Genomic DNA, 144,179 nt, shown 5'->3' with positions numbered 1-144,179 from the left:
ATGGCCTCGGTATCCCCTCCGAAAGCAATGTGAAGTACTGACAATATTCCAACCATAGCGTTCACAAACTGATATTAAATTTTTTAGGTGGCTAAAATAGTTTTTGTTGCTACTCCGTCCAAAGCAGAACACTGGCTTCTATGTTGATGCTCCTGCCTGCTTCTCCAAATTAGGGGCATGCCAATCGCCATCTACTGCAGATAATACACTGATTATGGTTAATACATCATACAACAACACTTCAAATGATCTGAACTATCCTTTTAACACACTGAGAACTGTGAATATTGCCCTGAATACTGTCTATTCAAACAAAATAGGGCAAAACTAAGACATCCACAGATGAAAAGAAAGATTATCCAAACTCCATCATATAATCGCAAAGATTTTTTGTTCCTTCATTGTCAGGAGCCATACTGTCCCTGTGCCAAATTTGCGGTTTGCCCACCAAAACATTCAGGAGACACAAGGATCCTGTGACACTTTCAGCAGACTCAATCATCTCAAGTCAAAACAAGACGTGGCACTGAATAATTGATGTTGTCTAACATCACTTCAGCAAAATTTCATTGGGTAAAAACTGATTTTCCTGGAACATATTTTTGCCAGAGACAACTATGAGCTCAGAGCTGTAAACTATGGCCTACTCGTCTATTATTCTACATTAAATCTATTTGGGATTTACTACCACTACTATTAGTAACTACTCACAGGGTGACAGACTTACGGTATTCTCCAGCTGTTGACGTATAAAGGGAAAAAAAAAAAAAAGGACAGACAAATCTCCTTAAGTGAGTTTTGGTGAGACTGTACTCATAAGCATTGTTTGCTTTTTGCAAATGTAGTCTTCTTGTGTTTGGCAAATGGCATACTTAAAAAGACTTTTCCAATTTCAATGTTTAACAAATTATCAGTTTCTGAAACTGATGCATCAGAAATGTTTGGTTCCAAATAACAGAGGACCTAACATTCCACACACAGTAATATAGGCTGAGCACTGAACTTTTAAACAGAGCAGAGTTTCAACCCTAAATTTGACCACAATCGTCTCTTTTGATTAAGTGTTGTCTTTTATTTTCCTCGGGTCAATAAGCAGCGTGAAAGGGGAACAACCCTGGTGCTCTATTGAGTTGAAATAAAGAATTAATGAGGTACCTGCAAACAAGGTTACAGTCACAGAAGTGCTGAATGGACGGACAACTAGTATTAACCCAAACATAAAATCGAAAGTCCTTTGCAACTAAAAAACAAATCTGTCTCAATAAATGACACATAGACATTAACACACATAAACACAGACATTATGACAAGATCAATTACATACCAGCTTTAACAGTCTTTTCGTAGTAATATTGGGCTGAAATGAACTATCATTTGACTACATATTAATCTGCCAAGTATTTTCTCAATCATTTTGTTTCACAAATGTCAGAAGATATACAATTTCTAAAAGTCTGTGGTGATGTCATTAAATAGCTTCTTTTCCCACAAAGCTAAAAAAACCCCCAAAAAACTAATAAAAATTCTTCCCAAATAATCAATTCAGTTTCAAATAAGACAACAAAAAGCAGCAAAACCTCACAGCTGAGAAGCTGGAACTAAGGAATGTACAGCATCTATGCTTAAATAATACTTGAACAATTAGTTAATCATCAAAACAGATGCAAATTACTTTTCTGTTTAAGACTAATTGCTCTTCATAATATAAAAAATGTTTTCTCTTTCATTGCCATATAAAGTGGAATCTGTAATAATCTAGATCTGTTGATATCTGTCACATTATCAGTGGTAAGGAAGAGTAAAGATCACAGAGTAACTCCTGATTTGATACTATCACAAAATGCTGTCCACGATAATGATGATATCACAATACAGTGATTCTGCCATCCTTCATTCATCACAATGTCTGTGTAACATTAGCAGAAAAAATACCACTAAAAGGGCAAAATTCGGAAATTATGCATGTATTCACTGCAATTTTGAGTCTCCTTCACAAATTGTGACAGCTGAGATGAAAAACTGTACAAAGAAAGTCTAACGGGTCTTACTTTTGTGCTTCTTTAACACACAAACACTGTATTCATGTAGGCTGACTTACAGTTGTGGTAGAGTTTTCTCCACAACGAGATCAGGATGATAACAATCATGTTCGCATGTCCCTTGTCCATGCACTTTACTTTTCCATGAAAGCTGTTGCATATCGTGCAGTCTTTATCGATTTTGTTTGTCCCATCGGAGTTGTAAAAGATAAAGTGAGCCTAGAACTTTGACTTGATGGATGACGGGTGAATCCCATTATTTGTTTTCCCTGCTGTCTGCACTGTCGATCATTTATCCAGTATGACTTTCTTCCTCACCCAAAGTTACTTAACGTCCATTGACTTTAGCCTCATTCAGCGCCACCAGGAGGAGTCATGAAGTATTGACTCTGATAAGTCAAACTGGCAAGGGAATCTGTTTGGCGCGCCTGCATGTTTTAATAAAAAATATCAATATTTGGCGCCAGTGTATTGATAACATATTGCAAGAGAAAATAATATGATATATTCCTAATCAATATTTTGTCCCACCTCTAGTGATGAGTACTCACTGCTGTGGTGTTTCTGATCAATTTCCCATCAAATAATGTGAAAATAAGTTAAAATTTTAATAATTGTTGGCACAGGATTAATGCTACTACTAAGCTCTCTGTTTCAGAGAAGAGTATTATTCAGGCGGTTAGCCAACCCTGAGCTGAGCTCAGTCAGGTTTTCATGTGGAGCCACTGGCGCTCCAGTTTGTTTGTGGTGGACTTTTTTTAATTCCAATTTTTTTATATGAACTTGCATAATGTAGTGTTGTATATTTACCCTTTTTTATTGTATCTGTTCTATTTTTGTGCATATTTAGTGCAATTGTTTGTTTTTATATAGTATGCTATGGACCTTTTTCTGTGTCCTTAATAAAGTATTATTATTATTATATTATTACTGTTTTATATCAACCAGACAGAGAAAGTAGCAGAAATAAAGGAGAACAATCTCTATGAATATGATTAGACTTTTACACTGTTGCATTTTTTTCACGACAGCTAAAAGCCTAAAACATGAATGTATGTAAGGATGATCTTTACCTGCCATTGCTGATTTGTGGGGGCGAGTGTCTGGAGTGGTCTGAGGGTTCAGATCTTCTGTCTGGAGAGCGCGAGCGGCTGCTACGATGTCTGTCATGCGATCGATTGGAATGGTCGGATGCCAGAGAATGGATATCTGAAATGTCTGATCAAACAAGAGCCACTGTTCAACAACTGCAGTCTGAAATTCACACCCACAAGTCTGGCTTTCCAGCTGCGCCCCATTTCAGCTGAATCCAACACTTAACACCGCTCTCACCGTCTCTGTCAGAGGCGTTGGCTGAAGGAATGCTGTCATCGAGGTCAGGGATGTTCAGCAGGGTCGCTCGGTCGTCCCTCTGAACAACCATTTTTAGCTTGCCCTTTGACCTTTCTATCAGCTTCTTGGCGTCTATCAAGGAGAGGTTCTCCGTCACTGTGCCATTGATCTGAGAGAATCAAAGAAAGAAGTGGTTAGTCATGACATGGAAGAGAACAGCCAAATAAAATCAATTAAAAATGAGAGAAATTAAATAGTAATGTCTTTGTTTCACACTAAAATGCAATGATCAGGTCATATGAGAAGTTTTGGCTATAAATATGGCCGTCACAGTGAAGGGATTTCCCTATGGTGATTCAGCAGTGTGATATGTGGTATTACTGTCATTTTCTGTTATACAAATAATTTCATTGACCTTGATTTTAGATCTTTATAAATATTATCAATATTGCCTTAGCAATATTCTCAATATTGCCAGGTCATTATCAGACATACCGCTGCTTTTTAAATGACTAACACAATAGTTTTAAAATGAATACTTATATTTAGAACACAGAAGTGCAATGAGGTACAGCATTTTTTCAAGTAAGTAAAAATGTAAGTAGAGGGTAGAGTACTTGCTCTGGATGAAGGGAAGACTGAGCACGTAAGGAGAGAGGACAGACACACTGGTCTGTTTGGGTTCAGTACTTATTTCTCCTCAATTGTTGTCATTCAGCAATGTGACGGCTGGTCTTCGTGGTGGGCTATTTGACTCTCCTCCACTATAATTAAATGGCTGGGTAAAAAGTGTCAGTGACGAGCTGCTGCAGCATTTTACCCAAAGTTGAATATATGCCAAATGTTCAGCACTCAGACCCCCAGGAAGTGCACAGGGCTTTGAAGCTCATTTTTCTAGCGGCCAAACAGTGGAATTACAACACCCAAGTCCATCGTGTGATGCCACTGGGCCAAAAAAGACTTTTCCTATAGACTAACGTTGGGAAAGAACTGCAAAATGACTCTATTCACTATAAGGTTTTTAATCCATTCGGTCCAGTAACATTTGGAAAGTCTTAAAGAGCCGAAAGATTAAATAATTTTATCCTCATTCAAGTTAGCGGAGCACTAAATCGAAAGTAGCCAGCTCAGCCGGTGGAAGTCTCTAGTAAGCTTGCTCTATGGACCCAATGATGCAGAAGCAGCACTGATCATTCAGGTAATGTCATACTTGAAGCTTTTTTGGCTTCATGCACCATTGAGCAAATGTCATAGGAATGAACGGGGCCCCACCTTGAATGCTGTATCTAGGTCTCTTAATACATCCATAGCATCGCTCAGTGCAGAAAAGACGATGCACATCATGAAGCAGGCGTTTGTAGCATAGCGTAAATATGTGGCGCTCGGATGCAAAAAAAGAAAAAGCATGTGAGCATAGCGGTTGTGGCATTGGCTTGTCATCACCTGCAGTTATCTAGTCGATAGTGTGATATTGCAGTTCTGCAGTTATTGTGACAGCCCGGGCTATGAATGCATTGTTTCAAGGGCACAAGATTAGATTCAAATGAACTGCAATACTGATTATTATTGTCAGGGTTAAATCGATTTGTAAGTTCTTAAGTGCTGGCACTCAAAGAAAGTAATATGACGTGTGAAACGGCTGGATGTGAGAAATTGATTAAGAACAGCTACAGTTCAAAAAGCATCTGTTAGGCACAGTGCTACTTTTATCTTCTCCAAGACATGACAGGAGTGAGCTACATCAAGCAAATCAACCTTTATCTGTGAGTACTGTTACGCAACATCAGCAGAAGAAAAAGTACGACTAATTCTCCATCAATACAAAAAGGGCAAAAAAGAAAACAATGTAACATTTTTAGTAGTTTCTTTCATGTTGATGTGTACATATCAGATGTTTACCCGGCTTCTTGTCTCTCTTACCTTCAGTACAACATCCCCTTCCTGGATGTTGCCGTCCCTGGCTGCAAGGCTCTCAGGGGAAATGTCCTTGACAAAGATGTGGCTGGCCAGGCGCAGGCCATATTCTGCTTACAAAGTGAACGACAGCAACAAAGACCATGTTAGCACAGAGTTCACGTGACCACACCACACGGACCGCACTCTGCTGTCAAGCTGCATCTCCCACTGGGATTAACAGTACTGATTAAAGAAGATTAATTGCTCTTTTACTTAGATTTACTTGAGTTAACTTGGATTCTGCTGTGGTTGGCAAGTTTTGTTTACTCTGGCAGTTGACCAATGCTGATTTGGAGGTCTTCTTCTCTCCTTAAAGTCTGGCTGTCTGGTAATAGTTGGGCAAATAAAATGGCAGGTGATTTCCTGGATTACCTTGAAGAGCTTTCTTTGTGCCCTCTTTTTTTTATTCTTTTATCCCCGACTTTGTGAGCCTCACCTTCATTTTTGCGGGATTTGACAAGTGTGACCTTTGCAGGACGTGGGGGCAGGTTGTGTGAGCGGCGGTCTGAGCGTGGGGAGAGACTCCTCTCCCGCGAGCCGCTGCGTTCACGTTCCCTGTCCCTTCGTCCGCTGCTCCGGCCACTGCGCCTGCCCATGGCGCCGCCCACACCACTGTAAGCGCCACTCCGTCCGCTCCGCGTCTCGTATATCTCTTCATCGTAGCTGTCCTCTTCCTCGTCATGCTCGGACATAGTTTCCCTCTCCCCTAGGCGGCCCATGGGGACATGGACCTTCCTCTTCCGTCTGATTGTCTGGCCAAAGGAAATAAGATATGATCAGTTACAGTAACATGAATCAATCACTCCCTTCATCACATATACTTCTCCTTAAAGTCAATTATGAGATATATAAGAAATGTCTAAATGCTAAATGCTTTAACATTTTCAAATAGAGTTGATTATTTGATGTTGACACTCACAATTTTGGCAATTTTCCCACTTTTACGAAGCTGCTGGACTGCGTACGCGTGCTCCACATTGTCCATGGAGACCGCATTGACCATAACGACTCTGTCATTTTCTCTAGAGAGGGGAGACACAGAGATACACGACATGCTGGAGTCTTTTTGTAGCAAGAAGGGTAATTTAATACTAATAACTAGCTATCTAAAGGGACGCCAATAATAGAACATCTTACTGCAGTAGGCCTTCTGCTGGGCCTCCTTTCAGCACGTCCGAGATGACAATGGAGGTCTCGCCACTCTGAAAATGAGGGTTATCCCGGCCTCCTGATATGGCTATCCCGAAGCCAAACCCTGGTGCCTGCACACAGAGAAACACAGATTAGGATGTTGATTTTGCTATCTGTGTGGACCAAAATACTGAACGTAGTATCTGAGCATAATATAAAGCTCTGGACACAGATAGACAGTGCTGTCTGATAAACAGAATTCTTGTGCTTCCATATGGTCACTGAACCAGTTTTTTAGACTGATGTAAACCAAATCTACATTAATATAAAACACATAGATTGTTGCTTTTGCTCATAACAGAGTACAAAATTACATCGGTATTTTTCCACTGTCAGCAAGCACAGACTGATGGCCTCCACACCAATCCACAGTCAGCTGTGGGTCAATGTCAAGCCATCAGTGAGCGTCTGTAGCTCCAGTTTTTATGGTGTGTCCAGCGCTGTTGGCACTAGTCTGCCCTTGTCAGCTTTTTTCGGCTGATTCAACACACTGAATCGGCGTCCGACCCAGCAGTGAATGAAATCACTCAGATTGACAGCTCAGTGCACAAGAAGAGAAACGGAAGTAAGGAAAGCAAACAAATGACTAAAGTCAAGAGGCAGTCAGATCAAAACAAACAGTTCATAACTGTTTGTGTTATTGTATGCAAGCACACACTTAACATCAGGTTGTGTTGTTAATGTGCTAACTGGCAAACTAGCGTCTTGAATTTGTCTTGATGGTCTTCCGGTTTAGTTTTATGAATGACAAATACAGACGACCACCACCTGCTGGGATGGAGAGTTATTTTCTCTCATGCAGGTGCAGAATGTAAAAGCTAGTTGACTGTTGGCTGTAGTCTTTGTGGTGTGTTCAAACACAACTTTTTGTCGCCACTAGTTCATTGTTGTGGGTTGTGTGTGTGTGGGCCTTTAAATGACATCAGTATTTTATCACTGCCACCAAGCACATAGACTTATAGCTGTAGCAGGTTAGCTTCTCCTGTGTAGTTTGTAAACCCCCCCCAAAAAAGTAGTTTCTCTGTAGGTTATTAAGGCTTCGCAGCCAAAACGTGAGAGAATCATGCAGAAGAAAAGCTCTGTGATGACTCCTCTAGTTCTGTCTGTTCCACCTGCAACTGTGTACACAGTAAGCACACTTCCTACATGACGTGATCCTGAAAATAGGAGGGAGGACAAATGCAGGGATGGGGGATGGAACCAAAGATAGGAAAATCGGCAGGATACTGGGACCTGGATAAGGTTGAACATAGACAGATATACAGAGCAACTGAGAGAGGATAACAGATACCTACCCTGTGTAGTGTTACTGTGTGCTGTTCCCAAATGACAGTCTCCTCCATTGCTGCGCTCTGGAAGAGAACAGAACAGCACAGTGCGATTAACACAAGAAGACCAACAGAGTTCAGACAAAAAGAGGCAAAAATAGAGCAACTTGAAAGATCTTATGACAAAAAGGATACACACAGATTCAGCTCTGTTATGTGTCCTGCCAAAGTTTTCTTGAGTAAAACACCAAACGCCCTTGTTCAAAGTTATTCTACATCTTTGCTACAGATGGTAAATACATCAATTTAACACCTATCCTTGGCCCGACTGTTTTTTGTTACAAAAATTTAAGAAATAGAGAAATTTAAATGGAAACCTTTTTAATAACTATTAAAAATGTACTGTAAATTATGTTTTGGAGCAAAATTGGCAAAGAACTCAGGTTCAAGCTTCTCAAACATAAATATTCTCTGTTTTTTGAGTCTTCTATGATGGTAAACTGAGTATCTTTATGTTTGTGTTGTGTATTAGCTTATTTTACAGGGGCTATGGACAAGATAACAACTGAGGCAGCAATATAGCTAATTTACATCTGCGGTCCCTGGGAGGGAAAATATTAACAATTAAGTATGATACAATTAAAAACAAATCTGTTTGCTTTTAATTTACAAACACTACCTCACAGTAGCTGGACTTGTGGACTGTTGATTTGACAAAACTGATCAGAAACAGATCAGCAATTAACAATTAATCTGCAGACCATTTTGGTATTTTTCTTCATATTGCAGCAGAAGTGTGAATGTAACTTTTATCTACATGTAAGTCTGCAGGATGGTCCGTCATCGTCTCTTTCAAGTGAATAATGTGAATGCATGTGGATGAGCACAATCTGCCTGACTGCCATTATAATGTGTACACAGTCAGTGCTTCTGCAGTATACTTGAGTTGAGATAATTAATAGCCACCTCAGGAATTTTAGATTTATTTTATAATTGCTTCGCTTCTGAAGTATAACATAAGGATGTAAGAGATGATACTAAGGCCTGCACTGTCAAATGTTGAGAAAAAAAGCACATGCTGAAAACATTCAGTAAAAATGACAGTCTAAAACCAAACACATTTTGAAAGACAGTAAATAGTATATGACTGAAGTCCATTTCCACTTCATTCCCTCTACTGAGTTAAGAGTTTCTATTAAAAGAGTAAGGCAGTCTCTTCACATCAGAAATCTAATAAGGATGCAAACTGTCACAGCTACTGTGCACATACAGAGCTGCACCCAGCAGGTTATTGAGTTTGTTTCAAGTTTTACACTGTTACCCATTTACCGTGATGCTGATAGTGTTGTGTGTATCTGCAGTACACTCACACAGAGAGACCATACACTATCAACATACACTCCTTTGTGGTAGATCCACAGTATGCGGTGCAATGTTTACAGTGGACTAAATCCAACGATACAATGATGAAAACCCCACTCTACAATTAGGCCACACTGAAAAAAAGCCTTTGAAATTAAAGGTCTCCTTTTATGTTCATTTATAGATTCATACTTGTATTAGGGGTTTCTACTAAAATATGTTAAATGCTTTCATCTTCAAAAAACACCTTTTCTTCTCATAATGTCTGCCTTGATATACCTGTATTCACCCTGTGTCCGAAACTTTCCTGTCTGAGACTGCTTTGATTGGTCAGTGAAGCCCCTTTTACACTGCCTGTTCAAGGTAGAAATATCATGCTGTTATGCCACCTCACTGTTCTATATTAAATGTATGATCAGAGTTATCTTGCCTTTAAGCCAGCAGCGGAGTCAGAAACAGCACCGAATCAACTTCTGTGTAAAAGGGAAAACTGGCAGGACGGGTGTGATGTTTTGACAAATTGTTATATGTCAGACCCATCACATGAGATTTAAAAGGCAGCTAGCAGCCGTTAGCTATTACTCAAAGAAAAAGAGCATCAGCTGAAAATGTCCACAAACTGAGAAAATAATGAGTTAAGGGAGCTTGATACCCTTCAAGCAGAGGACGAGATCAGCCGCCATATAACAGGGACAGTAAATGATTGTTATTGTCATGATTGTTATGCCATTGTTTTTGACTAGAAAGTGCTACCTACAGATATGCAATGTGTCACGCTAGAGGTCGATCACACCTGTCACACCTCTTCTGCTTGCTTGCCGGTATGCTGTCTAAAATCACACAATGAAGCAGCTTGATGGTGTCATTGTTTGGTTATGTGTAAAAATTCAAAGGCGGCATAAAGAAGAGACTTTGTAACTTCCCTACAGCGCGACCTCTGTGTGAAAAGTCAAGTCTACCGCATCGGCTGAGGTTTTAGTATAGTTGTGACATCACAACTTCACAGAAGTCATGATGGCTCATGTGATGTGACAGAGGATGAGTTTTAAAGGTGCCATATTGTAAAAGGTCAGATTTCTGTCTTTTTTAATTATATAGCAGGTATAGGTGCTGTATAAATACTGTGAAAGTATCAAAATGCTCAGTCCACCGAAAAATGCACGCAGACCTGATACAGTAAGCTTTGTCTTGAACAACCACAGAGGACAAGATGAAGGTGGACTCCTTCAGCCAGTAGGTCATCACTGTCCTCTGCGCCCCGCAGCTCACTCCTTATCTTATTTCTTCTTCTATATCACTTCACCTCCACCACAATCTCACGTCACATTAGACATTCAATGACTGCATATAAAATACTATCAGGTCCATCCCTGCGGGGCAAATTACAACTCACATCACAGCACCCTAATGCAATAACCCTCCATTTGTCATGTAAATTGGTCCTAGGAGTGTGACCTTAATAGGTGAGACGATCACACATTTCCCTCCCGCTTTGCTCTTAATTTCTTTGACACCTCAAACACTTACAGCACAGCCACCGAGGAAGGGAACTCATTGGGATGAGTGATCTCATGTTGCAGCACACTGAAGTGTGATGACATATGTGTGAAAGAAGATGAATCTTAAATTAAAAGCAGCATCGGTTTCAGTGCTTGGACCCTCTGCTGAAATCATTGCCATCTTGTTGGCAGCTCCAAACCCAAAACATGCACCAAGTGTAAATCCAGCATCATGCTGGAAGATTAATTCTTCCCAAAGACAATAATGAACCATTTATAAATTTTAAAAATTACATTTTGGGAAAAACACATTTTCAAAGGACGATGCCTTTTTTGTTTTTCTATGATGGAAAAGTCTGAGGGGGTCATTTCGTCTTTGCTGCCATCCTGTTTATTGTTTTGCTACCCAGGCTTCCTTCAACACATCGTCCTGATGTCTGTCGTGACCTGTCGGCCAAGTGCCAAACGTTGGCTAGCGTCTGGGAATACAGGCAGCTGAATAAATCGCCACAAGTGGCCCCAGACGTTCTCAGCTTGGCAGCAACAGTCACAAACTCCTCAAGCAGCTTATGGTGGGACTCACACAAGCAGGGGGAACAAAAGTTTGATCAGGGGAACTCCCCCTGGCCTTTTACATTGAATACACTGCACTTGAGAGAGGAAAAAAAAGACATCTGAATATTAACAAGACCGCTGAAAACAGAGGCATGAATTCTCTCTGGAAAGTTTGCTCTTTGGGGAGAAGGATTTATGCCTGTGTCTTCTTGATCAGCACTGTGGAAACGCTGATGCAAAGAACTCCAGCATTTCGTCTAAATTTATAGATGGCTTGCCACTAAACTGTAAAGTTATGGGAGGTACTTGTTTCCAGTTGACATTCCTACTTTCAGATTTTTTTTATGCAGCATAACACAAACATGCACACACACAAACGTGTAATGTTTGGGCCGTGTTTTTGCAGCGCAGTTGTGAGGAATGCGATTTTGTAGTCTGGAAAATATGATTAGAGAATGCTTACAGAGTCTGGTCCAATATAAATAAATCACCATAAAATTAATGGAATGTAAAATCCCAAATTGGGCAAAACAGGGGGAAACTATAATAGAGTAAAACAAAAAAAACAATTGAGGAGTAGAAAAAATGATTTAGCAGGGTCCTACAGTGTGTACCTCCCCCCCTCACACACACACACACACACAAACACACAAACACACACACACACACACACACACACACACACACACACACACACACACACACCTTTCACTTTGAAGGGATGTAATTTTGCTTTCTCCTGCAGAGCTTGTTGCTCTGGTAACAGAGGGGGAACAGCGTGGTGTTGTTCAAGTGGCCTGACATTTTCAGGCCGTGTCTGAAGGTTCCTCTCAACTGTGGGAGGTTTAAAAAAGACACGGCTGAATTAATTTAGCAACAAAAGCTTATTTTTGCATTTCAGATGAGCACTCTTTATTTGTGGCTATGTGCACATCTAAACACTGTCTGCACTAATTGCCTGATGTTTGTCCAAAAACAAACATGTCACCCCAAAAGAGCCTTTCTTTTGTAGAAACTAACAAATATATATATAACAAATGTATTGCAGGTCTATAGAAGAAAAACACTATAGGAAAACAGCATTTTGTATTCAGTCTCACAACCAAACCAACAACTTAGTGCCTTATTCAGAGCGAAAGACACTAATCTCAAATAAACATAAAAGAAAAAAAGGGAAAGTTTGAGTCAACTCTGCACTGCTGCTGTGTACAGTTCGTACTAAAGTCGCATCAGCATCCAGTGACTGATGAGTTTCTGTGGCACTGTTGTGTACGCCCTTTATGGCCACAAACAACTGGTGCCAACAGAAGCTTCATGCTACAAGCCAGAGCCAGGGCTGGCAGCCACTCCACAGCCGAGACACACTATGTCAGTTGGGTCATGCTTGGGGGATTACAACCAGGCAACTTGGGAGCCAGCAGTATAACACAGATGGACTACAACGCAGATGGATCACACAGCTGAGTGGAGAAAGGACAGGAAAGCTGTGGTCAAAATGGACGGTGTGGAGTCAATACACAAACGGTAAAAGACACAATTATTCCATATACACACAGAGGTTTTATTCCTCAGCAAAACAAGCTTGTAAAGCATCAAAGAAAATACTCTAACATTAGCCTTTTTAAATATTATAATTTCCACATATGAATCAATTGCCGACTGCAAGATAGGTTCAAGCATCTCAAAAGTAAGTACTTTTAAGTTTTTAAAGTCTTCAATAATAGTAAACTAAATATCTTAGAGTTTCTGTCTGTTAGAAATAACTCTGCATTCGAAGTCAGGCTGCAACTAATGGTTAGTTTCATTATCAAGTAATCGGCGGACCCTTTTCCTGATTGATCATTTGGTCTACAAAATATCACAAAACAGAGCTGTACGAAGCAGATCACATTTTTCCACAATCCTGTATTTATTCTGTGTATCATTTTATTCAACCAGCAGTCCAAAACCCCCAAGTTATTCAGATTAAAACCACATAAAACTGAAAAAATCCAGCAAATACTACTCAAATAATAACACAAATGATTAAACTATTAACAAAATTAAAATTCTGACTTTTCAAATAATCAACAAATTGCTGCAGCTCTTATTTAAGGACATCCGCAGGCTCTGAGAACTTGGTACTATTTGGTATTTTTGGCTATTTGTTTAGATTCTATAGACCAAGCAATTAATCAAGGACGTAACTAGTAGATTAATCAACAATAAGAATAGTCATTATGTCCATAAAAATGCAGTAAAATTGTACAAAATACATATCCCAATTTCCTAGTGCCCAAGTTGACTGAGTCATTCTACAGTAAACAAAACACAATTCTCATTTTCAGAAGGTTATAAACTGATGGAAAATAGTTATGAATATTATATTTCCATTTCTGCCGATATAGTCCCATAAATCCTACACACTTGTCCTTTAAATGTCATGTCCAATCAACGGTCAAAACATCAGATTCAAGTTGCTGTCATTTTTAAATATTTCCATTTGAGAAAGTAGAATTAAGTCATTTTTGTTTTAAAAAAAAAAGACAAAACATTAATCTGGAATCTGACTAACCACAAATCTTTTCAGCACCAATTCAATTATTTGCAAGTCAAGAGACAAATATGACCAACATTACTAGTATCTGAGGTGGACATATGGAGCCAATAATTAAACGTATTCTAGGCCTGCTGTTAAGCCACTGAATTCAAATGGAGCAACGACAAAAAGAAGCACTCGTGTGACCTGGCAGCATCGTCTGAATCAAGTATAAAAGAATATTAACAGATTTTGGCAACTGGTGGCAATTCTACCAGCCACTTTGGCAGCGTACTTGTCTTTTGACAGTTCTTTTCAATTCAAAATATCATTTTGGCTGCTAAAACAAAAAAATGAGCTGATCTTTGGGGTTGCATTGTAAGTCATGCCTCACTTCTCTTTTTTTCCTTTCCAACTTCTATAGTGTATTGAAAAAAAAGTTAACCTCAACCCACCAGAAATGTGAATTTTGTAACGTATGTAGCCAACTGCTTTGTTATTTTACAAATAGTGCTTCAAGTTTAAAAAAAAAAAAAACTGAACCAACAAAAGTAGGAGAATATCTCGACTTGGAGACAAAAATCCTTCAAATACAATGAGTCATCACAATACTTACCTAACAAGACCCATGAAGAGGGAAGCTAAGATGGTGTTTCATTTTGTATTCACTTTGGAGTATCATTAAAATTAAAGAAGTGCTGGCTCCCCAACTCTCTATTCAGCAGAAAAACAAAATCATATTTCTTCGGAGGAGGGAACTGAGGCAGTATGTTGGGGTGTTCAATTCTCTGACTAAGAGAATAGATTTTGTGCTGTAGTATGGTTTGGGGGTGAGGCAGAACCTTATTCAATTGTGACCGCTCTGGGACAAGAGTGGCTAAAAATAGCTCTCATTAATTCTGCCGTTGTGATGCTGCAACAGAGTGATTTAAGGGAAACTTGCAGCATGAACACTGGAGAACGTTTAATAACCTCGTGTTATATTAAATGCCACGGACTGACTGGAACAAATGATGCAATACAGCATAGAAAATGCATTTGCTTTCTCTCTAGTGCCCATTTGTTGGATTTGTCAGAAGGAATGAGGAAAACAAAGAGAGGTAGATCATTTTCACAAAGCCTGCTCATCGCCAGTACAGTGAAAATATGCCTGTTCAAACAAGTAGGGATGTTAAATGTTGATGTTAGGATACACAGAGTGGTGCTGAATAACATTTTAATACTAAAGTTGGCTTATAACCTGAGACAAAAACAAATTAGGAAAATTACTTTAAAATAATTTAAAAACATAAAGTGGTATGATGCATTTTTTACCATTAAATGATGCAGAAAAATACTTCTCATCTACTTTTTCTGAATTCTATTTCTAGTATATCTAAGATTTGTGATGGGACCCATATGAGCTTCCACAGTCCAACTACAGATGGATCCCCACATGAGAGCAGCAATAAAGCTAACTGAGGCTCAGTCTCCAGCAGGACAGGAACATCTCTCATTTAGAGTCTAGAGTAGCCCGAGCCTTACGACCATTAAATCCAACCTGGAATGACACTGACAGGCCAGCAATGAACAAATTGCTAAGTCAAAACAAGGATAGTTCTGGGACACTGTGCAAGTTGCACTGCGGCCAGGGACCGAAAACAACAACAGGATCACACTCCACTGTGGCTGCTGGCAGTGAAGCAGCAAACAAGTAGAATAAGATGATTGATCACTTCAGAAATTGAAAACGATGTGCTGGGGAGTGCTGACAACTGCTAAAACTCCCCTGCCTCGGTGAACATATTCAAATGCTAATGAGGGCCCATGCCTGAGCACCAGTCAGGGGGTCCCCTGAGAGATAAGTGACACTCTGCACATACAACATGGTAAGACATTGTACTGTGAATCACTAATGGAGGGCAGATAGCGACAGAGATGCAGCAATGCAGGAGAGATAAGGTCAACAGATGAAACCTATTAACTCTGACATAAAACTTAATTACCAACCATTAGAGCCACAAAAGACATGCTTGCATTATTTAATGTATACAGTACAAAAGACTTCCACCTCATTCTCTTCATTTTTTTGATTTGTTGCTTATTCAGATTAAACTGGATGCACACAAGATCAGAGGTACTTACATCAGTTCATCCCGATCGCTAAAGAGGGCACAAACAAAAGCGTCTCCAACCTCCAGCTACTCCTCAGCAAATCCAGCAGGAGATTCCTGCAGACGCACATCAGCAGCCTCACTGCACAACCGCACCAATCAGTGCTAGGAGCAACTTACCCCCGCCTTCCTTTCCTTTCTCTTTTCTTGGCTCTGGAACGACTGAAATTACGACCACAGGTGAGGGGTTAAGAAACACACCCCGCAGCAACACCCTAATGCTTCCTCTGCCCTGCAAAGGTCTGCGTCCTCTCCCAACATCTTTCTTCAAAATGTATCCCTCCCTCCAACTCTTTCCTTAACACGCTCATGGGATCGAAGCAAAATCCCTCTGGCTTGGCAGCGATCTGTGTGGGATCTGCAGTTCCGCTACAGCATGGGACTCCTCTGTACTAGCGAACATCCATCCGCAGTGTAAACTGCTGTATCGGACTTAACCCCTGAGGTGCCGCATTGAGCCAGAGCAGAATTCATCAATCCTTTGCATGTGGAATGTTATTATGCCCCTCCTCTCCAGGTGTGCTGCATTGCATGCATTAATTATGCTCAGCATGTTCAGTGACACCCCACAGAGGATCACTGACCATCAGACTGACAGCTAATGATAAACAATACATACAGATGGTACCCTTTGTTTCTTTTTATGCTGCAGCTGAAGACAACACTATCACCATAAAATCTCTCTACAACTTTCTATAAAATTAACAGGTTGCTAATAAAGCACATAAACCCAAACTTAAAAAAAAAAAAAAAAAAAAAAAAGATATTCGAGAGGTGGAGGCAGACTGAGAGGAAAGCACAGAGGCTCAACATTTTAAGTTTAACAGCCAGTTATCACAGATTTCTTGACTCAATTTTCACTTTGAGGGATAGCTACAATGTTAGTAGACTAGCTACTGGTGTTTTGTTTGCAGGTCTTTCAAAGCAGTTCAATAATTTCAACTATTTTATAAATTATAAAGTCAACTCAATAGCCTGCACTTAAAGGTCCAGTGTGTAGGATTTGGGGGCATTCATTTCGATGATAATTATAATTATAAATAATAATTAAATGACTAAGAAATCTATGTTGTACCTTGTATCTTGTATCTATTGGCAGAAGTGGAATATAATATTCCTAACTATGTTCTTACTAGTGTCTAGTCACCTGAAAATAAGAACTGTTGTGTTTTTTTGTTACTTTAGAATGAGCTGTTTATATCTACATACAGAACAGGTTCTGTCTCATAGAGTCCACCATGTTGTTTCAACAGTAGCCCATAACAGACACACTGAACACTGGTTCTGGATAGGTCCATTTGCATTTTTGCTTGAGTCACTGGAGTCCTGCTACACACTTGGCGCTTGTGGTGTAAATCACAAATTTCATGGCAATACGAAATTATAGTGATTCTTTGGACAGCAATATAATATTTTATGATATCACAACGTTTGCCACACTACAATTTCAATTTCGATTAAAATCAATTTAGGGGCCTCTGATAGATTTGAGGTGATATTAGCACATATTCTCTTTGTCTTTCTCTTGGCTGCTTGCTATTATGTGCCTTGCCCTAAGCTGTTAACAAAATGTTTAGTAAGGGGGAGTTTTTTGACAGAAAAGATGATACAGACATGCCATGGGAATTTCAAAATAAATGCATAACCTTGCACTGATAACACAGGATTGTTGTTCATTGATACTATACACCAATCCAGATTGATGTATCATTACACCCCTAAATGCAATTCTCAGTTCTGCAACCTCACCACTAGATGCCACTTAATGCTGCACATTAAAGCTTTAATATGCCTTTAAGGAAATGCTCATTATATAAACCACAGGCAAGAAATATTTTTTTTTTTTTATTATTGAGAAAATACTGTAACTTGCTATAGTGCAGTCTGCAGCAACACAATAAAACTAAGAACACTGTTGTATCCCGTGGAAAATATCTTCGTAGTTTGGATCCAATCAAGCAATATTTAAAGAACTCAGTTAGACAACTTGTCAGATGTTTGTATATTAATTTAGCAGTTGAGCCATTTTATTCCATTACTGTCAAGATTTCTGTGTTTTCTATGTTATGACATACTGTATGGTTGCACAAACATGTGAATTCAATCCTGAGGCAACTTCAAGCACGTGCAGTATGTGCCAACCTCGTACATACTGATACGTTCCTTGTTGTCTATGAAGAACTGCATTTTCCTTCACCACCAACAGGAAACACATGGCAGACAGGACTGTTATTAAAGGTCGGGGCTATTCTTCTCTTTACAATGCAACTTTTGTTCCAGGTTATGTTGAGAAGGCAGGCCACATCACTACAACAGAAACTACTATACCTCTAGATCAGACAGATGTAGCAACATTTTACAATGTGCCTCATCCTAATGCATGACACGATCTGAAGGTTACCCGAGGCAGCTCAGGGTTCCTTAACATTAAACTATAAACCCTCTAATCAACCTCATGCACTTAGACATCCCTTACGACCTGTAACAGACTGACTGTTCCTGACATTTATGAGACTGTTATACAGATATTGTTTTATGAAAACCTATGATTTGCATACGCTGTCTATGTCCTGTTCTTTGTGTGCAGGAGCTAAAACAACAGCGACCGCTGACATGGACGCACTGTGCATCCATAAAAATGGGTGACTCAGCTGAGAATGTATCACATGTCGTGGGAGCAGATCTGCTTGTGAAAGACAAAATGCATCAAAAATATGCAACAAATACACACAATGCAATGACAACAAAGGAGATAACAAGAAAAAAAGGACCCCAAAACAAACACAAACCACCCACGTATGGCGTGATGCAGAGAAATCACTCATCAGACAAAGAGAAGCATCCAAGCTTGAACAGACTTCCACACACAAAAACAGTTACACATTATTACAAATATTTAGCCCAGATTCATCATCAAGGTTGAGCATGGATCAAACACCACACCAAGGCCATGTGGGTCATGACATCCCACTTATCAGTCAGGATAATGATCGAGTTGGACAAGCCTGACAGACACCCAGCTACCACTGGCAAAGGAAACAAGTTAAATTTACATCCTTCAGAGCAGAGCCGAGAGTGGTGACAGATTCCACACATAGTTCGCTCTCTGCACCACCTTCTGCCTACCAGCCTCCAAATTAATTATTTCTACATCAACCAAAAGAAGCATGTAGAGACCCCAAGCTACTAATCGCTTCAAGCCAGTGGTTCAGCCACTACTACATCGTCTTTCTTAATACTACATTTATGACTACAGAATGCAAAGGTGTGACTGCACTTTGCAAAATAAATAGTCATTCCTCTTAAGCTCAAGCTATCTTTATTTTCCCGGCACATTAAGCACTTCAAATATCAAGAATACCACAGGAGTCATGGGTCAGACAACTGGACTTACTATTTAAGCTTTTAAAGCTCTTACTGTTGTACTCATTTTAATGTTTATCATTTAAAGGCAGCACTTGAGAAATGCCTCTGCAAAAACATTTTCTCACATGAATAATTTCTATGTACAATAACTTTACCGGGAAAACCTGCATGATAACAGCAGTTGTGTTTTTTGTTTGTTTGGTTTTGTTTTTCGCAGTATGCTGAGCCATTCTATATGTTCAATTTAAAGAATGGTATTAGCATAACTTGAAACATAAAGATATTTTCTGCATTTTGCTTTTTTATTGCTACAACCTAATGCAAGTTTTAACAGTCTATACCTTTGAAATGTGTCTATATTTTTATGTTTACATTTCTTTACTCTAAACATATATTTTATTCATATAACATTTAGAAGTCAAATAATTCAAACCAAGCATAAATTGGTTATGTCTGGGGGATTAAAAAAAGCCTTGACATAAAGTTGCTGAAGTGGCAACAATTTTTGTGCAGGGTGAGAACCATAGGCAGCCCATGTGACATATGGACATAAAACATTGAATAAAATGTCTCTGTGATGGCTTGAACACACAGATTCTAAAGAAAACCTGTCAAAGCTGCTTTGATCAGATTGCCAGTGCCGCAGTACTTTTAACCATCAATGACAGCGTTTCAGCTTCCAAAGTGGAGGAAGCCAGCAGGCAAACCTTATTTGATGTGCTAAACACTGAGGATGACTGTCAACACTGTAATTAACAAGATATCATTTTAGATTTGCGTTCAGACAGAAAGATAATTGGTGGTTATTAGTCGTCATAATATTGATGATGACATGACTTGTGTACTTTATGTCCAACAGTGTAAACCTCATATACATTCCTTAGACAAGACACATCCCTCTTTGTTCGGGAATCATACTGTATTGCTGCAGGCTGTCTTTCCTTCTGTCATAACATATTTTACAATCCAAGTTGTGTGGAAAACAAGTATTTAAAATATTAGATCTGCAGTAGCTGACTTTTTGGTTGGTCAGGGGACATAGAAGTCTTAAACACAAAATTGTTATATTGTTAGCTTTTCGCTGATATGGACAACTTCTTAGCAAACAGTCGTTTCTTTGCGCATCCAGTTGTTACAGAGCATCATTATCTCTAATTTGGAGTTTTGCTTCTATCCACTTGGTAAATGTAAGTCCAGTTTCTTTTAGCTCTGTTTTGGTATCCACCAACTTATGAGCTAAATATCTGACTCCTTAGCTGCTAAATGCTATGTTCACCGACTAGCTGCCAGCGGTGTCCATCTGCTGTTTGGTGTTGAGCAGGTACAGTGTACAGTGGAAGATTAGAGCTTTTATCTGAAAAGAGCAGCCTGCCATGACTGAAAACAACATTATGAAGCGCTGAAAGCAAACCAAAATGATAAAGTTGTGGGCAGGACAGACAAATATTTTGCTTTATTTTTTTATTATAACTTGCTTTTGGTTTTGCATTATCCCCTTTGCTGTTTTAACAATGCGAATTTCTCCACCTAGGCTTATCTTATCTTTTCTTATCTTAGCTGAAACTCGCTGTAAAGCAACCCCTTGTATAGTCATATTGTTCTCACATTGTAATTTGATACATCATAAACAAGTATTGATTGTAGATGTTTTTTCTTCAGAAAACTATGCAAATTATAACATAAAAATGAAACAGAAAAACAGCTGAATTGTCTACAATTTCACTTTTAGATTCCTTCAGATCATTTTCCACCAGCACACATAATATAAATTTTCATACTTGCTCTCAGGGATAGTGGCTCACTGTGAGCAGAGTATATTCCCAGGCTCCACAGCTGGAGTCAGTGATCATAACCAGAGCCTGAGCAAGTACTGAATGTATGGACCAGGAAATCAGGCCCTGAACTCAATCAGCCCTGTGGAAGTTATCAGTGCCCCACACAGAGCACATAAGAGGGCAGGAATGCGCTGATAAGCCGAGGCACTGACCTGCACCTCGCCTCCTCTCCGTCACAGTGATTGAAATGAGGACGATGGAGCCAATGAAAAAAGCTAATGATAAGGAAGGTTTCTGCACTGTAAGAAAAAGGAGGTTCACATTGAAATGTGATTGATGAGAGATTTTGCAAGCCTCTTCATCCTGATAAATCCACACCCCTTTTAAATGGGGATTTACGATGGACTTGATTTATATAAGCAAGCTTCTGTATAACTGGAGCTATAAACATAACGTAAACGCACCATTTGTTAACACAGAGACTTACTGTTCGATGGGGACTTTAATGTCATATCTTTTAAGAGGTGTTTGCTAGGAGGTCTTAGCTTGGCCATGTATCAGAGCAATGACCTTTCAATGTTCATAGCACCCATCAATCAACTTCCCAACAACTCACACCATCTCCAAAGAGTAGCCTAAAACAAAGATAGTAAAAAATATGTAAGGAGCCAAAGAAGATACACAGCAACTATTCAAAGTCTCACCTACAAAAAGTCATTGATGAGACAAAACTGTACTAGAGTTACAATCTAATTGAATTAAATTTTGCTTTGGATTAGATGGTTGTGAAGATTCACAAAAACACACGACACAAAAAACATTACAACAGTATATAATCTCTACATGCTGAGACGTGTGACTTTTTAGCATTTAAAAAAAAACGCTCTCCTGGCTCCAACTGCATTATAATTCATCCTATGCCAATATGCCAATTGAGCATGCAGAGTAACATTTGAGTGGACATAAAGAGGGGGTCAGGATTAAGCTGGGCTGTAGTGCAGAACAAAAAATCCTCCTAAATTGAAAAAATAAGGATTAGATCTATTAGCTCAAAAAGGGCGAAATAAGCTGCAGTCAAAAGTGCATTTCAGTCTAAAGTCACACCTCTGTGGATGAAAATACTACAATGATACTAATTACACAAAATAATCTATAGTGTAAGCAGAGATATAGTACTTCAGCACAGCACAGGCTAACTCATTAAATAATTTTCCTTTTTATTCTAGTGGCACCTCCAGGCTATCACTAACACTAACACGTGCTATCTTCAGTCTCCCACCATTTTTTGGCATTGTTTTCCGGCAGCCTTTCTCTACACAGTGAGACCACTAATCTCTTCAAAGAAGCACCTGAGGACATCTTCTTTAATCTGTTTTATATTAATAAAATGAGCCTTTTAGTTTAGCATTAACGTGTATGCATAGCTAAGGTTTAATGGTGTCAACACATGATGTTATTAAAGCAATGAAGCCTCATTAGTATGTCTCTTGTCATATAGGTATGTTATAAACAGCATATTCCACACAGTTTCTACAAATACACAGGACAACGAAACGGCAGTCAAATTTAACTCAAGTAGGCAAAATATCAAATACATGTGTCCTTCCAAAACCGCGATGACTCAGATGACTGCTGTTCCCATGACAGCAAAGGTCAACATGATTTACAGGCCAACATGTATGGCTGCCCTTGAACAGCTAGATATTCTCTTCCTCTCAGGCGACAGAAGCATCCCCTGCACACACTGCCATCTGAATTATTCAAAAAACAATTTAATCATGCAATGAAACATCTAATAGCTGCCACTATATCGTCTGTATTGTGCCTCCCCCACTTCATTTGACAAATCTGTTGCCCTGCCCGGCTGCCATTTCATATGCCCATTACTATCATGAGGCCAGTGATGGCATATTGAAGTCATAGACACACGCTCTTACAGAGTCCAATATGGAGAGGTGCAGTAATGAATCATCATACTTCTATTGAAAGATATATCAATTATACATTGGATTTTACGTACGTCATAGTTTGGAAATTTACTTTATTCTTTCAATAGTCTTTTAGGAGCTGCCTTTAAATCTAAGCCCACTAGCCATTATAGAAACTACAAATCACAGACAAATCAGAGATAACTAAAATCAATAAGACCAACTAATCAATGTCACACAAAATAATTGAATACAACCTGAACATAGAGCTGTGGGATAATAACAACATTAACAGCATATGCAAAATATTTCAGCTATTATTACTGATGTTTGCATGCAATATATACATTTTAGCTAGGGTATGAAATATTTTGGCAAGTCAGACAGAGGCCTTTGTTGTCTATTTTCCACACCTGTCACACTAGCTCAGTAAACTGTAATAGGCTACTTATTAGCTTTTTTTTAAGGGTAAGGTGGTAATTTAAACCCATTAATGATATTGTGTTAACTAAAAAAAAAAATCAACCTTTATGTCTGATACATCATTTTTTAAACTACTGGCACAAAATACTGTAATTTTGCTTAACAGATAAATGCGAATGACTAGTGTACAATGCTGTTTGCATACTAGCTGTAGTAATGACTTGTTTTCAGCAAATGCAAACAAAACAAAAGATAATCTTTTCACAATCTAAAAAACGACACTGTCCAGCGTTTTTAACATTCAACAGGTGATGGCTGCTGCTATCTGTACATGTTAACAGCAGTCCATCCCTTGGCATGGAGATGTAAATAGTTAGACATAGTTAGCTTAGTCGAACTAAGTTAACCAAACACCGACTGCAGCCCACAGGAAAGCCCCCAAACACAGCTGACATGACATTATTATGACAGCTGGTACAGACACCGGGACAGGGTAACAGGCATTTCAGTGTCACCAAACTAAAGCCAGCTAACGAGCTAACTTTAACCAACTGCTACCTAGCTTAACCAAAGACCCACTTTCCAAACCGACCATCAAAACAAGGTGAGCCACCGCATGACCTTCCCTTTCATTTAAAAACCCCGATGTCATATTTGTAGCATCTGACCTCACGACACCACCCCCTCCTTCCCTCTCGCGGTCTGACACTTTATTAATCTTGTGCCCCCTTTATACCCTCTTGGTCAAATCAACCCCTAGCTGGCCGACATTTTGTTCCAGCGGCTAGGCTAGCTCATCCCAGCTAACGTTACCTGGACGCTCCGCGTACTTAAGGTGGTAGCGACCCGTGCGCCCGATGACAGCTCGACCGCAAGGCATTTTGTGACATGATATTATCGCTTATGTGAGCTCCACAAAAATAAGGCCATCGTTATTCATGCTTACAACTGAAAGATAACGTTAGCATACTGGGCAACTGGCTAACTACTTAGCATACCGCGTAGATGCAGTTTGCTAGCAGTGAGGTAGCTAAGTTACCTCGGCTTGTACCGTTATCGCTCGCTCGTTCCCGCAGAGGGACACACACATCCAGTCAGCTCCTGCGGCTACAGCGAAATGCATTCTCCCGACTAACGTACTCACGGATAGATCGAGAAAGCCATTCACCTTTCGAAAAAGCAATGGTCCTCACGGCGTGCTTGTGAAAATCTTACAGAAAAGGAATGGAAAGGTCTTCCTGGTGTGGCTCCAGAGCAGCAGCCGCCGCACTGCAATGGCAGGCAGTGGATGAAGCCTTCCTTCTCCCCCCCTCTGCTCTCACACTTCGGCTGCCGTCACCGCCGCGGTGACAGTGACAGGTTCGCCTGGAAGAAACCATTCCGGTTTGTCCGCGGGGGGGAGGAGCAGGGATGCAGAGAGGCTGTCCACAGCAGCCGCAGCAGCAGCAGCAGCAGCGGGAGCAGCAACTATCCAGCAGCAGCATCAAGCGCCATTCCAGCGTGAGAACAAACGGTCGTCGATGAGGGTGAAAATACACCGATGAAGATTTATCAGCTTCTCGTGAACACAGCAGTGCCCGCCATATACGTAGGAATGGATGCGACTGTTATCATTCTGTCATCTATTTTAAATGCATCAATTAATAAGCAAAACAGACCGACTAAAAATACTAATCCTTCGAATGTCCAGAAGTCTACTGCATTGCTATCACAAAAAAAGCCCCAATGCATTGCACTCTCACTGCGGAATATCACAATTATGTATAACTGACCATATTAATGTAAAAAAAAAAAAGAAAAAGAAAAAGAAAAGAAAAATAGATTAGGTTTGACAAAATAACATACCTACTTTTAGTTCATGGATTGATGACAGGAATCATATAAGTTTGACATTTACTATAGTCCCATTGCAATAAATATGTGTGCATGGTATATTTGGGGGTCTTTTTATTGGTCTATTTTAAGCCTGAATAAAAACGCCTATAGGCAACTGTTTTTGCGTTAGTGTTGATTGACAGATCAGGAAAGAAATTAGAGAAATAACCAGCTAAATCTCTAGAATGGGTTTTTATTTGATTTAGTTCTAACAATTTTCATATAGATCTTGGCTTACAGTTGGCCATTTGTTTACAAAAATGTCACAAGGATGTTTTAATTATTTGAAATTTGAGAACCTGGAACTGCAGCAAGGCAATACCTGCTTCAAAACAGTGATTATCCTTGTCTGAACTTTGTATGAGCTACCAAAATAACTTCCTCTTTCAGGTAATATGATGTCCCTATTGCACCAGTGATGCAGTAGACTTCCACAGGTATACTGCAGAAGGCCCGAACAGACCTTTGTGCACACAAAGCAGTGTAAGCTTTGCATTTGCTGCATGTGACGTAAAGGGGTTATATTTTATCTTTAATGAGCTTTTAACAAGCATCCTGATCAAACAGAGAGCTAATAAATTGTTGTGAGGATGAGGGCAAGAGAGCTTTGTTTGCAGTTAGAGTAAAGCTACATCGTCCCCATGCACCTAAAGAAAGGGGTGTTAAAAACTCTGCTTTATATTATAACTTCAGCTTTAATTAATGATGTATATAAATTTTATGCACAGTACATTTCCAGCATGTGCTGAGCAGCACTTGCTTTCAAGTATTCACACCAAGACTTTCTATTTTACTTTTAAGTCACTTTTACAAAGCATACAACTTATTTACACACCTATTATATAAACATTAAAAAGCAAGATACAGTAGATATCCTGTTAATGTAATTACCTATACATACAAAATGTCACACCCAAATGCACATTATCTATGTTCCGATGTAAAAGAAAAATATGAGAGAAGAACTTTTTAATTTCAAGCAGGCCTCAATATTGATTTGATGGATCAAATTTTTGAAAATGAGTGGTTTGATTGATTAAGCATCCTTTGAAACAAAGGACATGACAAGTACAAGATGATTTATCCTTCATCCCTCTTTGTGTGTGTGTGTGTGTGTGTGTGTGTGCATAATCAGGAGAAACAGCTATTTATTTCAAAATGCTTTCTGAAAAATATGCTGTAGAGGATAGGAATAGGAGGCCCTTAACTTGTAAGATATTTTATTAGTTAGATGTTATATTGTTTAAGATGCAATGGGCGGTACGTGAAAATCTATTTGTATATCACTTTTAACTACCGCAAACATAAAGTCTTTACGGGGAAAGCTGAGGTAGGCTACTTAAGTAGTAATGACATGCTGCATAAAGCCATTTAAAATGCAGAGGATAGAACTAAAATCCACCCTACAGTCACGATGCTCAATACTCCTTCCCATGGGGTATACAGATTTAATCAATATACAGTAGAATGTAAATTGTGCACTGCACCAAACTCCACTCTTAAGACTCCATCGCATGCACTTTAGTTTTTTTCTGTGCTGGCTTTTCCAGAAGTACCTAATTCTCTGCAGCACATTCTGTTGTGCATTTTATCACTTTGAGATTGTGTGACCGTTCTTGTCACCTCTACCTCTGGCACTAATGAGCGCAGGAGAAGATAGGGGTTGAATGTAATGCCGGAGGAGCACAGAGGTCCTGCAATGTTGCTGACGTAGGGAGACTTGCCGCAGATTCCATTGGAGGATCTAAAGGAGAAGGGGGGGCGGGGACATCTTGAATGGAAGAATGCGAGTTGGACAAGGTCATAAGAATAAGATAAACAAGGGCAGTCGTAAACATCCTGTGGAAAAACAAAATATGATGAATAGCAGTCGTAAATACTGCTCAAAAACTGTATCTGTGGCCTGCACCTCTACGGCTCTGTTGGGTGTCCACTGAGAATGATAACATGCAAACCTTTGACAGTATGTCAGATAGTATATGTCACTAAGCATGAATAATGATGACACTAGTTATCATTATGCATTATCGTATTTAAACTAGCTGAAGTATTGAAGCATAAAAATGGAATCGAGCTATCAAACCCCCCTGGAAATGCATGAATGTAAACTTTTTTTTTTTTTAACAGTCTGCGTGTGACTGAGTTGGCTTTGATGTGAGCTTATGCCGCTTAATGTATGTGTGTTGAAGCCCTTGAAATACCCTCTGTTAATGCTACAACAGTGTTTGCATCACTGGCTCCAACAGCACAGAGGGAGTTTCACATGCCGTGCAACAGAATTATGCAGAACCCCCCCCCCATCAGTACATTTAGACACACTGACAGGATCCAAACCAGAGTATAACTGCAGGAACAAATCACACGAGTGGAAAAGCAAATTACAAATTCACAGCAGGTTGGCTTTTAGAGTGCACCGCCTCTGACGGTGAGTGAGTCACCTCTCAGCTGCACAGGTCAGGAAAAACAGCCTACTAAGCAAAGGTTGGCATGGCTATCTATGAGCTTTAATGACTGCAGCTATCAAATGACATGACAGACGTTAAACATAGCACTGCAGCAGAGAGAAAATAAATGCATTTGTCTGAAAGCGGTGCGAGAGAATACAGTAGATGATATTATGTGACACCCTGTTTGCCAAAGCTGCAAGATGATACTCAAAACTTTGTGCTTCTTATCTTGTTATCCAGTCTTTGGTTTTACAAATTGGGAGTACATCAATGTAATCTCATAAGGGAGTGAGCTGGCTACTGTACAGAGGCTTGTATTTCTGTGATTTCTGTGTTGTCCTCTGTCAGTATCACTGACCTCTAGCATAAGAAAGCAGCACTTGACAGCCAGCCCATTTGTTCAGGACAGAAATTCCACACACAAAAGTGTCATAATGCCTCACGATTACGCGGAGCAGCACATTCAGAGCTGGCGAAAGAGACAAGGGTCTATGATCTAGCAAGCATGAGATATCTTGTAAAGTCAGCAGTTATCAAAAGGTGCTTTATAGAGGAATGAAGTGTGACATCAGTGAAGCAGAGCTGAGGATGTGAGGCTGTAAAATGTAGCTGAAGCTGAAGCTTTCAGGAGATAGAGTTTGGCTGCAGCCTTCTGATCTGTGTCCAGCTTATTAGCAGCTGGTTTTACAGTGTGTGTGATTGTAACACCTGTCCCACAGAAGAGGAAATGTCTCATCTGTAATCTGGAGTATAATATTTGGATTCTGCATTAGAATAAAGATGTTAATGCAGCCTTGTTTGCTCTTTCTGGCTTTTGTGTACTCAGCTGTTATATAGGCGCCAGCAAATCAATTAATTTGCAGAGTGATTTGTGTCCTTGTAGTTCAAACTCAATTGATAGTTCCTATATTTAAATAACAATTAGATTGTCAACTGTGAGGAGATGCAAAAATTGTTGTGTTGCACTGGCTGGAGTGGATATGCTGCAATAAAATTACTAAATCAGTATAAATTTATACCAGTCTACCAAAACATTTTTACAATTTGGGTCTTCAACAGGGGGTCCGCAACCCCTGGGTGTCCTCAGAGTTACTGCAGGGGGCTGTTACATTATTGTTTTTTAATTCAATTTAAGTGTTTTTTCTTCCAAAAGTTAAAATATGTCTGAAAATACATGTTAACATGAATAAAACATATAAACTAGGGCTGTTTTTTTAAATCACTATTAATCGCAGAATTTCAGTGGTTAATCAGAATAATTGCATGTTTTCAATTCCATTATTTTGCATTACAAAATAGTTTTGAAGTCCACACTGACATGGCAAAGCAATTGTTATCAGATTTTCTTGATTACGAATCAAATGACAGCGAAAAGCTGCATGGGACTTGCATGAATCTTGAGTTCAAAGGTCAAGGGACCCCTTTTAAATGGCCATGCTGTTTTTCTATTGCCAAAATTTAGTTTAATTTTAGAGCATTATTTTGAACCTTTACTGAGAACTAGCATGAGGTGCTTGGTACCATTGGATTCCTCAGGTCTTCTAATTTTGGACGACCAGTATCACTGTAGCTTTAAAAACTCAACCCAGTACAGCCTCTTAAAACAGAAATGTCGGCCAGTGATTAACCCGATTAAAAAACATTAACGTATTAATTACAGACCTTAATCACATTGTGATAAACACATTTACGCTGACTGCCCTAATGTAAGCATATTAGCAAGTCGTACGTCTGCAATTTCTCCCATTGTATAAAAATGAAGGCAAAATCTTCCAGATATGGCCGCTGCCATCCTGTTCTGTAGATGTCATTAGAAGCCAGAGTCTGTGCAGTAACAACCTCTGCGGTGTTGGGTTCTCACCTATACACCCGTTTAACCAATCACTGGCAATGCCACTGATCACAAGTACACCATATGGCACACACCACTGCCAATCATGACATCAAACTACCTTTTTATAGCGTTAAATACCAAATAAAAACAAACTTCTCAGAAAAGATGAACACTTGAACACATAGCAGAGTGATAAGAACTGCCTAGAATGACTGAAACAATGTTTTGGAAAAATTCATTTGATGTGTAGTCATGTAGTTAGTCTGGCCCATGTTCCATATGCTAATATACAGGCCTTATGTCCATATGGCCTGTACTGCAGCCAGCCACCAGGGGAGCAGTAGAGGTGTTTTGGCTTCACTTTTTGGGAGCCATCATCCTGTCCATCTTTATTTTATAGTCTATGTGAGCAACACAACATTGAGGACAGGCTAACTGTTGTCCATGCATTCTTGTGCAATCAAGGTGCCAAATCACATATCGGCCTATCAGTTGTATCAGTATTTTAAGTGTATGGCCTTTTTTGTGTGCAACAATCGATCATTTTGTAACTTCACAAGCAAGAGATTATGACATACCATCAACTTCAGAAAACAAACATGATGTATACATATGAGTTTGAGTTCCTTAACATTTGAGCTCACAGTTAACAACTTAAGATAAGCAGAATTTACGATGGAAAAGTACAACTATATCTATTATCTGCCAATAATTATTATTTTAATAGCTTGATATTTCATGCAACGTAAAGGAGCACAGGACATGGTGGCGCCAGTTTAATATGCATCTAAATTTTATGTAATGTGTTAAGGTGGGGGGGATCCCTGCTCAATCTCTATTTTAGCTGAAAAACATTGACAACCACTAATTTACAAAATCCAGATCAATCCCATTGTAAAGTAGCTATTTCATGAAATGGTAAAACAAGTGACATACAGTCATGGTGTTGAGCTACAGGCAATAACAAAAGCAGACAAACATCATGTGACACTGTGAACAAACCTGGATTTTCATAAAATTCATAAAATAAAATCAGAACCCATGTACAGGCAGGAAATACATATTTTTCAAGATTTCCCCAAATGAACCTGTAATCTCCATCTCGTTTTTTTTCCCACCAACAGCTGAGAGCTCAGACATATCAGGTGACATGAACTGACCTCACATCCCCGGCCCTGGGGATCATGTGACAACAGGCCGCCAACAGCCAAATCCTCTCTGGATCAAACTACAGCATCATGCACAGTTGCAAAGAAGCAATCGCCTAAGTATGTTTATCCCAGGAGGGGAGCACTAATGCTAATAAAGATGAACAATTCCAATCAGTTAATGTGGATGACAGAGAGGTCTTTAACAGCAAAATGGTGAGTTAGGAATTATTTTGCTTCTGAAGATCTGATCATAGATTGCAGTGTTAAACATGATGCTGGATTTCTTGAGGGAAATAAAAGCTTTTAAAACAGCAAGATCCTGATCAATCTGACAGCTGGAAATTGTGACAGCAGATTATTATCCATCTTAATTAACCAGAAATACTCTGCAGCTCTTCTAACATAAGCCCAGTGAGACTCACTTATCTTAAACACAGTGGTGGATCTTCCCTAGGCCACTGGTTCCCAACCTTTTTCCTTAAGGGATCCCTTTTCTACCATTGAGTTAACTAACAACCCCTGACTAAGTGACATATTTACTGTATAATTCATATTATATCCAATGCATAACAATCACAGTACAGAGCAACTGATAAACCCTTTAAAACACCTAAATAGTGAACACAAATTCTGCAAGAAATTTGTGTTAACTAGTGATTTAGGTCCGTAACCGCTTGTCCTCGTAAGGGTTACGGGGGGCTGGAGCCTATCCCAGTTGTCATCGGGCCAGAGGTGGGTAAACTGTGGACAGGTCGCCAGACTATCACAGGGCTGCTACATATAGACAGACAACAATTCACTATCACATTCACACCTACTGGCAATTTAGAGCCACCAATTAACCTAACCTGCATGTCTTTGGTATGTGGGAGGAGAGAACCGGAGAGAACCCACACAGACACGTGGAGAACATGCAAACTCCATACAGAAGGGACCCGGGTTCCTTGCAACCCTTACGAGGACAAGCAGTTACAGACAATAAATGAATAATGATTTATGTGAATTTTAAACACATAAATTTAAATTTAAATTTAAATTTTAATCTTTTTTTTGTTGCATCAGAGATGAGTTTTCCTGATATTTTATGGAACTGTTTATATTCTCTGTCTATTTTCATTTTTTTCTATCTTAAATAATAATCTAAACTTTAAAAATATTAACTTAATTTACTTTTCATTGCAGAAATAAATGAAATGCTGGGATATGGGCTAATTCTGTACAAAAAGCTTTCTTACACCCCCTAAAATTATGAAGGTCTTGCTACCCCTCATGAAGCTTTGGTGGTTTATAGTCAAGGTCAGGAGACCCAGGTTGGGGGTCAGTGCTATAGGCAATGTAAGCAGTTGGCTGCCTAGGTCGCCACCCGGAGGGTGAAAAAAAACATAGTTTTTTTGTTTGTTTATTTGTTTGTTTGTTTGTTTTTCTCCTTTTTTAAACATAAAAATGGAACATAGGGGATGTGGTGGATTTATGCATATACGGAGAGCATTAATGTAAGAAAACAAGCCAAAAGCCACTCGGGGTGCATTCAAAAAATAAGAAGAACATGAAACTTGATAATTTGCACATACAGTATTCTCTTATTGTTTTTTATTTATTATATTGTTATAAGTTGTTTCTTTCTGTTAATTTGTCATTAGCTCTTGATATTTTTGGTAATTTACTGCCTACAATAAATATATAATCAATAATAATAACACTTTTTTTTCTCTCTTGTTGGGGAGTTGCCAGGGGAAGCTGGCCTAGGGCCCCTGAATGTGCAAAGTCCACCACTGCTTAAACCTATTGTTTAAAAAAACAAAACATAGAAAAACGCAATATTTAAAATGTTTTTACGATCAGATCACCTTACCCACAGTGTCGCCCCTTGATGTGACCTACCAGTTAAATTATTAATGAAGAGTCTGATTTTTTTTTTTTCACATCAACTCGACTCTTTAAATTAGTTTGGATTCATAAGAGGTTGTCTATTCATGGCTTTTTCCCAGGAGAGCAACTTCGCTTAGGATGAGAGGAAAGCAATTAAAGGCCTTGGCAGTGTGGGATCAGGTGCTCCCTTTGGACCAGGCCAAAGGAGTATCTTGGAGGGCAGGTGATTGGGGGTAACAGAGACAGGGGAAAAAAAGGGAGAAAAATCACCCGGGAGTAATTTACCGCACTGCAGGAAGAAGCCAAACACTATAACACATGCTATAAATCTCCACCGCCTCTCAGTTCAAGTGGAAATTAATTTTATCACAACTACAGGTGGACTCATTGATAAATTCAATAGAAAATATCAAATCCCATGTTTTTTCTTTTTAACAGAGGGAACCTTGCAAGGTTGGCCACTGTGCAATATATCAGATGAGTGGGAGATTAAACTTTATTTTTTCCTGCTTGAATTCACCAACCACATGAGCATCGACAGTCCTTATACTAACAACTCCTGCCTTCATGCAGCCGCACTGTTTTTAATGATCTGTATCTCAGCAACTACAACATTACTATCACCACATATGAAAGCTAAACACTCATTCAAACCCCAACTGCACCTCCACCTCCTCCTTTCTCCATTGCCTGAGCTGTGCAAACATGGATGTTTGACTGTGTTTATGAACATATAGGTAGTAAAACTCTGCCCTCTGCAGGACTTGAGCTGAACACTGTTTCTCCGTGTCGAGCATGACTGACTGTGTCCAGCCTTGCGAGAGGAAATCTATATGGAGAATTATTCATGGTGGCGTGAAAACAAGCGTGAGGAAAGTGGATCTGCGTGATTTCAACCCCTGCTGGCTGATGATGCACGCGTGAGCTGATGGAGGGAGACACAAGAAGGAGCTGGGAGTTGTTCACCCACGGGTCCGCCCTGATGGGATGCTCCTGAGTCTAAACAGCATATGGTGCCTCCCTGGGCATCAACACACATCCTACATGTCCAGCAACACAGCAGGCTGCATGACACACATGCACGGTACTGATATGGCAGACGCACACATTATTAAATACATAAAATGCACACACACTTCTTGCTTTCATACATTCTCAAACACAGTATGTTTGGTTATATGTAAGAAATGAGAATTAAAAGGCTTTCTATTTGCTTATGTATTTATTTCTTAAGCATTAATGGGCTCTGTTGTGTTGTGTTGTGAATTTGTGTTGTGTGGTTTGACACTAATAATTATCTTTAATACATCACAGTGCATGTATGGGGGACTAACTGTTGCTGAATTATGGCATTATTATAACTAATAACAAAATGAGATCTAAAACGTTAAGTCAGGTAATCTATCAGTCGATCGACAGAATTAATCAGCAACTAATTTGATATTGATTTATTGTTGGAGTCACTTTTCAAGCAGAAAATTTAAATATTTGCTGTTTCCAGCATCCTAAATGTGAGTATCTCTTGCTTTCCTCATTTTTGTACCATATTAAACTGAAATTTGGGTTTTTGGTTGAACAAACATGGGCATCATCTTTTATCATTTTCTAACATTTTATAGACTTAAAGGTCCAGTGTGACGGATTTAGGGTGACACATTGGCAGAACAGAAATATAATATAATAAAGATGTTTTCATTTGTGTATAATCACCTGAAAATAAGAAAATTTGTGTTTTTTGTTACCTTAGAATGAGCTGTTCATATTTACACGGGGAGCAGGTCCTCATCTATGGAGTCTGCCATGTTGCACCACCATGTTTCTGCCCAGAACGGACAAACCAAACACTAGCTGTAGACAGGGCCATGCATGTATTTGTGGCGGCAAGTGTAGTTAGCAGCCCATACACAACAAGCAGAGTTGGAAAAACTGTTTATTTAACATGAAACTGATTTATTCCGTTTTTTTTACTGGCTTAAATCACAGGTCGGTTTGTTTTGGAGAGACCTCTAATGATAATTCAGCTCCCGGTACAAAACCTTCTGAACACCTGGATCTTAAGTTATCAGAGAAAAATTAGCAAGTGTTAGGCAAGTGGGCCATCTGCAATTTGCCAAACAGCACTGGAAAAACAGTGATTTATAAATTGCTTAAGTGTTTTTGCCACTTAAAATCACCTGGTCCATTTGTTTTGGAGATGAGGAAACCTCTGTGGATAGTTTGGCTTCTGGTTAAAACTTCCTGAACAGTAAACACTGAAGGAATTCTAACATGGGGAAGTTTCGGTTAGTTGCAATCTGCCATCTTCATTACAAGCCATTATATCTCCCAAAAACTTATACTTTCTTATGTGGATATTTCTTGCTTTCCTTGTTTTATATCATTGTAATATAATTTTTGGTTGGACTATTGGTGGACAATAATGGGCATTTTCTACCATTTTATAGATCAAATGATATATCAATTCACCAAGAAAGTGATTAACACGTTAGATAATAGATAATAAATGAGTTTGAGTGTTTTTGAAGCCCTAATAAATACTTCTTATTCATTCATTTTCAAGATGTAAAAAACAATGTGTCCTTTACGTTATATCAGAATTAAATTAGACAGCAGCAGATGAGCACAAGTAAATCCAAAGTGTATTTACAGCCTGTAAAATCTTTACTTGCCTTAGATAAACACAAAATATCACCTTCAAAAGAACAGCATGTGTTCATCTCATGATAATCAATCGGCAGACAATGTAATCCACAGAGACCAAGACTACGATTGATTAACTTGTCTCGGGACAACCTTCCCAGTCTTTCATTTTTCATGCTTGACTTCCCCACGATGGCCACCATCTTGATTTCTACAAACATTACATCATCCTGCTGGTTGTCCTTCACTTGACCCCACACTCGAGAACTCAAATGAGGGGGGGAAACACGAACGATCAAGCCCTCTTTGAAAATAAGCCAAAATTATAATGAGAGCTTGTTAGTGTGGTATTTATAGACTAGTATTTTTGGAACGGAAAAATATCGTATGTGATGTTGGTTTAGCGCTACATTCCCACTAATCCTCGGCTGCTGATGGCGCTTACTGTCCAGGTCTCCTCTCCTGACATAAATCATGCGGGAAAGTCAATAGAGTTGTTGGGATTTATGTGACTTTGAGTCTCTCTCTTCAAAATGATTTGTTGTAGATGAGGGACACAAGCCCGACCATAAAAACAATTCAGAGGCACGAGTCATTTTCTTCAAATCTTTCACTGACAACCAAGGTCTCTGCTGTTTATAATCCAAGTATCCTTTAAGGAATGAACAGGAGGGTATTTCTGTGTAACTGAGTGTGACAGGAAACCCATTTTAGGGCATCTTGTCTTACGGATATAAAACTAAACTGTGACCATGAAACACACTTAATAATCATACATTATTAAACTTGCAATTATCCTGTGTCATTTTTTGTTGTTGCCACTGCAGAGGCTGTAAAGTTAACATAATGGTGCACACACAGTGCAGAGTGCCCACAGTGACCTGCCATATGTCCCAGCAGAGGACACATAGGCAGGCCTTGCTCCTGAGTCACAGCCTCCAGAAACATACCCAACATCTGCCATCCTCTCCACGCAGGGAGCACACACGCAACCTTAACATGCATCACACAGGGCCAGCGCCTCCTCACTGTCACATACAACCCCCCACCCCCACCCCATCACCTCCAACCAACCCCCAGTGCTTATCACCTACAGGAGAAAAAAATCCATTCAACTGTTCTTACATAACAGACCTGTCTTACCTAAAAGAAAATCAGCTGCTGCCCCAATCACAGTGCCGCCCCCCCTCTCCTCCTCCTTTCAATAAGACCTTCTAGAGCGTTAGTCGTGATAAATCTCCTGCGCCCACCCCCCCCTATGCTCTGCTCCTCCCTCCCTCTGTCTCTTTCCACAGCTCTTGGTGTGTCTCACTCAGAGTCGGCCCTTCTGCTCCCACCCTCATGCACCTCCACGCCTTCAACACACGGGAACAATCTCCCTCTAACAGGCCCTGAATATGCAGATTGGTTAATTCAGCTGCAGTTGCTCTCTCCGTAAATGCATCTGCAGCACTTTCCGAAGACTGAGCAGCGAATAAATGCTTACGCGGGGGCTTTTTTTTTGGTGGTGGATAGAGGGGGGAGTGCCTCTGTCCACAGCAGACTGCAGCCAAGGATGGGATTTTAGAAGTGGGATGGGGCGAGCAGAACTAATAGGAGATTAAGACTTTGACCAAGGCGAAGCTCCAGGCCCTGTTGGTGACTGATCCTGATCTGTTAAGGAGTAATTAATTTAATTGCGCTTTTCATCTTGGCTTAGTTGCATCTGCTCCTGCTGATACACTCTTAGTTTCCCCCTCAACTCACCTGGTTATAGCCTCTGCAGCAAACATTCCTTTAACATTTTCCAAAACAGCTGAGAGGGCAGGAAAAATACTGCATTAAAAACAGATCTTTCCCCAATTCAAAGCACATGAAACAGAAACAGCAACCTCAGTTTAGCATCACTGCATCAGGGACACTGTAGGTGCTGTGCATGTACAATATATATTTTTCCCACTGTCCTGATAAAATGTAATACAAATAAGAATACACTGCTTATTCAGAATCATCTCAACATTTATCCATAAAAAACACACATAGCAAAGACAGCATATTCCGTTAACAAGGTGACAATTTATATTTCCTGTTTTTTATCCTCGAGGTTGTCTTTTTTAAGAACAACAAAGAAAAGTCACAAAGTGATTGGATATGCGAGATTGGTGGTGTAAATAATACAGAGAATGTGATTTTGTGTAATACCTGAACAGATGGACTAATGCATTTCCCTGAAGCATTAAGAAATGCTGTAAACGCTGCTGCTTCAAACGAGGTGTTGTTGATGAACAGAAAAATAACTCCTGCTATACACAAAGGCATCGGGTGCATTAAAAGACTGTAGTCCCCCCCCCCCCCCCCACCTCCATCTCTGTTGTGCTTTCTGCAGCCTTAGCACTAAAATCTGATTCAAGCTTTCTGTGAACAAGTACGATGCTTGCCAACACAAATGACAGCGGGAGTGGGCCGGGTGCCAAAGTCCTCCCCTGACTATCAAGAGAGAAAAGCAATCAAAAGAAGCAATCGATATAAACAAAGTCTTAACTACTATTGATTATTTAGCTCTACGCTGATGGGCAATGATAGTTATGGACCTAAATTCATACACTCAGTTGATTAATATCCTCAGTTTTCTGTTGAAATGGCCAATCAGGCAAGATTTTCTGTTGGAAAACGACTGCAGATCGCCCAACGGCTCAGAGGCAGTGTTGTGTCTGTTGTGACATTTTAGCAGGATGCAATAGAAACTGCTCCTCAGCTGAGCATCCTGCAGTCTCATCACTCACTGTAAGGCGGACCGTTACTTCCATCAGCTGCATTTTAGTTTGGGCAAGTCAGCAAGTTTTCCTCTAGTGCACACACAGCCCGTACAAAAGAAATATACCATGAAAAGGCCAGGAGCCCTTACCCGGGCTCTCAGTCTCTGGTGAGATAGTGGCCTCTCGAGCCGTTTGAAGCGTCCTCTGAGTGGCATGCCATAAAGACAAATGACATCACTGTGGTAAGTCGTTCTCTATGACTTACAGAGCAGGAGAGGGTACGAGAATACAGTGCCACTACACTGCCTTTTTCCATTCAGATGAAGGCTTATGATTCCTGTGTATGGCTCAAAATCAAGGCCACCACTAATCTGTCAATTACAGCCTAAAAGCACCCACTGTCCGGTTCACTAGACAGGAACTAAATGATGGTTTTGTAATTACTTTTGAAATATGGGTCTTTTGTTCAATCAATTATGACTGGTTGTTTTTTTCACTGAGGCAAATTCTCTGCATTAGCTGCATGGTTTTAGGGATGGAAACGCCAGCAATGCCAGTCTGCCTGCCAGTCAGTTCACCACTTTGGATCAGACTTAAATATTTCAACAACTATTGGATGGATTGCCATGACATTTTGTACAGATGTAAAGGAGCTCTGCACAACATTCAGAACATCAATATAGCACCATACAACTATGCTATGCAAACATATAGCGGAGTAATGGCTACCAGAGCAGGGACTGAAATCACGTTATCTATGTGTGACTTGTAAACTGAGCTTCTCTGATGGGGCCCATGCATGTAGGCACATGTGTGTGTATCGCTGCAGCATGTTCTCATCCCAACTCGTAACATGGTGTCACTCTGTCAGTGACCTTCTGCGTCTACTTATGATGTTTTAGGTATTCTTCTGCATCAGCTGTTTACGCTCCAGGATGCAATTACGCTGATGTCAACATATGCACATGGTGGGATGACTTCATGGTGGGATGACTTCATGGTGGGATGATGTCATGGTGGAATGACGTCATGGTGGGATGACGCACCCACCATGATTTAGGCAAAAGATGCACATGGTAAGGTGTAGAAAAATCCCTGACACATCCATGGGGGAAGCGAACTCCAGACTCCTGCATGACAGTCAGTTGTTTGTGCACGCTCCTTATATTATGTGGTTAGCGGCAGCATTATTACCTGATGCTGTCCTTCAGTGTTTCATGCAAACAGTCGTCTGTGTCCCAGAGGATATTTCCGACCGACTTTGGTGATTCCCTACACTTACAACAGGTCCAAATTTTCACTTATTTTGTGAAATATCTCAACATCTGCTAAATGGATTGGCACAAAAATTGGAATGGGCATTCATGTTGCCATGAGAATGAGATCCTGTGACTTTTTCTCTGGTGCAACCAGGATGTCGATATTTATAGTTTCAACTAAAGTGTCTCAACAGCTTTTGTCTAGAAATTACATTCAGACATTGCTGTCAACCTAAGGATGAATTGCGATAACTTCGATGGTCCTCTGACCTTTCATCTAGCACCATAATCAAGACAAACAACACTTATGTTTATTACCAAAGACCTGTGTCAAGAAATGAATTGAAGATGCTGATATTTATGCTTTCATCTCATCACGTCTGAACTACTGTGATTCTCTTTTTGCCTCCCTTAATAAATCTTTAACCTTTTACACATCTCTAGAAATGTTTAACCAAATACATCATTCACATACTACATATAATTTAAACTCTCTGTTAATTTCAGAATTCGTTTTAACCCTCTGAAACCTGGATTGATATCAGTTTTGTAGTGCTGCATTCAGACACCTTTCACAAGCTGTTTAGCCCTTTGAAAACTGAGCAGATTGATTTGATTTCTTTCAAAAACATGGGGGAAAGGCAGTGAGCAACATGGCAGGACATGTCTTACACATAATCAGAAATTATTAACAGGTGACAAGAAAATACTTGAAAATGTATTTTTTTAAAGAGGGAAACTTAAAAAAACATCCAGAAAACTATATTTATAAGTATCATAATTATATATTTAGAATTATGAAAAAATACTTTCTTCTTTTTTTCTCAATTTTCAGCACTTTTCAAGTCATTTCCTATGCTTTACCTTTATTTATTTTTTGCTTATTTTTTTTTCTTTCTTCCTTTCAACTTTTTACTGGTTTTATGCTGATATTTGGGCCCTGTCTTTGCAAAAAATCAAACCAATTTGCTCAGGTCTCTGAGGGTTTTAAAAAAAAACGGTGTTCACTTTTACCGCCCTCCATGGCCAGGCTCCACAGTATATCATGGACTTTCTACAACCCTACACCATAAGCTGAGCCCTTAGGTGCTCTACCCAAGGTTTCTTAGTGTATCTCGGACACATTTTAAGATCCAGGGAAAGTGTGCCTTCCAGTCAGCAGCCCCTGAGCTTTGGAATACTCTTCAAATAAGCTTGAGGTCTTTGGACACTGTGGGCTCTTCTAAAAAGCAGCTAAATCCAATCTGTTCAGACAGGCATTTAGATGGCAAGTGATATTTTATGTTTTAATGTTTGCCTTAAATCGGTTCCCCTTCTATACTTTATCTGGTGTCTCAGATTTGACTGTAAAGCACTTTGTGTCTGGTGTCTGTGATCAAACACCTACAAAACATTACTAGTGACATTTCCATCAGCCTCAGCTGCACTAAGTACACTTAGTATTTGTCCTATAAGCATGCAAACACATTAAACTAAGATGATGAACATGGTAAACATTATTACCGCTTAGCATCAGCATGTTAGCATTGCCATTGGGAGCATGTTAGCATGCAGCCCCACAGAGCCGTGAGCTGGTCTGTGGATTCTTTGTCTCATTAATAAATCAGCACATCAGAGAGTGGCTTAAAGCTCTGTGACTGTGACACAAAGCAACACCAAGCTGAGTGGAGTTAAAGATAAAGCCTAGAGGTACACTTAATGATCGGAAATCTGAAACATAATTGAACATTTGAAATGTAAAATACAAGTTCAACATAATTTTAAGCAAAAGCAACTGTGATAAGACATAATATATATCTTTGAGGCATTCACAGCTAATGTTCTCAACAGGATTCCCGCTGTTGACCATTACTTGTATCAAAGACTCAACCAGCTCAGTGGTTTTGCAATATCCTTCAATCAGATGGAGCGCCTGAGCTGAATTCAAAGTCAGGTCATATCTGAGCTGTCAACACGATATCATTCCCTGGAGGCTGAGGCCCTCCAGCAGTCTGTTGCTGCGCTGTCTGGAAACAACAAAGTCCACGTGTGCATTTCAGTTATGACTGCTTTGATTTATGCACAGCAGATCTCTGAAGTTCAAACACTGCTTTGTGAATTAATAACCCCATCAAAGGATGTTTCATGATCATTTAGCGTGACGATAAAGACAAGAAAGAGTTTCACCTCAGGCATTTGGGAACATTTTGAGTCATTAGACACCTGTTTTCCTAAAAGATGAGCGTGTGTGTCTATGAATAAAATCGCAACCTTGATGCTCAAACTGAATTTCTTCTTAGAAACCATGTGAAATCTATACCATACAATTCACTTGAAACTTCATCAGCATTTTTTAAAATCTTAAATCAAAGAACCTATTATAAGTGGTCAAATTCGAAAGAGATTAAATGTGACGAAATTCTGGATTTCCTTCTTGAGTTAAATGTAAAAGTAAGTAAGTTATCTCCCACATTAAAGGAATGATCTGTCATTTTAGGAAATACATCTTTCCACTTTGTTGCAGAGAGTTTTATGAGTAGAGAAGTGACAATTAGTTGATTAATCAAATGAAAGAAAATTACTGCCCATCACATTGACAATCAGTTAATCATTTCAGTCATTTTTCAGGCAGAAATGTCAACATTTGCTGGTTGTGGGTTCTTAAATGTAGGAATTAACTTATAATAAATGGGGACTATTTGGGGTGTGGACTGCTGGTTTGAAAAAGGAAGTTATCTGGAGATGTCACTTTGGGCTCTGGAAATTTTTGATGAGCATTTTTCGCAATTTTTTAACATTTTATAGACTACATGATAAACAGTTACTCATAATAATAGCTGGCAGATTAATCAACATAGGAAATAAACATTAGTTGCAGCCCTATTTATGAGGAGGCCAATACCGCTCTCATGTTAATGTGGTCAATATGAAGCTACAACCAGCAGCCAGTAAGCTTAGCTTAGCACAAAGACTGGGAGCAAACTGCCAGCTTTGCTCTGTCAAAAGGTAACAAATTCCACCTTCAAGCACCTGAGATGTCCACCAAAAAAAGACTTTATATGTAATTTGTTTGATCTGTATAAAAAAGTGTAAAATTCCTATAAAACCACAAATGTCGACCAATTTCTTGAAGGGAGACATATTAACATGACACAGGAACAACTAACAATGCACATTCCTACAAGTTTCTGTCACATTTGTGGATTGTTGTGCAGGGAAACAATATTAGTACAGCCTCAACACAGCAGGATGATGAACCTTTTTTCCATCATCTCAGGTTCACCAAATCTGCAACATGCCAGCTGCAATTTGCAATATTATTTTCCTATTCCTTTCATTTTCACAGATTTTGCTAATTAAAGTAAACTCAATACTTGCAGCTCATGCATGAGAATGCAAAATACCTGCAGTGCTTGCAAAATGATCTGCAATTTGTGAGAAACAGTCATTCAAGGAATGAGCCACCATTTGTGATCTGTGTGTAAACAGCACTGTGTGCAGTTTATCTCTCACTGCTTTTGAGTTTTTACCCAAAGACAAGACCATGCTTTGTGCAGCTTTTTTGGTGCATGGTTGGATTAATTTGAATAATGTATGTCTGTGGATTCAGTCATTCACACAATGATCAAATACAGACTGAAGATATTTGTCCTGCACAAAATCTACAGTTCTACAAGACCCCTTCACAACTGAAGCATATTCTTGAGGGACATTTTTGTATCTGTATCATAACCAAGTCTTCGTGATGTCAGGATGGTGACTTATGTGCTCTGCTCATTTTAAACATACATAACAGTGTTTGTGGCTTGGTGATAAAGCTCATTGTGGTTTTTTGAGTGTGTTAACTTACATTGGAGTCAAGGAGATCAATGCTGTCCAGGCTCTTGCTCCTGTGAATGCGGCCCTTGATGCGGCGCAGTGATGGTTTGCCCTGAATGGTGCTCGCTGAGGAGGCTGCAGTGACGGAGCCAGCGGTCGGGCTGGGGTGTATCCTGAGGTGAGCACAGAGAGGGCGGGAGGAAGGAGGACAAAGAAAAAAACAACAGCACTACATCAGGGCAAGTAAATACACTTCCAGCATGGTTGTATCACAGCAGGACAAAGTGCCACGGGCAAGACCGAAGAAGAAGAGGAGGAAGAACACAGTGGTCACGTTTGCTGTTTCTCAAAAGGCCACAGTCCCCTGCTGGATAAAATGGCATTTAAAGAAATCTATAATTGGATTTAATGTCAGAGAGGCCCTGTGGGGGAGCTGGTTGGAGCTCAGGAAGCACCGCAGCCTCCAACATGTACGGCCTGTGCAGCTCTGTGGGCCACAGCAGCCACGCTGTAGCTGGGTCATGGTGAGATGTGGGGAGGAGGCATGCTTGGCCGACCTATCACCAATACTCTCAGGAAATGTTTTACCCTTCACAAATGACATACTTAAGCAGCACTGCTGGAACCCTTCTGACCACATTAAAACCCTCCGCCTCTCATTTCCTTTGTGTTCCTCGTGTTCGTGGCTTAATTGCTGTGTAATGTGCTGTGTTTGCCACAAAATTAATTGTCCCCGTAGGCATGAATAAAACTGAATTGACAATTTAGTTTATCAATCAATCCACAGCAGGGTTACTTTTTGAGACCAGCCACGCCCGTCTCCTATATATTAGACAAATACATTATATTGGTACCTCTTCTACCCCTTGGGTAGGTTATAACTGACAGCTTTATTAATGCTTAATAAATCAATTACTAATGTTTTGTGGATCACTTATTAAACATTCAGAAGGCCAGGTTGTGAAAACTCTAGCTGGTGTTTATCTTTTTTATTTGTAATTAATGCAGCTATTAATATTTGAAATCTGTTGATAAATGTCTGCAAATTTCACTTTGTAGAGTTATAAATGTTGACAAGTTATTAGTCTGCAATAGTCTGGCGCGTTGTCCAGAGTGTGCCCCACCTCTGATGCAATGTCAGCTGGGATAGGCTCCAGCCCTCCATGACCCTTAACAGGATACACAGTTATGGCTAATGAATGAATGAAGCTATAGCTAATCTTAACATTCATGATAACTGCATGGGCGTAAATTTTTATATAACACACCCACTCGCATTTCATTAAGGCTTAAAGTTGCGCATATTTAAGGGTGGGCTGCTTTAAGTAACAGACTGTCTTCTGATAGAGTCTTCGGCCTCTCAGTCAGATCCACCCCTTGCTCCACTACAGCTTTAGCTTCTTGCCAAATATGGTCACTTCTGGCTCCATAAAAAAATCAGATGGTGACAGCCAAAATGCAAAACTGGAGGTTTCAACACGAGTCCACAAACCAATGGGTGATGTCATGGTCGCTAATTATTTTTACAGTCTATGATTGGGAAGCCAAAAGAATACTTCTTTAGGAAAAGGGACAGGCTCTGGTACAACAAAAAGTCATCACAACATTAACAGCGGACATTGTCCGGATACATATTTCTTTTTCATCGTGTTATTTGGTAAGATGGTCTTTGGAAATGTTTTAACAACCAGAAGTGGGCCTGAAGTTACAAAAGGATGAGTAGCCCTGGTTTAAAGCATATTCTCAAGGGAAAACAACTAAAACGTACTGGCTCTAGATTTTCAGTTGTTGAGAATGATCTGCTTTTCTGTATTTTATATGATTGAAAATGAATATATTTGGGTCTTGGACCGCTGATTGGACAAAACCAGTGTTATAAAGATGACACTTTGGGCTGTAAGAACTTTGACAAGCAATTTTCTTTTCTATTATTTTCTGACATTTTGCAGACCAAACAACAGTTCCAATCTACTTCATTTATTACACAAAAAGAGGTGTTTCCCATCAATGTGCAGTGCGTGTACAGCACAGTGTAGCTCAAATTGGTATTACTGTAATTGCTTCCTTCTTTTCAGTCTTTTTTCTCAGTGTCACGAAAGACAGTCACTCTTAATGAGGATTTACCTAACGCAATATTCAATGAGGAAAAATCCTGTCTACAGTACGGCTCAGGGACAAGTAGATATCCATTAGCGTGCTCAGCAGCAGGCTCAGAGGAGCTCCTGAGGCTTGGAGACTCAGTGAGGGGAAATTAGGAGAGAAAGGAATGAACAAAGATGGGAGGAAAGAGAACATCACCTTCCACTTTCTCTCTGCATCAAGTCAATAGTTGCCTGAAGCGGTGTAAGTTGCTTACTGGCTGGAAATGCGAGATAAAAAAGCATTCTGCAATACGTGCAGTCGATTACAAGCGACCTCAGATTGTTCTCATAAACAATACAGCAAACATGACTAATGAGAAAAGCTGCTTGGACTGTATCAAAGGCCCCAGTGCAGTCCTGCGCATTCGGAGGCTCATTTCTTGGATGTTGATTCTGAAATGGATTTCAGCCAAAACACTTCAGGCCACAAAGGCACAATGTAACATAGTGCCAGCAACTGTGCCGACTCAGATATAATGTGCAGTGAACAATTTCATATCGCTTTTGTGATGAATTCTGCTTCTCTATCAAATATGCAGGTATAATGTGTTTCTCCTGAGGTTTGAGGGAATACATAAATGTGTGAGACTGAATGTTAACATCTCATTCTCACTTTATCACCATAAAAAGTACATTTTAAACTGCATGTGGATGAACGCCATTTGGCATGTGACCTAAAAAATACTGTTAGGGACATGGAAAGTCAAAAGACCTTTTACCTTGTACTTTAAATGAAACAATTTCATGGAAATTGACATAATCTTAAAGGAATAGTTTTGGGAAATATGCATATTAGCTTTCTTGCCAAGGATTTGATAAGAGGACGGATACCACTTTCATGTCTGTGCACTAAATATGAAGCTACAGCTACAAGTCAATAGCTTCATAATATGCATATGTACATTAAAGGTATGACTGGGTTGAAAATAAAGACTGGAAATATGGAGAAACAGCTATCCTGGCTCTGAAAGGTAACAAAATCTACCTGGCAGCACTTCCTAAGATAACTAAATGGCACTTTAAATACTGTTTGTTTAATTTGTAGAAAACCAAAGTGTATGAATGGTAAGTTTTGGACTATTTCTTGGCCTGTCACAGTGACTTCTGTGAGTCTTGTCATCACTGTCATCACTGCTCCAAGTCAAGAAATATTCAGAAGAACAACTGCCCGTAAAAGTCCAACTTGACTGTAAACTTTGGTTTATGTATGTATTAAACAAACAAAATATAATTGGTTAATCACTGACCTTTAGAAGAGCTGGTAGGAAGATTTGTTACCTCTAGATACACCCCGGCTAATTTTTTTTTTTTAATCTAATGGACGGACTTGCATTAAGAAAGCAAAAAAGAGCGTTTTTCCAAATGTCAACCTATTTCTTTAAAGGTCTGCAGCCTGTTGCGCCAGCTGTGCGTAAGTTCTCTTTTAAGTTAGGGTGCAAATTCCACACATACTTAGTTTGATACTAATGCTGTGTGGATGTTTGGTTGCACCATAGAAACATAAGATTCGTCTTAGTTACACTGGTGTGAAGCCCACTAACCAAAATATTATCAAGGCAAATGACACTTTCACTTTCTGTGGCCACTCAGTGAAAAGCACTATTCTTGATGTGGTGTTTACGAGTAGGATATGTTGAACTATGTATCAAAGTATCGCAACGCAACACAGACTTGAAGCAAAAAAAGCGCCATGATGCAGTTTAACGATAAGTAGACCACCTATTTTTTACATCTCTGCTCGGCAAAATCGGAATCGAGAGTACGTATCAACTTCATCATAAATACCAAAACGATGCAGTCTGTCACACAAAATGCTCAGCCGAGGTCGATGAGGGAGAAAGTGGTCATCATCATCATCATCATCATCAACAACAATAACAAAAAAACCCTCTCTCCAAATAATGTGCTCGTTCCACCATGTCACAAATTATCCGCTACAAATGAAGAACTAACATCTTGTTACTGAGCAAGAGTTTGTAAAAATCTTTTGTTCCGGTACAAACAAGACATCGTGGTCGACAAAAAGGAATTGCAGTGAGTAAAAATTACAGACATAACAACTTCCAAAAAAAGATACAAAGTTTTAAAGCCTTCTTAGTTTATGTGTTGTTATAATGGCATTACATCTCAGGAAAAGCACGTTATAACTTGTTGAAACTGGAAACTCAAAGTTCAGAAATTGAGATACTTATATTTCTGACTGAGCCACTTATAATACAATACATTGAAAGGGCAGTGTGTGCGTTTTTATTTTCAGCTCTGTTGATTTCAGACAGCAGTGTGAAAGACTGAGAATACATATTGTAATGTGCTAAGTAGAAGCCTCAATCCTTCATTCGCTGTTTTGTATCAGTAAACAGGTCAGGTGCATGATGTGTGAACACAATAAGTGTCTGCTTGACCCTGATATGATGACTGTATTGGAGTCTTGGACCTTTTGCAGCCTCTGTGAACAAAGAAAAATCCACCTCAAAAGAAAACAGAATAAGACTGATGCCAGGACCCCCAATGGCCTGACCGTCCACTACAGAGGGTGATAACGTAGTTCACAGATAAGGTAAGGTCAAGCAGATGCCTGATGCTATTACAAAGAAAGGAAGAGGGACACATACACACACATTAATCAGTTGCAGGACTTTATGCCGTCCCTCTGCTCCCTGTCTGCCTGGAGGAGCCATCAGATACGATTAGTTCGAGCAATAACGGCCACTGCTAAATCAGCAAGTCAATAGGCAATGTTACGCTCCATTCCTCCCATCTTACCCACTGCTAATATAACACTTAACAAGGAGAGCAATCCTAGCCAGTGTCTGCAGACACACAGACACAATAAAACACATAAAGACACACACACTGTAAAAGACACAGGCTAATTCAACATTAGCCTTGAATCTCTGCACTTGTAACCACACTGTCTGCTTTTGTTTTCCTTTTTGGTAAGAAAAGGTGCAGGCTAAAAATAAGAGGAAACATTACATAAACACAATGGACTTGTTGTAATATCCCTGCAGGCTTGCAACAAAGTGTAAAGTTCATTAAGCCAGGTTAATGCTAATCTTTGGCTGTGTGCAGAGGGGAATGGGTTTTTAAGACTGGAGGCAAGAGGAACATCTGTTTGCAAAGACTAATCCTAATTTAGAGAGCTGCCGCTGCTATTCAGTCTTTATCAAAGGCAAGCCGAGCTGCGCTTCCTCTAATTTTGGGAGAATGCGATGCACATGGCACACACTGTCTCTGTACGGTGGATGGTGTAAGTGTTCGGGGCAGAGCGGTGTGTAATCTCGCCGCCACACGCTGTGAGATCAGCAGAACAGGAAGCAGCTCTGACCATTTGACCAGAAATGGGACAGAGTTAACGCTGCAATTATGTAAAAAGCAACCTTAAAATCAGGGTGCTTAAACTGAAATGCAATGAAGCATTTTCCTCTGTTTACATCTCTGTGTCCCTCTGTGATGTCACATCCTGTCTGTATGCGAAATGTATTTGTGAATGACAGAAATATGATTTTACTCCATTGAACATACAGTATGGTGCCTTTCCAAATCCTTGGAAGAGAGTGTATACAGTGGATAAATACAAGATAATAATGCTAATGCTTATGGAGTTAAATAATCATATATTATTTTTCTATCCAAATAAAATCTTTATCTTCTTTAATTGTTCAATTATTTGTTTATTGTCTAAAATAAACATGATAAATATGGAGATTTTTTTCAAATTAAACACAACTTACAAAGAAAGAGAAAACTGGCTATGCCTGTCATTTTAGAGGCTGTAACCAGAAAATCTTGGGTATTTCTGCTTGATAAGAATGAATAATTATCATCCCTGCCATAGATTTATTTTCAAATAATAGCTTCTGCTCCAGTGGTGTGTATCTGAAGAAGTGTTTTTGCATTTCTGTATATGGAAACACAAAGAGCAGTATTTATTTAAAAGGTCACTTCAATAAAGTTATCAATATCATCTGCAGAAAAAGGTTAAACCGGTGGAGCATCTTTCTCCAAATTCCTGGCAGAGAGAGGATGAGGGACATTTGGTTCTCATAACAACACCAGGTGTTATGTAAGAATATATTACAACTAAAATATGAAAAACGACAGTGCACAACCTGAACCTCTTTGTTGAAAAGCACATTTATCATTAGAAACATTGTTTTGTGCTTTATGTCTGATGGAAAAAAAACCCCCAAATCGCCAGAAAAAATATTGTCTTCATACATTTCTGCAAACCATGGATATGCTAAATCTGCACATTATTATGTAGCAGATACATTAAAACTTCACGTTTCAACAACACTGTGGTTAACATGTGGTTATATTTAGGCACAAAACCACTTTCTCATGTTTAGGAATATATAAAAACAACTGCTTTTTTTTGGGTCACTATCCCAAGAGGATATGCAGCTTTGGGTCGCTACAAAACACCCACATTTGGTGCCTAAAAAGCTGCTGGACACACAGCAATGAATCGCTAAATCACAACCTTTGTTATCGTTTGTTGATCTCGGTATCTCCCTTACATGCCATCCACCATCCGCTCCACCTTCCGATGGCAAAGTCAGCTCATTTACCACATCACTTTGTAAATGTGGATATGAAACATATGCCGCATGGCTGAGTTGATGCGTGTGTTTTAGTAGCTTTGAGAAAATTTCATGCAGGATTCATCGGGTATTTATGATTCATGAGGTGTCAAAACCTGCTGCTGTACTCCACCTGAAACTCACATTCAGTTGACAGTGTCGCTGTGCTGCATCTCACTCAGGTGGGCAGACACTACATGTTTTACAAGGTTTCTTTCTAACCAGAAAATTCTGAAAACACATGCCCATTCAATTAAAGGACACTGTGCACTACATACGTTATATTGCATTACAGCACATTCATTAGAATGTTTTTCTACATACTGCTTGTATGTTGTTGTTTTTTTACATTTTCTTGTCAAATATAAAGTCAAGAAGGATGAGGATAAAGTTGAATAACTGTGACTCTAATTAACACACATTCTGTAAATGTTGTATGGTCGTTTGAGCAACAAGGCAGGCAGTTTGAAAGCACTACAAGAACAGGTATAATTACTACTGTTACCTAATGCCACAGAACAACTATTAATTTCATGACTACTAGTGTATTTACTGATAATGCTATTAACAATAACAAAGATAAGGATCAAATTATGGATAAACATCTAAAACATTAATCCCAGATATTGCATGTCATGTATTTTTCACTATCATCATCAATTTTTGTTAAGTGGTTATGAACTTTAAATGCAGATTGGTTTGAAAAGTCAACACTGCATTATTACCCTAAAACAACTGAAACAGACACTATCCTGAACTGTTCTTGTCAACTGCAGTTTTAACAGCTTTAGTCCTATTTTACATGTGTGTGCACTTTTGTGCTTTAAATGTGCATAGTCTGAGCCTTGACAAAAGAGAGTTTCTGTTGCTTTATGACAAAGGTTATTTTATAATGTGCACCATACTTTATCACTCAGGTAACACAAACTAAAGTATTATCATTACAATAGGGGAATTAAAAACAACACCTGCTTGAAAGGCAGTTTAAAATATCCAAATTGCAGCAACACGATTTACAAAATGGTTGATTGTAACGTTAAGTGCAGTAAATGGATTGAAAGATGCAAAATCCAAATCATTCATAAAAAGTTTATATATAATGAATTAACCAGTGTTTTTAAGGGGTTACTGGAGGGGCGCAAGGAATTCAGCATTTTCACTCCATCTCCCAAAAAGCAGGGACTACTACTTTTCACTCTAGCCATAAAAAAATGTTCAATTTAACAAGGTCAGAGCTTGTTCTAAGAGTTACATAACTAGGTTAGCCCTTTGTATCAGTGCACTGCTGTAGATGAGACAAGAAGGGATCGCTACGAAATCTACTTAAATATGGAGATATAAGTATCAAACAATAATAACAGAAGAAACATGAAAGGAGTCCTCTGTCTCAGTGAAATCCCCCATCCTCTCCTTGTGGGGCAATTAGACTAATAAGAAGATGACTAAGGAATATGATTAGCCAAAGAGACCAAATGATGAAAAAAATGTTGCATATGAGAAGCATCTGACCCCTGATGAGGTTACAGCAGCACTTTGACTTCAATGACATCGCCCCTGATAACAGATTGTGTTCTTGTGCATGTTTGAATTAAGATAAAACACCTTATTGCGCCATTTAATAACTGTAAAAACATCCCACTGTGAACATGCTTTATGCATAATAAAGTTATTTGCATGTTATAAAATCCAGGTTGTAGCTGTGTGTAAATCTCCTCTGATCATGTTATTCTTCCTCAAGACAATGTGATGCTCAGAGATTTCTAGCCTCGGTGTTTTGTCCTCACTTCACACAGGAAATGGTTTAGGTTGGCTTTAAAGAGGTGATGATAATAGTTAAGCCTCCCTCACACTGGAGCCATGCCAGTGTAACTGCATTGTCTGGTTAAATGATCCACGCCGTGCAATACTTTTTTTTTGTGCAAGACACTTGCTATCAGAGTGCCATTGAGCCTATTGACTCCTAATTAACCGTCTTTGCTTTCAAACAAGATGGTAATCCGGCTGTAATTAGGGATACTATGTCACACACGTTGCAGCCTCAGCAGCAATCTGCTTACAGCTTGGAAAAAGGAATGAAAGGAGGACTGTCTTTAAAGTAAACAAATGAACAAGGCTGCAGAAAGAGAGACAAGGAGAGGTGGTCACTGCAATATACACAGTATACAGGCACACAGAGTAATGAGGACACAGGAGAGGTGGAGAGACACAAACATGCTGAGAGTATGGGTGGAAAATGTTTAATGAGAGGTGTACAGAGGCCTGGCTGCAGTACAGGGAATAAAAACAGGAGAGGATTTCATGCTTTACACTTTATTAATTAGTTACAACACAGCGGTGAGGATAAGGAGAGGGTGACCACATGGTTAGCTTGATGGTTTCCAGTGACAGCAGCAGTGCAGTGGAGGCCACACAGTACATTAAAGCGAGTGAAGTTGCAAAGAAACAGTGATGAGGCTATGACATCATCCCTACGCATTCAACTTTACAAACTGATGGAGAGGAAGGACATAAAGCTAAGGCCACTGGACTGGGTGTCACACGCGCGCGCGCGCGCGCACGCAAACTCCCAGCATGCGGAGTAGTTACCTACGGTGTATCGACCACAGTATGTTTGTGATGCTTGCAACATGGTGCAGACTGGCTGCAGTGGCTGGAGGGAATATTATGTCTTTTTTTTGGGAGAGAGAGCGAGCGCACCGTGGCTCCGTGACCCGCTCATCATTTGACGAGATGTGGGAGGCTTTGGAGCTCATCGCAGCCCCCCTCTCTCTTTTTTTTTCTTTCTCCCAACCTGCATCATCACATCATCATTATCATCATCATCATCATCCGCACCAAGATTCATACTCACCACATACGCTTCCTGGGAGGGAGACAATGTTCTTTGTTGGAGGCGGTCACCCCCAGAGCCAGCTGCATAACAGTAATGTATTTCTGGTAATTCACCATGGTACTGTCCACCGCTACTAAAAATCCAACCCAAAGAAAAGCACAGGTGATCATATATTTCTTTATTCCCTGGCATCCGCCTCCGCTGCGTCTTCCATGCTCAGCATCACAACGCCATTTCCAGCGCTGAAGGACTGACAGTGAAAACACTCCCCAAGGAGCTGAGCGAAAGGTGCCGTACCGCTGCGACCCATGTCTGCAATGACACTCTGACCGTGTTTTAGCGCTCGCAAACACACCGCCGATCCATCCGATGTGTTCTGTCTTTGTGTTGCTTTTCTTTGTTTTGGAATACGGTCAGGATTTGGACATTATCTCCTTCCCTCCTGCCTCCTCCCTCCTGTCCGGGGATGGAAACACTCTCTTAAAAACGCTGCAGCGTCCAGGCGTCCGTGTGTGTGAGGTAGGGGAGAGAGTGTGTGTACAGTGTAGTCAGAGGGGAGCGACTGGGAGGGAGGGGAGGAGGGAGAGGAGAGGAGAGGGGGAGGAGGAGGAGGCGGGAGGCGAGGGACCGATTCATTCGGATGGGCTCAGTTGTAGCATCTGTTTAGGAAGTCCACAGTTTGTCTTTAATTGCTTGTTAAAGGGAGCTTATTTAGAAACACGAGTATCTTTGTGTTACACAATACTTCCTGGAACAAGTGATGACTAACAGGGGCGGAAATAGAAAGTCTAAGCCCCTCTTCTGTTACTGCTATTTTTATTTATTTATTGACTTTTTTGTGGTCAGGGTTATTTTTATGGGCATTTCCTATTCTGCAATAACCATTTGTCATAGAATATATTTTGACGTTACAAAATGAAAAGCACAGGTGCAAGTAATAAAATTAATGATGGTTCATGAAGTGCCCCAGGAATGATGTTTTTTCTGGAGACCGACAGGGGAGTTCGAATCATCCTGGTTCCCTTGTCAAAAAGCCTGTGGGATTTTTTTCATTGGATTTTGTTTTATTACAGAGAATAAGCTCTGTGGTGAACAAACGTTTATGATAATTACACATTTTGTTCAGCAAGATAATCTTCACAAATTAACACAAATTAACTTGCAAAATTTTTGACGCCTAAATACAATTGCCAAAGTAAAAAACACATGTTAGGCTGTAAATGAACTACATATCAGTCTCTTCACCCCCAAAACAAGGCTGTAGAGCTGCTTTCAGCTTGGCGTGATGTTGTTATAGGTTCATTTAGCCACTTGTGAGCAACCGCCTTTTTAAAGACAAATAAAAGCTTCAAAGTTTAAAAGTGGCATATTTACTGACATATTTTATGTTGGTCAACAAAATATTAAGCTTGTGTTAATGAGACCTTATTTTACGCTACTAACCAAAAATCCACAAACTTTGAGACGAGGGAACTAGAGGCCCTGAAATGGAGCCAGCCTCAAGTGGCCATTCAAGGAACTGCAGTTTTTGCACTTTTGCTTTGGCTTCATTTTTCAGCCTCAGAGGTTGCCACTCCATCCACTAACATTATGAGAATGTTAGGAGTTAACATAAACAGTTGGTGGTGCTAATTTTCCAGTTGGATGTCATTAAAACGTTGCAGAAAAAGAGGGCTATATGAGACAGCATAATGTAGAAAACATAATAAACCTTGCATTTATGTTTGTTGCTTGTATTATTTAGAGGAAGGTTACAGTCTACTAATCGCTCCACAAAGATGTAATGTTTTTGCGTGCTAGCATTTTTTGTCTCTTAAGTGGAGTGAAAGCTTCAATGGATGTTTAAGTCACATGTTGTCACGATTTTTTCATTGGTCTGCCATTGAACTTTGTCACATTTCACTTTCATCTATATGGCAACTTTTGGAGAAACCTCTAACATGTAGAGGGTGCGTCCCATATAGCCTCCCATGTTTCCTGTTTATCAAGCCCCCCTAAAAAATCTTTTAAATCATTTTCAAAAATGCCAAAAAATATTTTTAAAAAATCAATAACTTTCATCTACGTCAAGTGTAAAAATGTTTTATGCAGCATGCAAGGTTTTTTTGGGTTTTTTTTCGATATTCCATCCAGATTTTTTTAGGCGCAAATTGAAAATGCACATAAGATCTGGTGCATGGAAACACATACTGTCATGGCTTACTGAGACATCTTTAATGTTATCAGTAACACCTGTGCTTTTTCTACTATAAGTAGTCAATGTGTGCACTGGCAAAAGTATCGACTAACAGTAATTTAAAAATATACTGTCTGAATATAGTGTCTCACAGGATTTTCAGGAACATTAAAACCAGTTAAACCCAGAATATCAATCCCAGATATCTTATGTCTTTGGAGAAAACTGCTGATATAGACCAAAAGATGTGATCTTATAGCAGTCATCAGCACATTTCCAGTAAGTGAAAATTGTGCTAAGAATTTTTTGTCAAACTGATGTATCAGTGGTCAATAATAAAACTTCAAGCTCACATGGTTCAGAGAATATCTGCTCTGTCATACCCAGAACAATGGGAATGGAAAGTGAAAGCACCGAGTGTAGCAGCTATGTGACGTTATTAATATTACTGGCCTTGGTGATAATTCTTAATCCTAAAAGTCTGACTCACCCAGCTCTCTTGTAAATGAGCAGGGCGACCAAATATCACAGCTGCTGCTCTTGTTACTGTACGTCTGACTGATATTAAATCAAAGCAGTCAGCACACCTACACTCACAGACAGGAAAGGCTTCTGGCATTGTTGTTGGCGGTAACAGGAAACAATTGGTGGTTAATTAAATTTAAATGTCATGCGTAATGAAATTGGGGAGCAGTCTATAGAAAGTGGTTGGGAACCATTCTTCAGTTAATCTTCTGGTTCGTGCAGCAAAGGTCACATTTTCCTGCAAATATATGGTCCGAGCAGGGCACCATAGGATACATTTATTTATATCATATGCAAGATCTTGAACACCCCTCTTGCATTTTTAATTAACAGGATTTTATTGTTACACAGGCATTTAATACACTCAGTATATTTCTATCACCTAAAACTGGAAGCTGCATTGTCAAATATATTTTCAGACATTGCCAGTCAATTACAAGGACCAAGTCTCTACTGGGAATGAGCAGGGCAAATATAATTAATATTAATGTTAATATACAATCCTCTTTTGTTCTGCAAGGCAAAGTAGAAATCTGTGGCATTTTTCTTTAAGTTGAATGGGTGAGTAAGGATTTTTTTGAAAATGCAAAAATGACTATTTAAGGTGTCCCCACCTCCCTGCGGTCTGAATGTGAACACAAAATTAATGTACTTGCTCTACTGAACAAATTTTATTGAACATTTTCACTAGAGATGCCTTTTATTGAACTTATTTTAATGGATTTATGACATTAACATTGGACTCTTTATAGTTCCACCATTGCAATATGAACCCCTTGTGTTTTAAACATTTCCCACCTGTTACAACCTTATAATCTTTTTCCTAATTACACTATTTCACACCTGAAAGAGATTTACATCTCCCAAGGTTTTCTTTCCACTTAGAGAGCTTGGGCAATGTTGGGAATTATTGGTGTTATGGGCCTAAAAATATAAGAGTTCGGAACATATTTCTCCCCGTATCAGAGAGAATATAATAGTAGTTTATCATATCTGTAAGTAGTTTAAAGTTAAAGAAAACACTGGACAAGATTTAGGCCAATTTAGTGGCATCTAATGATTAGGATTGCAGATTACAACTATCTGAAATTTCTACCAGTTAGAATTTCTTCAGAGTTCATTGATCAAGAGGTTATTATGCAAAGAGGAAACCAAACCAATAAATCACTGAATAAAGCAGTTTCATGGTACAAATCAACAATTTTCTGATGCTGCTCAGCATGTTGGAAACAGGCCTCTAGCCCAGCACCTTCTAATGTGTGCTCACGTTTTTTTCTCTGATGACTTAAAGGTCCAGACATTCAGAGAGTTTGTTCCGAGAGCTGGGTTACCCACAGAGGTCTCTTCCTCTCCAAAACAAACACACCCAGAGATTTAAACTGGAAAATACACTGAATTAAGCAATTTCACTTGTAAAAAATCTGTGTTTTACCAATGCTCTTGTCGCAGAAGGTCTGCAAACTATGTAGGCCAACACAAAAATGCAAAAACACAAATGAAAGCCACTGTTTGGTTTGTCCAATCTGGGCTACTATAGAAACACTGTGTGGACAAGGGCCCACTCCCTATGTAGGTATAAACAGCTTATCCTCAGGTAACAAAAACAATCCTTTTTTAGGTGATTATACATGAATGAAAGCATACTTATTGTATTCCATTCCTGCCAATATATCCCCCTAAATCCTACACACTGGAGCTTTAAAGTGCATGTTTTGATGCTTGGCACAGAAAATATGTTTTTTGGGTTTGGCAGCAGATTATACAGTGACTGTTAAATTCATAGAGGTGCAGCACACAGCAGCTCCGTCTCAGTGGACTGTGCCCACACCACCTGTCATTAGCAGCAAACAGAGGCTGGCGTGGGTTGTTTTTCATTCAATAGACTGACACGGTGGTGCCGTTTTAAGCTTCAGAGTAAGTCGATTAGTCTAGACTTTGAAGTCTTAGAGGAGTAGAGAAGTGCTCACCTGAGTAGAGAAGTGCACTTCTCACTCTCTCAAGATGAGACAGACTTAAACGCAGCACAAGAAGTCTAATAAGGAGCACACATACAAGCGAACTAAGGATCTTATACTTATCTGCCATGAGCAACACAATACTACAATACCTGTTAGGCATTCTGTGATAAAGGGATTATCTGGTTTGTTAATGAGGAAAAATCGGACTATAGCACATGCTGAAAATGAACTTGAGCAATTGTTGTGTCCTACAGAATATTTCCGCCACAAAGCCACACAGGCAGAGCACAGCACTGACACCGCCAGCGTCAGGGGAGCGAATCCCTCTGTGGCCCGCGGTGCTAAAAATGTATGCACCCATGGCACTATGGTGCACTATGGATGACAGCATCCTCCACATAGTGTGTGCTAACCTACAGTACAGGCAGTGCAAACCCAGGGAGAACATGTAGGACTGTATGTTTAAATACACACTGTGGTTATGTAAAATGAAATCAATAGTAAAAGTCCCTATTTTTAAAAAAAACCCTAAACATCTAAGTTCCTATAGATTTATGTATTTTGTGAATTACATTCAAAACAAAAGCTAATGCAATAGGCAGAGAATGAACATCAAGCCTTTTCTGTTATTTAAAACAGCTCTTTTTGTGGTTGCCAGTTAGTTACTTCTGGGTGACTGGAAGCAGAAAACCCTTCAGGGCATTAAAGGAACCTAAATTCATGTAGTGCTCATTTGTCCAAAAATTCTCCCATGCAGTTTCTGCTGGTGAGAGGGCATCTAACCTTATCAAGTATGGATTCTACACGGATCTCTGGGTTTGAAACAAAATATGACATAAAGAATTTGTACAGTTAAAAATATCACGTCATGCAATAAGCAGGGCCGTATAGTTCCCACTGAGGACACACGTTCTTTTCCATGAATTTGTGGGGTTTAGTGAAAATTAAGTTTATACGCTGCGGTTAAACACATACACACATGTCTTTTTAAAGCTGACTCCATCATTTTCATTTGATTTAGTACATTTGAATTTGATTAATTTTGGGTCAAGTTGGGAAATCAAATGGTAACACTTTACAGGTCCATAATTTTCTCATAATTACGTGAAAGTAAATATGTGATTTTGTCCCCAGTCAAGGAAAAATAGAGACTATTCTGAGACTTCAGTAGGTTAGTTTCACTGGTTTACATTAATGAGTATATAAGATGTTTTTGATTTTGAAGTTTTGACTCCACTGTGTTAGTCTCTAACTCCGTCTGCTGTTGGGAGCTGAGCTAGTAGTGTAGAGTGGATTTTTAGGGCTTTTTTTAAATCAGAAAACAGCTCCCTGGAGTGGCCAAAAACAGTGTGATGATAGAAGAAACAAAACAGAGAGTGAAACAAAACAGTAAAGTTGCAGGCCGGACACTTAGAGGAAAAAAATCCATATAAAGCTCTGTAAAGCCAAGGTGAGCTGCAGATTCAGGTGGTGATCCTCTGTATGTTCACTACAAGCAACCCCTTACTTAGGATCACATTATCTTCACATTATCATTGGTATTATCATAATACTTATTAATTTCAATCTCAATTTAATTATAAAGCCGAATATCACACATCAAAATTTGTCTCAGAGGGCTTTGTAGCATACGACATCTCTCTGTCCTTGGACCCTCACAGCGGATAAGGATAAACTTTCCAAGAATATTTATTAAAGCTGCTTTAAATATAATGCTGTATGTAAGATCTGGAAAATCGACATGATGACAAAAAACTAGAAATCATCTTTTTGGTGTCAGTGGGTATTTTTTACATCCTGGCTTCAGTCCTGCACAACTGCAATTTAAGTCAAAATCACTGTCAGATTTTGAGTTTAGTAATAGTCGAATTTACTTTGAAGTAAGTGCTTTGTAGTAAATTGTGTGCACTAACAAATTAGTAGAAAATAACTGATACCTCACTGCAGGTTTAGATTGAGTGAAATGATTCCATTTCCCCACAGAAAAAACGTCTACGCTGAATCCTGGCTGCGTGCTGCCGGTGACATCGCTGCTTCCTGTTAGGCTCTTGAATCCAGTCAACACTCAAATAATACACCGCTAATGGGATCATCAGAGCAGCAACAAACCTACCAGCAGCGCACTATGTCACCTCCCATTGACTGGGACGCCATTCAGATAACGCTCCTGATTTATCAGACGCTACAGAGCGTCATTATCAGGCATGTAAGACACAGCAGTCATTAGTGTACGGGGAAACTGCTATGGACACACACATACACACACAAAGCCTCCTCTCTCTTGCTCTGACATACACACATACACACACATTACAGGGAGCGAGTATGGGAACCAGTAGTAGTGTGTCAGTGGGGAAGCGTTGAGACAGCAGTGGGTCAGTGGTTGTGCTGCAGTCTGAAGCCGCTGCATGCACACTCCACTGCAGCACTTTGATTTCACATTGGCATCCCCCCTCTGCATCTCCACAGTAATGGCTCGGAGCAGCTTGCCCCATCATTACCCTTCTCACATGAGAACCCACCGCTAACATCTTTTATTGTCCACCACACACACCGACCCAAGCACGCTCACAAAGATGCACAGGCACACGTGTGCGCTAATAACACACTAAAGTACTTTTTTTTCACCCCAGCAAGTAAATAGGACAGATGGGGCTGCCCTTCTTTCTTGTGTCCTTAGAATCTCTTGTCCACTTTCTTCTGTACGGCAAAAATCAAAGCTGGTTTGTAGGACTCAGAGGCTGCTCCCATAGGAGACGAAGCTGGATGAAAGCCCTAAGAACCACTACCGCTGTAACACCGTGATTTATTACTTTTGCACCAAACAAAGAGGAGAAGTTCACAGAGAAAGTCCTCTTCACATGAATGCACTGCACCAAGAAGAACAAGAGTAATGAAACACACGCGCACACACAGTCACACCTCGGTGCTGTCGCAGTGCTTTCTCTCTATGTGCTGTGAGGTGAGTCATCAGCACAGAGAAGCATAACCTCACAGCTAAAGCTAATCTCTCCTCTCCTCCTCCTCCTCCTCAACCTGCCAGCATCTCATTTTCTCCACTTATGGATGAAGGCACGGGGACTTACATCATCGCTGCAGCCTCACATATACATATAAGGCCAACCACATGGCCGACACATCCTGGTGAAACACACACACACACACACACACACACACGCACACACACACACACACACACTCTGTAGTAATACATCCTGCAGCTACAAAACGGCCAGCAAATCAATAATTTGGCGTAATCATGCATTTAATGCACTTAAATCTGCACTGATCAGACTGAGGTGATTGCTCTTTATATGCTGGTTAAAAAAATTTCAGTCCCGTGAAAACAATATGGCAGCCAGCGGCCCTTAAACCGGATTCAGTCAGCTTCACATCACTTCCCGCGTCGCTCTCACAGTGATACACAGCTCCTCTGTGCCCTTTAAGATAGAAGCCCAGAGATGTGATTAAATGCTGCATGCTCGCTTTCAGTCAGCAGGAAACTGACCAGAGGCGGACACGAGAAGCCAAACTAATAAACACAGTGTCTCTTTGAACCCGCGCAGCTGACAATCAATCTGCTCTTCTGCTGTGGATCAGAGAAAGTGTGCACATCAGAAAGGTGAAAACACACACACACACGACTTTGTGCAGAGATACGGATCACCACAAGGAACATATTCCCAGGTTGTTTCCACATTTATAACAAGCGCGGCTGCAGACATGCTTCACTCTGTCACACGGGGACACAAATTCTGAAGCCAAGCATCCATGACTTGAGGCGGTTTCTGTCCTACTTCTCCTAAGAGTGAATAAACAAAAGATTATGCCGTTTTTAATCGAAATGAACATGCAGTCAACCTTGCCCGACACTCTCAGAATCAGCCTGATTTAACAGGTAATACAGGGATACATGAAAAAAAAACAACAACAAAAAGCATCCCAAGTTTCCTCACAAAAACAGATACATTGTCACATCCAGCTGTGCTCGAGTGTTCAAATAAAGTATCAAACTCTGCAATGAGATTTTAAGAGGACTTACGTTGTTGCGTACTGCATCTCCTGTAGAGGCTCTGTGACTATTCTGGCCATTTGTGCTGCTATGCTGTGTTGTGTGTTAGTCTGTTTCTGTCAGCCTGTCTGTGTGTGTGTGTGTGTGTGTGTGTGTGTGTGTGTGTGCGTGTGTGTGTGTCAGTGCCAAGGGCCAGACCACTGGGATAGCTGTCTCCATGCTGACTTAGCTGTCATACATTAAAGAGGCCTTCTTAACGGTCTAGGGAGCATATCAGCTTGTCTGTCCCGTCACTTCAGGCATCACATCCAGGCAAGCACTCTACCTCACAAACACACACACACACACACACACACACACAGAGTACATATACATATACACACGGTCGACCATTCCCTATCTCTCCCCTTCCCCCTGCTGTGTTAGCAGGGCCGAGGGTACTCTCCAGGGGTCCACACACACACACAGAAAGACACCAACACTCAGCCATGATGCATTCACAGGGCCTGACACACAGTGACAAAAGCAGCCTCGCAGGACTCTGCACCAGAGTACTGGACTGCTTTGACCGCTCCCTCAAATACAAAAGAATAGGTCAGCAGATGTCATTTTATGCTCCTCTTTTTGGTCATTTCATTTATGCGCGCATTTAAGTGTCACCATTTTAAGACATGGATATAGTGCTGCAATAGACGTCACTTGTGCACGATGATTTTTGCCAAATTAGTCAAATTGCAGATGAGTGAGAAATTAAAAGTTAAATTAGAAGTTTTTGTTTTTTCTCCAAAACACCCTATACATCTCCTCAGGACTTTCTTTTTTTTTTATAGATTTAGAAGAACATCACACTGTAATCAACATTGCTGTAAATGTGCCTGCGCCGCCAAACACCCATTTATCAACAAGTTGTTGTGTTTCCATCAGGGATGGTAAAGTGCATTCATTTATTTATTCATTCATTCATTAACCATGAACACTTTATCTTCTCAGGGTTTGTGGGAGTGCTTGAGCCTATCCAGTCTGACACTGGGTGAAAGGTGGGGTACACACTGGACAGGTTGCATGCCCATAGAGACAGACAAGCATTTACAATCACATTTACACCTGCGACCAATTTTGAGTCATCAACCAGTTATTCAGTCAGTCAGTAGTCTGCATGTCTTTGGACTGTGGGTGAAAGCTGGAGAACCCGCAGAAAAAAAAAGACAGCAAGATATCAATGCGTTATTTGCCGGCATAGTGCCACCAAAACGGAGTATTTTAAGCCCAAACATCATCTTTTCCAAACCATAACCAGGTGTATTTTGTGCATAAAACCTCACGTTAACCACACTGTTGTTGAAATGTAAGGTTTCAATGTATCAAATACATAATGACATAAAAATGTAACATATTCATGGTTTGCAGAAATGTACAATGCCAACATTTTCTTCTAGTGACTGAGTTGGCCAATCAACTATCTTTCAACTGCAGCCCCAAAATTTCTTAAACCCAATGCAGTGAGAGACAGGTTGAGAAATAAAAGACAGCAAGACAGCGGTGTGATAACACAACATCAGCATGCACAAGGCAGTGCAGAAATCATGCAGCAAAACATCGATGCAATGATCTGACACAACAGCATCCATCATTCAGGACGTGCAGCCATAACCAGCGAGCAGCATAAAGCAACAGAACACAAATGAGAGACACTGTTACGACCACATTTTGCACTCAAGGCAAAAAGACAGATGGATTCAAAGTCTCCCATAGGCACTCAAATGGGCTGAGATCTGGTAATTGCAAAGTCCATAGCAATCATTTTCATACTCTTCAAATTATTCAGTGAGCCCTTGTGTCATGCAGCAAGCTCTTCCTTTAATTTGGCATTAGCAAGAGAGCAGATATGGCAGTTTGAAAACTGCAGGACAGACAGATGCCTTAAATAGCTCCATTCATAAGAAAAACACCTAATATTGCCTCGAGTGTGAGATGAGGTGATAAGAAGAGACTGCCACTGTCTGTTTTTCAGATAAAATCAACAGACTTTAGAATAATTTTATATTTCTATTGGCCCCAGGAACGGTAATGGTCATAGTAAGGGTTCAAAACATTTGTTAATACCCTTTAAAAACACTTAAGAGCAGTTTTAAAAACTTACATGAAAGCATATTTGTACCTCCAGTGTAGTTTGAAAAACAGTTCACCGAACATTTAGCAACGCAGCAGATTTAAGCACTCTGTGAGGCTTTTCACACAACATCAGTGAGTAAAGCAGTTCTCACCTGGAGTCAAACACAGGGTCGGTGTACATGGGCGGGGAGCACTGAGGTTGTTCTCCCAGACTGTTTGGGGGCACGGGGAGACCTCCTTTCCTGCCCTTTCCCGGGACACCATCTGTGGGGACAGATTTACATATTAGCCACTTTTTTTTATAGTTATGTCATTTACATCTTTCCTTCTGGCCACATGCTCCTTTGTCCCCCCAAATAAACACATAAAAGTAATAAAATTGACAAAATCAGAGACATTTACAACATAAATTGATGCATAAAAAGTACATGTTGGTGCATAACCCCTGCCCCCCAGTGCTGAAAGAAAACCTACACCCTTGCACACAAGTTTTTAATTGTGGTGGCATTAGCCACAGACTCGCTGAGCTGGAAGTGTGGGTCATTTTCTTGAGAGTACTCAGTTTTATGTAAATGTAAGTAAAGCATATTGATTTTGAATAGTGCAGCGGAGAGGAGGCCATGCAGACACCAGCCTCGTTGAGGCCATATGTTGTCCGAGGCCAGTTAGGAACGCTGGCGTCTCAGTAATCCCTTCAGCCATCCAGATTTAAGAAGCTATTTTTGCTGGCTCTTAGTCTGTGGCGCTGGCTTACTGCAAAGCAGTTTTCTTTCCTTGATATTGTTTTTCATTTTTTTGCAGAAGATCAAATGCAGTTCAGTAAAATAGTGAAGAAATAAGTGGAAAGCAGCAACAGATCGATGCTCTGGTGCTCACTTAGCCAGAGCACAAACACACACAGCCCTCCATGACCTTTATTTTGTCCTAATGAATAACTGTCTAATAAGTGCATGCACCTTTTTCATCCAGCAGAAAGCAGGTTAGCAGGTGGGGACACACTTCCTCCAAAACGGAGCAGAATGAGCAGAATGCAGCAGGTCCCTTTGAGGACAGATGGTCCAAGAATATCTCCGTCCGCTTCTTGCTGGACTCGTGTCCCAGTATTTCCTTGTACTCCCCGAGTGAGAAAACCTTATCATACACCAGGTAGGGAAGCACGGTGCTGACATCCAGCTCATTTAGGATCTTTTGTCTGTGCTGTTTGAGGATCTTAGCCGCCCACCTCTTCCTCTTCCTGGTGCATGGCCTCCTTCCAGCCCTCTGCGGATGATGCCTCTTCTGTTTCTTCACAAACCACTTCTTGGTGCCGCTGCCAAACATCTTCAAGTTGAGGAGACCAACCAAAACTTCTTCCACGGCTCTGTCAACACAGTTCCCAAAGGAGGGGAGGTGCATATTTCATGCCAGGGAAGCGACCATGCCACATATTTCCTCGAGGCCTCGCTTTGTTGTTGTCTGAGACGTTTATCTGGGGCAGGAAGAGACAATCTGGACAGTAGCTGATTTCTAGCTGGGTACTTACCGACACTAAGAAGATTAGCAGACTCCTAAGTACACCAGTGCACACTGCTCACCACTGTGCAGACAACATATTTTACAATATTTTGGCCTGTCTTGTGAGATGATCAAACATTTGAGCTACTCAAGTTGTCATTTAATCAACGCATGCCCTCTTTAAATAAAAATCTGTCCAACTAGTTTCTCTTTTCTGTAAGTTACTTAAAAATTATTTGGAACAACCATGTCACATGCCCTGCAGTTATTTTAGGGAATGCTGACTATCCTAAAAAATCATCAGGGAGTTACAGAAAAAGGCTTGAGAGGTTCAAATCCACTCCCAATCTTAACTCTGCAGAATGTGAATGAAACATACACTGAACAAAAATTTTAATGCCACATTGGTTTTTGCTTCAATTTTTAACAGGTTTAACCCTTTGAAACCTTGGCAAATTGGCTTGATTTATTTCAAAAATGGAGGAAGTTAAAAATTATGAGTTACAATAAAATTACCTAAAATTTATATTAAAAAAAACTATATAAAGAAAACAGGTTTAAAAAAAGGTCAAAATACAAAAAGTTAAAATAATACATACATAAACAAAAAAAAATAAATTAACAATAAAAACAATAATAATAACCATAAATATGGTTTTCTTTATATTTTCCCTGTTTTAAATTTTTATAAACTTCTAATGATGTATCAATCAATTAATTTCCCACCTCTCTCTCTTTTAAGACTAATTTTCAGATCATTTTCTTGTCATGTTTTACTAATTTCTTGAGACACTTTATGGGACGGGCGGCACGGTGGCGTTGTGGTTAGCACTGTTGCCTCACAGCAAGAGGGTCCCTGATTCAAAACCGAACGGGGTTCGGTCCGGGCAGGGGCCCTTCTGTGCGGAGTTTGCATGTTCTCCCTGTGTCTGCGTGGGTTCTCTCTGGGGTCTCCAGCTTCCTCCCACAGTCCAAAGACATGCAGCTCAGATTGATTGGTGACTCTAAATTGCCCTTAGGTGTGACTGTGAGTGTGACTGGTTGTCTATCTCTATGTGTCGGCCCTGCAATAGTCTGGCGACCTGTCCCCCCGCCTTCGGCCCGCTAACAGCTGGGATTGGCTCCAGCCCCCCCGCATCCCCTACGAGGACAAGCGGTTACAGAAAATGACTGACTGACTTTATGGGACATCTCTTGTCAAGTTGCTCATTGCCTTTTTAGCCATGTTTCCAAAAGAAATCAATCCAATTTGCTCAGGTTTCAAAGGTTTAAATGCATGTGAAAGGCGACTGAACACAGCACAAGAAAACTGATGTTCCAGGTTTCAAGGCTTTAAGTTAAAGATATAAGACTTTTTATGTACTCAATAGATGCAGTATCTCTCTCAAAATTTGGTTGAAAATTAATTGAAAAACATGTTACTGAGCACTTCTTTTCCAAGATAATCCATCCACCTGACAGGTATGACATAACAAGATGCTGATTGAACATCGTCATTACTACACAGGTGTATCTTGGGAAGGTCACAGTAAAAGAACACTGTAATATGTACAGTTTAATCACACATCACAGTGCCACAGGTGTTGCAAGTATCGAGGGAGTGTGTCATTAGTTTGCCAACATTTCCAGTAAATTTGGCAGTAAATCCAAACGACCTCACAGCCGCACAAGTCATGATGATGAACTGCTGCTAGGTCAAGACCCTCATGAGGACAATAAACATGCAGATGCAGATGCAGCTTTCCTGAGACTGTTTTGGATGTTTTTTGCAGAAATTATGCAGTTGTGCAAGCCAAATGTTGCATTCTTTGTTTGAGTGGCTGCTCTCACACCATCTTGCATGTGAAGATGCTGGATGTGTAGGTCCTGAGCTGGTGTGGTCTGTGAGGCTAATTGGATATACTGCCAAATTAACAGAAATGACAATGGAGCCTTCTTATGGCCGTGAAATGACCATTCAGTTCACAGCTAACAGCACTGGTAGGCATCCTGCAGTCAGACTGTCAACGACACACTGTCCCAAAAACTTGTATTGTCTGTGGTATTGTGCTGTGTGATCAAACCGCACATTTTAAAGTGTCTTTTAATTGTGACCATCCCAAGACACACCTGTGTAGTAATGATGTTGTTGTAAAATGTGGGAGAAATATACTGTATCTATAGTGTGCATAAAAAGTCTTAGATCTTTAATTTAATCCTGTAAAAAAAAGAAGGCCAAAACAAAAATGATGCATTTAATTGTTTTGTTCTGTATACTTTTAAGCTGCCTCTGAGCAAGGCACGTACACTCCAGCTGCTCCACTGACTGCTCTCAAACAGCTCACCTTCCTGCTTATTGCCATGAATGTGACACCTGATTAAAGCAAGATTAAACCATTTTGTCACGGGCATTGACCCGTTACATTGAGATGTCAGGCTTGCATTGAGGAGAAGCATTAACATATAATAGAATGGAACAAGGGCATTTAAAGGGGAGCTTAATGCATTGTACTGAAAATCTATTTTTAAAGATATAGTAATGCAGCAGAAAAATCAGCGTGACCTTGAATTACATTTTATCCAGCTGCTGTATGAGAGGACAGACTCCTTTTAACCAGAAGAGGGTGCTATTTGATCAGTGAGTAAAACATACACAATATATCATACGGTGACGTGTGTCTGAAAAACAAGAACAAAGGAGGGAAGAAATTCGATCGCTCAACAAAATGAGCTGCTACTAATCCCTCAGCAGAGAAATTCAACCGGCACAACATCTTAAATTGATTTTTTTAAAAATGTGAATGAGAACAAAATCTGAGTTAGTGACTATGAGCCAAAGGTCAAAAGAGGTCACTGTGTGAAATCATGGGGACATCAGGGACATATCTGTAACCAATGTCACCAGGAAACTGTAACACAGATACATTTCCTCTCGATGTGTCCAAAATATAAAACCATAGAGACTGAACGCTTGTCTTGAAAGGAAGACAGAAAAATAGCAAACAATGGGTCTACTTTTTTACTGACATATGTAATAAATGAAATATTAAATAAATATATATGGAGCTTTAGACCTGAATTTATTTAACTAGATGAACATTTTATGAAGACAAAACACATAGTGTCTACAAGAGGGATACTCTTTGCTGGCTACTTCTGCAAATGACAGGAGGCAAGCGACCAGTTAATAAACAAACATTAATAAATGATATAAATAATGAACCTTATCTTCTGTCTGAGGGTCTGGGGCATCCTTTCTTGGCACATTTTTTCAAACAAACTCTTTCATGTTTTTACAATGCACTCTGGCACCTCATTTACATGCAATGTACACAAAAAAGACCATTCAGCACCCTATCACAGGACAAATCAGGTCCTCAGGCCATAAGTTGAGTATCACTGATCTTCAAAAAGGCTCTGTTTACAACTGATATTAACATATGTTTTGGGTGGGATCCGATCACAGCACAGCACTAGTGGAGAGCACTAAACACACAAAATCCATCATCAGTTTGCCTTATGAAAGGAGACATGTTGGATTCTGCTCACAAAACCTCCAAAGTGACAAGCAAGCGTGGTACAGATCAGCCAGCTTAAGCGCAGACATAAGTGTGGGGCAGTAATGAAATGTCAACACAAGTGTAGACGAATGATAGACACGGGTGTGAAGAGCAATGTGTCTTGGCTGCCCATTTGTGATGTATCACTGAAACGCATGCTAATACCAGGTTTGAACAGGCTCTAAAATGCAGGATTGTAGCATGATTTTGGAAAGCAGGTAGTACAACCGACCTATTGCTGAGCCCCGCTCCTTTTGCTCACCAAAACTAACAATGGCGACTGTCAAAGTCAAAGTCAAAGTCATATCCAAAGACGCTATACAGAGGTTTTGGAGACAGAAGCTCCTTGTTTCACACAGAGGCCATCAAAGGAGTCTTCAGTATGCTGTGGTGTTAGCGTTAGCCAGCCAGTGCTTTCTTTGTAACGCTAAAGCTAAGTTAACCTTAATGGTTTTCACTTGGGTGGGCTTTAACTACAACCTTTTGCTACAGTTAAAACTGATGTCCAGTTGTCAAAGAACAAAAATACTAAGACTAAGTTAAACAGATGACATGATGAGCAAATGTTACAAAGCTGAAGTCGGCCAAAACCTTAGCAGCTATTAGCTAACTTAAGCTAATGTTACCCAGCAAAGTTGGCTGCAAGGTGACATTATACACCACGACAATGCCAACATAATGTATGAGATTATACATACTTGTCACATTTCAGCAAATTTTGTTAACACTATGTTGCCTCACCTTGGAACAATTGTAGACATCCTTGTTTATCTTCTTCACACAGCTTTATCCAGAGGAGACACTTTGCTCTGTTTATGGGAGGTTTGAGGAACAGGATAAAACACACTTCATTCTTTAATCTCACAGGATACCTTGTATCACTGTTGCATTTACCCCATGCACATTGTCTGACCTTTTTTTGACTGCATACATTTAAATAAAACTGCAGGGAAATCAAATTTTCTGATGCTTTTCTATGGAGGTCTAATAGCAGGATGTCTGAGTGCATTGTGTAGCTGTTAAAAATGTGATTGGCTCGTGGCATTGAAAAGCGGGGCTTAGCAGGGAGAGCGAGAACAGGTGAGCTGACTACAGGGCTGATGAGAGACAGAAACTCATCAGAGTGGGGCATACCATCAAAACTGGCGGGAAAACACAAGGGCAGGAAGTGTAGTCGTACAAAACGGAAGATTTGAGTAACAAAATAAAAAAGGAAATAGGTATATTTGAGGTAATGTTATACTATAGGCAAGCTAAGATTGAAAGTTCCATATCATACAATTTTCTTCTGTCTTGGAAAACGTCATGTTTGTCATATTTCATATTTCTTCTTCATAAGAAGAAATGCTCAGACGCTAAACCAACTTCCCTACAATTTAATAATGACATTTGACAATATAGCACCCTGTTAGCCAAAACAAAGGTCAAAAAGACTATTAGGACATTTAAATTATTAAATAATAATAACATGATGGAATCTGGAATCATGAAATGAGAATTTCAGTATTTTTGGTTTTCTTTTTAATTTTTGTCTTTTAATTATTTTTTTTTCATTAATCTATGTATTTTTTGTTTGTTTTGTCCCATATGTATATCTGTATGCATTATTTCAAATGATTCTGAATTCAGTAAAGATGACCTCAAGAGGAGATTGGGACAGGTCATGACAGATTGTCTTTAATGTTTCATAATGTTCACTATTTTAACTTGTGTTAAATCATCACTATTGTTTTTCTTTATTTTAATCAATGGATACAAAAATTTCCATTAACATGTCATGCTAATTAAATCAACTTTAAACTAACTTGTGATTGTTGAAATACTTAAAAAGTTGGTTCAGACTGTACAAATACAGATCCTGAGTAACTCTGTTCAAAAGCTTCAAACAGAAACACAAAACACATATTGTGTCTTTTTAAGAATTGAATTTCTCTCTTTGCATTTCTCCAGACACTATGTCATGGCTGAGTTCAGTGGAGGGGGTAACACAAAAATTACATTCTGTACAGAAAACATAGCAAGTTTGGGAAATATATTGTATTTTTTGGATTAAACAGTGACTCTGGACCCCATTTGTGAGATTATAGTCTTTTTATAATGGGATCAGTTCAGGGCCATTATGGACATAAGGAATAACTGTCACCAGTTATTCAAAAAGCATTTGAGTATTGTCTTGAACCTATTCTTTAAGTTTTTAATGTTCTTGAAAATTAGTTGATTATTAATTAATATACATTATTATTGTCTTTTAATTAATATTATTCATAGTATAAATCCTAAATCTACAACAGCAAGGGAGCAATGAAGTTTGCTGTGTCACAGCAGAGTCACGAAAGTTTAACTTTATCTTAAATACATTTTTGTTGCCCAAATTTCATTGTTGGTCACCTCCTTTTTATCAGCGTGCTGCTATTATCTAAAAAATATGATGTTTGTCTTCCCTGATTCTTTTAACTGAAGCGCCTTATCTGATTGCCCATGCATTCCTTGATATTGCATTGATAAGTGAGGGTGTGATTAAATGCTCCATTTAGCTGCAGAATTGCACAACAGCTGTTTGACATAAAAGGTATGAGGTTTCTTTGTGCCTGTCTGGTTCCGGGGGTTTAAAGATCAGCAGTAATATTGTGATATAAGACTGAAAGGTGTTACACAGATTTGATTATTTGCTAAGAGCTGGCTGCTTAGTTAATGATGAGTAATGTTCATTTTCTATGGCAGTGATTGCAAGAGCCCATAAAAAAAGATATGTGTTAATTCTTATTGATCCGAGAACGTGTTCATCCTAATATGAAACAGTACGACTACTAGACTGTGTCAAGATGACCAGGGATATGGCTGTTTAAAAAAAAGAGACATAGGGGGGGGGTCTCAGACCATTTCAGAACTTGAAAGCAGAATCTCCATTTTCTAAATACCTGACCCCATGTTCAAACATCTCCTGCAGAGGATAGTGCAACCCAGTAATTTGTTCAAATGGACAAGATGTGAAGACGAGGCCACATTTTGTTAATGAATATTGGTGCTTATCCCTGCAGTCTTTATTGTCCAAACAGACAGTGTCAAATTCAGGTTATCTGTTAAGTTTGACAATGGTTATTTTGCATAAAAAAGCATTAAATGAAGGTTTAAAGCATACATATCTGTTGCACAGTTAAGAGCCTTTAAACTTCAGTGCTTCAAAGTTTGCAATCTGCAATTGCAATTTAGCTGAAAATGTAGCACAGTTTGGATGAGCTTAAAACTATTTATGCACGTCTGAGTTGTTACAGTTCACAGCAGACTCTTTCCCAGTGTGGAAGATTTCTTGGCCCTTGCTAAATAATGTCATGAATCATGAGAATAAATGATCTCTTTCACCGCATGTACAGTCATCAGCACACAGGGTGAATAATGTAATCCCTTGGTTGACTATTTAAATATTTCCAAATGTAAATTTAACAGAACATTTTCTTATGTGATAAATAAAGAAAAGGCTTATCAGTTGTCAATAAAAAGTTCTAATATTACAGTAATGATCATGACCTTGCATTCAGGCTTGTTTAAATAAGGTTGCACCATTTGTTCTCATAGCTGACAGAGAAGTTCTTGATCAGTTTCTGCTCCAAACTTTTCTCTCTGCCAGCACACAGATATGAAAGTTGAGTCATACCATAATGTCAGCACCTTACTGACTCTGTGACACAACTTCTGTTTGACTTGGTGTATGTAGCATGCCATAACATTTGTATGGCAGCTGGACAAGAGTTGGCAAACAAAAGAAAGTAACAAGGCAAAGAAAAAGGAGTAATTCAGGAGCAATGTCTGCTTTTTTGACATGTTTAACACCTCTTTTTTTTTTGTTTTTACCGGCCATGACAATGCTGATACGGCTTTTATCGTTTTTACCTCCTGAGTCTGTATGTCTGTTTGTGTGTCTTTGTGGTGTTGGTGATTTCCACGGAAATGAGAACTCCATTTTGAGAATTTGGCCAGGTTTTTATATGTCAATCCATGCAATAATGTTGTAACTGTGTAATATGCCGTCACGAAATTTTAAGTTGAGATCAAAATGAAGGCCAAGTTTGAAGTTGGGTGAAGTTCGAATAGGGAGTCAGAAGTTGGGGGTTAGAAAGAAGGGAAAGGGCCATTTTCCCCCCATTTTTACACCCCTGGCCATTATTTGATTTTAATTGCAGATTGCTTTATCGCTGCTAAAATTATCACAGTTGCAAGATGTTCTCTTGTTCTTTTCTTTCTTTATGTAACTTTGGGACCAAACCCTTAACCTTATGTACTTACTGCAACAGCTTTTATATAGAGAACAAAATGATTTTCGGAACAGATTTGATTAGATTAAATGAGTATATAATAATGAGAAAATTGAGTTATTGCTTAAAAGAACTGCATACAGATAAGAACAGAAAATTTAGCAAATACTCAAGATAACAGAAGCAATAATTGCTACATGTAAGATAAGGTTTGTTCTGCACAATAATTCTGATTGCTTGATAGATTTTATAGTGGTCACTGTAGATGTCTGCGTGCCATTTATAGTAAGTAGTTGATAACTGGAAGTAAATGTACACGTCTAGTCATCCATATTACATTACATTAATGCCAAAAGTTTTTCATTAAAGATTATTATCATGAATGCAGTTTTTTTATCGGCCATTCTGAGCCCAACAGTGCAGTTAAGTGCTGAATTGGTGCAGCTCTTTTTAAAGTGCTAAAGTGTAGTGAAAATAAGTAGTAAGATCTTGGGACTTAAGCAGAGAACATTAACTGACCTGTATCACAAACATGTGGGAAAGAAGAATAGAGCCATCCTTTCCGACAGCTCCCACCCCTTATTTTGGGAATGGCCCTCTGGATCTCGGCTCAGATATCCCCTGTTAAGAATAACAGATAGAAGTTCTCCTTCATCCCCGCAGCCATTTCTCTTTTGAATGCAGGGCAGGGGAAGAGCCAAGTTGAGTACTGAGGCTCCTCTCTTGGCAGGCTGTTATTCTTAGTATGATGATTGATGGTTGTGATGATGATGTTGATGTTGATGATTATAATGATGATGGTTTTTGCCAGCAACCAGACCAGATTTAATAGATGATACCCAGGATGATACCCAGGGTGTGATGTTGGAAACTGTGTCATGATGGAGAGATCTTATAATCTATCTTGCAGGGTCACTGTGAACTTTATTTCCCCTTGTGTACTTTTAAATTCTACAAATAATTCAGTTTGCACAGTACTTTATTACATTGCAATGGCTGTATTACACTTTCTTCCCCTGATTGTTATGTATGTACATTCTAATATGTTCACCCATGCCATTTATGTGTTTTTACCTGCTGGATAACCATATTGTCCTCCAGGGACAAAAATAAAACTGAAGGTCACCAGTTCACTCCCCAAACTGGCAATATAAATTTTAATGGGGACAATTAAAAGGCAGTGCTCATTATCAAGGTTCTGTTGATCAAGACCCATAACCCCCAACTGCTCCTGCGTGCAGCTGCACGGTAGCCAGCACATCAGACTGTGGCTGAACTGGGCAGCTGCCAGTGGCAGGTATGAATGTGAGTAACTGTGAGTGGAGCAGGGCGTTCTTGAAAAAATGCCCAGTGAAACTACCCCGAAATTTAAGGAAAATGTATCACTTACAACAACTTGCAGGCTACTTCTTGTAATTGTATTTTTTTTCTTCTTTTGTTTTTTTTTTTTGGTAACTGGGGAACTTCCTGGTGCATCTGGAGCCACTAGTGGTTTAATTTGTCACTCAAAGAAACTTAATACAGTGGATGTTTATGCCTTAAAATACATGTCAGTGGGCTAAAGTGCAGTCTCCTTCCTTGTACTACTCAGATGAAATTTAAACAAAATATACAAATACAAAAAGTACTTGTGTGATCAAATAAAGTTTTACTAGGCTACCATTATATCAGCTCAGTCCTTTAAACCTCTGCATACACCCTTCACAGGTTATCTTAAGTGCATCTGATAAGCAAGCAAATTTATGCAGCTCATTATTTTGGGATTGTGCAGCAGTGGCAGCACTCACTGTATTGAAAAATGCAGTTTGTTACAGAATGATGGCAAAGAGTCTTACATTATTTAATAATAGTGATTCATGTTGCACTAAAGACAAATGTGTCACCCTGTATATAATCAACATTCTTACTTTACTATTATTATTCTGGGTGGAGGAGCTGTCTGGCCTATCACTCAACCAACAAATCAAATTTAGGAGTTTGCGGTAATTCAAGTGTAATTTTAGTCCAAAAGCTAGAAGCAACATAAGGAGCCAACAGCAGAATTTAGAGAACTTTCACTGCACAAAACCCCACAAGTCCTTACATAATCTAATGTCCCAGAACAGAGACGTAACATTTAAAGCTGCTGTTATGTCGATGAGTCTGACACAATGTTTCTGAGATGACAGTGATACAAATCTATTGTAAAATGTTAATTCATTTATTTCAGGTATTTTAAAACAAAACCACAAGAGATCAGTTACAGATTATAATTTCAAAAACATGTCATGACAGCTAACTCGAGTTACAGCAAATAAAAACTCACATAATGATTAAAAAATTATTTGATGTGATTTGTGAATAAAATTCTGTATTCTTGTGATATGTGAAATAAAATGTCTCATTCTTGACTGATGGAAATTAATGTAACAATAATATTCACTAATATTTCACTTCAAGATATTATGTTAGATCAAAAACTTCCTACACTACCTAAACTGCCTTCACTACCTCTGTGATTGTGTGATTCTGTCATTAACTGCTGCAGTAACTGGAATCCTCCAGTGTAAAGTGGCTCGTCTTTCCTTCTGTAGTCCAGTGCTTCAGGACGAGTTAGAAGTTCTCATAGTGATGTATAAAATGGGCCTGATCCCTCTTGTTCATCTGCTGGCACGCTTTCTCCACATTCTTGGTTAGTCCGGGAGGACCGCAGCTGAATACACCCATTTTACCCACCTGCAAAAAATGAATACGAATAGAAAAAGTAGGCTGATGTATCAGGTGATATTTCAATAAATGTGAGATAAATGAAGAGGAATGAAGGACTGACCTCAGGGTGAACTTCCTGCAGTGAGCTGAAAAAGGATACCAGGGGCGGCCGGCCGAAGTGGGTGACGGACCGCAGGCCGGTGAAGAGACTGCGGTTCCACACCTTCTGAAAGTGGCGCTCACACACATACTGTGCACACATTACAAAGACAAGGGGAGGGATCATAGTTATTTCATATTAGAGGAACTGTGTGGCAAAAGCCTTTCTTCCCAAAAGTTAAGTGAGAGGATCACTGATGGTCACATATCTGAATGCTAAATATGAAGCTGCTGGCAGCAGCTGGTTAGTTTAGCACATAGGAGCCAAAACTGAAAATAGCTACTCTGGTTCAGTTTAAAGGAAAAATAGTCGTTACTGTGTGTCACAGGCTGCAGCTTAAAAAACTTTTCTTTCTTTGTCCTCTTTTCTGGTACAGTGGTCAGGGGTAAAGTGTAGTGCAGCAAGGACGAACTCGCACGCAGACAACTAATTAGTGTTACTGCCTATTGGTTGTATGCCTCTATAAAGCAGTAAGGCTGCACTAACAGTTTACATTATGACGTCACATACATCAAATTAGACAATTCTGTGAAATTTCATAATTACCATATGATTTCATGAATTATGGCCCAAATATTATTTGGAAGGTCACAGTGACCTTGACATTTGATCTTCAACCAACAAAGTGCATCAGTTTATTCGCGTAGCCAAGAGGACATTCGAGCCAAATTTGAGGAAACTTCCTCCAGGTGGTCTTGAGATATCACGTTCATGAGAACAAGACAGGTGCAAGGTCATATTGACCTCTGACCTTTGACCACCAAAATCTAATCAGTTCATTGTTGAGTCTGAGCGGACGTTTGTGCCAAACTTGAAGAAATACCTTGACTCACGAGAATGAGATAGAGGGACGGACAGCACAAAAATGTAATGCTTCTGGCCACAGCTACAGCAACAGCTGCTGGCTGTAGCTTCATATTTACTGTACAGATAAGAGAGCGATATCAATCTGGGTCACCACTTTGTTCCAAAGGTCCTCTGCTCTCACAGTCTCCAGTGTAAGAGGTTTATAAAGGATATCTACGCAGTTCAAATTGCAAAATAACAAAAGGACAGGGACGTTTCAAATGCAGTTTGAATGGAAACTAGAATTACTGCCCTGTGGTTGTATGTCTCAGTAAACCACCCCAGTTGTACTTACTGTTATCCCTTCAGTAATCACTTCTGTTATCACTTCATCCTTATACCCCTGTAGACCGGGGTATAAGGATGAAGTGGCCAAAAAAGTTATGGCCAAAAAAAAAGTTTTGTTAGGTCACAGTGACACTGACCTTAGATCACTAAATTCATTTCGTTCTTCAGTCCATGAGAATGTTTGTGCCAAATTTGAAAATATTCCCTCAAGGTGTTCTTGAGATATCGTGGTCAGGAGAATAAGACAGATGCAAGGTTACGGCGACCCTTTTCCATCCAGATCTAATCAGTTTATAGTTGAGTCCAAGTGAACATTTGTGCCAAATTGTTTTTGAGATATCGGGTGCACAAGAATAAGATAGAAGAGGTCACAGTGACCTTGACCTTTGATTTATGACCACAAAAGTCTAATTAGTTTATCATTATGTCCAATAGCATTTGTGCCAAATTTGAAGAAATTCTTTCAAGGCGTTCTTAAAATATTACACATGCAACAACATAATGCCTCTGGCCTTAGCTATGGCTAACGTGGAGGCATAACAATCCATTGAGCCACTGTGTCTAAAACCATGACAGCTGTCACAGGCATAGGTTTTAGGGGTGTAACATCAGAAGGCTATAAGCTGAAGGAGGGTGATTTCAACATATTGACCCATTTGACCTAATGAAAAAGCATTGCTGAGAACATAAAACCCTTTGAAGGTCTTTCTACTGTGTCATATTGAGAGGTTAATAATCTTGGGAACATAAGACCCCGAGAACAAAGATACAGCCCCGGTTCAGTCTTCTCATCTAATTCAAAGCAAATGGGGAAATTAGCATATTTCAAAAAGTTTTAACACTAGGTGAGTTTGAAGTGCATAGATTTGCACAAAACGTAAGTGATATTTTTGAAATTTCAATAAAACACAACTGCAAGATGACAGCGTTTCCACTGAGTAATGTTACCCTACTTCTCCCGTGACTTTCCTCTCACGATAACATTTCAAGAATTATGGTGACGGATGTTCAAAACAGTATCAGGTTTATTTCTATTGCAGCCACGACACTAGCTGTCATTATTTTTTAACTGAAGGCGATGTAGGCATGTTATGCAAGCAATTATGGAGAAAAACTAAACGTAAAAACTTTTTTGCAATGAATAGGAGTTTTTTCAAAAGTGATATATTTCCATTAGGCCTATTTTATATGCGCATTTTCAATTTGCACAATTTGAGGGTTAATGGAAACCCACCTACTGTCATAATATACAAGGCATGTATTAAGCGGGGAACATTAAAATGACTGTTTTAATATTCCCCGCAGCATTTTAGCAGGATTTCAGTCAACTTTCTATGTCTACACTTGGACTTGGCAGCTGTGGATCTCACCAGCATGGTGGTGCGGAGGTCGAACTTTTCGGCCACCTGAGTGATGTAAGTGTGAACTGAGACCAGCTCCTGAGTGTCCATCTCCTCCACCTCCCTGATGATATCTGACACCCACTCAAACTGACGCTGTGTGCGTGTCACCCAGATGAAGTACACCTTCAAAAAATTAGCAAAGAGAGAAAGATTGTTTACAGAGTAAGCTTGTTGCACAATTACATAACACTTCAGGGAAATAAGACAAGACAAGTGTACTTGTTTAATTGTAAGCAGCACCTTTTTACACTGAATCTTGGACTTCATGGAGGACTTGAATACCAGGTCTTTTAGGATGGAGGTAAATGGGGTGACTCCAATTCCTCCTCCCACCAAAACAGACACCTCATAGTCAATCCACTCCTGATGGCCCTCACCAAACGGGCCATCCAAGTACAGCTTAGGATGAAATAAAACATGAATATTTGTGTCATGAAAAGACAAAGAGGCACATGAAACTATTTACACACACACACACATACACACACACACACACAATATTATGCTTGAACCTACCTTTGGATAGGCTCCGAGATCCAGAAGGCTTTCTTCGGTGTAGAGCTCTCGGAGCTGGCTGGTCCAGGGCCCCACGGCTCGGATGTGCAGGCTCAGGGTCTCTTCGTGCGGGGCTGACGTTAGCGTGAATGGGTGGTACTCATCTGTGCCCAGCATCAGGCATGCAATGCGAACCCACTGGCCTGAACGGTACACAAAGCCCTGTGGCCGCTTGAACTCCAGATGTGTCACACCTGCAGGGAGAACAGCCAAAAGAAGTGTGAGCTCAAATGCACGTAGAGGTTACGTGATTTCAGTGCAGACAATGGAAAAGTGCAATTTAGTTAGTGAAGACTAAAGGAGAGGCACAACAGGTGAATAGGGGAAAACTTTTAACTAATATATCACCATATACAATTATTTTTGCCTTAAATTTTAAACATGTAATAAGCCCAGTTCAAAAATTTATGTTTCATTTTGTTGACATATGGAGTCAAAGGTTTTCACAGAGGGGATTTTAGATAGCTCCTTTTATCACTCCAATCAGAAAATACTGTCATAAACCATAAATATCCCCTTTTGTCATGATTTAGGAACAAATCATGTATAAATCAGGCTGTTAGAACACTGTTAATGTGTTGTTAACTTTTTTATTGAATTAAGTTTCATTTACTACTAGTTTGTTTCTCAAACAGTTTTAATATGTCCCATGCTCTTGAATGCACTATAGTTGTTCTGATGTTATGGAATGCACCACACCTGTGTGTGATATGCATTGCCCTAAAGTTAAGTTTCATTCCTAATACAACAGTGGATAGGTGGTATTTTTCCTTTGCCCTTACCATCATTCACTTGTACCCTGCTGGTTTATTGCTGTGTGTAAATGCCAGAAGGTGAGTCTAATAACATTATACTGTAGAAGGTGGGTGCAAAAATTGTGTTAATGTGTATTTGTTGTGCATTTAAGCTAATGTTATCTTACGTTGGTGCGTGGTCAAAGCTAATAAGCCAATTCATGCTGTCTGAAAGCCTCCTGAGAGGTGATTTGTTTAAGTTATAATCCAAATGACATTCGAGTAATGAGTTCAGTCCTTTGTTACGTTAGTTATCCTATTATGTTGCAGATGTGGTGTTTGCTATACTGATTGTTATTTGTATTGCTATTACAGACCACAGCCTAAAAAATCAACTCTAAAAAGGACATCTGTATCCGTGTTCTTTAATGGGAAAACCCTATCCTACTACGCCTTGCCACTCTAAACCAGCTAAATTCCCAGAGACGCCCTCTCTTCTTTTTATGGTCAACCATGGTTTGGAACCATGTGGTTGCAACTCTCCCTTCTGTGGGACAAACCAACACCACACAACGGGCTCCCTCATCCCGACATTCACACAGTGGAAAAACATGCTCATCTCGGAGGAGCTCCAACCCAAGGTCCATACGGTCATCTGGCTCATCCATGAGCAGGTTCCCCTCTAATGTTTTCTCTGAGCTGGAAACAGCTCAGCTCAAAGAGCGAGTGAAGGAGCTGGAGCTTGAGGAGTCACAGCAACAAATGGAGGAGAACCAACAAGTAGAATATGAATTTCAGCGACTTCAAACTCAAGCCAAAGAGGCCCAACAGTTACAAGAGGAAGGCATTAGAACAGAAGAGTTACTAACCAGACAGCTGGAGAATCAATGACAGCTAAAGAAGAGAGTGAATGAGCTGAAGATAGCTAAGATGGTTCTATCCTTAAAGAGAAAACACAGGAACTTGATGGTGCCAGATTTTCACCATGTCCATCAGATCATGGTGAGGCAAGCGAATGCAGCAAGTCCAGCTCCGCTTCCAGTGACTGCAGCTCCATCTTCCGTGCTCCACGCAGCCCCGCTCCAGTACTCTGCGCGGCGCCACCCCCAGTGACTGTAGCTCACCTCCAGCCCCACATGTAGCTCTGCCTTCTGTGCAAAATCCATCTCTTCCTCCACTGCTAAATTCTGTTGTTCATCCTGCAACCCTGTCTTCTAGTTCAGCGCCTGTGAACTACTAACCAGTCCCTGCCTCATATTCAGATCATCCATTTCAGCATCATCCAGTTCAGCCTTCACCTACTCTGTCCAGGAAGCATTGTGCTTTACTCCAGCTTTGCCTCAATCAGGTCCACATCAACCACAGGCAGCTGATGCATTCCCACTCATTGCCTCGTCCTAAGGCATTCCCAAACCTATGATTCCCTTCTTCTAAAGTGGTAAAGACAGTGCTCCTTGGACAACTGAAGTTACAGAATGCACTCCACTAGCCACGATCCAAGGCTGTACACAATTGCCATGCAGGCTCTGCAGGACAAGTACTGTCAACCCCATCAGCTCGTTCAAAGTGAACTGGGTGCCATCCTGAACACTGCAGTCCACAAGTTTGGTTGTGAAAGTTTTACTTCATAATCAAGACAGAGTACTAGAGACTTATGCAGTACTAGACGGTGGCTCGGTGCGAAGCATAACCTTGCCACATGCTGTGCAACGCCTGAACCTCTCTGCACAGCCTGAAATACTTACCCTTTGAACTGTTCACCAAGATGTAGTGCAGCTTCACAGTGCTTCAGTCACCATTTTTGTCTTGCCTGCCCAATCCTGAAGAGGATCAAGTATCGCATAGGCAAAGTATCACATACGTCAGGCATTCACCGCTGACCACCTGGGACAGTCAGAACATTCCTATCCTGTGAGAACTCTCCAACGGAGATATAAGCACCTCCGCAACCTACCTTTGCCTCTTGTAGACTACGCTCAACCCCTGCCACTCATCGGATCTGGCATGCCTCATCTTCTGACACCTGTAGAGCCGGTGCAGCTGGGTCCACAAGGGGGCCCTGTTGCAGTCCACACCAAACTCAGTTCGTCCCACCAGTATTGACCAAGTTCATGCATTCGAGCAGCAGTGCCTGTTCACAGCGACAGTCTCAATTACCTGTGAACTCTTCAAGAACGTTGAGCGTCTTTGACAGACTGATACACTGCCTTACACAAGCAAGAGGCAGGTGACCTAATCGAATCAAGATCAGCAAGCCTTAAACCTGCCCCAGACATGGTCACAGTTGACAGGGTCCAAAGATATGACCCATTGCTGCTTCGCCGAGCCAACTCCACCACTCTTCAAGCTCCTATGGAAGCAGTGTTGCCAAGTCTTTGTAGCACTGAGAGGAGACTCGCCAAAGACCCACAACACGCCGAGGCATATTGCCAGGAGATCCAGAAATTAGAGAAGATGGGCTACGTAGCAGTGGTGCCACCCGAGGTAGCTACATCAACCCCAGAATCCTGGGTTATACCTCACCATATGGTGCGGCACAACAACAAGGACAGGATTGTCACTGCTCCTTCCAGTACGAAGGGAAGTCCCTCAACGACCTTCTCCTCCCTGGACCTGCCCAGGTGCGTCGTTGCTAGGAGTCCTCATTCGATTTCAGCAGTACCCAGTCGCAGTGAGTGGTCCATCAAAAGTATGTTCCACCAGATACACCTTCTGCCAGTTGACAAACCAATTCTGCAAGGACTGAAGCGCAAAAGATCTACGAATGGCAAGTCCTGCCATTTGGCACTACGTGTAGCCCTTGCTGCACCATCTATGCCCTGCAGCGACATGTCCAGGACACAAGTGAGTCCAACAGTAATCTCGATGATTGTGTTGAGCAGTCATTCTATGTGAATAACTGCCTTCACAGCACCCATTCAAAGGAGGAAGCAGAGGACCTTGTCGAAGGTCTGCGACAGCTGCTCCATACTGGAGGCTATGAGTTACGCCAGTGGGCCAGCAACGTTCCAGCTGCCATTGAAGTTCTTCCAACGGACGCCAGATCCGAGAGCAGTGAGCTATGGCTTTCTCAGTCAAGTATGGACCTTCAGGAGCCAACTCTTCGGTTAGGTTGGGACTGCCTCCACGACTCCCTGAAGTACAAACACAGACCAGTGGAGCGAACTGAACCCACGTTGCAGAATGTCTATAAAGTACTCGCATGTCAATATGATCCACTAGGCTATATTTTACCATTTACCACAAGAGCCAAGATTCTTGTCCAAGATCTCTGGAAGGAGCAAATCCGCTGGGATGACCCAATCCAGCCACAGAGCCTGTGAGTCAGATGGTTCGCCTGGGAACAGGAGATTCCCAACCGGATCTAGATGGAAATCCCCAGATGTTATGCACCAGGGCCGCAGACTCACCAATCTCAAGTAGAGATCTTCACATCGTCTGCGATGCTTCTGAGAGAGCGTACGGGTCTGTTACTTACTTACAGACAGAAGTCCATATCTACTTTGTCCTGGCCAGATCCCCTGTGGTGCCTAAGAAGCAACTCTCCATGCCTCGGTTGGAGCTGAGTGCCGCTCTCACCGGTCCACCTTCAGGCTGAGCTCACCTTACCCATCAGAAAGGTCATCCTCTGGTCGGACTCTACTACCGTTCTTCACCGGATCAGGTCAGAATCTTGCCACTACAATGTTTTCGTTGGTACACGTGTGGCCGAGATCCAGAGCTTTACCAATTTACCAACAGCTGGAGGTATGTGGAGAGCGTAAACAACCGCGCTGATGATATCACATGGGGCAAGACCTTGAAGGAGCTGTCCTGACCTCACCTTTGGCACCAAGGCCCTGACTTCCTGCGACCAGCCCATCAGTTTATCCAGAGTCAGAGGATAGTAAACTGAGGAAACCTCCTTTTGTGGACAGGTGACTGTCGACTTTTGTCCTCAACTCCCTGATGTCAGCATGTTCTCCACATGGAAGGACCTCATGCAGGCTACAGCACGGTCCCTACACGGGGCAGCCGATCCAAACCCTCACTCGCCCAGCAAAGCAGGGGGAGGTTAGAGCAGAGCAGCTAGAGCCAGACACCATCCACCAGGTCTTGCTAGATCCAAAGCATCCTCTGACCAACCTTATCATCCAGGACTTTGATGAGACCCTCCTGCATCCTGGACTCGAAAGAGTCCTGGCAGAGTTGTGTTGTCAGTTTTGGATCCTGCAGGGGAGGGAAGCAGTCAACACCACTCTCCTACTACGCCTTGCCACTCTAAACTAGATAAATTCCTGGAGACCCCCTCTCTTCTTTTTACAGGCAATGAATAATACATAACTTCTCAGTAAAAACATTCAGAATATAGATAGGAAGAGAACTAGAAAGTTTGAAATGGATATTTCTGGCTCAAAGTTTGAGAAAAAAAACTCTTTTAGAAAAATTGGCCTGTCATGATGGATGAAAAAAACATTTTAATTAACAGATCCTCATGAAACACCCCCCATTTAAGTACTTATTTTTTTTTGTATTTCAAGTTTTCTGAAATTGTATGTTTATATATGCAAATAAGGCATTACCTAATTTAATATGCTCTTTTTGCATACATTTCCAAACCATAAATCTGAACTAAAATAAACCCAAATATGACTTTTGTAGGGATTAGCCAGTGCACCATTATCTTTATCTGTATTTGTATTTGGGGTGAGCAGGGTATAAACCAGAAGTTGGTGGGACTCAAACCAGGAATGGATGGGATCTAACCAGGAATTGTAACTTCTTAGGTTGACATGGGTTGATCAGAAGTTGCTTTATTTATCATTTACGAGAAAAGCACAGCCTCAGGATTGAGCTTCAGATCATTTCATCAGTGAGTGAGTGAGAGATTGAATACAGCTGCCTAAATGAGGATTTTCCTTCATTACATGTACAGATAATGACACATTTTAGTCAGATGATAATTGTATTTGTGCCGGATACTCGTGTCATCTGAGTATTCAACTCAACCCTAGTATTTTATGTCCAAAATCCTACAAGAGACCCATGCATGAAAAACAGTATTCACTTGTAGTGTCTCTCCTAAAATCAAGTGAAGAGAGAGAATGATGAAACATTTTAAAGATTTTCCAGAAGAAGTTAAGTGTCACCTGAAGGCAGCAGCTCAGCTTTGACCACGGGGATCTCCACCTTCTTCCTGCTCAAGCTTATCAGTTTGTCAAGCAGGAAGAGCAGCGCAGGTGGAATCAAGTAGATGTAGAAACGGGGCTCTTGGAGCAGGGCGAAACTGCCATGAATAACTGTCTGTTGACAAATTCAGCATCACAGTATTTGTGAAAACACCTCTTGTCTTAAAAGTCACCTGATAGCAGAGTTAATTTGGGTAGTTTTAAAGTCAGAAAAGTACTTACTAGAGTGTACACGACAACATAGAGGTAATGTGTGATCCAAAATGCGCGAAAGCTGATGCGGCGGAAATAGTGTGAGGCAAAAACATACATGAATGCAAAAGTAAAGAGAAGCAAGATGCCAGTCATTCCTGGGAAAAGAACAAACAGAACAAAAAACAAAGTTATAGCAAAACATAAAAAAATGTCACCGTACCACTCACAGTCTAAAGTCAGTTTCCTGTGATACCTGGAACAGTTTGAAAGAACCACCACGACCACTTCTGAGGAAGTTCAGACCTAAAATGAAAACCCTGTAAATCAGAGAACATAACTCCCCACAAATTATGTTGTAAATTCAAGCAGATCTTTCAAACATTACCCGTTGTTGGCTAAGACTTTGGGGAACAGACAGGACAGTATGCTGAGGTCGCTGATGGAGAAGATGTATATGTTGACCACGTGGCCCAGACTATGAACAACTACAGTCAAAAGAGAAACATGAGTGAGCTCATACAATAAATGTAAAGACGTCAAAACCTTCCATCATCACTCTCTGCTGTCATCGCCCCCAATCTACCAACTTGAGAGAAGGATGGCGGTCATGGCCATGAAGCGATGGAAATCAATGGCAGCGTCGAAGGGGATGTATCGGTTGAGAAAAGTCTCTCTGCACAGTGTGATGAGGTTGCGACACACAGTGAGGAGCATGTAGGGAAACAGGAAGGAGATGGCGGCGGCGGAGCCACGGGAGACGACGATGCCAACCACTGAAGTCTCGGGAATGCCTGTGGAATCAGACTGCAAGCCGTAGTCTGAAAACAATGTTTTTAATCAATTTAGAAAAGTCTCATTATGACCAGAAAGGTATGACGATGAGGGTACACAAGAACTATTAAGTAAATACTTATACTGTTCTGCACACAAAATGCGCCTTTTGAAATCAGGCTTTAAAAAAATATACATGAATTTGATTTTTTAAAATTTTCAAGTTAATTATTTTTAACAAACATCAGTCCTAATCATAAATATCAATTATTCATACATTTTCAGAATTTTAACCCTTTAAATGCCAGATTCTTGTCATGTTACCGCTATGTTTTTAGATGAAAAAAAAAACAAAAAAATTAATTACTTTCAGTATACAACATGCATCATTAACACAGCAAAGAAGCTAAACAAGGAAAACAACGGTTTCTACTCACAGTAACATCTTTCAAGTGACACGCCGGCTGCAATGCCGTACACGACCAAGAAGCATATAATATGACGGCGATAATTCTCAATGAAACGTTTGAAGTGCTGGATCTTCTGCTGGATGGGGTTTCTTATGTACTGCTCACGCTTTGGCTTCACATAGACATTTGGAGTGTTGACACTTAATCTGAAAATGTTCAAACAGATCAGTGTCACTAATTCAGGATCTGACGAAACATCCCCATCTTTTCCTGATTTATGATGTCAACTAATGGCCATAAATGTGTTTTTACAGAACATTACGATGCCACAGTGAAGTTGACTTCTGACCTCTTGGATATAAAATGTCAGCACTTCATCATGCTATTATATTAGACATTTGTATAAAATTCTGTCATAGTGAATGAATTCTTGAGTTATGGCTAAAAACATGTTTTGTGAGGTCACCTTTGACCTTCAACCAACAAATTCTAATCAACTCATTCTTGAGTCTAAGTAAACATTGGTGTATGTTTGAGGAAACTCCATCAAGGCCTTCTTGAGATATTACATTCACGAGAATCAAATGGACGAAAGGTCACAGTAACCTTGACCTTTGACCACCAAATTCTATTCTTAAATTCAACCTTCAGCCAAATTTTAGGAAACTCCCTCAGAAACATGTTGTGACATTATGGTCATGACAATGAGACAGACGCAAGGTCACACAAACCTTGACTTTTCGCAAAACCAAAATGTAATCACTTCATTGTTGAGTCCAAGTAAACACTTGTGCCAAATTTGAAAAAAGGACCTCAATTGGTTACTGAGGAAATCACGTTCACAAGAATGAGAAAGACAAGGTCACAGTCACCTTGACCCTTGACCATTAAAATTTAATCAGTTTATCCTTAAGTGTGACTTAATATTTTGTGTCTATTGTGGAGATATTCCCTCAAGGTGCTCTTGAGACATCACATGCGTAAGAATGGAATGGACGGACAGACGGACATACACAGAGACATTTGTGCGGACGGATGTACGAACCACTCAAAACATAATGCCTCTGGCCACAGCTATAACCGGTGAAGAGCCATACAAACTCATGCAAAAGGTATGCAAAGACATATTTTTTAAAACTATACAAAATCTAAAACTGAATTGTACGTTTTTATCTCTTTTGGTTGATTGTCAGTCATCCTATCCTTTTTAGTATGCTTCCCTCAGAAAGACATTTACTGGAGCAGAAAAATCAGAAACAAGGAACAAACTTTTTTCGTCTACGTATCTCCGATCCATCTGTCTTGCTGTTGCTGTAAACAAAAAATGAACAAGACTGTAAGCTGGGACACAATAGTCACAAGGGATACAGAAATGAATTGAGTAAGTGACAAAGCTACATTGGATCATTGTTTTTTATCCACAGTGACGTCAAGCAACAGTTTGTGATCTGGATGATTGATTACAGCCTGTGTGTCCTGTTCTCTGACCTGTTTCCTGGACTGATGAAGGACACTCTCTGGTCTCGACTCAGCCGCTTCTTCCCTTGTTTCTCCATCCCTGCTCACACAGCAGAGGCATTTATTTCACCAGACAAGGTCAGAGAAATGAGCATTAAAAAGAAGACAAAACTTTTTGCCAACCTTTGACATTGAGTTGGGCAAACTGCAGCTCCTTCTCATGGTCCCGCAGGAGGAAATGGAAGTCCTCCCACGTGATCTTCTCCTTGTCATCAAAGCCTGCAGCCTGCATCATGGCCTTGATGCCGTCCTCTGCCTGGCTCTTTGACAGAGCACCGTTGGAGATTTCAATGAAAGACCTGAAGCAACATCAAAAGGGTAAAGATGAAGCATCTGACAGAGAAAAATGACTTGGTGCAGTCATGGAGAAAAAAAAGGAAAAGTCGATAAAACCTAAGCATCCGGGCAAATTCTTCTTTTGATAAGAAACCAGTTCCACCAATGTCATTCATGGAAAACATCAGTTTGGATTTTTCCTCAGGAGACCCTGGTTAAAGACAAACACCATCAATGACATAGTGTAGGCTTAGACTAATACATTAGATTACATGCCCTTCATGTAGTCCATTGCCAGAAAACATCAGTCTATAAAACCTACAAAAAACTTTTCTTTACTTGATTTATTTATTTAATTGATTTCTGTAACTTTATTTTTATTTGCAGCTAGACAGTTGCAGTAGATCACGCCTAAAGATTATTATTAGTTTCAGAGAAAAGTTCATGTGACGGTTTAAATGCTGTTACAGGGGCTCTCCCATCTTCTCCTAAATTCTGGAAACATGATTTTTTATGATTTTTTAATATAAAAAAAGTTGCTTGCACTTATATACTGATGAGGTGCTTTTTTATTTATACGATGGTGCATAGTGTATCCATCAAATACTGTATATTTGATATTATATCTTTATTTTTGATCAATTTGGTTATTTATCCAGATTTAAAATAAACTGGCAAAATTCTGCTCTGTTTCCGCTGAACCAGGCAATGACAGGTATAACCCCACTTGTCATATCTGACAGTAGAAGTTTTTGTTTTGTTACTCTAAATTAGCACTGAAAAGAAAATTTCAAAATGAGATTTACATGTAACGGCAGAGATTAGATGCCAGCACAGCTACGCAGCAACATGCATTTTACCTTTCATAAAGATAACCATCACATCAAGAAACTCCTGGAAGGACAGGTAACCGTTTCCATCTTTATCAGCTAATGTGAACATGGAGTCCACAAACAAGGAGTCGGGCTTGAGGCCCAGCGCATCAGCAAACTCAGACGCGGTCAGCTCGCACTGCAGAACCTCTCTGGCTTTCTTGCGGGAAACGCCACTCATGTCCCCGGCATCACACTTCTCTATTTCCAAGACCTGTGCATCAGAGGGACACATCATTACATGTCATCATAGTGTCATTAGTAATATCTCCAACGTTAACTGAGGTTACTGTGTGTCCATCATGGATGAGGTCACCATCGAGACTGACAATTAGTTCGTTTGGCCGGAGGTTGGCCCTAATTTGACCTCAAACAAGGATTGACGACATTTTGTGGCCGATCTCAAAGCTGCTGCCGCTGTAACAGAGCGCAGGATGAGTTAAACATCCACAGACTGACGGTACCTTAGAGAAAGCATGTCGGATGAAAGTTTCCACAATCTGAGCCCTCTGCTCTTTGGTTAAAGCCTCCTTCAGCAGTTCCCTCTCTCTCATCTCCGTCACTCTAATCTCCTGACCCATGTCTGTCACCTGTGGGCGCAGATGATTGACAAATGCTGCACGTTTGCTCTCGTCATCAAAAAACAGCACCTGGATTTGCAGGCAGGAGAAGGAAAACAGGACTGGAGTGAGATAAAAGTGATTCAGATCGGGTGCAGAATCATGCTTGCATCAACAGATGAGGTGAAAAATAAAAGTCACTGTAAAAGTCAGATGTGCTTAGAAACTGCTAAAGTTTTTAAAGCCACTTTTGAACTTCAACTTCAATCAAAGTGCAGCTTCTCACCAGGTCGTACTCTTTCAATACTTTAAGCAGCAGAGCTTTACGGTGCCGGTCGTTAGAGAGAAGGACATCTATGTGGTTCTGGTTGCCCAGATTGAGGCAGCGGTGAGCAGACCCACATCTGTCAAAGACCTGCAGCCTCCTCTTCTCATCGACCTCCACGCTGACAGGGTGCAGAGGTTTTTTATGACCCTGCCATTCGTAGGCTGAAGAATAAAAGCAGAATGAAATGAGATGCAAGACAGGATTCTGGATGATGATGAGGACAGGTACAAAATAATAGGAATTAACAGTGTGGTTTCACTGTCACCTGTTCAGATTGTCAAAAGTTTATAAATTAGGTTTTGTTGCAGACAGACTACAAATCATGAAAGGTCATTAACACATAAAGGAATACTTCATTCACAAAATGACCATTTGTGTGTTAATAAATAAACATGTCACCTTGAATTTGTGAGGAAAACTTTGCTTTTCTTGCATACCTCCACATTGAACGGCTTATTCTTCATAAATTGAAGGAAATGGGGACCCTGTTCGACAATAGCTAAACAATATCAAAAAATCTGTTTGCAAGCTCTGACATAACTGCTGCAGTATAATCAAATTCTCATTTATCCAGTCGTATGCGCAGTACTTCCTAAACACATGCATTTTAGCTAAAACCTTAATATTAAAAATGCATCAGTACAAGCAGCCTCATGCACAGCTGAGTAGAGTGCATAGGCAAACATAAGTGTTTGAGGTGGAGCACCTATAAACTCAGGGCACACTACTTGTGTTTTGTACTGTAACATTTTTAGCTAAAATCCATGTTTTTGGGAAGCACTGAACATATGATCAGCTTAATGAGAATTTGATTATACTGCATGAGTTATATGAAATTTTGTAATCAGATGTTTTGACATAGTTTTGCAGTTATTTTAATGTGATGGCTTCAATTTATGTTCATGTTTTTTGGATTTTCTTGTTGACTGTGGAGGCATATGAGGGATACATATTAAATTAAACACTTGGTGAGTGATATACAAATGGTTATTTTTCTGGGGAAGTATTGAATATGGTGAAGTATAGTATATTCTATATACAATTGCTTGTATACAATTGACGTTGAGTCAATTTAGTTTTTACATTGAATACTATGAGAGGTATCAGAAGGATTTTTTCAGATTTCATACCAGTGATTCCCACTGGTGGCTCCTCTGTTTTGTCACAAGCTTTTCTTCTTCTCTGGAACTTCCTGTAACGGTACTTGCGGAGATAAGCCACCATACAGGCCACCAGAAAACTAACTGTGAAGGAAAAATACAATCAAAACTGATGATGAGTCTCACAACAAAACTGCTGCTGAGTGAAATCGGGGTTAGAAAGAAAATGTATGTGCGAGTGTCATACTGACCAACAGGGAAGAGGAAAAGAACAATGATAAATATCCCAAAGCCAGCTTTGTACCCATCGAAGTAATTAAGTTTGGTGGCATTAGTGCAGGGTTGGAGCATTGATGCTTTCAGCTGTGTGGGCTGAGGACAAGGGTCACCTAAGACAATAGAGAGACCTTTTTTTCCCCGCGTTTTAAATATTATGTCACTGAATAAAAATAAATCTGCACTCGTTCATAAATCAAATTGAAGAAACACTTTTTATTACCGTCCTGCCAGAAGAACACATTCTTTTGTAAATCTATGGCCTCTGCACTTGTGACTGCAATAAGGACGTCATGAAAGGTGACATTGCGGATCCTCTTGATCTCCTCTCCTGTGAACAAACTGCAAAACACCCCAAAGATCACAATTGTGGTAAGATGATCAATCAGTCAAGCGTCAGATACCACAGCGGCTAGTTTTATGTTTGAGTTTTTCAGAGAGGAGTTTACCCATTTTGTTTGTTCTCAAACCAGAAGCGGTCTCCGTTTCTGATGCGTTCAAACTGGTCCAAGATTATGGCAGAGAAAACTTGACCTGGACCATTGAGGGACTCCAGCAGTCCTCCAGGGAAGAGCTCTAGTTTTGAGATGTCTCTGTTGTACAGTTCTGCAATATCATGGAGCAACTGTTGGACAGAAGAGCACACTTTAACTCACAGGATTACACAGGATTTCATGCAGTTCATGTCAGATCAGTTTTTGCTTTGGAGTCTCTAGGTTTTACCTGCGGGTTGGTGCTGTCAAGCTCAGGATTTATCTCTTCAAATGTTTTGACAGGTGGCATATCCAGAGCTTTTCTGATCTCATTGTAACTCCGCAGGCCAAAGTCTCTTCCTCTTTGGACGGTCATGGCCACCAAATCTGAGCGGGTGAACCTCAGTGGTCCATACATGAAGTCTGTCAGGGTGCAAATCAAATCAGAGCTCTGAATGTTGAAAACATATTAATGAATCATATACACCATGGCAAATTACAAGGCCCTGCATGTGAAATCTGTTTCTGATTCCTGATACATATAGTCATTAAGTATAGACACCTCTCAGGTCCTCCACAACAATATTGTCTTCTCTCTCCGCAATCTGGGAAGCCATGCCCATGATGAGGTCATCTACGTCTTGGCTCGTCTTCACATTCTCTCTCTGGAAGCGAAATGACAAGGCATTAATACATAATTCACCAATCAGGTGAAGTGAATAATTTATCATCTCTTCACGATGTTCTGTTGGGAAACCATGGGTGCTGGCATTGATTCTTTTTTTTTTTTTGCAATGGTGTAGAAAAAGAACTGAAAAAGTGTAAGACACCAAGCAGATTTTAAAAATGATTTAAACATGTATGATTACGAGGTTAGCAAATATAAAACTAAAAGTATGAACTGCAACAAGGGGTTAGACAGATAGTAGGACTATATACTTGTTTTCTGACTTAATTTTCTTTAATTGAATGCGTATAAATCTAAAGGGAGCTGAGGAAAAGGATAATAACAATTCTTATTATTAAAGTAGTAGTAGTAGTATTATCATTATTATTGTTAAAAGGCTAGGTGTAATAAGCTAGGGCTTCAGCCAACACCTTTTCACTCCTGTTTTGTGTGTGTGTGTGTGTGTGTGTGTGTGTTTGTTGTTTCTCTCTGTTTTAAATGCTATAAAAGGAATGACTTATTGTTTATTTATTGTACGCTTACCCGTTTATTTGAGTTTTATAAGTTGTAATAATGACATAAAATAAACTAAACGTCATGAAAACAGCACCCCCTGATGGCAGTGGCCTCCCCCAGCAGGACAATGCAAGATCCCGCACTGCTGACCTGGCCTCCAAAATCCCCAGATCCCAATTTATTTATTTAGGCAAACACTGACTGTATTACAGAAATAAATTCATTTGTAACTAAAACAGTGGCAAAGCACCTTTATAAATGGCCTCATTTGTGCTCAGAGACTCTGTTTGATTCTCCAGCCTCTGAAGCCGCAAAGATCCCGACTCAAATCCTGCCAGAGCCTCTCTGCTGTTCTCCCTCTGTACTTTTCCACTGTCTCCATAAATAAATAATAGTACTAAATGTGACTTCACTGCCTGCTCTCATTTTTGAAAAATTCAGTACTTATAAGACAGTAATTTACAAAGAACATAAGCAGTGTCAGTGGTGGAGAAAAGGTTTGTGGTGATTCAGTATTTAAATGAGCACACAAGTTAATTTACTGTAAAATTCTTCTTCCTGATCTTATAAAAATGCAGATGTGTGATTATGATGTACCTGACGCTTCCAAAAGCTGTTACAAAGACGCATCGCCGGTGATAAGCTGCCATCTGTGTTGACGATCTTGTGAAAATGGCAGGTTCTGTTTCTGTAGGGAAAAACGAGGGCAAATGCAGAGAGTCTAATTTCTATATAGTTATTTTAGATAGTGTCTGATACAGTAACACGCTGACAATATTCTTTTCAACTAAAAACCTTCCAAACACACAATAGTGAGCTTTGCTTTTTCACAATGAGCCAGGAAAAAGAAAGAATACCTCATGTAAACACCAGGTGGGGCCATAGTGATGCCAAATCGAATGGCAGCAGCCTGAAACTCAGGAGAAATCCCCGGATCAACAAACTTCTGGTAACCTGTGCACAGAATATCATACCAAACAACAAAAGAAGAACTAAATCACTTAGAGGCTGAATTCATACATGCCAACACATTTTAGCATGATCCAAACGTTCAACATGTGGCAACAAACGCAGTGTGAATATGAAAATGAGAAGTGACCATTGTCCCATTAACGTTCTTCAGCTGCAGGTGCCTATTCAGCAGGAGAAGGAGACTCTGGGTGATGCTTTGCTGACGGAGCACATATTTTGTCAAACACCACCAACGATAGCTCACCTCACCACGGCTTGTGGTCAGTGGTGCATTACCTGTTCCCCTCCACTTGTACGCACACGCACTCTGGCTGAGTCTTACCTGGATAACGAGGAAGCTTTTTGCCTTTAAGATATCCAGGCAGCCATTCGTAGAGAGCGATACTCTGCGTGGAAAAACAGGAGGGATTTGCAGTTATTGCAGCTTTTTCAGATTCCACGCTGCAATTCAGCATGATTGTATGTATGATGATAATATATGTCTTTGTTTATTGGTATGATTTCTCTTTTAAACTAGAATTGCCACTTCGCAGTATGACGACGCGCACCAGCCTAGTTGCAGTTACAGTGTATCCATGTCTGTGAAAACATGGATGCTTCACACACACCTGCAGAGAAAATCTATGAAGTTTGAAGGTGGATGCCCAAGATTAGTGTCACCAATTCAGTACCTGACCAAATGTTTCCCCCTCTGTGTCTAAAATATGACACTGAATAATGGCCAGCAAAGTGTTTTTGCAGAAAATTATGATGTCACAGTGAAGTTGACCATTGACCTTTTGGATATAAAATGTCATCACTTTATTATTTTATCCTTTCGAACATATGTGTGAAATTCTGTCATGATTAGCTTATGAAATCTTCAGTTATGACCAAAAAGATATTTTGACCTTCAACCACCACAGAAATTCCATAAAGGCATTCTTCAGATATCACAAGAATGAGACGGACATAAGGTCACAATAACTTTTACCTCTGACTATGAAATTCTATTCAATCCAAGTGGAAGAAATTTCCTCAAGGCCTTCAGGAGATATCATGTTCACGAGTATGGGACAGACAGATGGACACACGGGTGGATGGACGACCAGAAAACATAATGCTATCACTGGTGCAGAGGCATAAAAAATATATTTCACATAGTTGTAGCTTGCTATTATGGATTTGATATGATCATAGGTGTAGATTTTGGGGGGTAAGGGAGGACGCAGGGGGCACATCACCCTCAAGATTTAGAATTTTTGCATTTGTCTCCCATAGTTAAAAACATGGAAGTGGCAGAGGACTTTTATTTTCACAAGATTAACCTTCACTATGTTTCCACTAGGTAACACATCCATGTTTGGCCGTTTACACTCACACAATACATCCTTGATTGATACATTGTTTATGGAAAGTTTGTTGAAATATACTTACAATCTTTCAATGGGCTGTTCTGCAGTGGTACCATGTTGTCTGAGGCTAACATCCAGACAAACAAACTTACATTTTTCCATTTTAAACTGCATTTTAAACTTATAGGTTTCTTGAATATTTTCCACAAGTATTTTATCAAATTTTAATTCTAATAGTTTAAACAATAACTCTCTGTCTCATTTCTTACCATTATGGTACATTATTGCTTTAAAGTAATGTACCCAAAAATGCATTTGCAAAAAAAGTTTTTTGAAAATGTATTTAAATGATATTTAGTCTATTTTATGATACACACACACACAAACACACACACAAACTTTTCTTTTTTTACCAACTGGCATCATAATGCATTCTATAGAGGGTTAAAAACATTTACATCACAATATGATGCAAAAAATACACAACTTGGTGCCTAAAAATTTCCCAGAATGCAGGAAACCGAGTGTTTGATGTTAAAACTTTTCTCGTGGAGGGCCCTAAAATCCTAGCCTTCAATATGACTGAAAATGTAGTGTGGTTGTAGTTTGTTAACTTTTCAGCAGCAGAAGTGAAAATCATTAGCATGTGCATAATGGACACTTCTGCAGAGAACAGACTCGACTAATCAAACAAGTAAGAGATGATGCACGCACACTTAAAGTAAAACCATCAATTTCATCCCTAAAAACTCGACCACCTGGCGTTGATGCAACCTCGCTCTCTCCAGAGTGCAAATTAAATCAGCAGCCGAGCAGCGAGAGGATTACACAGAGACTTTTCCTTCTACCTGGAATGTGGCCACGACGGTCTTCCTGGCGTTTTGAAACAGCTTTTCGTCTGACCACTCTGGGTGTTCCTCATGCAGTTTGGAGGCGACATAATTGTGGTAGCGAAACCAGATAATCCCCTCTGCTGCTGTGAACATGTTCTCATTGGCCCAGGCATTTCCCAACTCTGGACACAGAAGATGGCACAAATGTTAGAGAATTCTGCTCTTCCATCACTTGAATTAACATCACTGAAGCTACAGCACAATAATCAGAGAAAAAGCTACATTTAACATGTTCTTTTTAAACAGAATGCCATTGACAACTTTTCAGCATACATTCCAATTTCATTCATTAATGAGGATCTCTGACCACTAATTGAATGATAATTTGGCTGTTTGTTTTGAAGGATGTGACAAAGGAGTGGTGACAGGATCTTTCGCCTCCTCCTTAAGATAATAACTACACACCTTTAACAACACAAGCAACAAAACACTGGCTTCGTGACACCTGCATGGCATCCTCCATGCTATAGAGAGGATTTACTGCGGTGCGTGTGACAAGCTATTTGCACAATAATTACACAGTCATAACATACGTCAGGCAGGGCCTCTTTTGACTAAGCCTCGCGGGCTGATCAGCGCAAACCTGGGGGAAAAAATATTTGCAAGAAATTCTTGCTGCTTGTTTTCAGCTGCCCACAGTATCGATTGGGCGGGTATTACCATGCAGAGTGTAAAAACAGTACAGATACCTGATTATTTAAAGGAGCAGTTCAGCCAAACATACATAATACAGATATATATATATATTCTGATTTATTTATTTATTCATTTTCTGATTTTGAGTGCATCCAGATAGTTTGAGAGTGATTTGGAGATATGTTATGTGCAATTTTTAAGGTTCAAGGGTCGAGGTATATTATTTATATCCCATGGGGACAATTTGGTTCACAGCCAGAAGTAATAAACAGACATCAACAGAACAAGCAAATACAACATAAATTCTCTTTGCCATGAATGGCTCAGATCAGTCAAGATTGCTCTGGTCTTCAAATATCTAACCTTAAACAGGTCGTGGAGGTCATTCAAAGGTGTACCATCAAGTTTGCTGCACACCTTTACAATACCAACCAATTTTAACTAGTTTGTGTGTAAATGAATGGGCTCATTTTACTGAAAATTACTGTTTTGAGGAGAAGGGAATTTCTCCTGGCTGCTGTGGATCATTGTGAACCTGGAAAGAGATTCTGCTGTTGAGCTTTTGGGCTTCAAAAGCCATAAATTAAATGTCACTGAGCTCCAGGGTTTTGAGTTCCAGCCAACACGCTTCCTCAATAAATCACACCTAACTACATGGTTGGATGTACTGCACTCCAGGTACGGTGGAAATTATGGTTGACTTTGCTTTTGAGTGAATAAATGACATAAAGTCTGTTTAGTGCATTTTTCTGCAACTAACAGCCCCCCTGTTGTATGTAAAAAATGCCCTTGGTAATACTAATCCCAATGTCTGGTACTAAATAAATGACCAGGTCAGATCTGAGGTATAAAATGTCTCACCATAAAGGCCACTGGTTCCGTGATCTCCTGTCGAGGGGTCAGCAGCACTCCACATGAGACTGCGTCCTGTTGCCTCATTGGGCATGTTCCACTCAGGGCCTGAAGTCAAGAGCCCTCCAGAGAAGCTTCTGAGGGAGTCAGACCAGGACGTGGAGGGGCCATAGATGGAGCTGCCATCAATCCATGCTGTCACCATGTTCACCTGTATATGTTGCATTTATTTCTAAAATGATTGCACTTCAGGAAGAAGGGACACGTCTGGTAAAATAATGTTAAGTGCGCTCCTTTAGCGCCAGTTCATAAGCTCCTGTTCACATTTACTGCCTCATTTTGGTGATGACATTACCAAACATGTTATTAACAAAGTGATACCTGTGTGCGAGGGTTACTTGGACTCTGGCCGGACTCTTTGTCCCACGGTCCTCTCTGGAAGGGCAGCAGGACGTTTCCGGTGGCAGTGGGGTCAAAGATAGGGTCACCTTTTGGGACTGGGATGTTCATGAACTCAGGTGGACACCCAGGATTTCTTAAGTCGAAAATTTCAAAAGTAACATGATAACCTGAGAAGTAAAAATGATTAAAAGCAATTAGTACAAAATATGTTTGATCATTTTTGGCTTACAAACACAAGACATCTTGGTATATTAAGGGATAGCATTAGCCAGTATCAGTTTTATAAATCTTAAGTAATGACCTTAAAATCTAACACCTGTGTTACACCTCCATTTTAGTGACATGGGTTGAAAACATTAGTGTGCCATATGGGTGTGTCCACATGACTAGAGTGCAGTTTAGGGTATCCCAATTTGCACACAATTTCTAAAGTTTTTTTATAGCGCACTTGAATGCAACATCATGCATGATCTATATTTACCAAAGAACAGAGAGAGCACGGTCTGGTTGCGTGTTGAGGGCAGACCGGAGGGGCCCCTTGTCAGCAGGCGGCTCAGCCTGCGGGGGTTTGGCAGCAGCGGCTCCTGGACAGGTTGGTAGACTCCGTCCCAGTAATGCGCAGGCACGAGGCGCACAAGGTGAGAACCTGCGCGAGCACAGACACAAGCAGGTGTTTTGGCAGGCTGACTACGGCTGCTGGCAGCTGTTGCGCACTTTGGCACCCGTGTAACTTACCGACAGCTCCGCGCCTCGGATATCCCAAACTGTTGTACCAGCCGTCAAAGCGAGGAACCTCCCAGGTTATTTCACAGCGGGAATCTGTTCAAGACATATCGAGAACAAACATTCATTTTGTAGGTTTCTGCCTATAGGAGTTGCAGAATCTGAAGTACAACTGTTGTCCACTCACGTTCACTGATTATGAGCACTAAGCCAACCGCTGCGCAGATACTCCAAACCCTTTTACGCAAATCCATTGATGCGAGAGATGCTCCTCAGTTCAGCCTGCAGCCAAGAGGACTGAAGGACCCCTAAAGGCTAAACACAAGTTTTCGGTAAGTAACATTTACTCTTACATTTCATGTATTACTTTGTTAGTATAACAAAGACTAGAAAGACAAATCAGGAAGTCTACAGCTACCACCCTTTGTACACTTTACCTTTCACCAAAATCTTACTAAACCTCCACACTTTTGCTTATAATGTGTCTGTTCATGTCTGTAAACTGCAAATATCCAAAGCCAAAGTCCTGCTGCCTGTATCACCTTGTATTTGATAGTTGGAGATGAAACAGTAGAGTTTTACCTGCTGTAGAGGCTGAAATGCAGGGCAGAAGTGGTGCAGGGGCACAGGTGCAGCTTGAGGGATGGTGCAATACTAAAGCCAACATGTGTTGCACAGCTTTTCACAAACTGCATGTGACCTGTGTTGCCCAAATGGGAATGGTCATCGCCTCTGGATCACACCTCTTTTTTTCCCCTCACAGCATTCCAGTTAATGTATCCTCCTCCTCTGTGACACAAAGGGAGACCGACAGTATAAAAGAAGTGTATGTTCCATCAACATTCACACTTCAGTCCTCTTCCACTTCAGCTTGTTGTATTTCAACTTTCAGGTGAGAGCGATCTTTCAGATTTTCTCTGATTGCTTTTATTGGAATCTTTTACTTAAATCCAGAGCACCAATTGCCATTATACTGACCTAAGGGGTTTTCTATAGAATTGCATGTCTTTGTGTATCATACAGATGCATTCATTTTCTTTGCAGTAAAGATGCAAAGTGCCAGAGAACGATAGATGATACAAATGAGTCAGACATGGTTGTGTTAAATCATTTGCATTGTTTCACAGCAGTACATCCACTGTAAGGAACAAGAGCTGCTATCTCTGCATCTGAAGGAAACTGAGAAGCTCTCCACTAACACTGTCTTCTCTGTTGCGCTGTCTAGTCTCAGCTCAGGAGCTAAGATGACTTTATACGATGACATTTACCCATTCTACCCTCTACAAAGGACCTCCTTCATCTTCAACGGCCGCTTGCTCACCATTATTCTGGTCTTCCTTGTGCTAGCCATCAGTCTTCTTCTCATTCTGCCAGGGATACGAGGGAAATCGGTGAGTACAAAGCATCAGATAAACTATTACTCACTGCAAAAAAAAAAAAAACCCAAAAAAACCAAACTTGTGTGCTTGTGTATTCTTTGGATATTTTTTTTCAATGCACCTGACATTATTTTTATTCTGCTCTCTCCCTTCCAATCAGAGGCTGTTCTGGCTGCTCAGAATAATCATCAGCTTGTTCATAGGCGTAGTGATAGTTGGTGAGTTTAATATTCTTATCGTCATCGTTGAATAAGTCTCAGGTTTTCCTTTTACCGCCAACATCACTCACCTCTGTGTCCTTTCTCTGCAGCGCTCAACTTTACCAACGACTGGGCCGAGGCCAGAATGACCACTAATGCCACCTACAAGTCTTTCAGCAACGCAGTGGTTAACGCTGACATCGGCTTGCATGTTGGACTGTACGGCATTAATGTGACACTGAAGGGTGAGTCACTGTGGCTGCTGTTGCGTGCAGATATATCAACAATACACAAGTACGCTGGCAGTTTTAATGCTATGACCAACTTGGGTCTTTATAAGGATGTTCGCTCTATATTTATGTTCAAAAAAGTAAAAACTACACTACAGGGGTCAACTGATATTGGTTTTGTCAGGGCTGATACCAAATATTTGCAGTTAATAAGACCAATAACCGATAGTTGGAACTGATATGCATTTACAATGACAATTAAAATCTTTGTCAATATTTAGAATTTGTAACATAACAAACTTCAACACAGAACATTTAAATGCCTTTGGCAAATGCTTAATCAGAAACTTCCCAGCAACTTTTTCTATAAAGTCAGGTAAGAATAAAAAATGAATGAATGAAAATAGTTCCCTGAGGTTTTATAAAGTAAAAGTTCCTTCCAGGCTGACACTTTCTTTGTACTTTTTAATTAATGAATTTTATCGGCAATCAAATTCAGATAAAATGCTGATACAGGTCATTCCTAAAATACCAAATATCGGCCCCGATAATCAGCCAGGCCGATAATCTGTCAACCCCTAATTTCACATCATTTTGTGCCCTATGTGTATTTTAGTTGCATAATTTTGACTTTTTTTTTTATCTCAGGGAATCCTGTTGTACAGTTCAATGAGACCATTGACTACAATGAAATGTTCACCTGGCATGACACTATTGAAGAAGAGTATGAGGAAGCTCTGGAAAAAGGTTTACCCAACCCCATCCTGTATATCGCTGAGAAATTCACCCTGAGCAGCCCATGTGGACTCATCTTTCAGTACAGATACTCTGGACGATACGCCTCTGCAACCCTCTGGTAACAATAAATAACTGCTCACAGTTTAAAGTTGTCTATTTCAGTTAAATGTAGCATAAATGACAATGTTTGTACACTTTCACAGGACGGCCTTTTGCTGCTGGTTGCTCACCAATATCCTCTTTTCCATGCCGGTCATCCTGTATGCCGGGTACATGATGGTGGCCACTGCAGCCTTCATCTTCTTCTCCATGGCGTCCTTCTCCACCATCATGAACGTGCCACAGTGTGTTTTCTCAATCGGCACTGACTCCTTTGAAACTAACTACAGCCATTCATTCTGGCTGGCCCTGGCTACAGGTAAAGATACCGCACATTCATTTCATAGGTTTTATAACGTCAGCTTTAGCAGCTGTTTACCCTTTGAAACCTGGATCAACATCACCTCTCTTTTCTCTTGAATCCATAGAAAAGAAATGTCCAACAAATTGAAAGAAATTTGATTTATATATTTTTTAATAAAGTTGGGAAAAAAAAACAATGAATTGAAATTAATTAATAATCGTATTATATATTTGAATTTTTCTAATAATAGAATTATTTGAATTTTTAAGTGCTTTGTTCCCCCCAGCTCATTTAATTTCCTGCTAATTTCTGGGTCATTTCTTTTTAAGTTGCTGTTGCCTACTTTCCATATTTTTTTAAAGATATCAGGGTAATTTGCCCTGGTTTCAAGGGGTTAAAAGCTGGTGATTTTTACTAACTGATGTGTTTCTTAGGTGTGATGTGCATTGTCCTCGGGATTCTGGTGGTGACGCTGAACTATTTTATACCAGAGAAGATGAAAGAGGCATTCAGTGTTGGTGCTGACAGTTATGAGGACGAAGATGTTTCTGATGGGAGGGGATACCTGAATTCAGTTTTTCTTGACGGAGTGACAGTTTCACCTCTGACATCAAAAGTCACAGCGGTAAGTTTACAACACTCACAGGCTAATACAGTGATGGATTAGTCATTCATTTATACCAGTGAATTCATTATTCATTGCTCTTTTATGACTTTGCTGGAAAATTTGCCTTTGATTTACATTTACTGATTCCAAATACATATTCAGCTCTTTGACCAATGCAGTATTAAAAAGGATGCAAGATTAAACTGAAATGAATCGCCGCTATCATGGCCACCACTGCATGTATGCCCTGAATCCTGAGTGCTGCAATGTTATGCCCACATTTAAAGGTTCACTGTGTAGAATTTAGGGGGACATGTTGGCAAAAAATGAATATCATATAATAATAACGTTTTCTTAAGTCTATAATCACCTCAAAATGAGAATCATAATGTTTTCGTTACCTTAGAAAAAGTCATCTGTATCCACATGGGGAGTGGGTCCACAGAGTTCACCATGTTGCAGCACCATGTTTCGACAAACCAAATATTGCTCTTTCATGTTTTCACATTGACCTTCATATTTGGCAGCCCCTCCATTTTTTTTTTTTTTACATAAAACTGCTTTAATCCGTGTCTTTACCATTTTAAATTACTGGTCCGCTTGTTTTGGAGAGGAAGAGACATCTACGAATAATTCTGCTCCGCCTTAAAACCTCTAAAAAATGAACACTGAAGGAATTCTAACCTGGAGAAGTTTCAGCTGGTTGCTATCAGCAGTCCTCACCACTAGATGCCACTAAATCCCCTTTAATCGTACACACTGAACCTGTAAGGAAGTTATTTCCCCCTTTGCTGCTCATTGACTGTGATCATTCTGTTTCTGTGTTTTAGGAACATATATAAAGCTGTCCAGGTTTCCCTCAGGGAACTTTACTTGAAGATATTTTTTTGCTGAATGTGTTGCAGATGGCGTGTCATGCCTGTTTGAATTATCTGTGTGAGCCTTTTAAGTGTTATAAATGATTTCATTGTTAATATTTGTATTTGCCATGTTGCGGTAGTTGTTGAGTACAATGTATAAAGCCGTATGGCATCCATACACCATGTATATACACTGATCAATAAGGATTATAGGTCTGTCGTTTCATTAGAAATGAAAGATGAGACATAATAATTGTTAGTTTGATATTTCTTACCTTTTGATAGCATCTGCAGAATCTTTTGCCATGTGTGTACGCTGCACAGCAGCAGCAAGGGGTTTAGTTTGTGCATTGTTTCTGAGCAGCTTGACTTGTCATAGTAGGAAAAGCACAGGTGATACTTATAACAACAGCAATGGTGTTGCATTCAGTGTCCCAGCGAGAGAGATGGTGAAGCAGCATGCACAATACAAGGAACCTGATATCACAGCAGCTAAATGCCATTCAGCCATCAATAATTTCATTCTTTACACCTGTGCTTTTAATACTATAACCAGCCAAAATTAGTTCTATGAAAAAGGCTAATTGGCTGAAGCATCCTTTGTTCACAGTGTTGGGAAGTAACCAGTTACATGCAACTAGCTGGTAACCAGTTACCTGTAATTCAATTACTTAATTATTAATTAATTAAATTGAGTAAATGTAACTGTAAACGGTCACATTTGCTGAGAAAAAAATGTAATTAAATACAGTTACTAATCAAAATGTTGAGGATTCAAAAGCAGTTACATCCAAATATATCATTTTGGATAAAAAAAAACATTAATCCTGTTGTTTTGCATTGTTGTACTGTGCACAAATACCTGCTTTTGGCATAATCTATTTCCGGACATTTTTCAGGTTTATTTGCTTACGTTAAAATATTTTGCCCAAAAAGTTATCTAAAAAGTAATCAAATGCAAGTTACATTACCTTGATAAAGTAATTCATATATTCACACTTTTTAATTACACTTTTTAAGGTAACTTGTAATCTGTAATCTATTACATTTAAAAATAACCTTCCCATCACTGTTTGTTCTCAATTTCTTAGATAAAAAAAAAAACGTGAAAACACAACAAGAAAAATTAAACTTCTTGGATCAATGCAATAAGTTAATCTGTAATTCAGGCAAATATACTGTGTCTTGTTTTTTGTAAGTTTTTTGCAGTTACATCTTAATGAAATAAAAACAACAAGTATTCATTGGTGAGATTGTATTCTTAATGTGTTTATAACATTACATTCATTCAGTAATGTATATTTTGATACATTCTTGTACTGTACTCTCTGGTAAAGGTAATGATCACCCATACTGTATGTCTTTGAAAAGTGTGTCTTTGGCCTTCAGCATCACCATAATACACATAGTTCAGTGCCTTTGTACAGCATATTATTATCGTCTTTTAATACTTACTGTAATAGATTATCATGTCAGATTGAGAATGAATCCCTGGTCTGTAATTCTTCATAATAACATGCATATACAGTAGGAGTAATATGGCCTTTCCAACCAAGTCCTTGAGTAATCCAAAGTATTTACAGTTAGAATTACATTTTTTTAAACTCCATACACATTATAAAAATGACTAAATAAAAAATAAATGTACTAATTTATCTCTTCATAAGAAAATAATCATGACCTTAAAGCTACTTCTCTTCAACACCAGTAACTCACGTACAGTACTACAGACAGAGTATTCACATTGTAAGGCCATTATGACAATGTAATTCAAGATAAAACCTGAAAATGAGAACCGGATGTTCTTTACAGCATTGCAACAAGAGGCCGAGAAAATAAAATGATAGAAAAATAAATTCTCCTCATCCCACTGAGCCACCTGTCCATCATTTGTCCCTTCGACATGCAGAACAACAGCGGGCTGATCCATGCAGGGTCTCTATATGTAGATAGGCGTCTCCTGACCTGTCAGCAGTCTGAACATCACCGCGGGCATCGTCTTCATGTTGATCTGGCAGAGAGGAGAAGGGACAATTACACCGTCAGCCTCAGGGGCCATTTATAGAGGCACAGTCCTAATCACATCTCTTGACCCCAGGCCTAATTTACTCCCTTTGGTGCCGCCAGAGAGTCAAAAGAGACCTTGAATCTATTACTGACAAAGTATACACCTTTATGGCTTTATTGGTGAAATATATTAGGAAAAATTGGAGGAAAACACACAGACAAAAACACAGATGGTTAAAAGCTGTTGAAATACTATGTAAGAAATGGTGCAGACCAAGAATGGTTTCTGAATCAACTCAGAGTCCACATATGACCTGACGACTGTGTAGCAAAGGGTTTAAGACCTGCAACTCGCTTCCAGTTCATCAGAACTGAAGATGCTTTTTGGACGAGAGGCAAAATGTCTTCAAGTTGCCGGTGAAATAACACTTATGGAGTCTCCAGCTGTTCTCACTTTCCTGTGTCCTTTCTTCTCTCTGCACACCTTGTTTTAGTCTTGTTTGCTCCACCATTGTCACACCTTGATTGTCAGCCATCCCTGTGTTTCCCTCCTTTCTCCTGTGTTTACCTACCCCAGCTGATTAGTTCCCTGTGTATATAAACCTGTGTCCTTTGTTATCAGTTTGTCTGTTATCCTCCCTGCTGTTTCCACAGTGATCGCTCCTGTCTTCACCCAATTTTTCATTTTACTTTGTGTTTTGGTTATCTGCTTGTTATTGTCCATTCCCATAGTCTTTAAAGCTCACTTTTGGTTTGTATACATTACGAGAGTTTGTATGCCACACTATTTCTTGGTTCAGTGCAAAGAAACTATGAAAGTTTCTTCAAAATTGCTAAACTGTAATTTTGTGGCTTATCACTGTCTGAAAAATTAAACTTAGTTAAAATAGGTAACTGTCAGTTGGCACTTGTTGCAATAACACAGATAACATTCAGGCAGTTGGCTTAAACAGATGAGAGGTCCTAAATAAGGAGATGGTGATGCTATTCTTTCAGAGCCATGATCTGATAACTGATGGTCAGTCGTTCTCCTCTGATGTGAAAAGCCCTGCATCTTGTTCCTGAGTATTCTGACTGATTGTAGCGTCCTGCAGATTTTCCCAATCAGGGCAAAAGCTGCTGTCTGTTGTTGGATTTTTAGGAAGCCAATCATTGAAATGTACAGGAGTAGATAATATAGTAAATGATATTTATGTAAAACTTAACTTTCTCTTTTTTCGCCTTCAGAAAAATGTATTCATTGGGCTCCATGTGCTTTATAGCGAGATTTTGTGGCGGTATTGGATAAATTACCCAATTATGCTGTTTTATTCTGACTGCTTTTCTATTTTTTTCTCAAGTCTCACTCCTGACATATTTTACCAACCTTTTATGTGTACACTTTGTCTCTCCCGAATCGTACAAAATTCTATAATTTTGAAAAATTAAACAGTGTCCATCTTGATGAATGCTCTGTAACACAAACTGCTGTCATATATATATATATATATATATATATATGTTCTTATGTTCTTTTTTTTTTTTTATATCTTATGTCTCCACAGAAAACAACATTAACAGTAAAAGGGCTGACAGAATCAGACCAAGGCGCTAAAGGAGCTTCTGTTCCTGTGCCAGCCAACCTGCAGCTGCTATATTTAATTCCTTTTTGGTTCATGCTTCAGGGTGATGAAAATATATATATATTTTTTAATGTATTGATTCATATGTGTGAATTTATATTGTATTAATCTTAGCCATGTAAGCAGGTGCTATTTAGCTTTTTGTCTCCAAAACTCTAAAAAAAAATGTAGTTTTTTATTAGAAGTTCCACAGTGACAGATACTACAATACAAGCAAAAGTACTCATCATGCAGAACAGCCTTTTCTTAAAGTATGACCACATGATGTATAATTAAAGTGAATTATGGCTCATTCTAAGGTAGAGAAAACACAGCAGTTCTCATTTACAGGCAATTACTAAAGAAAACACATTTATTATATTATATTCAATTCTGCCAGTATGTCCTGGTAAATCCTACACACTGGATCTTTATGTATACATAAATGTAGAAAATGTATTCAGTCTAATTCTGGTTAAGAGGAAGGAGAAGAGAGGAAGATTATGACTGGTAAAGACAGTAAAGAGAGTTTAGCTAAAATAGATTCTGTTGTTACATTTTGGTTGTTTTGCTGAATATAGTTAAGTTCATTTGGCTCATCATAAAGTAAAGACTGACAAATATCTAAACACAGTTTTATACTCTAATGTGAAGGAATAACTGTTTCTAAATTCAAGTGCGCTGTAGTATCATATCCAATATTCTGGGCCTTGGACTAATCACAAACTGATTTGATCCGTGTGTGTCTTTAAAAGACCTGCATGGTGCAGTGACTTGTTAGGTGCAGTAATCAGTGAAAATTGCCACCTTGTGGCATGAGGACTTCTTACCTCACCCACTGAGACAGACAGGGTTTGAACAATCTTCTCATGTGCCATGGCAACAACACTCTGACCATTTATTTCAATGATTCTGTGTCCAACACGAACTCCGCCTCGCTCTGCTATGCCGCCTCGCATCAGACTGCAGATCTGGGGAGGTGAAAAAAATATACTTTGTATGTAACAGCAAAACCCTTACTCTTTAAAAACAGTGATGATCTTCAGAAGCTTCACTTCACTTCAAGCCTCCATTGAAAATTTAGTGTCATGCTTCATAATAATAAAACTTACAATGCCATTCTGCACACTGAAACCAAGCTGGAACTTGAGATCGGGTCTCTTGATGAGGACAGTGGTGACAGGAGGGCAGCTCACAATACTCAGCTTTACCTTCACCTGGTTCTTCAGACCCTGGACCAAAAAAAAAAAATCCATAAAAACACATTCATGTTACACTAATTTTAAAGGTGTCACGCTGCAAAACTAAAAAATTATAAGATTTCCAGTTATATAATACTGTGAAAATATCAAAGTGCTCAATCCTGACAGACAGACTGAGACTTTTGCAGTAAACAAGTCATTAGGACTTCTATGACATTGTGATGTCACAACAATACTAATTTAAATCTTGAAAAGTAAAAAATTATAAATGGGTCCCTTCTTTAATCCTGATGCAAAAAAACCCATCAGCTGATAGGATGTAAACAGCTGGCCCAGCTGATATTTGGATGAGCTCTGTGCGAATATAAAGACAGTTGCAACAAATATGAAAAACAGTTATCTTTTATAAACATTACCAACTGTAGCTTAATGACTGCATTGAAAATACGTGTATTGAATATAAAAATGTGGTCTATCAAACTCAAATGTAATGTTTTTATGAACTTATTATAGTATAATCATATTAGGAATAATGTGTATAATAATAATAATGTGAATAATGAGCGGTATTGGTTAGATTAATTTTTTTTTTTAAATCTCACATAGTCCCTGCAGTACTCCAGAGTACCCCTAGGTGTAAGCCACAGTGCCATTCCCTGATTCAAATATTTCCATATCTAAGTGAAGACTAAGTGAAGACTGAATATGTGAAACTGGAGCTGCCTGAAGCTCCGTACCTTGATGATGCCCTGACAGGTGGCAAGTGGCAGCCCCACCAGGCTGGTGTCATTGATGGACATAATCTGGTCGCCAACACTGAGTTTTCCAGAGCGAGCTGCGGGGCCGCTGTTCAGCATACTGGCCATGATAACAGTGGGCAGAATGGAGCCCCAGCCAGACTCCACGATCACCACACCGAGGCTCTCTCCTTTCTGCTTCTCCACATACAGCTGGAACAATGACAAGGCATTTCTTAATCATCTTCGGGCACATTTTGAATGTCACATCCTGGAGTTTAGAAGATTTGTGAGATGGCTCAGCCATTTATGTTAAGGGAAATCCATCCATCATCACGCACAATCCACCTGCAGCCAAATAAAGAAATGTCACACCTCTTTACAGTTGTCTGAGTTTGAGAAATGGACGAGGTCATCATGGTACATTTCCTGGGAGTTGATGATGTCACTGTATTGTTTCTGGCTCAAGTCGGTGGGGTTGATGCCGTTGGCACGCAGGAATTCTCTGTAGGCCACGCTAAAAGCCTGACCGATGGACTGTGCAATGAGCTGCGCCTGTGGGAAGGGGAGAGTTTGGGGAAAACTACTCAGCAGAAAGGCTATCACAATCGACAACAGCAGGAGGGTGAGAGAGATCACAGCGTTTTAGTGACCACAGAACAAATATCAAAAAGTATAAACCCCAAACTAAAAATGTTGAGCAGCAAATACTCACATCCTCTGACTCAAAGACATAGCAGATCATCCTGTACTGACTCTTCCCTTCGCTGGCAGAGTCGGGAGATTCTGAGAAATCCTCTGATGAGGCCTGAGACATGCGCCTGCGTGCCATCAGAACCACAATGCTGCCAATGTCTGCGATATAGGAGATGGTCCGCAAGGCACTGTCCATCATTGTCTCCTAGGTGGAGCAAAAATAATCACATTCATTAGTCATTAGGTCTGGAAATAGATTCAACACAGAGAGGACTCAACACATAAGGAGTTACTAACCTGTGTGTCAGCATTCAGCACTTTGACAGCTTTAGTGGAAATAAATAAGTCCACTTCTGTCATCATTTGAGAGTCTTCATCTTGGCTCTATGAAATAAATAACACATCATTTTAATCAGACATTTACTGTTACCTCACAATGCAAACTTTCAGCTCATCATGGAAACACTGACATGGGCAGGTGAGCAAAAAAAGGCATGCAACAGCTCCACCGTGTGGTAAGAAATGACTCTGCTGCATAGTTTCCCCCTCACAAATAATTCAGCTGGCAATACAGGTACATATGCACTCAAACATTCCATTAAAATCCAAAGTAAAAGGCACTTTAGGAGCACAGGCCTCTGCCAGTGCTAAACAAGTCCCTTGCTGTTATATCGAGAGACAGCAATTTTAATGCTTAAACCTGCAAACGCACTGGAATCAGGTCTCCCTGCAAGTTTAACCCTTTAACACCTGGATTGCCATCCATTTTCTTTACTATCATTGAAACCTGTGAAACCTGAGAATATTGGTTTGATTTGATTTTATATATTTTAAATAATATTACAGAAAAAGGAAAAAAAACATATTAATAATATATTTTAATAATAACATTATTTTTTTTAAACTTTCTTGCGGTTATTTTGGGTTGTTTTTTTTAATGATTTTTTACATTTTTATTTTTAGGTAATTTATTACCTATTACCTATTATGTAATTTGCTAGTTGCCTTACCATGTTTTTGAAAAAAGGTATCAAAGGTTTAAAGCTTAAAAAAGGCAACTTTTGGATTACTTACTGCATTACTATCAACTTCTAATCAATTTCTATTGGATCCAAGGCGAATCTGTTTCTTTGAAATTCATTGCTACATTTATGAGACTCAGACACAGGATGAAAGCGTGCAGTAAGACTTGAATATTTATAAACCCAATAAATAGATGGTAACGACCATCTCGCTGAAGAGGCAGATTACCTTGATGCGACTGACAGCTTCATGGGCCTGGGACATGCGCACAGACTTGGATGGATTTTTATCAGACAGCACCTGAGTGCAGCCAAGGTAGTTAGCAGCAAAGATGATTCCATCAATAAGATCCTCTGGCTCACACGGACCCGGGACTGTGCAGCAAAAAACAAAAAAGGCTCTCATTGTAAAACATAGTAATGTGCTCCAAAGAATGATCAAATGTAAGAATGTTAAGTGATAATTACCGTCCTCAAAACTGGGGAAAGAAGCAGCTTCCTGTGTGTTCTTGAAATAAGTTAACAAGTTAGATAGAATTTGATATATTTTAAGTTCATAATACTTGAGAAGATGTATCAGCCATATCAATTACCACATGATTTTGGATATTCTGGCCCATATTATAGCAGTTACAGAAGCCTAACTAACAAAAAAAGAAATTATAAAGACAGAAAAAGATCAGTTTGCAAAAACAATATGCTTATAAATTAAAAATTAGTTGCATCACATTTTTTACAAAATATCTTCCGTTAAGTAACAAGTCTTCACCTTGGGCGCATTGCTCTCCTCTGCAGGGACGAGCTCTGGACCCTGAGGCCTCCTCGGCTGCTCTGGCACATCTTCAGGTATCACAGCTGTGCTTTGCTTCTCACCCTGTCATATACAAACATCGGTTTTAACTTCAACAAGCCTTGTTTTAAAGGGGAACTACGCTTAAATTCATACATGTTATTCTCATGGTCAAACAATGTCAGTAAACATGAACAACTCTCCCAAATCCTGATAAAATTAATAAATTCTGATATTATCAAGTCTAAAGTCTGGAGCTGTTCCCCAGGGGAATATTCTTAATATATGGGTGCATTTTCTGTTTTAGCACTGAGAACACTACAAAAGTTTTACTGTGGGTCCACATATTCAGGCTCCCTTCATTGTCTATGAAGCAGATCCAAACTTTATACACTATGACATCACGTTTGACATTTATTTCGGTGGTTTCTGGCTTTTAGAGACAGTAGATCATCTTCAGAAAAAAATATTTAATTTTTCTTGGTCATGGAAATATTATATTGGAATTCTTAATTTAGGTGTTGTTCCCCTTCATACGTTTCTTATTGGCCTGTGTAGATGATGACCTTGTGGAAAAGGCGAGAAAGACTTTTTGCAAAGGATACAGCTAAAATAGTGGTGTATTGTATCAAAGTATGATACTCTGTTAAAGTACTTAAAATTTTGGAGTAATATTGGAATTTCTGTACTTTACTTGGGTTTTTATATTTCTGTCAACTTTCACTTTTATTCCTCTACATTTTCTTAAAAAAATATATACTTTCACTCCACTACATATGCCCTAGGCATCGTAGGAACAGATCCATGGGTGCTGTTTTGTTATTTTATTGGATTGTGTACTTCCATATTGTATTTTGTACTGTCATAATGTTTTTACTTGTATTCTTACTTTTAATACTTAAGTGCATTAAATATCATAAAATGACTTTAAATACTTAAGTATAGTAGAGACTTTTACTCAAGCAATATTCTAATAGTTGACTTTAACTTCTACCAAAGTCATGTTCTGGTAAGACATCAGACTTTCAGGTACTTCATCCACCACTGAATTCAAATCTTCCTTCACTCAGGGACACAGAGAAGGAAGATTGTGCAGAAACAAACAAACCACAGGGGACGAGCTCTAACAAAGATCTGGCCTATTTGTGCTGCTTACCTGCTGGGGTTTCTCTGTCCGTCTCTGCCTCTCCTCCAGAGGCTCCCTCTGTTGTTCCGCTGTGTGATGAGGAGCCAGGGATGGCTTGATAACCCTGGGTTCGCTCTCCCGGCTGTTAGCAGAGGAGGGGGGACTGGGTCTGGGAACAGGAGGAGTCTCTCTGCGAGGCGGGGCCTTCTGGGTGTCTGCAGGTGGCGGAGCATGGGAATGACGAGGAGGTGGAGGAGGATGTTGCTTACCGGAAGCAGACCTGGCTTTGGTCCGCACGGAGGCTTTTTTGCAGTCCTTTGACGAAGTCTTTGGACGCTGCTGCTGCTCGGTGCTGTTGGTCGAGCATCCTTTGATCCCAGAAACAACATGCTCCATGTCCTCTCCGGCTCCCCTCCTCTCTCGTCCTTTACCCTGCCTCTCCTTCTCCTTTAAGCCTACGTGAGACGACTCACCCTTCTTACCAGCTCCTGGGATATTATGGTTTCTCTGGACTTTAGTGTCATCTTCTCTTTCCCTTTCGTCACCTCCCTTTCTAATTCTTTCATTCTCGTTGTCCTGATAAAGGCTGGTCGGCCTCTGAACACTGTTCTCCGTCTCCTCTAAATCCTCGATGAATTTGGCCCCATCCAGCACCTCCTCTATCTCATCTCCGTCACTGAAGAAGAACCTGTTCTCCTGGCCCTTTTCCACCTCCCTCTCTGCCTGATCCACAGCAGCTGGACCACAATGTGACCTAAAGCGATGGCCTGTCTTGTGAATCTTAGCGTCTGATTGTGATCCCTCACATATTTCAGTGCCATGCCGAGGCCTGGGAGGGAGCTGCTCAACAGCACTGCCGCTCTCATTAATATTATCACCTCCTGCATACTTTATATAGCCTCCATCCTCAGGAGAGTACTGTTTGTAGTACCTGGTGTCCACAACGCCCTCTCTGTTTAAATGCAGCACCTCATCATAGTCCTGCTCCACATCAGAGCCCACGTTGTCGTACTCTGAACAGGTGTCCTCCATGTCCTCAGGACTCGGGTCACAACTCATGTAAAAGTGGCTTGCAGGGGCAGGAGGAGTCAGCTGGTCGTTGTTGTCATCCTTCAAGGTACTCAGGGGTTTCTCAGACGCCTCCTTCACCAAACTTCGCTGCTCCGCTTGCCTCCGTTTGGGGAATCCTGAACCGGGGCACGTTGGAGGGCTAGGAGCTAGTATGTTGGTAATGGTTCCTGACCTTTTTCCATGAGCCATAACTGGCCCTGTGAGCCCACCACCCTCAGCCCTGTGAACAAAAATAGATAGCCAAAATTAGATTTTTGAGATACACTTTTTGCTTCATACATTCAACGGTACATTTTTAAAATACAGCCATAAAAACAACTGAGTAAACGCTTTATAACAGAATGTGCAGAAGTCATGTGTGATTTCCTCACTGGAACAAGGCTGGATTATGAGACAACAGGCCCCTGGACACAGACATAATACAGAAGGCCCCACCACCTCTCCTACATAGAAGCAAAACACACAGACTTTATAGTTGTTTGGCCTCTTTGCTATTATTTAGCACCTCTTTATAGTCATTATGCATTTATATATTTATATATTTGTTTCTCTTTGTAGTCAGCATGCATGTTTTTGTGGTTGTTTTGTGTCTTTAAGTAGTCATTTTGAGTCAATACATTGGTGTTTTTTGTGTCTTGATCATCACCTTGTGGTTGTTTTGCCCTTTTTGGTAGTCTTTATGAGTCTCTCTGCAGCTGTATCGCATCTCTTTGTAGTTGTTTTGTGTATCATTGTGTTCATTCTGCATCTTTTTGTAGCTATTTTGTGTCTCTTAATGGTAAATTTTAGTCATTTTGTAGGTTCTTTTCGTCTCTTTTTGTCCCCTTGTAGTAGTTTTGCCCCCTTTATTGTCTTTATGAGTCTCTTTGTGTCTCTTTGCAGCTGTTTTGCATGTCTTTGTAGTTGTTTTGTGTCTCTTTGGGGTTGTTTCGGGCCTCTTCCAGGTCGGTATGTGTCACTTTGAATGACATTTTGTAGGTTAAAGCCAGGGGGGGCCCTGGCACTTTGGGCCCCTATAGGCCTGTGCCCAGTAGGCCCATTTAATAATCCACCCATGACTGAAACTAACATACCGTAGAAATGAACCTCCTTTCTGTTCCATTAATACACAAATTATTTAGCCATTATGATTTTGTTTCAGCTACAGAACAACCTCCTCCATTGTTCACTCTGCAGGTTATTACAGTACAACACTCTCCCACAGCATCTCTCAAGCACTTCACACTGTACCAGATTTAAAGAACATATGATCAAAGATTTATTTCCACACCTACACACAAATTTGGAGTGAGACAGTATCAGACTAATGTCTCTGTTTCAAGCTTTAAATGAATATCCCTACTTCAAGGCCAAACAGTGGACAAATATTAAAGCCATAATAATGTACGTAAATCTATTGCTTCCTCATCATCGACTCTAACACCCACATGCGACATATGAGTCCTTTCATCTGCAGCATATGATGTTGTTTGTTGTCTGTCTAATTTTGTCTTGATGTTCAACAAAATAGGAGACATGATGCAGCAAAACTGATTTAAGTAAATCGGGCCAACAGCATATGATGTTTTTCTTGTGTAAATAATTACTTTTATTTACTACAAATTCATCTCTGAAGCATTTGTATAATGTGGTTAGTGTGTTTTTGTTTTTTTTTTTTTACGAAATACCTCAATATCAATATTGCAACGATACTGAGAGGTTGTCTATTGGTGCTTTTGGAGGTAACACTATGAGATTTGAATATTTTTTTACCAATAATGTGTGCATAATGAGCTGGTCAAGTTAAATTACAACACTTTACTATAATGCAGCCTTTAAAACCAGGAATAGGCAACATATACAATATTGCAATATCCAAAATATAAAACGACATCTAGCCTGATATCGCAGTATCAATATAATATCTATATACTGCCCAGCCCTTGATAGAAAACTCATTTCTTTGTATTTTTCTCTGTATTTTTATTTTTTTAGTTATTTAAGGTGCCAAAAAAAGATAACAACCACAACAGTATATGCTAAATTGAAGGCATACATTACTAAACTATCAGTGGTTTAATAGATAAGTGGACCGACAGACGATTAATATGTAGCAATTTTGATAACCATTTTTCAAATTTGCCTAAAATTACTGTTTCCATCCTCTCAAACTTTTAGGTTTCTAGGTCAATTCCGTGAACATCTTTAAGTTTTGGGCTGTTGGTCAGACAAAAAAACCAATTTAAAGCAGATACTTTGGGCTGTGGGGGAATGTGATTTTTTCATTTTTAGCTATTTTCTGTCATTCAAGAATGGCAACAATTTATTTTGATTGTCTGACATGTATTTTCTTGATTAATTAATAAGTTGCGTGGTCTATAAAATGTCAGAAATGGTTGAAAATGTTGATCAGAGTTTTCCAAAGCCCATCATGATATCCTCAAATGGCTCGTTTTGTCCACAACCCAAAGATATTCAGTTTACTGTCATAGAGGAATAAAGAAACCAGAACATTTTGACATTTAACAAGCTGAGGTTATTTTTTCTTAAAACAATTACTCAAACTGATTAATGAATTATTTAATTGGCTGGCAATTGATATAATATTAGACAACTAATTGATTAATTGTTGCAGCTCCACACTCAATAGACCAAAGAAGATAATTGACTGATAATGAAATTAATATTTAGTTGCAGCCCTACAGTATGTATGACACCAACTAAAATACATCATTAGAAACATTTTTTAAAATATCAAATAAAATATACATTTACTGAGGTTCAATGCAGTGATTTAGACTGAAAATGTTCTACCTTAAAACTGTTTTCATCTCTTTTTATATGATTTAAAAAGCCTTTTAAATTTGACACCCCCTGATGTGTGATAATACTGTTCGCAGTCAAGGCTTTATCGCTTGATTAGCACTGAATGTGCTTGAGCTTTCAGATTGAACACAGTGATCTGATACACGCCCAGACTATGTCAACACCCTCATCTAAACATGAATCATGTCAGTTTGAGGTTGGGGGGGGAAAATAACAGTACGATTGCACTGTTTGGCTCAAGCTTTTCGATATGATTTGACACACTGAACACAATGAATTCCAACCGTTCACAGCGTTGATCAGATGATAATGCAACTGAGATTATGGTATTACGAGAAAAAAAAAAACAACTAATCCCCCCCCATCAGATCGCCTCCAATACAGTACAACACGCGGACCTAATCATGACCTCTCCATGGTGCTGAAGAGCTAATTAAAAACAATATGGCACATTATTGTCTGTAATTAAGGCTCGGTTGGATTTTTTAAGATTTCACGCATTTCGCCCTGCCCTTGGCGTATTTGTGATGGTATTTTATAAACCCATTACGCTGAACTTTTGCCGCAGCTGCAGGATCGCTTGTTGTGGTTTGCTGTGGTTTCCCCACATGTGGACGCCGCATTCCCATCTGCTTAAATATCGATAAAATAATCGGATATATCCTGCGCATATACACAGCACGCAGTGATGGAGCCCTGCACAAGCACACACACACACACACACACACACACACACACACGCACACACACACACACACACACACACACACACACACCTACACACTGCTGTTTTTAGCATCTGAATGCAAACATTATCCTACCGCTGCAATTCACATCGACCTTGATTTGAAGCATCGAGACTGCACCATGCTGACATCCAGTTTATGGGCTGATGTTGTAGCAGAGGAGCACATCCAGCATTGTCTCCAGCTCTGTTAACGCAAGCCGAACAGGCCTATGTGCATCACTATTACATTTGTTCCCCATCCAAACGCAGATAATCCTACGTGCCACTTACCAACATCAGTCCTGTCGGCGGCCCTCCTTGTGAAAAGCCCGTGAGCTGCTGATCAGACCAGTTTGTTCTCCGGAATGGTGATTTTTGAATAAAAGCCGCACAGCAGCCCAGGAACCTGTGTGAAAAAATACCCCCCACATCATGTGCTCACAGCTCTGTCCCCCAACAATTTCAACAGTGGTTGCAAGATAAAGGCATTTCCCGTATTTTGAAAGTAATGACGTGGGGTAAGATATTATTTTCGAAGTAAAATTGACTTTATTATTGGGGAAATTTATGGGCGGACGCAAAACCTAGTTCTGAGCTTTTCTATCAAGAACCACAACAATTATGGCACAACAAAAATCCTTAAAAAAAATAAAGAAACAATAACAAAACGTACTATGTGTCTGATAAATTCATGAACTAATGAGTCAGTATTTTGGATTTATATCACTTTTTTGCTATGTGTAAATGTAAATGTAAATGTACCCTTAGCATGTTTAGCTCTCAGTGTATAAAATGTTAGTGTATTTAAGTTTGTTAAAAAAGATGAATAAAAAAAACTAACGGCAAAAAAACCCAAAACATCAACAATAACATAAATAATAATGAGAGGCATAATCACCACATAGTCAAACGTTAGGTAATAATAATACAAATAATAATAATAATTTTATATAAAGTGCGCTTTCATGGTACACTTTACATTAGCTAAAATTGACCATAAAATAGAGCACGCTAAAATACACTCGATTTTATTCACACATTAAAAGCAGTTTAAAACACAAAAATAGGGTCTAAAACGGTCTAAAAGGGGTGATTCTTATCTATTTTGCTTTCATTGCCATTTACTTAATTTCAAAATATGTACTGAAAAAATGTACGGAACAATGTTTTTTCTTTTTTTTTATTTTACGCTTTTTGCGTTTAGGTTGTTATTATTACAGTCTATGGTTTAGGTAATTGTGGAAAATATCGATGTAGTTAGGATGGATTAGTACACCCTGAAATGCACTCTGCATTCCTCTGATTGTGCCTGAGAAGCGGGATTGTTACTGTTGTCGACATGCAACTCTAATACCGGTATGCTAGTTTATGTTTTCAATTGACAGCTTTTTAATGAATGCTTAGGGGATTCTCAATATCTGTGAAGCGCAAATAGCTTAAAATGTGTGACAATTTAGAAAGGAAGTGCTTCCTTTCGAGCCAAGTTAGCATTTAGGTTAGCTAAACATAGCCATAGCATAACGAGCCGCTAACTCTCCTCAGGTATGCAACAAAAGAAAGCTTCTAAAAAACATAAAGAGGATTTTAATCGAGCAGCACCACATCCGCCTGAATGATGACCGAGAGAGCCAGCAAAGACAAACCCAGGCGGAGTCTGTCATTGTCAAAGAGTAAGAAGAAAGGCAACGTCAATGCTGGGATTACTGCCAGTGCTGCCACCACAACTCCCATCACCTCGTTCTTCAGCAGCCAGCCTCCACCCAAGCTGGCCTGCCCCCTGTGTGGCCAGTTGGTACCAAGATTCAAGATCAATGAGCACATTGATTTTCAATGTCAGAACTTTGAGAGAGGAGACTGCAGTGCCGCCTCAGCAAGTAATAGTGTTGTGCAAAGCATCCAGCTGTCACCCAGGAGGAGTCCCCCAAAGTCTCCAGAGCTGGATGCAAAGAGGGAAGAAGAGGTTAAAGACACGGAGACTAGTCCATATTTTAAAAAGAATAACTCTCAGCAGGCACCACGGGAGATAAAAAGTAAAAGCGTGGTCAGGAGGATTGATCTGGGAAGTCTCTCCTCCAAGTTATCAAGAAAATGCCACAAGGTACCTGAGAGGACACAGACTGTGGATGCGGCAATGTGTCCTGAAAATGAGACACTCAACAGCTCACAGAAAGAAAATCTCCTGATTCAGAGTTTAGAGGACAAAAAAGACAGTGTGGCAGTCACTGACTTTACTGAAACTTGTGACAACACTACAACAGATCTATCAGACAAAAGATCTAATCTTGAACAGAAAGCATCTAAATCAGAGACTTTCCAAAAAGTATTGACACCAAAGGTGCGCTCTTCTCCCTCCAAACTATCAAAGAGAAAAAAGGGAACATCTTCCTCTAGCAGGGTGTCTGTTTTCAGAAAGAAAGCAAAATATGAGGGGAACAGCAGGGAGGGAACGTCTCGTGAGAGTGTAGCAGAGACGACTAATAGAGACCAGCTTGAAACAAAGGTTCCTTCTTCCACTACTTGGGACCCCCCTCCAAGTTCAGAGGAAACATCTAAGAAAAGTGGTGCAGCGATCAATAGTGATTCATTGGCAGAGTCTGGTGCTGAAAACATTGCTAGTGACCAGGCTGTCGAGAGCTCTCATCCCCCACGGCTTCCCTACTACCTCCGTAACTTCAGGACCGTACTACAGGCCGTCCTGGAGAACAAGGACGATGGGTCATTGTTTAACCAGGATGATATGTCACTCGTACATGCATTTGAGAACCTCTCAGGTATGCTGATATGTCCGACAGTCTTTGTTATTTGATATATAAGGAAGGATTCATCACTCCCGTGTTTTTCCTCTCACAGTGATGGGACAGAAGCTCTATGTGAGACTCTTTCAGAGGAAACTGAGGTGGCTCCAAGTGAATAAACTGGATTATGAGGAGATCTGCAGTGATCTGGGACCCGTTGCTCAGGAGCTGGTCCAAAGTGGTTTTCTACAATCGGGTAAATAATCCCACAGTAATTAATTTATACATTTTGGAACATCTTTCAGAGAGTTGGCTGAAACTCTTTGAATTAACATGCTGTTAATGAGGATTTTGTTGGTTACATCTTTTACAGTTTTAAGTAAGAAACACAAAAAATGTTTTGGATTAAAATCTCTGTTTCCTAATATTATGGCATGGTGTGCTAAAAAAAATATATTTTGACTGATATCACAATATATTTTAATGGGAATGGTAATTTAATCTTGATAGGAAAAAACATAAAAACAATGATGTGATGTTTGCTGAGATCTGAACTAAACAAGTATGTTCCTTTACACATCTGGAATGTGATTTGTGGGCCGAGGCACCTCTGTAGCACCACAATGCTTCATACATAATGGTGGATTGTGAAACCTTTTACCTTTATCAAAAAGTTGTAGCTCCTGTGACTTGAATGTTGCACTTGGCCATATTTTGATTTTGGTAACATTGGATTATTTGTGCAGCCCTATTTTCTAAAACTCTTTAATCCCTTCGGATTTGTAACTGCTGTTCCTCAACACCGGCATAGATCGAGAGTGAGGAAAAATAGGAAAGATGCATGATGGGATAGGCTCCTGCATTAACTCTTTGAATGCTTGATTGGTGAAATTGGCAACACTGGGTTCCCAGGGGCCCCCAAACTTTAAAACATTATTCCTGTTGAAATTCATCTTTTTACCTCAATGACAATGACGTCCTTTTCCGTCCAAGTGCACCTCCTCAACATTCAAACAGTTCTGGCAGCTTAGCACAATGCAGACAATGGCAAGCAGCCAAGAAAAAGACAATGAGGATATTTACTAATTTTGTCTTATATTGATCACCCACCCCTGAATTGAATTGAATCATATTGAAACTGTATCATGGCAGACTTTGTAATATCCACAATTGTTGATTTTATGATTTAAAGCCTTTGTTAAACCTTGTTATTATAAACTTGCTTTTCTACATTTATTGTTTTTTATGTGCCATGCCATTTCTAAACTTTACTTTTTACTGTACCAATATTTTTTACCATATTAGTGTTTTTTGTTTGGTTGGTTGTTGTGAAAGACTTTAAATATATATACACACACACACACACACACACACACACATATGTATGTATGTATATAAATGTATATATGTATGTCTGTGTGTGTGTGTGTATATATGTGTATGTATGTATATGTGTGTGTGCACACATACATACATGTATATACACATATACATACACATACACACACATATACATACATACATACATATATAATAAGGAATATATGTTATCCCTCTGAAAGACCAAATCACACCAAACAGGTCCATTTCCTGGTTTTCCCTTTTTTGATGCCCTCATATGCTGTTTTTGTATGTCACAGAAAGCGACCTTCAGGATTTGGGGGAGGCCCTGGATCTCCTTCCTGCTCCTGAGCTCAAAGCTCTGGCTAAGACTTTTCATTTGGGAAACTCTGGGATTCAGAAACAGCAGCTAGTGGACGGACTTCTCCGTCTGAGCAGGCAAAAGTCCCTCTTCTCTCAGACACCTGCTCAAAACAACATCGGGACTGTCATCCTAAAAAGGTGAGAGGATCAAACACATTGCTCACACTCACAGTATTGCAGTAATGACCTCACCCTCGTTCTCTCTAACTTTAAAGGGCAAAGCAGCTCGCTAGTTCCTGCGTGCGCCTGTGTCGTGGTCCTCGGGCTGTCTTCTCTCGCATCCTCCTCCTCTTCTCTCTGACGGACACCATGGATGAGGAGGAGATAGCGGCTGGCGGGCAGAGCCAGCTCTTCACCATCCTGCTGGTAAACTCGGGACGCCTGGCCTTCCCAGACTACACAGTGCAGCGTAAAGCCAAGGTGTTCCAGGACAGAGAGGATCTTATCAGGTGACAGTCTGCCAAAAGAGTTACATTGAGTCTGTTGTGTTTATATCTAAGCTGAATATCCAGAAGTATATACTCATGATTCCATCCGGCACACCAGATATGAAGCATCTATGCGAGCCCTGCTAGAGATAGTCACAGCGATGCAGGGAGGTCAGTGGGAAGAGGCCATGGAGCTTTACACTGCTGCCAAAAGTGCCTGGCAGGAGCTGAGGAAAAACCATGACCTCAGGTGACATAAATCTATCTGCTTCAGTCTGAAATAGAGATGTAGAGTCTCTGGATATTGTTTAATGTTAACATTATTATTATGTTGGACAGTCACCAGCAGCAGCTGCCTGTGTTCCTGCGCAGCTTCACTGTAGGATGGGCTTACACTCGGATCTTATCCAGAGGGGTGGAGATCCTGCAGAGGCTACGTCGCTATGAGGTTTCTCGACCTTTTTCATGCGCACACACATTCATGAATGCTTGTTATGTGGTCACTCTCGAGGGAAGTGAAATAGGAGTTGTTTATTGATGGAGCCCTCACTTTTAAGCAGCATGTGTAGTAAGTGGTGAAAAGCTAAAGTTAAAACTGGATTTTTATTTACTTATTTATTTATTTTTACAAAAAAGGTTTTCTTTTGATGTAAAAAAAAAACAACTCCTTGCCGACATTTTTTTTTGCCTATGCTGAATTATGACGATCTGTTAAATATGCATACCTCTGCTCAATGTCTTCACGTGGTTAACAAAGCAAAATCTGGCCATCTGAAGGCCCTGTCATTGGTACACTTTTTTATAAGGCAGTTCTTGGGTTGCTTCTATGCTGCTAATGTGTCTTCATCATGCAGAAAAGTGTCTGACAGTACTTTCTGAGTTCTCATGATACATTATGCTTTCTTCTCCAAATTCTCATACAGAAATTGCACCCTCTGCACCCTCAGCATATGTTGCAGAATAACTTATAGTGAGACTCAGTGAATTAATCTCATTTAATGCTTTTATTTTTTATTCTTTTTCTGTTTATAAATCCAGAATGAAAGAACTGAATAAAGATCTCATAATATGTCAGTGTTTAACAGGGTAAAACTCTGCTTGTGTGTTGCAGGAGGCTGTTGAGGAGCTGCGTTCTTTACTGGAACAGTTTGTTTACTGTCCTGACAGTCGAGGACGATGGTGGGACAGATTGGCGCTAAACCTTCACCAGCACCTTAAAAAACCTGAGCAAGTGAGCACCAGAACCATCTGTGGTTTTACTCACCATTATCTGCGGTTTCATTAACCTCTTAAGTTATTACATATAACAAAGCAAACGCAAAAACAGGATACTCCAAAGACAATTTAGCAACAGAAAGCTAAAAACATAAGCAAGACAAAATTAAAGCAAAGTTAAAGTAAGAAGACAAAAATGCAACATGCAAAAAGTTAATATAAATAAATACAATAAAAGCAATAACATGTAAGTGTCACATAAAGGCAGGTGTATGAAGATGGGTCTTAAGATTCTGGGAGCCTTATCTCCTCAGGCGGGTTGTTCTGAGGGGCCCTGATGGCAAAGGTACGATTACCTTTAGATTTAGACCTTGACTTTGGAACTGTCAGAATGGCCCCACCTGAGAATCTAAGGCACACAAGTGGTCGGCATTTCTGCTATGTAGCTTGGGGCCGGACACAGACGAGCTTTGAAAGTGATCAATAAAATCTTAAAATCGATAAGGTCACAAAATGTTAAAACTACAGCAAGAAGCCGAGCTTCTGCGTTCTGAACTAGTTGGAGGCGTGACACATCACTCAACTTTTTCCATGACAATGTGTACAATAATAGCTGTTTGACGGTGGTCTTTTCCCATCGCTCCTAGGCTATTTGTGCCATCAGAGACGGGCTCTCAGACCCTCTGGTGCGGACTGGACATAAACTCTCTCTTCATCAGAGAGCTGTTAGGATGAAAGAGTCTGCCAGCTTGAAGAAGTATCGCCTGCAACTAAAAGATCTGCCCACTATCCACGTCCAAGATGTCACACATGTGAGTTTAGCACAATATGTCAGTATTTGTTGTAAAAACAAGTTTTAAAGGGAAACTTCTGTATTTTTCAACCTGGACACTGTCTCGTGTCTCAGTAGGCAGGATTTCATTAAAGATTTGCGCAAAACTGAAGCGATATTCTCTAAATGTCAATAAATCACAATTGTGAGATGACTGCGTTTCTATTGACTGATGTTCTGTGACTTTTCCTCTCGCAATAACATGCCAAGAAGCACGGTGGTGGATTTTCAAAACATTAGCAGGTTTATTTCTGTTGCAGCCACCGCGCTAACTGTCATTATTTCCAATTGAAGGCGACATAGGCGTGTTATGCGAGCGATAATGGAAAGGCAAGCCCCGAGTGTAAAAACTTTTTGCGAGAAATGGGAGTTTTTTTTTTAAATTGATGTGTTTCTTTTAGGCATATTTTATATTCGCAGTTTCAGTTTGCGCAAGTTGAGGGTTAATGGTAACCTGCCAAGTGACTGATGGAGACAGCAATTTTTTAAACTGGTCCAGTATTGAGAGAGAGCAGCAGCTGTAGGAACCAAACGGGCTTCAGTGTAATCCCTAAGGGCAACTGACATATCTTACATCTATTAAAAGTGCTTATTTTTGTCTCTGACAGGCTCAGGTTTGCTTTATAAAGACAGAAAGACGGTACAGAAAAGTGAAATACTTTCCTTACATTTTGTTTTGTCATTGTGACATAGACTCGCTCAAGGAGAAGTCTTGTTCTGAAATCTTTTTAATGGTTGTTAATTGATTGTGCACAATGGCCCATAGAAATTACACCTGCTTTGTCACACTGGCTGAAGCTCAATACTGGACCAATTTTAAAAAGTGTTGTCTCCCTTATTAGTCACTGTAACACAACAACATGGAAAAATTGGATTGAAAAATCGCCAAAGTTCCCTTTAATTGTTGTGTGTCTGTACAATAGTAGATGGGTGAATTCATGTTTGTGCTTTTATCTCCAGGTGACCATCAGGGGGCAGCTGTTCCCTCATGAGGGGGGCATGGGTAAATCCAGGTTTCTTATAACCGTAAATGGAGAGGGAGAAGAGAGTGCTGATGCCACAGTAATATGCTCTGTGGAAGAGCTGTCTTTGGCACATTACCGCCAACAAGGCTTTGACCAAGGTAAGCAGTTTTAACTTCACCATTTTAAAATGTTTCTATATCCTTTCATCACCGTAACATTGTATTTCCATCATTAATGTGACAGGGATCCATGGAGAGGGCTCAACATTCTCAACATTGTTTGCTCTGCTGCTATGGGACATCATTTTTATGGACGGTATTCCAGATGTTTTCAGAAATCCATACCAGGTAAAAAAGCTCTATCTATGTATATAATATTCTATTTACAGATTATCTTTGAATCTGCTTAATACCAGTTTAACTCATCTCTCTTTCTTCTCAGACATGTCCACTGGATCTTTACACTGACTGTTTCTATGAGAACAGAAAAGAGGCGATTGATTCTCGTGTGCAGTTACTCAGCGAGTCGTCTGTGGAGACTCTGCATGACATGTTGGAAGATGTCTGGACCTCTCAGGAGAGTAAAGTGTGTTCGCTGGTCAACTGGGAGCGTTTCTCATCACTTCAACAGGCACAGGTATTTACTGTCGCTCTTCACTGTAAATATATACTCATGTAAAACACACCTGCCATCCCAAAAACTAGAACTAGCCGTCGGTCAAACATTACAGCCGTTCTTGCATCGCTCCATTGGCTTCCTGTTGATTACACACAAGGCCCTGCATGACCTTGCTCCCAGTTACATTTCTGATCTTTGTTCCTTATTCTACTTCTTGACCACTCTGTCCTCAAATCTTGGCCTTTTATCCACCCCCTGCTCCAAATGCAAAACTAAATGTGACTGTGTATTCACTGTTTTAGCCCCAACCCTCTGGAACCATCTTCCCCAATATATTATCAGATCTGCAGAATCTTTAGACTGTTTTAAGTAGATACTAAAAACTCACATTTATAGGCAAGTCTTTCTGTAGAGCAACTCCATGGTTTATGTCTTTGTTTCAGGTTATTTTTATTAATATATTTAAATCTTTCGTGTGTGTGTCTGTGTATGTGTGTGAAGCACTCTGCAACTTTGTGTTTTGTTTTTTTTTTCCTAATGTGCTATATACAGTTTTACTAACTAACTTACTTAGTGGCCATTTTATTAGGTACAAATATAAAATCGATTGCAATTCAATAGAATAGCTCAGCCAGAAATTCTACCTTTACTGAGACAATAATGCTCAGTTTAGATTGACATTCAGCAAGGTATTCATTTCAACTATGTTTATTATTGAGGTTATGATTCAGTGGTGTTGAACTAGATCGTTATATATACAGACATGAGGGATGGTAAAACAAATTTTCTGATTTTATTTTAAAAAGCTAAAAAAAAAAAATATGTACAGTATGTATATAAATTATTGAATTTATGTACATTCATATTTTTTTAGATTTTTTTTCTCCTTGTTTTTCTATTCCCTTTTTGTCCTTTTACTGTTTGCACCGTGGGCATGGATAGAAACGCAATTTCATTGCCTGTATGTCTAACAAACATGTCAGAATTGACAATAAAGATAACTTTGACTTTTGACTGTTATTATTTTTATCTTTATTTTTATTATTATATGTATCACACTTTGCAGATGTATAGCAGTGGTTTTCTCACATTATTTCTAGTTACACATTTTGATCTACTTGTGTTACTGTCGGCACTAACATAGCCACTTTTATACTCTTATTTGCAGTCTCTCGTGTCATGTCTGGGTGGAGTGTTCTTGGGAGGGGTAATAGCACGAATGTCAAAAGACTACAGGCACTGCCGTGGAGGTTTACCTGATCTAGTGGTGTGGAACACCTCAAACAACACCTACAAGGTGAGATCACGTCACCTCCTGGCTCTTTGAATTTTATATTTTCAATTTATTTTATGGATTATACTGCAGCATGCAACGTGACATAGGGTGTTTTGTTGTTGTAGTTGGTGGAGGTGAAGGGGCCCAATGATCGGCTGTCCCAGAAGCAACAGATATGGTTGGATGAGCTGCAGAAACTGGGGGCTGGTGTGGAGGTGTGTCACGTGACGGCTACTGGGGCCAGAGGAGCTCGTCTGGAATAAACAGACACAGAAGAACTGACTGATGAGACTTTGCTGCTAATTAATCAGAGTGTGGTGAAAATGGAAACATCGACAGACAGAAAAAAAAAATATCTGTGAGCTTTTTCTGATTCTGGTTATCTAGAATAGATTTGACATTTGTCTCAAGAACTCCATTTATATTCAGTAAATCACAAATTTTAATCTTATTTAAGTATAGGGAGTCTTGTGGCAGCAAGCATGCCTTGTGACATGTGGCATTGACATCAGGGTAACCACTCTGTTCAACAGAAAGAGGTGGATCATGAGATGAAGATCATCACAGAGAACTGCCAGGATCAGAAATAGCTTTCCAACAGATAATCAGAGCTGATGCATGGCAGGAAATGCATCCAACAAGCACACCAAACTGATGGTGTTTCCTTTCCTTTGGCAATAACACTATATTCTCAGGATCTTGGGTTGCCAAGCAACGACAACTCACATTTAGTTGGCTGCTTATAAATTGTATGACAGCTCTACAAGTTTGTTATGCAAGTAATTACTGTAATAATTTGCCTATAAATATGCTGCTCTTAAACTGCTCTTACTCTACCAGAAAAATTAAATTATAGGTATTTAACTAGTGATTGTTTTCATTATTGATCAAGTTGCAGTTTGTGTTCTCCATTAATAAAAAACTGTGTAAATTACAATTTCCTAGAGTCCAGTTGTGGTCGTCACATCGCTTGTTTAGTTTGAAAAAATATTTCGCTTACTACAACAACCATTGCATCGGACAAAGAAAATCTTCACAATTGAGTAGCTTGAATTGGGAGTGTCTTAGTATATGTTTGTTTAAAAATGACTCAAATGATTAACTGATTATCAAACCAGTTGCCAATTAAAAAGATATGACACTAAACTGCCTCCGTATGTAAAAATGCAAGCACTGATGTGTACACTGAGATAATAAAAGAAATCCTTGACATTATTTTCCTATTTTTTCCTATTTTCTAATGTGCCTTAGATGTGCATATTGCATACAATACATGACACCCAGGCATATTAAATGCTGTGCCTGGGCGTGCTGTAATGTATGCATGCCTGGATCATGGATGCATTTGGGGGAAGGGATGCCAAGCGTCTGACGTCACGACGCAGGAGAGAGAGGGGGCGATGAGAGGAAGGTGCAATAAACACACAGGGCGTCTGCGCCTATCTAAGTAGGACAATAAAGTGAAAACGGTATCAATGCTCTAACAATGGATTTGTCGGACATGCTTCTTCTTAAAGTTTTCCTTTTCGTGTACTTGCTAAACTACACTCAAGGTGAGTGGGGCGTTTGCAGAGAAAAGCTTACAAGTTGTGTTGAATCCACGAGAGAGGCAGAAAGGCTGATAGCCCGTTAGCTAACAGAAGGGATCAGCAGGGCCTGCTTGTTATGAAGCGGACTGCACCCTTTTTGCCGTATTACTTCAAGCAAACAAATGACATATCGCATAAAAGCTGACTTGGATTCGCGCATGTGATTGAAATAAACCGATATTGACGTGTTATTTCTGTGTGTTGTCACCGTTTTTATTGTCAGGTTTGGGTCGGTTTTGTTGTTATCGTGCGAATAGCGCCGACAGCCATTGTTATGAGAAGATGGAGATGCCGACTGGGTGAACGGACCGTTAGCTTTGTGCTAGCTAACACTTTAGCTGCTAACATCACGGTTCCTGGCAAAAAAAATACATGTAGCCTCTGCCATTATGTTACCTGCACCGTGTCGGGGTTTAAAATGTATGTGACTGACAAGTTTTAAGGTTTACTTGCATAATTTTGCTCTCTGTGTTGTCACTAGTCAATGCTGTGTCTTGTGCCATTGTCGCTGTTCTCTAATTGAACGCACTGTTATCCGCAAAACTATGGATTCAGTTCTTTGAGGACGATTTGTTGATTTGATTTTTGGGGGAACGAAATTGCTTCTTCGTAAAATGCTGTATTGGCTTGTTATGTATCTAACATTGCATTATGGCACCATATGCCTGCTATGTGCGACCGACGTGCTTTAAAAATTGTAAACCATCAAAATAAAATTAACAACATTGGGCTAAAAATTTGCTTGCAATTTTCAGTCACTTGTAGGGTTCATATTTGTGTTTTTTTGCTATGGGAATATGTCAAACCTGAATCTGGATTCCATGTCAAACTGTCAAAACTGCAGTCACAACTTTTTCACATTACAGGGCCACCTCGTGCTGTAAAATCAGCATAAAAACACGAATTTGATTGTGTATAAAGTCCATACTGTAATCAATGTTATATTTGTAAATTTTTTCAATCATGTGGATGATTTACATTATCACACATATATTACCTTAATTTTTTATCTTTTCTAGGCCTTGGGGATTAAAGATATTTCAGAATAGTCATGGCCTTCACTTCTCATAGTCACCCCTATGAAAAATTCAATGTTAGCACCTGAATATTTCATACTTCACATGAACAGAGAACTAAATGAAGCCTGGTCTACTTAACCCATGTTTCTTTCATAGTTACCCAGAATCCTATAATTTGTGACTCACTAGTCAGGCATAATTACCTGTCAGACAGCACTAATTATACCCTATTTACTGAAAATACATTCTCTTGGTTTCTATGTTAAAGGGCAAAGATCTGATCATACAAACTCGCCAGTATGTTCAGTTTTCTGTCTAAACCTCAAAAACAAGTTAACCGTAAGAAGAACTCAAGTAGCTCACATGAAATTACTGCATGTTTTCTTGAAATGGAGTTTGTCAGACAGCTTTTATAGTGTGAAGCAGTTGGTGAGATGGGTGGGAATCTTTTTCCTTCGAGCCCACCACCCACTCTTCTGGTGGCGAAATAATTATGCTGTGACGCTGGGGGCTGTTGTTAAGCACAGCTCCAAAAACTGGCATCCATTTGGCTTAAGTATATTTAGCTGAATTTTAAAACACAGACCATACTAGTTTGCTGTCCATCATTTTAATAATGCCTGTCAAACATCAACCTGATCATCCATTTTTGGTGGGACCTAAAATTATACTGTGTACCATGAAGAGTTGGCTTGCCTGAAACATAACTTTTTTAGTCTAATGTCACCTTAAAATTACTAAAATTACAGTATCTAATGCTTGAAATATGTTGCCTGTCATAAAAAAATGAGCGTTTCAATTTCTCTGCCATCTGCTAAAAACAGTCGTTGTGACAGACACAGTGTGATACCCCGGCTGTTACAAACTTATGGACTTGGATGTTAGTATTTCTTTTCCTCAACATTTGGCAGTGCACATATTGTCCTTTATTTGTATATTTATACTTCTTTATCATCTTTGATATCATTTCCGTGTAATAAGCTCTCAGGCACATTTATGTACATGTTATTTTTTGGTCCACTTTCGTACAATGCATACATGTACCACCCACCCACCAAAATGAATGACTAATTCACCAAGGATGGCTGTGTTGTCATTTACTTTGGATCTATAGGGATGTAATTTTTTTTATTGAGTGTCACAAGACTTGTGTTTCACTGTTTTTGCTGATAACATGAGTTCCTCTGTTCTCTTCACGCAGGACACTATAGAAATCCCCTGAACAAGTACATCCGTCACTATGAAGGCCTGTCCTACGACACAGAGCTCGTGCACAGCAAACATCAGAGAGCCAAGAGGGCGCTCTCTCATGAAGACAAGTTCCTTCATTTAGATTTTCACGCCCATGGAAGGTTTGTCACTTTTTCCTCATATTAACTGAAAACGAAATTCTGTCTGGCTCTCTGTCTATTTTTGTGTTTCCTCATCAGTCTCTTTATTTACCTATCTGTCTACTTATTTGCAAAACTCGTATGCCTACCTTTTTTATTATTGAAGTGGAAGTCAGCTGTAGTGGAGATTTGCTGCATGATTGACAGTTGTTTACATTTAATGCATAGTGTTTTATGAATTTGTAGTGCTGCTCAGGGACATCACATTGGCTTCTTGGTGAGGATGGATTTAAATTTTAGCCTTGGTTCTTTCTGTGTAGTTTTTCCATTAGCGCTTGAATGATTAATCCAACTGTCAATCGACAGGAAATTAATTAGAACATATTTTGATAAAAAAATTTAATTATTTGAGACATTTTCTAATCAAAACTCACAGGCCTTTTCTGGTCCCAGCTTCAGTCGTAGTGTGGGTTTGTTCTGATTACCTGCCACAGTCTGAATACATGCAGGTCAGGTGAAACAGAAACAGTTTGTGTGTGTAGTTAGCCCTGTGATAGATCAGGTGTTTCTGCACTTGATACCTGAGCAGGAACCCCCTCAAGGTATAGAAGATGGATGGATGGACACATGCAGTCCTTGTCATGGTTCTTCCAGCATTTTGAAGAGGTGGTGTTGTTTGATAGAAAGCGTCCACACTCTCCATGACAAAGTCAAGACCATCTGGCTGGGAGCTTGGCAGAGGCTGTTTATCGTCCTGCCTGTAGCAGGGCCTGCTGTTCCCAAACTCTGGTGCTGCTTAATAGGGAAGAGAACGATAAGAGCTGTGCAAACAAACACACAGAAGGGAGATGTCTGTTCCTTTGAAAAGCAGGAATGTGTCAGCTTCTTTCCTTTTGATTTCATGACAAAGCTAGAGACACAATTCAAATTCTAACATTTAATTTGCAGCGCCCCATCCACCTTCAGCATGCTGGTTTTGTGTATAAACGTTTTCTCATATTGAAATGTACTGCCTTACGTTTCACCCCCGAGGAAGTCATAATAGAAAATAATTGGGGTTCAGTAGATTCTGCACATGTCCAGGATCATATGTATGTGCCATCATGTCAAGTTTGAGCATAATTCTCTGCTCTGCATTTTACAAAGGCCTCCGTTTTCTTGCTCTTAATTCAACTGCTGTGTAACTTACATGCAGTACGAGCACACAATAAGAGCCCTGTGTAGGTGTTAGATGAAACCCAAGGTTTACTATAACATCTTTGTTCCCTGCCATATGTTTGATCAACAAAAAACAGCATTGTTTCAAGATGTCCTAATTTTCTGTTCCCACTCTCACAAGATAAAGACTGCAGTTCCACTTCTGAAACAAAAAAAAAACAGCTTAGATGTTTTCTCTCCAGTGCCCCTCCTTTCACCTTTTCATTTGCATTTTCCCCTTGTCTCGGGTGAATATTGCGTACCTCCCAAAGTGAGGTAAAATTCAGATCCACGCCAAAATCCATAGGCTCACACTCTGTGACATGAATAATATCAGCAGATGGCATCAGAAACAAACTTTGTGCAATACAGATAACACTTTTCTCCCATGCGTGTCTCATCACATTCAAATGTCTTTTGTTTTTCTGTTGCCTGAAGTTCCATTTCTTTGATTACAGGCATTTTAATTTACGAATGAAGAGGGATACAACCTTGTTTGCGCAAGATTTCAAGGTAGACGTTTCAGGGGATGAGATTCCATTTGATACCTCTCATATCTACACAGGAGAAATCTACGGTAACACTGTCCTTTTCATTTTAATATACTTACTAAATGTATTGCTGCAGTGATGCTTGATCTTGCATGACTCCTCTGACACCTATATGCCTGTACTTTGGATTCCTAGGTGAGAAAGGTACTCTGACTCATGGCTCCATCGTGGATGGTAAGTTTGAAGGCTTCATCCAGAGCTACCACGGCACCTACTACGTGGAGCCCACTGAGAGATACCTGGAGGGCAAAAACGTGCCCTTTCACTCTGTCATCTACCACGAAGACGACATACGTGAGTCCCCAGCAGCCAAAGCTACACAAATACTTTGACAAGATGTAATCATCACGCTTATGTAAATGTGTCATCGGGGAGGTGCAAGGTTAGGGCAGCTGAGCTGATGGAGGCAGACTGGTGCGATCGCCCCCCAGGGAGCAGAGAAACCCAGGGTGCTCATTAGCTGAGTAACAAGATCTTTCTCTCAGGCTACTGGCTCATTTTAGCAGTCTTTACAATGTTGGTACTGATAGTGAGCACCAAGCATACTTCACTACACTGGCACCCCCTAATTTCAAATCATCTGTGTACATACAGTATGTGGCTAAGGGGCAAATTAAACAGGAATGTGAGAGGAATCGCTAATGAGAGCGACGAGAAAGTAACAGCTCACATAGCAAAGCTAGGCTCAAGTGGTGTGTAAGTACATCCATTAGCTGATCATGAATAGCGCCAGAAATAGAGGGACTCAGGGGGTTAAGTAGCTAACATTGTCTCCCATAATCCTAACTGTGTTGTGTCTGCTTCTCTCACTCAGACTACCCGCACAAGTACGGCCCAGAGGGAGGCTGCGCTGATAGCTCCGTGTTTGAAAGGATGAGGAAGTTCCAAGCATCGGCCGTAGAGGAACCACCCAAGGTGAACTTCACCACACACCACAGCAAACCCTCACAGTGTCTCTTAAAGGGGTAGTTTGGTTTGGAGCAGTAATAAACATTTTTCTTAGCTAGTCGTAATTACCCATAGATGCCTTTTTTTAGTCTGTGTGCCCTTTGAGGTTATATTGACTGGTAGCATATCTGAGCTCATGGATTTCTACACAGTTTTTTAACAAAGTTCTGTATTTTTTTTTCTGAGTGAATTAGGGATGTGGTTTTCCATTAATGTCCATGAAAGAGTAATTCCCATGGAAATATTATGTGTTTGAAGTCCCAGTGAAATGGCAGCCAAAGCATATTTAGTTCTGTACTGTGACATATTTCCCAGTGAAGTGTAGTATCTGAGTGGTGTATGGTTACAAGGGGGATTTAAATCAGACCCTTTGCATTTGATTGGACTGCTAAAGAGTGGGCAGGCTTGGAGATTTGCGGACTGTCTTGCTGTAAGATCAGGAGGAGGACTTGGCGGAGATGAAAGAATTAGACTTCAGCCACATTGTTTTTAAAACTGAAAACAAAGGTTTTGCCCACTGCTGTCCAAACACACAGATCCCCCTCAGTATTGCTCTGTTAATTAGTAGGCTAGCTCTTACAACCCACAAACGGTGATATGTGGTGAAATATAACTGGTTTGGATGGCTTTTTGCCCAAAGTCTCATTCGGTAAAAACATCTGAGTGCAGGATGAGTCAAACATTTGAAACTGTTTTCCCTGTTATTAGAATGGGATAAATATCGGGGATTTTGATGTAAAAAAAAAAAAAAATTGGATAGTGATTTATTTGAATATATATCTGGCATATAACAAGATGAATTATCAGTTAATGCAGGCACACAAGATTACAACTAGGAAAATGTATTTTTTATTTCAAGGGTACGTTAAAACTATTAAACAGTGATATCATCAATCCTAAACACACAATATTTAACAGGCTTTCATACATAAATGCAATTCATTACAAGAATAATAGCAGTAAAATAATATTGGATCTACTTTTTATATAAAAGCACATTCATTCATTCAACTGTAGGCGCGTTCCCTTAAAGAGGAAGTAAATCTAAAGTTTGACGCAGTCTAATGTCTTAGTAAATTGTGAAATTGTGTAAATGTGTAACATGCAATTTAGTTTGACCAATAAGCCTTCAAGAAGAAGTTTCGCATTTGATGTCTTTTATTTGAGAGCAGCTATTACTGATGTCTTTTGCTTCCATGAATTGAGGAAGGTTAGGTTAATCTCACTGTCCAGTGATCTTTGAAAACCCCTGAACTCGTCCTAACATCTGCATGAAAAAATATTCCGTCCAGTGCATAACAAAAAAATATGATTAGTAATGTTTTTATATATTGATGTTTCTTTCCCATATATGTTTCAAAAACCAAAGCATCCCTTTAACTTGGCATTTAGTATGCTTTTGTTCTTATTATTTCATCCTGTTTTCCTCCACCATGTTCTTGTATGAGACATGCCCATGTTCCCCAGCAACAGTTTTACTCCATGAACATACTGCAGATGAAAAACCACAGCCTAAAAATACCAGACATTACTTATTTAGCCACTGTTTGGTTGAAAATGCTATATATATGTTTTATTTAACTGACTATTTCCTACTCCATCTCCTCACACCAGGAGTTGCACACTGAGGCTGACTCTAATGAACCTGTGCTGCTGAGGAAGAAGAGGATGGCTCAGGTTGAGAAAAACACCTGCCAGCTTTTTATTCAGACTGACCACCTCTTCTTCAAGTATTACAAGACCAGAGAGGCTGTCATTGCTCAGGTAACAGACAGTCACTGTCACACACTGTACGCATGCTACTATGGATCTGTTAGAACTGGATTGGCACAGCCTGTGTGAAGTCTTTTTGTTGATGGAAGGAGACACATTTTTAACGAACAGTAGCATCATATACACGATAAAAGTTAACTTGTATTGGAATAATAACATTCACACATTTGTAATGACGCTGACTGTGGGAAGCCACACTGGAATACTAGCAACTTGATGTGAAGAAAACACAGTAGGGTGCAGGAAACTACACTTCTAGCTGAAGCTTTTTTTGTCTTATTCTTTCAGATCTCCAGTCATGTGAAAGCCATTGATGCTATCTATCAGGGCACAGACTTCATGGGCATCCGCAACATCAGCTTCATGGTGAAAAGGATCAGGGTAAATCTGATTCTAAGTCTTTTATTTATGTTAGATTGGGTCACTTATTCTTCTTCCCTCTGAACTCATCATCATTGTTCTCTTGAGCAGATAAACACCACCAGTGATGAGAGGGACAGGACCAACCCATTCCGCTTTGCCAACATTGGCGTGGAGAAGTTCCTGGAGCTGAACTCAGAGCAGAATCATGACGATTACTGCTTGGCTTATGTTTTCACCGACAGAGACTTTGATGACGGGGTGTTGGGTTTGGCCTGGGTGGGAGCCCCCTCAGGTACTGAAACACATCAGTATTTAGAAACATCATAATTAGTCTTATTTTGAAAGCATTATACAGTGTGTATCTTAAAGGTCCAGTGTGTAGGATTTAGTGATATCTAGCGGTGAGGTTACAGAATGCAACCAACAGACACTTCTCCCCTGTGCCGAGCATTAATGGATGTATAAAGAGAACTGGATACAGCGTTGGAGGCTGTTGATATTGTCCTCAAAGCCCTGCAGTGTTCCTGGGGCCTTGCAAGCACGTAGGAGAGCTGTGGTGGCCAATGCAAAAATTCTAACGGGCCTATCCAGACCCAGTGTTTGGTTTGACCATTTTGGGCTACTGTTAAACAACATGGTGCACTCCGTGGAAGAAGACCTGCTCCATATTTAGATAGAAACAGCTCAGTCTAAGATATTGTAAACACAATAGTTCTTACTTTCAGATATTACACTCTACTTACAACATAGTTATGAATGTTAAATTATTTATCTGCCAATACACTGGACCTTTAATGTATGATATACTCTGCACTGGGTTGCAGACACATTATCATAATTGACTTCCAGTCTTGATTGTACATGAGATTATTCTTTGAAAGCATCCACAGAGTAAGTTAATTATGATTTATGTGGGATGCCAGTGCAGCTGAAACAAGGAGAAGTGTCAGTGGTATTTGGGATTACATGGGGATTTCTTCAGACTGTCATGAGAACTAACTGCAGCTTCAAACATCAACTCCGACAATATGCAGATGTGATGATTCCCAGAGGTTTTCATTATGGCCCTAACTGTATATTGGTGGCACTCTGCGACTGGCAAAATGGTAACTAAGATGTTTTCTGTGCTGCAGTCATTGTTTGAAGTTGTAACCGAAAATATTGCACTGTTGAAGTCTTTAATTTACCATGGGAGGTTATGTGTCTCCTGCTGCCGATGACAAACCATTTGAGTCACACATGTACAGTAAACATGTTGATAAATCACGCTCATTATGTTTTAAAGTAAGGCATTATGTCATCGTGACACAAATCAGGTTCTCCCTCTTTAATGAGTGAAATCTTTCATGTTTTGCAGCTGAGGTTTAGAGGAAGATTTGTTCCAACTTGTGCTTCTCTTTCCCAGGGAGCTCTGGAGGCATCTGTGAAAAAAGCAAGCTGTACTCAGACGGAAAAAAGAAGTCTCTCAACACTGGTATAATCACTGTACAGAACTATGCCTCCCACGTACCTCCAAAAGTCTCCCATATCACTTTTGCACATGAAGTAGGACACAACTTTGGCTCCCCGGTGAGTTGCTTAGATGTGCCACATTTATGCACCGTGAGAAGGAATTTATTCGGCTCGCACACTCTGTCCCTTCTTCTTCCTCTAACCTGCAATTTTTTTTCCTCTTTCTCATTCTTAGCACGACTCTGGATCTGAGTGCACCCCAGGAGAATCCAAGAGCCAAGACAAGAAGGAGAAGGGCAATTATATCATGTATGCAAGAGCTACATCAGGAGACAAGCTCAACAATAATAAGTTCTCCATCTGTAGCGTGCGCAACATCAGCCAGGTGCTGGAGAAGAAGAGAAGCAACTGTTTCGTCGGTAAGTTTTGCTGTTTTCATCTCATCTGATTGTGCTGTCCTTTTACGTTTGAGTGTGGGCGATTTTAACCCCAGTGCCCTAATTACTGGTTTAATTCAGGCAACGAGAGAGGCACCAACATATTGGTTGGTATTTGCCAAGCAATCTTGGCTTTAGTCCAGTGTTATTTTTACTGACTGTATTTGGCATGGTATTCTGCTTTGTGATTTTTTTTTTTTAATTTAGTGTGACACCTGACAGAGGACTCCTGCAGATCCTTGAAAACTCTTAAAAGGTGTCAGATTAATTCATCTAAAAATAAGGCCTTAATTGGTAAAGATAAATATGTCTTAAATCAAATGTTTCCAGCACATAAAAACTGCAAAGAAGTAAGATTTTTATTCATTTATTTACTTATTAATGTAGTTTAAGATTTAACCAACTTCGCTCATTTTCGACTGAAGTCCCTGGGCAGGGACTACACTGTGATGACAACTAAAGCATCACATAAAATACATTAAAACAGGAACAACACTGTACATGTAACAGACAACGTTTCATAAGAGCACAGAAAATATGCTTTATTCATGTTTTTTTCTGATGTTGCATTGTAAAATCTCCAGAATTGAATAAATAAAATAATTGCATAATTTTTACATAACAAGCCCTTTTTTAAAAATAGTTGACTAAATCTTTCCAACAACACTTCTATTTAGTGTCACAGACTCTACTGTCTGCCAGCTAGCTATAACTCTACCCTTAACAACACGGGGAAGTGAGTATTCAACAAAAGATTGGCTATTTAACCAACATTTTTGGGCATGACTACAAGGCAACTATGAGGCTCAATATATTTAATGCAAAATGTTTTTCAAACTCAAATTGTCCTCAACCCTAAGTAAGTAATTGTAAGTAATTCATGTCTTTTTTTCTTCAGTTTTGGCTATTGTGAAATTGGTCTTAAATGTCATTCTGAGTGGCATTAAAAAATGTCTTTAAAGGTCTTAAATCCAACTTTCTTTAAGCTGTAGGAACCCTGTAATAAAACATCCATCAAATTACTAGCATACAAAAACATTTTTTGATGTTTGCTGTTGTTCATGCATATTTGTCTTGGCTGATTTGACTTAGAAAATATTAGTTATTGACGCAGGCTTCCGAAAACTATCTTGTAAACCCGCACTGCATTATGTTTTTGTCATTCTTCAAACAAACTGACAAAGAGTGTTTGTTTGAGTTTAATGTTGCATCGGGCTCTCTCATGGGTCTGTTTCTATTTGAAGACTTTGATTTTGTTTCCCTGTTTAGTGCAGCATCTCAGTCTCTTCAGAACAACGTTTGTTTGCTTTTGTAATGAGACAGTTCTCACAGTAAATGTTCTGAATTTTCAAACACTTCTAGCCCTCAGTACAAGTTTTGGGGAGACCAGACTCAATGTTTATTTTTCTTTCCGAAAACAGAGTCTGGTCAGCCCATCTGTGGTAACGGCCTGGTGGAGCCAGGAGAGGAGTGTGACTGTGGCTACAGTGATCAGTGCAGGGACCAGTGCTGCTATGACGCCAACCAGGCGGACAACAAGAAGTGCAAATTAAAGCCAAACAAAGTCTGCAGGTAGATGTTGATGTTATTTTTGTTTGTTGACCATTTTTGATGTTTCATAAAAAAAAAAAAATGTCAGCTGATTTGGGAAAGTTCTTAACCATAAACGTCTTTCCCATCAGTCCCAGCCAGGGCCCTTGTTGTACTGCAGAGTGCTCCTACAAGGGTCGTAATGAGAAGTGCAGAGAGGAGTCAGAGTGTGCTCACCAGGGCATGTGTAACGGAGTCAGTGCCCAGTGCCCCACATCTGAGCCCAAGGCCAACTTCACCGCCTGCCACGGAGAGACTCAAGTCTGTCTCAACGGGGTAAGTGGCTGAAGACGACACCTGGAAGAACTGGTCGTTATAGCAACTTTATATTCATACCAGTCAGTGTCTAATCTCGCGTGTCCTCATGCCTCTCCCCCGCAGGGCTGCTCCGGCTCCATCTGTGAGAAGTACGGTCTTGAGGCATGCACCTGTGCCAGCCAAGATGGCAAAGACGAGACTGAGCTTTGCCACGTGTGCTGCATGGAGAAGAGTGAGTCACTTACCTTTTTTTATTCAACCTTAATAACTGGGGTTTTTTATTTTATTTAGATTTTGTCTTTTTTCATATGAGTTGTGTTGACTGTCTGTGATTCATCTCCACAGTGAGTCCCAACACGTGCAGCAGCACAGGGTCAGAGCGTCTGGCTCGTTTCTTCAATAAGAAAGTGACCACGCTGCCAGCCGGCTCCCCGTGCAATGACTTCAAGGGCTACTGCGACGTGTTCATGAAGTGCCGTCTGGTGGATGCAGACGGACCGCTGGCCAGGCTGAAGAAGGCCATCTTCAACCCAGAGCTCTATGAAAACATCGCAGAGTGGATTGTGGTACGTATTAAGTCCTTGACTCTGACTGGATGATTAGTTAATATTATGAGGTGTTTTTGCAATGACTGTGCTTGATTTGCGCTTCATTCTTATTCCCCAGGCACACTGGTGGGCAGTGTTATTGATGGGCATTGCCCTCATCATGCTCATGGCTGGCTTCATTAAGATCTGTAGTGTGCATACACCGAGCAGTAACCCCAAACTCCCCCCTCCCAAACCACTTCCAGGTGAGTACACAGATTTGCAAAGTAAATCACATCTGAGAAAATGTGCTGTTTCACTGGCAAATGATGTGTTTAAAGTCATGTGTGTGAACAGTTAAGCCGTTCACCTGGATGTACCACCTGCTGCTCCAACGCACTGAAACATGTTCATTTGTAGTTGCAGGGTTGTTGCATCGAAGATGTTCGGTAAATATAAAATCATGGTTATTTGATCCATTAAACCACATGCATAGACAGAAAAAAAAAGAAGGTATGTGTTACACAATGTCAACATGCCTGAATAAACAAAATAAAAAGCATGATTACAGGTATGTTAATCAGGTTTACACTAAATATTGAAGTGACTGTAGCAGGTGTTTTTCATTGTCAGGTAATCTTACATTAACAATGGTCACACTGTGTTAAACGCTTTCTGCTGTTATAGGCTTCATCTGTCAGCATTGAGCTTAATCCTTTAATTACAACTCAAATTATACTACAGGACAAAGTGAAACTGACATGTTTGCTCATGTTGAAAGGCAGCGTTGTGACCAAAATGAAAAGTCTTTTAATGCCTCACTGTGTGCTGCGTTAACCTCACACCCACACATGAATGTGAACAGTGTGATATGATTGATTTATTGCTATATATCTTTTTCTGTAGTTCTTTCTTTTTTTCCATATGAGTCTTTTCCTTTTTCTAAGGGTTGGTATGAATGGCACTAAATGAACAGGCCTTGAGTCTCAGGAGTTTGGGAGTTTAGTAACATCTTATTTAATGTCATATTGGTAAATGTGTGAAAATCTCGGGCCGTCCCCAGAGAAACATGACAAGTGTGAGAGAAATCTTTGGTCATCAAACATAAACAGTGGTCCTGAGTCGCAGTGTGAAACAACTTTACCGGCCAATTTAGAGCTTTAGCAAACAAAATGACTGCGTCAAACCTCTGACAGTGTCAGATATGAAGGACCAAAACCCCACAGTGTTTACATTTACATGCATACAAGAATCCAGTTTTTGCCCTTATTCCTAAAAAGAAACAATAATCTTCCCACTAAGCTGTTAAGAAATTAATATTCGACGAATATTCCCATTTACATGCAGCTGCGCATACTCTAATTAACGCGCTCTAACATGTCAGTTATCTGAAGCCAATTGGGCTATTTTTCTATTTTTTTCGTCTTTGCATCAAAATAGTATTTTTTCCAAAGTTTTCCACTAGTGGCAGACTTGTTCGGCTACCTTCTAGAAAAGGAGGTTTGTGCATATAAAAAAATCAGTTGATATCCAAATCAAGTTTGAATGCAGAAGTGTTTTTCCTTCTGACCAGAAATGCGGGCTTTTGTTTTGGGTATGCATTTCTACACCACAGCCATGCAAACAGCTGGCTTGTTAGTTTTACAGTGTATCCATGACAACACACCAAGCTGACAGTAAACAGACAAGAGGTCGTGTGACGCAAACTGCCAAAGAACACTCATACTACTTGAATAACACCTGCACATCCCTCATGTCTGAATTTTTACATTTAGGAAAGGCCTTAATTGAGACTATGACCTGTATCAGAATAATGTCATCTTTGGAACAATAGAGAAATATTAGCGTACATGTAGACGTCACCTTGACTGAACCTTATTTATAAACCAATCATTCTGCAGAATTGCATTTCACATCATCTTTCCATGAGGGTCTGCACTCTTCCTCCTCTTCTTTAGAGGTTTTTCAGTGCAAAGTGGCAGCACCATCAGAGAGCGGTGCAGAGGGATGATGCAAGTCGATGATGTGTGTGCTTGAAACTCTTTTTTTGTTGTTGTTGTTGTTGTAGCACTACAATTCCCCGTGCTCTCGTCACATCATCTGACATTCCTCCAAATTGATATGGTACAGACTGACAGACTGCGACAAAGATTTTATTAGAGCCATCTCTCACAGTGTGGCACGCAATGAACTCGCAAGATTGCTGTTATTGCAGTGGAGGCATCAGTGGCAGAGTGTCCGGAGGTGCAATTTTGTTAAGAGTAAACCCACAGTCTGTCTTTGAACAAGCTCAAATAACTGCCCTTCTCCTCGCAGGCACTTTGAAGAGGCGGCGAGCGCAGCAGCATGCTAACTCCCAGGTGCAGCACCAGTCCCAGCACCCGCACGCCCACCAGCACGGACACGGTGGACACGGCGGACACGGCGGGCACGGCGGCCAGCGGCAACCCCAGAGGCAGCCTCAGCGGCAGGCGCAGCCCCAGAGGCACCACCGTCAGCCCAGAGAGAACTATCAGATGGGCCAGATGAGACGCTGAGACCCCGCATCCCGCCCCCCTCCCCCCAATGCCTTGGCTCCTCCTTGTGCCTACAGTGGGAAACAAAAGCGTCACTCCATCCAAAGAAAAGCCTGACATGGTTGTTAGTCATCATCATATCCTCCATTTACAGACAAAACAGACACATGAAAAAGAGAAAACACTATCTAGCAACTCGATTGGCTCTTTGTGGAGTGGACTCGACCATCAGCCATTTCCAATGCAGTGCGATCTAGCATCTTTTTCCACCATCTTTTTTTTTCTTTTCAAAGGAGTGCCAAGGAGTTAAGGAATCATGTGTAGCTTTAGTACATTCTGTGATGTGTTTTTTTTTTTTTTTTTTTTTTTTTTGTTCTATTGCAACGTCTTCTTGAGTGACACGCCCGTGGCTGCTGGTGAATTGTTCCGTGATTTTTTTTTTCTTTTCTTTCGCCATCCTAGCCAGGAATGAGAGACACTCAGTGGGGATTTGCGGCACTTTTTTGTGTTTTACACATGTCAAACGGCAAAAGACACAGGCTCCGGTCTCTCGTGCAGACAGTCTTTCTGCATGTGACTGTACATATTTAGTGTATCATAAGTGAAAACAAACTATTTCTTCTACTGTAAATGTGTAATTCTTCACTTTTTTTCTTTTATTTTTTCGGTTAGTGCTCTCAGGACTCTTAACACATAACTGAAGGAATGATGGTTGTGATGAGTTCCTTGGACGCTGCTGTTGAGGATTTGGCGCCATCAAGTTCTCGTCGCGGTCGTCCAATCAGGTGGATCTCTTTCACTTTCGTTAGATAGCTAGATTTGAACAAGGTCACCATATCCCACTTTTCAGGCCTTCTTTGTTCAAGGTCCCCTTTTTTCATCTTTTTTGTTTTTGTTTTTAATTGTCCTGCTAACATCATGTTTTGCTCATGTTGTGTAACAAGCTAGATGAGGTGAAGAGTCGTGGGAACAGAAAGGGAAGATCACCTGGTTTGATACACCTTTTATTGTCTTTACCGATTCTTTTTTTTTTTGATAATGAAGAATGAATAACCACTAACTGAAGCTGGCGATGATTCTACCTGTTCACATATGAAGACGAGGGAAAGTGAAGGCTGCTGTGGCTTAGTTTAGAAAGTGAGAGTGTATCATGTTACAGTTAGTTTACATGAGTGTGGAAATAAATTTAAAAACGACTCCAGTGTGGATGTAAAAAAAAAAACAAACAAAAAAAAAGTGTAAGATTAAATCGTTCTATTATTCTTCAGATAGCGAATCTAAGAACTTTTTCAATGTGGGCATGCAGACACATTTATTAAATGTGACTATTAATTGACCAAGGTCTGTAATATTTGTATGTCACGCAACACTATTTTACTTTGACAGCTATTAATGTTAGTCTTAACACAAGTGGAAGGAGCAGCGGTATTGTCACACTATTCACACGACTCCTCAGTGTGTTCACCGGTTTCGCAAGAGACGAGCTGCTGTTTTTATTTTTTTAAAAACTCACCTGCAGTTATCTCCCGGTCAAATCTCATCATTGACCGAATCCCCTCAAGAGCTCATGAGTGCAGGCGGTGTGCCATACAACTTTATACACTTTTTCTGAAGTTTTCTGAGCCACTTTAAACAGAAGAAATGAAGGAGATGTGATTGTTTTTGGGGTGATTGTTTGACCTCAGGTGTTTTCTTCCTCCCCTGGCTGCAGCATAGCATGAGGGGTATTTTGGAAAATTACAACACTAAGAAGAGGATTTAATAATATGGTGCAAAATCCTTTTTTTTTTCTTTTTTTTTTTTTTCACTGTGCAGACATTTTACCCACAGATCAGATTTGGCGAGTGGGTAAAAAGTTTGGCATTGACAAAAAAAAAAAAAAAATTAAAAAGGGGGGAATTCTGTATGATATAGTCCGCGAAAGATGTTTTGTGCTCTGACTTTTTTTAAATTCTGGTATAATTATTTTTAAACGCATGCAACACTAATCACAACTAATATCTGTACAACACTGACCGTCATCGTAATCGCACATGCGCTCTGGAGGGGACTTAAAAAAAACACAACGTGTCTCACAGCTCATAGTTTATTTCACATGGCAGATGAATCAGGCGGGTCGGCAGTTGCTACAACTTCTCATGTCTGTACAAAAATGGAGCTCTTTTTAAATTTCGTCCTCTAGGCTGGATCGCGCCTGTTACGCCTGGAGAGAATTTACATGTAAACTTGTACAGTACTTCGAAAAATTTGCATTTCATTTGAAAATGAAAAATTACATTTTGATACATCAGTTTCATTTTTTGTATTCTAATTCCAGAGTAAGTTGTTCAAAGATGTTCATATGTGACAAACTTTCCTCTCCTCTAAGTTATTTATGTTCTTATATGTGCTAGTTGAACTGGAGTTTGCTTATGCTTATGCTTTTTCTCCGCCATCATC

At 39.9% G+C, this 144,179-nt stretch overlaps 6 protein-coding genes across 15 annotated transcripts in view; 3 read left to right on the top strand and 3 right to left on the bottom strand.

Moving 5' to 3' along the window:
* Positions 1-52,703, bottom strand: part of tjp1b (tight junction protein 1b) — a 72,912-nt gene extending 20,209 nt beyond the window's left edge. For 4 of the 9 annotated variants that reach the window (XM_042495377.1, XM_042495378.1, XM_042495379.1 and 1 more), the window contains exons 1-9: positions 52,552-52,703; positions 43,005-43,146; positions 7,814-7,870; positions 6,465-6,589; positions 6,247-6,349; positions 5,764-6,079; positions 5,292-5,398; positions 3,372-3,540; positions 3,113-3,257 (exon numbers count right to left, since the gene is read on the bottom strand). In XM_042495377.1, coding sequence (XP_042351311.1) covers positions 3,113-3,257; positions 3,372-3,540; positions 5,292-5,398; positions 5,764-6,079; positions 6,247-6,349; positions 6,465-6,589; positions 7,814-7,870; positions 43,005-43,146; positions 52,552-52,703 — 1,316 coding nt within the window. Of the gene's footprint in view, positions 1-3,112; positions 3,258-3,371; positions 3,541-5,291; positions 5,399-5,763; positions 6,080-6,246; positions 6,350-6,464; positions 6,590-7,813; positions 7,871-24,509; positions 24,694-43,004; positions 43,147-52,551 lie in introns of those variants that run through there. The other 5 variants (XM_042495383.1, XM_042495385.1, XM_042495384.1 and 2 more) reach the window with 4 other exon arrangements.
* Positions 52,704-75,156: 22,453 nt separating this feature from the next.
* On the bottom strand, positions 75,157-98,480 carry duox (dual oxidase). Its single transcript, XM_042496718.1, has 33 exons — positions 98,403-98,480; positions 98,228-98,311; positions 97,974-98,138; positions 97,472-97,659; positions 97,100-97,301; positions 95,558-95,724; positions 93,698-93,761; positions 93,261-93,357; positions 93,001-93,091; positions 91,783-91,885; positions 91,471-91,643; positions 91,197-91,372; positions 90,971-91,089; positions 90,723-90,860; positions 90,502-90,615; positions 89,330-89,532; positions 88,948-89,133; positions 88,472-88,697; positions 87,729-87,822; positions 87,459-87,634; positions 87,306-87,375; positions 87,087-87,128; positions 85,845-86,023; positions 85,224-85,454; positions 85,022-85,121; positions 84,890-84,939; positions 84,664-84,791; positions 84,403-84,556; positions 78,501-78,733; positions 78,225-78,383; positions 77,952-78,107; positions 75,409-75,537; positions 75,157-75,314 (listed from the first exon to the last, which is right to left on the bottom strand). The coding sequence occupies exons 1-33, from the start codon at positions 98,467-98,469 to the stop codon at positions 75,192-75,194; spliced, it is 4,587 nt and encodes a 1,528-aa protein (XP_042352652.1). The 5' UTR covers positions 98,470-98,480; the 3' UTR covers positions 75,157-75,191.
* A 600-nt stretch (positions 98,481-99,080) lies between these two features.
* Positions 99,081-102,614, top strand: duox2 (dual oxidase 2). Its single transcript, XM_042496013.1, has 8 exons — positions 99,081-99,107; positions 99,441-99,606; positions 99,755-99,812; positions 99,905-100,039; positions 100,673-100,880; positions 100,966-101,180; positions 101,600-101,790; positions 102,603-102,614. The coding sequence occupies exons 2-8, from the start codon at positions 99,460-99,462 to the stop codon at positions 102,612-102,614; spliced, it is 966 nt and encodes a 321-aa protein (XP_042351947.1). The 5' UTR covers positions 99,081-99,107; positions 99,441-99,459.
* A 1,902-nt stretch (positions 102,615-104,516) lies between these two features.
* apba2a (amyloid beta (A4) precursor protein-binding, family A, member 2a) lies at positions 104,517-116,764 on the bottom strand. Its single transcript, XM_042496495.1, has 12 exons — positions 116,708-116,764; positions 111,844-113,104; positions 110,667-110,771; positions 110,366-110,405; positions 110,127-110,272; positions 109,173-109,259; positions 108,895-109,080; positions 108,555-108,734; positions 108,180-108,392; positions 107,353-107,472; positions 107,071-107,211; positions 104,517-104,643 (listed from the first exon to the last, which is right to left on the bottom strand). The coding sequence occupies exons 2-12, from the start codon at positions 113,071-113,073 to the stop codon at positions 104,572-104,574; spliced, it is 2,520 nt and encodes an 839-aa protein (XP_042352429.1). The 5' UTR covers positions 113,074-113,104; positions 116,708-116,764; the 3' UTR covers positions 104,517-104,571.
* Positions 116,765-117,672: 908 nt separating this feature from the next.
* Positions 117,673-127,373, top strand: fan1 (FANCD2 and FANCI associated nuclease 1). Of its 2 annotated transcripts, XM_042496177.1 has the most exons (14): positions 117,673-117,772; positions 117,959-119,187; positions 119,267-119,407; positions 120,792-120,993; positions 121,071-121,304; positions 121,402-121,533; positions 121,623-121,731; positions 122,395-122,514; positions 123,146-123,310; positions 124,291-124,453; positions 124,539-124,642; positions 124,737-124,931; positions 126,082-126,210; positions 126,315-127,373. In XM_042496177.1, the coding sequence occupies exons 2-14, from the start codon at positions 118,029-118,031 to the stop codon at positions 126,450-126,452; spliced, it is 2,991 nt and encodes a 996-aa protein (XP_042352111.1). In that variant the 5' UTR covers positions 117,673-117,772; positions 117,959-118,028; the 3' UTR covers positions 126,453-127,373. The 2 variants fall into 2 exon arrangements, with proteins under 2 accessions (XP_042352111.1, XP_042352110.1); XM_042496176.1 differs by lacking the exon at positions 117,673-117,772 and having other exon boundaries at positions 117,786-119,187.
* Positions 127,374-127,601: 228 nt separating this feature from the next.
* LOC121950293 (disintegrin and metalloproteinase domain-containing protein 10-like) lies at positions 127,602-143,733 on the top strand. The gene is made up of 16 exons (XM_042496238.1): positions 127,602-127,742; positions 129,999-130,149; positions 131,784-131,902; positions 132,012-132,170; positions 132,691-132,791; positions 134,439-134,588; positions 134,886-134,978; positions 135,069-135,252; positions 136,366-136,529; positions 136,648-136,831; positions 138,271-138,421; positions 138,532-138,715; positions 138,821-138,929; positions 139,043-139,263; positions 139,364-139,490; positions 141,541-143,733. Exons 1-16 carry the CDS (start codon positions 127,676-127,678, stop codon positions 141,759-141,761), a joined length of 2,385 nt encoding a protein of 794 aa, XP_042352172.1. The 5' UTR covers positions 127,602-127,675; the 3' UTR covers positions 141,762-143,733.
* The last annotated feature ends 446 nt before the right edge of the window (positions 143,734-144,179 follow it).

Source organism: Plectropomus leopardus, chromosome 11, assembly GCF_008729295.1.
Source record: "Plectropomus leopardus isolate mb chromosome 11, YSFRI_Pleo_2.0, whole genome shotgun sequence".
NCBI classification, from domain to species: domain Eukaryota; kingdom Metazoa; phylum Chordata; class Actinopteri; order Perciformes; family Serranidae; genus Plectropomus; species Plectropomus leopardus.
The sequence above is the reverse complement of the archived record's forward strand: the minus strand, read 5'-3'. Positions and strand labels throughout refer to the sequence as shown.

What these genes read in the sequence shown, in the direction of transcription:
- duox (XM_042496718.1), bottom strand. Translation starts at nt 98,469, where the DNA reads ATGGATTTGCGTAAAAGGGTTTGGAGTATCTGCGCAGCGGTTGGCTTA. An exon ending in CAAGTAACCCTCGCACACAG is followed by an intron (nt 97,302 to 97,471) that starts GTATCACTTTGT and finishes CAACATATACAG; the next exon opens with GTGAACATGGTGACAGCATG. An exon ending in CCAAGATTCAGTGTAAAAAG is followed by an intron (nt 78,108 to 78,224) that starts GTGCTGCTTACA and finishes AATTTTTTGAAG; the next exon opens with GTGTACTTCATCTGGGTGAC.
- duox2 (XM_042496013.1), top strand. Translation starts at nt 99,460, where the DNA reads ATGACTTTATACGATGACATTTACCCATTCTACCCTCTACAAAGGACC. An exon ending in CATAGGCGTAGTGATAGTTG is followed by an intron (nt 99,813 to 99,904) that starts GTGAGTTTAATA and finishes CTTTCTCTGCAG; the next exon opens with CGCTCAACTTTACCAACGAC. An exon ending in CATTAATGTGACACTGAAGG is followed by an intron (nt 100,040 to 100,672) that starts GTGAGTCACTGT and finishes TTTTTATCTCAG; the next exon opens with GGAATCCTGTTGTACAGTTC.
- apba2a (XM_042496495.1), bottom strand. Translation starts at nt 113,073, where the DNA reads ATGGCTCATGGAAAAAGGTCAGGAACCATTACCAACATACTAGCTCCT. An exon ending in ACTCAGACAACTGTAAAGAG is followed by an intron (nt 108,393 to 108,554) that starts GTGTGACATTTC and finishes TCATTGTTCCAG; the next exon opens with CTGTATGTGGAGAAGCAGAA. An exon ending in CCTGTCAGGGCATCATCAAG is followed by an intron (nt 107,473 to 108,179) that starts GTACGGAGCTTC and finishes TTTTTGGTCCAG; the next exon opens with GGTCTGAAGAACCAGGTGAA.
- fan1 (XM_042496177.1), top strand. Translation starts at nt 118,029, where the DNA reads ATGATGACCGAGAGAGCCAGCAAAGACAAACCCAGGCGGAGTCTGTCA. An exon ending in ACGTCCAAGATGTCACACAT is followed by an intron (nt 123,311 to 124,290) that starts GTGAGTTTAGCA and finishes TTTTATCTCCAG; the next exon opens with GTGACCATCAGGGGGCAGCT. An exon ending in CCTCAAACAACACCTACAAG is followed by an intron (nt 126,211 to 126,314) that starts GTGAGATCACGT and finishes TTGTTGTTGTAG; the next exon opens with TTGGTGGAGGTGAAGGGGCC.
- LOC121950293 (XM_042496238.1), top strand. Translation starts at nt 127,676, where the DNA reads ATGGATTTGTCGGACATGCTTCTTCTTAAAGTTTTCCTTTTCGTGTAC. An exon ending in CTTGCTAAACTACACTCAAG is followed by an intron (nt 127,743 to 129,998) that starts GTGAGTGGGGCG and finishes CTCTTCACGCAG; the next exon opens with GACACTATAGAAATCCCCTG. An exon ending in GACACAACTTTGGCTCCCCG is followed by an intron (nt 136,530 to 136,647) that starts GTGAGTTGCTTA and finishes TCTCATTCTTAG; the next exon opens with CACGACTCTGGATCTGAGTG.